Source organism: Lutra lutra, chromosome 4 (assembly GCF_902655055.1).
Source record: "Lutra lutra chromosome 4, mLutLut1.2, whole genome shotgun sequence".
NCBI classification, from domain to species: Eukaryota; Metazoa; Chordata; class Mammalia; order Carnivora; family Mustelidae; genus Lutra; species Lutra lutra.
This window is the reverse complement of record NC_062281.1, coordinates 53,993,803-54,115,698: the sequence shown is the minus strand read 5'-3', so window position 1 is coordinate 54,115,698 and position 121,896 is coordinate 53,993,803. Positions and strand designations below refer to the sequence as shown.

The following is a 121,896-nucleotide window of genomic DNA, read 5'->3' as shown; positions in this document are numbered from 1 at the left end:
AACTAGTTATAACTGTTTTGGAGTGCAAAGCTTCTTCAAATCGGAGGGAAATTTCCTACTCTTGAGTCTATATAATGGAGGAAAATGAGATAGAGGTAAAATAGCATTTTAATGAATACCATTAGGATGCCCAGGTCTATGAAACAAGACTGTGTGCAAGTTCAGACACATGATCCATTGTTAGTATCGCCTGTTGATCTGGCTTCAATAAATATTGTTGAGCCAAAAATTTAGCTCAACTGCTGCTATGTTTACTAGGCCCTTCCTCTTTAAGAGCTCATCTTTACTAGTATTGCCTTGAAACTTATCATTGTATTGTAACTGGACTTCAGTGCAGTGGAATGCTTCTTTAAACGTTGACAGATATGAGGAAAGAATGACTATCTTCGTTTTAGAGAGGGTATGGAGATCAAGTAGATAAGTAAAATCATAGAGGAGAAAAGGGAAAATGGGGAACTATCTGAGTGAGGTGTCTTTACTTGATAAATGAATATAAATATCCTCTCTCTCAGTGACTTTCCACTGGGGTAATTTTGCAGAGAGGCATTTGGAAAGGTCTAGAGATAACTTTGTGTTGAAACAGCCCAGAGAGAGGAGAGATTGGCATGTAGTGAGTAGAGGCTAAGGTTGCTTCTAAACATCCCACAATGCACAGGTCAGCCTCTCACAGCAAAGAATTATCCAGCCCAGAATGTCAATAGTGTGGAAACTGGGCACCCCGTGACTTGAAAGTCTGATTTACATCCCCTTATATACATTTTATGAGTAGATATATCTATAAAAGTTGGACTTGTAATAAGCAATTTTTATATTGTATCAGCATCATTCCTATGGGATTCTACTCAGATTGTATAATTTTAAAAAATAGTTACTTTCTGAATGTTACATGAAAATAAGATTTTCATGGTGGTAAAACCTATCCTCAACAAGTAGTAACCTCAGAACTGTCTTTATCTAAATTCAGCAGAAGAGCAAAATATGCAGACACCAAATTTGGAAATACCTTAAGCCTATTTACATCCCTGAGGACTCTATGACCGCTCTGGGCAATAGCAGAAAAACCCAGTCAACGTGGGACACAGAGGTAATGGTAATTTAAGTTGTAAATATTGGGACAGTAGTAAAGACAGCTAAACTGAGCACAAAATTTGAGAAATTGCTGGGAGCTGGAACAAATCAGCTTAGCTTGGGGGGATTAAAGCTCACAAGTTAAAAATAGGAAAAGTAACTCTGGAAACAGAGCTGAAAGGAAATCAACCATCTTCAGCCCTTAGATTGTTGACCCCATAATTCTCATGTTTGCTGAGTTATTACTATGCATATGCAACCATAAAATCCCAGTGCCATCCAACAGTAAGGGCTTATTTTCCATGGGTCAGCTTGTTGATGGCAGTTGGCTGATCTAGACCCTGCTGGATGGCTCTGTTTTAAACATCAGGCTTGGCTGTGTTTGGCTCCACTTGTCTTTATGCTGAGCAAACAGATATGCAGAAGAATCTCATTTCATGGCAATGGTGGAGACACAGGAAGGTAACTGCCCAGGCGCATTTCAAGCTCTTGTCAATGGTCAAAGCAAGTCCTATGGGCCTGCCCAAATTCTAGAGACAGGGAAGAATACTCCTATGGAGGTAGAAAGGGGAATGAATATTTTCAACAATAATGTAGCTTTCTACGTCATCTATAATTGAGCCCATTGCTTTTTGGGAGCAATATAGCTTTTATTTATTCAACTGCACTATCCTATTTTTAATTCTCAGAAGGAAAGGATGGCCTAGGTCATGAGTAATGTAGTTGGATTCCCGGGTCTGAATATTATTCCCCCTTTCTACCACTGACTGAGAAGCTGAGCATATTGGTTTTTCTGCAGTCTCATCTCTCCCATCTGCTACACGTAGATAACATTTGCTGTTGATTTACTATTGTATGTCTTCCAGGAAACAAGGTAACTCAAATTCACTAAAACACCCTCAGTGGACAGGAGTAACGAAAGACTCATCATTACTTAATTGTTTAGCCTTGATAGTTTTTCTGCATTTCCTTTGACATTATTTCAAATATTTTCAGGATGGAGAAAAAAAATTTGTCCAGACAAGCATTTGATGATTTTCCTCATCTCTTCTCCAAAGGATACTATTTTGAATTTGTTTAGCATTTTAGTAAATCCATTAACCATTCATCCTAGACTTAGCAAACAGGTCCAACAGTTTAATTCTGTTCCCTGTGAAATCTAAAACCACATCATAAACTGCATCATGTTAGACATTAAATATAATGTATTTTCACACCAAATTCAGAGTTAGGATAATGAAAGTATAGAAAATAGGTGCTGGAGAAAGCCAAAGAAATTTGTCAGTCTTGGCACTTGCTAATTTTGGTGTAACTAGGTTAACTCCTGTTGATAGAAATGGTATAGATCAACAAAGGGGCTAAAACAATAACTGGGTTTTTAGAAAATATCCACTTAAAATAAGCTTGTTCTCTTTCCTGTGTGAGATTGCCGCCTATATCCTTTATTTAATCTGTGACGAGTCTTAGGGACTATTGGTTTCTCCATATGCTCTAATGTTCACAGCTTGGAATTAAAAGGAGTACCTCAGAAAGATGGATCTCAGTTTCTGGGGGAAAAAAAAAAAACTTGTTGTAAAAATCAATCTGCTTTTCTGTTGCCTCCTTTCATTTCTTGAATCAATCCTGAAAAGCAGGAAACACATAAATGGCCTCAACAGGTTACTCTGAGGGGAGAAAAAAAAAAGAGTTAGACTTTGTTTCCTTTACTACCCACATAGGTGTGGTTATTGCTAGGAACAGGCATTACAAGAGAACAAGAGCTGCCTTGTGCCCGACTCTCTGTCTACCACCTGGATAGCCTGCTCACTTCCACACCTCTCACCACACACATCAAAGTGAAGATAGTGCCTACTTGTGACTCACCTCATGTTCTGCCTGCTATCTACCTCCTGATCATCAAGGTCTTCTCAAGGGCTTTCATCAACGTGAATATCCGTATCTCACTGGAGATCCCAGTCACTTTGTTCTGTTATCTAACTGACCTTACAAAGGTTTGCCTTACAACCAGGTCAATTTCCTCCATTTTCTTGCGCTTGAACAAGGATTTCTTTCCAATTCAATATTTCTATCCAATTTCCAATATTGTTGAGGTAGCAGAGGTTAAGGCATTAAAGTTTCTAATGAGCAATAATTTCAAGGAAAGGAAAAATGGAGATGCACATTCCAACATTTCTGACAGTAGTTATTTGATGAAAACATCAGTTCATTAGAAGTCTCAAATAAATCATGGACTAAGTGAGCCTTTATTATTTTGCGTGCTGGAGGTGAGTGAGAAGGGAACAGATAATGGGTAGTGATGATATGACATCCACTCTGTTGAATTATAGTGGCCTGTCATTGAAAGATATTACTTGGTATTTCTGTCTACTAAATAGGAGACCAGAAAAAGTTTGGGCAGAGAGCTATTAATTATATTTTTTAAAAATTCTGCATTTCTGATTTTCTATTTGAATTGGAGTAATGGTTTGTTATTTTACTAAACAATATTCACCAATAATATATTGTACATAGAGCTCTCCTACTTTTCTAAGTCCTTTAAGTATTTGTGGTTTTATTTTATTTTCATTTACAATGATATTTACTTCTGTTGACTGTCCACTTTTTCTTGATTTGACATACTGAGGGTTTCTCTTTTCATTCACTTCATTTTGTAAATATTTTGAGGACCTACATTAAGTGATTGATTCAAGAGTTTGTTGGTTTTCTAACTCATTACTTTCTGCCTTTACCTTTATTCTTCTTGCTTGCTGCTTTCCTTGAATTGCATCTCTTATTATCATATTTCGCTTTATATTACTTTGATTATGAATCCTTTTATGCTTCTTTATTTTTTTTAATTTTTTTAAAGATTTTATTTATTTATTTGACAGATTGAGATGACAAGTAGGCAGAGAGGCAGGCAGAGAGAGGAGGAAGCAGGCTCCCTGCTGAGCAGAGAGCCCGATGTGGGGCTCGATTCCAGGACCCTGGGATCATGACCCGAGCCGAAGGCAGAGGCTTTAACCCACTGAGCCACCCAGGCGCCCCTTTTATGCTTCTTTAATGAAAATGTTAATTTTGTATTTCATTTTTTTTAAAGATTTTATTTATTTATTTGACAGACAGAGATCACAAGGAGGCAGAGAGGCAGGCAGAGAGAGAGAGGAAGGGAAGCAGGCTCCCTCCCTGCTGAGCAGAGAGCCGGATGCGGGGCTTGATCCCAGGACCCTGAGACCATGACCTGAGCCGAAGGCAGAGGCTTAACCCACTGAGCCACCCAGACACCCCTGTATTTCATTTTTTTAAAACAATAGTAGCAGTTAACATTATAAATTTTTGTCTGAATATGTTTAGAGATGTAATCATCATATTGGTCACTTGGCCTTTATTACATATTCCCCTTTTCTAATAGTGAGCCTGTACAACCTTTAATGAGTAGGAACTCGGAACCCTACAGTCCCAACTGATTAGACAAGAGTGGGCATTTTATTCAACTGGACCAATCATATTTTTTCTCACCTTGAAAGTCAGATTTGGTAAAGTGACTCCAGTGGGTGTCTGCTAGACTCCAACTGGGATTTCAGAAAAACTCAGAATTGGAATGACCATGTTTAACCCATGAGCAACTGGAACAATAAAAGCTAGGCTGCTGGTAAGTTTATGCATGAAAGCAGGAAGAACCAAGAGACTATGCAAGGTGAGACAGAAAGACAGAGAAAGAGGTTAGATTCACTAGAAAGAGGTTAAGAATCACTTAGATTCTTGTAAGATTTCCTGTTTCTTCCATAGTTTGACTTCTCTTTTAGACTTTCATTTCCATTTTACTTAAGCTAGACAATTAGTTTATTATCTTACAACAAAATGACTCTTAACACAGTAGTTCTTTCATTATATGTTAAAACAATGTAGTCTTTTTTTTTTCATTATTTTAAACTTAAAAAAATTTTTTAAATAGTGAGTTTGGTTTACGTAAACCTATGGGGAAATTAACCAATTAGTTCATCTATCTGTCCCACAGTTCATCTGGTAACAGTAACTTGACTTTTCAGTAAAGTTTCTGGATTTCTCTGATCCTTTCAATAACATGATTATGTTAATGAAAAGAAGTAAGGTGTTTAGTTGGAAAGAGTGTATATTACTTTCCTATTGCTATATATTCCTATTGCTATATATTCCTAACTATAACAAGTTAATGTGACCCTCGTGGCTGAAAACAACACAAATTTATTGTCTTACATTTCTAGAGGTCAGAAATCCGAAATGGGTTTTATGAGCTAAAATCAAGATGATGGCAAAGTCTCATTTCTTCTGGAGGCTCTAGGGATAGTTACTTCCTTGCTATTTCTAGCTTCTCAAGTCTACTTACATTTTTTGGTTGTGGTCCTTTCTTTCATTTCAAAGCACATCTCTCTGAGCTTTGCTTTCATCATCTTGTCTCTTTTCTGCTTCTGAGCTTCCCTCTTTCTCTTACAAGGACCCTTGTGATTGCATTATACCCCCACAAATAACCAGAATAATCTCCTCATTTTATAATCCTTAACTTAATCACATCTGCAAAGTCTCTTTTAGTATTTAAGGCAACATATTCATAAGTTCTGGAGATTATAATATGGATAGCTTAGGCCGTTTACTCAGCCTATCTAAGAGCATTAGATTAATGGCAATTTTTTCAATGTCAATGCTGTAACTTCACTTATTAATCTTAAACAAGTTAGTTAAATTCAGTGTGTTTCAGTTTCTATATCTGAAAAGTAAGGGACTTATATTAATCACTTTTTACAAACTCTCTTCTTAAGCTAGAATTCTTTTTCTAGGCTACCATGAATAACGTGTAAAATAACATCAAATTGCCAGGATAATTTTGAAGATGTTTATTTTTTCTCAAGAATATTTTACTATCTTTAGCTACTAGGTTTCTTAATTTCAGGCAAACATTTAAATGTTCCTTCTCATTTAACAAGAAGAGCATTCTCCTTCACTCTATATAATCATTTTGTGCTTTCTTAATGACAGTGCTCCTCATTCTTATTCAATACTTCCTTTTCTTTCTAATGCTTTTCCTGTTCCTTCCCACTCATATTACCCCACCTCCTAATTCTTTAAGGGAAAAGGGGAAAAAAAAAAAAACAAAGCTTGTAAGACCAACTAATAGATGGCATCTTTTAAGGAAGTTTATTTTAAATAAACATCCCATCGTTTTTGCCATTATCACCAGCTGTTCTCTAGTCTTACCCATCCATGGCACCGAGGGGACGTGAGTAAGATAACAACTTTTTATTTTTATTTTTTAAGTAATTAAAAAACCACTGGGTGAAAGCATAGATAGCAATGGTTAAAATGTAACATTAAGGAGTTCGTGTGCTAAATTTTTATTAAGAATTACAAGATTTTCTCATAGTGAGTTTATTGGTTTAGCCAGTCTACTTTCCGGTATGAAGGGATAAGGGAAATAGAAGCAGACACATTTCAGTGGAGGCAAGTTGTAAAATATTCAGACAAGCATCATTGAGAAAAGACATTACAGTGGAAAAATTGAAGAGGGAGCTTTAGAATCAGAAGAGGGTCTGACTACCAAGAGGCTCACTGCAGTCTCTGAATAAATCTCCTTCATTGTCCCATCTTGCTTAGAGTTGCTGGGAACATTACATTGTCCATGGTTTTCCCAGGAATGTCTGTGAGAACGGGCCATCATTTAAACCTTTGATTTTCCTATTTAAATTTTAAATATGAACTAGATAATCGCAACTAACAAATTAGATGACCTAGAAAAAAAAATGCATACATTTCTAGAAACACAAAACCTGCCAGAACTGAGTCATGAAGAAATAGAAAATCTGAGAAGAACAATTACTAGTAAGGAGATTGAGTCAGTAATCAAAAACATCCCAACAAACAAGGATCCAAAACTGAATAGTTTGTTAATTCTACCAAACACTTAAAAAATTCATACCAGCTCTTCTCACTCTTCAAAAAAATTGAAAAGAACACTTCCAAACTCATTTTCCAAGACCAGTGTTATCCTGGCACTAAAATGAGGCAAGGACATTATAAGAAAATAAAATTACAGGATGAACATAGATACAAAAATTTTCAACAAAATATTACCAAATTAAATTCAATGGTACATTAAAGGAATAACATGCCATGATCAAGGAATGCAAGGATGGTTTAACATCCACAAATTAATGTGATCCATTGTATTAACAAAATGAAAGATAAAAATCTGAATATCTAAATAGTTGCAGAAAAAGTATTTGACAAAATTCAACATCCTTTCAGGATAAAAACACTCAACAAACTGCATATAAAGGCTCAACATAATAAAATCTATATATGACAAACCCACAGTTAACACCATATTCAATACCAAAAAACTGAAAGCCTTTCCTCTAAGATCAGCAATAAGACAAGGATGCCTACTCTCATAACTTTTATTTAATATACTATAGGAAGTCCTAACCAGAACCCTTAGGTAAGATAAAGAAATAAAAGTCATCCAACCTATTTCTATTTGCAGATGATGTGATATTGTATATAAGAAACTCTAAAAACTACACCAAGGAACTTTCAGAACTAATAAACCAATACTAGTAAATTCAGTAAATTGCAGGATACAAAATCAATATATATTAAAAAAAATGAGTTGTACTTTTATATGCTAAAAACAAGCCATAAGAATGTGATATTAAGAAAACAATCCTATTTATAATTGTATCACAAAAAATAAATACCTAGGAGTAAATTTACCCAAGGAAGTGAAAGATCTGTACACTAAAAACTATAAGACATTGATGAGAGAAATTAAAGAAGACACAAATCGATGGAAAGATAACCTATACTCATGAACCAGAAGAACTGATGTGAAAATGTACTTACTACACAAAGCAATGTACAGGTTCAATGCAATTCCTGTCAAAATTCCAATGGCATTTTTCACAAAAATAGAACAAACAATCCTAAAATTCGTGTGGAACCACAAAAGACCATGAATAACCAAAGCAGTCTTAGAAAGAAGAACAAAGGTAGAGGTATCACACTTCCTGATTTCAAACTATATTTAGAAAGATATAGGGGCACCTGGGTGGCTCAGTTGGTTAAGCATCTGCCATCAGCTCAGGTCATGATCTCAGGGTCCTGGGATCGAGTTCCACATTGGGCTTCTTGCTCAGCAGGGAGCTTGCTTCTCCCTCTGTCTACTACTCCCCCTGCTTTTGCTCTCTCTCCTTCTCTCCTTCTGATAAAATCTAAAAAAATTAAAAATGGCCAGAGAAACTGAATAGACATTTTTTCAAAGAAGACATACAAATGCTGAAAAGATGTTCCACATCATTAATTATCGGGGAAATGCAAATCAAAACAACAGTATTTACCTCACTCCTGTTAGAATGGCTATTATCAAAAGTCAAGGGATGACAAGGGTTAGAAAGATCTAAGGAAAAGGGAATCCTTGTGTATTGTCGGTGGGAATGTAAGTTGGCACTGCCACTATGGAAAACACTATGAAGATTCCTGAAAAAATTAACAAAATACAGCTACCATATGATACAACAATCCCACCTCATATATCTAAAGGAAATGAAAATAGGATGTTGAAGAAATGGCTATACTCCCATATTCATTGCAACAGTATTTACAATATCCAAGATATAGAAATAAGTGCCCATCAATGGATGAATGAACAAAGAAGATAGTATATATACACATACACAAATAAGATGGCATATGTACATATTTATAGACCTAAAAAAGAAGGAAAGCCTGCTGTTTTCAACAACTTGGATGAACTTTTAGGGCATACCATGAAGTGGAATAAGCCAGACAGAGAAAGACTTATATGGTATCACTTACATGTGGAATCCAAAAAAAATAAATAAAAGCAAAAAAAAACAAAAAGAAGTCAAACTCATAAACACAGATTATAGAAAACTGTTTTCCAGGGTGGAGTGGAAATAGGGAGAGATTGGTGAAAGTGTATAAACATTCAGCCATAAGATGAATAAAGTATGAAAATTTAATGTAAAACATGTTGACAATAGCTGGTAACACTATACTGTATAATTGAAATTTGCTAACAGAGTAGAACCTAAATGTTCCTACTGGGGGGAAAAAAAGGGTAATATGTGAGGGGATGGGTTTATGAATTAAATTGATTGGGGAATCCTTCCATAATGTATATGTATATCAAATCACTACAATGTATACTGTAAATATCTTATAATTTTGTATGTCAGTTATTTTTCAATAAAGCTAAAATTTTTTAAAAAATGAAGCTTAAAAGAGTAGTTTGAACTTTTATATATTTACTATTTTTGCTTCTAAGTGGACTCTTAATTTAGCAGTTTCCCAGCTCTGCCAAATCACAGTGACCTTTCATCAAAAGATATTAGTTGGTAGAGCCAACATGTCTGGATACGTTATACGCGCTCAATCCTTCCTTTAGATTAGTCTTTTTTCCTTGCGAATCTTTGTTAAAAGTAACTGTCTTCAGCTGCTTGAAAATGTTACCATCATGCACATATTAATATAGAATATATCATCTGGACTATGAACCAGGAAGAAATCCAGGCTATATTTACTGATGTTACTCAATATGGCTGCCCTGTTCACTGCTCTTTTTAAAAAAAGAGCACTGAGGGGTGCTTGGGTGGCTCAGGTTAAAGCCTCTACCTTCAGCTCAGGTCATGATCCCAGGGTCCTGGGATCGAGCCCCGAATCTGGCTCTCTGCTCAGCAGGGAGCCTGCTTCCCTTCCTCTCTCTTCCTGCCTCTCTACTTATTTGTGATCTCTGTCTGTCAAATAAATAAATAAAATCTTAAAAAAAAAAAAAAAAGAGAGAGCACTGAGAATATTCATCCAAAACCTCAAGAACTTACAGTTCAGTAAAAGGAAAGTATAATTAAGAAACTTAAGCATCAACATTCTGAAAATAAGCTAAAAAGTTTAAGTTAAATAGGCAGAGATATTTCAGCTGCTATTTCTCCAGAAGTGTGTCTTTTCCTGAAAAGTGTCTATAGCCCCCAAGAGACTGAAATGTGTCATCCTCATTGCCCAACTGCAGACAACTCACATGTGGCCTTTTGGGGAAGAAACTCAAGCAGTACTCCAGCTTGAGAAAACTATTCCCACTACTATCAAGATGCTACTTCACAGCTGTAATGGCCACAATTCATTCTTCCAAGGAAATTATGTTTTTGTGGAGAAATTAAGGCAAAAAAAAATTTTTTTTAAAGAAAATCGTGAAGAACTTGACAGGATTTTTGTAGCCAGTTAATTCTGAAATGTAGTTACAACCAGGTTCATTGTTCTATCTCAGCTACTTTTATGACCAAAGTTTCTACTGAGTCTAATTTTTAAGGCATGCAAATTACAGGAGCCTTCAGAATGCCAATAATAGCATGCTGGGGTTAATTATTGACTCAGAAGGGAGAATGTCAACTACTGAATCATCAACATATCTCTTGCCACACCTGGGGTTTTCTCTGGATGACTTCCATCCAAGTGTTGACAAAACTTGACCTTGGATAGTTACTAAGATTTGTTGGGACTATGGCCAAAGGTATTTATGTGCCAGTAGGACAGACTCCATATTCATTAGCCAGGTTATTCTGCTCCACATATGGCAAGAAAAGTACTTTCTGAGTTTTCCACATTAATGCTGATTGAAAGATTCCAGACAAAAGGCTCTTATTACCGTAATCCCATGCAGTGACCTGGATTCCATCCTGATATAAACCTGAGTATGTAGCGAAGTCGAAAGACTGGAGCTCAATGATGGGTCACCTAGGAAGGATAAGCATGCTCGTTTATTAAAGTTAGGATACAGGCCCACAACTGGGATACTATGTTTATACCTTCTGAATGGTCTTGGCAGCAATTCTAGTGGGGTGGGGGAGTGCGTTCTTTTCCAATTGAATTAAATGGAGCCAAAAGTACATTTCTGACCCCAGCTGTGCTCCTGATTTGTCTGGGGAAAGGCACTTAACCTAGAGTCTCCCAATTCTCCTTGGAACATAAAATCATTAAGTAACTGACCTTGAAGGTTATTGTAAGGAATGATGACATTTTAGGAAACCTTGTCTTTGGGAGAAAGGTGTTTCATAGCCCTCTCAAAGGCCTTGGTGCTTCCACAAGGGGTGGTAAATAGAATGAAGAGAGTGGAATAACAGTCATAAAAAGGGCATTATAGAAAAAGACTAAATAATGTTGTCTAGCCCGTTAAAACCTTTTCTGCTGCTATTATCTATAATTTCCAGGTCAATTATGTTAATGTCAACTCAGGGCCTAACTGAGTTAAGGAAGGAATACAGGAAGATTTGTATTGACATGATGTCAAGAGAAGGGTGGGCATGGGATATGGAAATGGCTCATCGTGCCTCCATTTGGATATAATAGCCTGTTTTGGTGCGAGCTTCTAATAGGGCTTGATGATTAATCATATCCCTGTGGGGTGAAACTTGTGTCTCACTAGATCACAAATCCCAGAGACAACCAGTTTCACAAAATGTAAGGTTGATAGCAAACTTTGAACAATTTGCTAGAAAGTATCCTTTGGAAGAGTTTAGAAAATTGGTCAACAATAAAACAAAATTTATGCTTCCTGCATGCCAAGTCAGGAGTAAGCTCTTTAGACTTAATCGTAAATTATTGTCAGGTCATAAAGCAAATTCACCAAGATGAATAGAAAATTTCTAATATAAAATATGACATGTATTAATTTTAAATATTAACATATGAATAAATCATCCTGCCCCATTTTTCCTCCAGGAAGTCTTCATAACCCAGGAAAAAAGATTTACTCCTTAATTCTGCCCCTCCCTGACCCATGATAACACATTCTCTTAAACTCAGGTATAGTGGGTCTTGGTCCTGAGGCAACTCCCCAGCACAAATAAATTTCCCTCCATGTAGAAAACTATCTGGAGAGAGTAAAGAGTTTTTCCCCAATAACTGGAAGTATGAAACTGGGATTGGGCAATTAGGCCCTTCCTTTTGGAGGAGCTCTGTCTTCCTTTCTATGGGGCCCAGCATTGGTAGAACTTTATCTGAGTAGACATAAGTTTTTGTTGAAACTTGTGTAAGGGAAATGGATGAGCAGCTTTTCTTGGTATGTCAGCACCGTGTTGATTCAATTCTTTTTTAAAGATTTTATTTATTTATTTGACAGAGAGAGAGATCACAAGTAGGCAGAGAAGCAGGCAGAGAGAGGGGGGAAGTAGTCTCAAAATGTTAGTGGTATACTGTAGATAGTACACTGTACTGCAGAGTATACTATTCTATACAAAGTATATAATTATACTCCACTACTCCATAGCATATGGAAGTATACTATACCTTTAGAAAGTGTTCCAGGGTAAAAACAATTTAGAAAATGCTATGTTGCAGAAGCTACACATTTTTTAATTCAAGACTTCCTCAGTATCTTCAATGTGATAATGAGATAATGAGCATTGTAAAGCACTAAGAGGAAATACAATATTCACTATTCACTATTTCCCAAACTATCTGATCAGAGAAAAATTTTTTTTTCATAGTATACATATTAACATCTCAGAGCAAAGCTCTTCTTATTAGGAGTTAGTTGGGCAGTCAGGCAGTAGGGCCATGGTCCCCAACAAGAAAATACAGAGTCAGGACAGCAAAAATAAAACAGCACTACATCCTGTTTTGCAGCTTGGACAGGAGCGCGCTAACATTCTGCTTTGCAGCCTTTGCAGAAATGACTTCTGCAAAATGTCCTAAAGCAAGGCAATTAACCACAAAGCATTTGTTCCTATCATAAGGAAGGGGGCAGTTAAGACATAAGCTTCCAGATGTCAGCAAAAAAGACCCTCAGCATGTTGACAGTAACCAGAGAGGTAGACAGATAATGACCAAAGTCCTGATTGGCATGACTCAACATACCCTGATTTTTAAAGATAGTTCCGCTGAAGAGCTCATAAAAACCCCTAAACTTAGGAACTCCAGGGGCAACCCACCACTCTGGCCCCACTCCCTCTCCTGGAGCTTTACACTATCACTCAATAAACTTTGCTTTGTTGCCCACCACTCTTGGTCTGGTATAGCTCTTCATTCTTGGAAGCAGTGTGGTCAAGAACTATGGACACTAAAGATAGAAAATTCCTTCAACATTCGGAGTAGTTTGGGAAACATAGAGCTGAGCATTCAATTTAAGAAGCATTAAGAAAGGGACGCCTGGGTGGCTCAGTTGGTTAAGCAGCTGCCTTCGGCTCAGGTCATGATCCCAGCGTCCTGGGATCAAGTCCCGCATCGGGCTCCTTGCTTGGCGGGGAGCCTGCTTCTCCCTCTGCCTCTGCCTGCCATTCTGTCTGCCTGTGCTTGCTCTCTCTCCCACTCTCTCTGACAAATAAATAAATAAAAAAAAAAAATCTTTAAAAAAAAATAAAAAAGAAGCATTAAGAAAGAAGGAATAAAAAGAGTGAAATAAATCAAAACCACAAACTGTTCAAATTAATAAATAAATTTATAATCTGGTTCTCTAAAAACAAAATAAAATGAAATAAATTAAATTCAAAATAAAATAAAATGGGCTACACTTGATAAGCCTAAATGTAGAAAAATAACAAAACCATTTGATAATAATAAAATTAAAATATCAATGAAGCATTTTTGAGTAAGTTATACATTACTTAAATTAGCTTAAAAGGAACACAGAAAGTCAAGAAAATAAATATTATGATAGAATTGAGGGGAAAATCACGTAAGTGCATTTAATAAAAGCTCGCAAATTACATGATTAGTTATTTTGGAACTTCAATGGATGTAAATGTTTCCAGAGGATAGAACCTCATGGAAAACCCATCAGTTCATTTCAAATATCTAGAGTAATTTGTTCTGAAACAAAAACAGGATTGTACAAAATAGCAAAAAAAGTAAATATGGGGGCAAACAGGTCAAAAATTTCCAAATAGGGGCACCTGGGTGGCTCAGTAGGCTAAGTGTCCTTTTCTTACTTTCTGCTAAGGTCATGATCTCAGGGTTGTGAGATCAGACTGGGCTCTAGGTGTGGAGACTGCTTGAGAGTCTCTCTGTCTCTCCCTCTACCCAGTCCCCCCACCACCGTCACCTCTCTAAAAAACAAAAAAAAAGTTTCTAAATAATTTACCGATAACTAAATCTCTCATTTGAAATAGATATAAATATATATTCTATTTATATACTTATTTAAATATTTATTTTATCAAAATATTTATATACTTTTATTAAGGAATGCAAGCATTATTGACAACTAGGGGATTATTAACATAATCCATCAATATCAAAGACAAAAAAGGTGATAAATTTGATAGATGTTGAAAAGGCATTTGAAAGGGTTCAAAATCAATTTCTGACTAAAAGCATTTAGTTATTTTAAAACCGGAGAATTCTTAACAGGACAAGGAATATTATCTCAAGTTCAGTGTAGAATTTTCTGATAGGCCAACTAGACATGCATGTAGAGAACTAAAGCATTCGATACTTAGTATTTGCAAAACACCCAGTGAAGTAGTCACCTTTAGAAGACAGAATTTCTTGACCGTAATTTACAAGTTAATGCTGGTCTGTTTATTTGTTTATTTATTTGAGAGAGAGAGAAAGAGAGGGAGATAGTGAGAGTGAGCATGAACAGAGGGGAGAGGCAAAAGGAGAGGGAGAAGCAGAATCTCTGAGCAAGGAGCCTAAGGCAGGGCTCAATCCCAGGACCCTGAGATCATGACTTGAGCCAAAGGCAGACGCAGACGCTTAACTGACTGAGACACCTAGGCACCTCAATGCTGGTTCTGTTTTGAACCGCGTATTGAATCCTAATCTTTTCATACTTAAAGTGTCTATATGTCTTTAAAGGTTGTTTAATGCTTAAACAATTAGCATTCCTACTAAAGTAAATAACAAAACAATGATAGCCATCAGCATTTGTACTGAATAGGTCTGCCAGTATAGTAGGACAGGAATCATAAGATACAATTACAAGATTTAAGGAGGCAAGATTATCATTTTATGCTAACAATATGGCTGTTTACAAAGCAAGAAAGCAATAATAAAAAATTGTTAGATATAGTGAAAGACTTCATTAAGGTGATGGTTTATAAAATAAATATACCAAGTCATTCAGTTTTCTATTTACCCATAAAAACAAGTTTGAAAATATAATGGGAATAAATCTCAATTACAATAAAAAACAAAATTATAAAATCATCTTGGCATAAGTCTAATCAAAAGAAGGGCTTATCTAATTAAGATTATATATTTCTTTCCTTAGAAATGTAAAAAAAGATTGAATACATGAGGGCATATACCTTAATGCTGGAGGGAATCTTCAAAATTTTATGTATTGCCAATTAAAACAAATTACTGGTACAAATTTCATGCTAATCAAATTAAAATATGGCTAATTCTTAGATGCATCTGGAAGAATAAAGTCTGTTTGGATTAAATATTTAAAATGATAAAAATTAAAATTGGGAGAAAACGAGAGGAGGTCTTTTTAAATAAGGTAAGAAATTGAGAAAAGCTATAAAGTAAGTATAAAACAATTGGACTACACAAAAAATTTTTTTAAATGTCTTATGGCAATTTATATATTAAAAACAAAATGAAAGTTATAGAGAAAGGATATTTATAATGCATATTATTGATAAAGGGTCAACTATAATATACAAAGGGCTTCTATGCATTTATAAGGAAAAAAACCCAAATAATATCAATAGGTAAAACAAACTAGTTTTAGGTGGACAATTCATAGAATTGCATTGTATTAGTATTTAGCCACAAAATACTAATTCTTATGCATTATATTAGTAAAATTAAAGAAATGATAATGCCTAATGCCTGCAAAGATGTGGACAAAACAATATCCCCAGACTTCTGGAAGAAAGGTGAATTGTAACACCCTTTTTGGGAGGAAGCAATCTGGTAATATTTATTTCCAGATGTTACCCTTCAACCTAGAAATTCTATCCCTATGAACTTATCAATGTAGAAACAAAGGTTTGATACCTTAGAATACATGCTCAAAAATATCCTTTTCTTATAGGATTGTTTGTAGAAGAAAAATGTCACCAAGGTCAGTGATTGTCCATTCATGGGAAAATTGTTGAATATATTGTGGCACATCCATGCATGGATTTATGCAACCACAAGAAAAAATAACCTAAATCTATACCTACTGAACTAAATTTCTATTATTTAGTGAGAAAATCAAGATGCAGAAAAATGCTTAGAAGGCTCTACTTGTATGGGACAGAATTTTTAAAAAAGCCCTGTATGAAAGTGTGGGTACATACATATTTGCAACTTAAAGGAGCATAGATAAAGAGGAGGAAGGACATTCACAGGCTGCTGGTGATCATGTTCAAGGTGTAAGGAGAGGAAGAGAAAGAGAATGGTTTTAAAAAGTCTACAGTATACTGGAAAACACTTCTGTTTTAGAGAACATAAAATTTAATCTACATTATTGGTCACATTGTAAAAATTAAATCTATGCATGAACTAGAAAATAACATGAGTGGATTAAAAGATTGATTTGCCCAGGACAGTTATTTCAAAATACTGGATTTTTGAATAAAGAAAGGAAAAAAAAATTCAGTGAAAACAGCCAGGAAAACTGAAAAAGGAATAAAGAAGGGAAAATTGTCACAGCCTGTGAATCAAAAGAGGCTTAGGCTGGTTGGGCTTTTTCAGATGTTAGCTCCGCTGATAGGGAAAGAAAGCAGAGGCCCAGGAAAGGAGAAAAGGAAATGATCCCTGAAGCCCCCATGAAGATCTAAAGTGTCACTTATTACCATTCAGGACAGAAAAGTGGCTTTGGCCCACTGAGAGCACAGAATTCTGGTGTCCTCCATGTAGAGCTACATTTCTACTCCTTTGTCCATTTCAGGGGAAAACACGTAAGGGCTCATTTTCAGAGGTGGTAGGATCCATTATGCTTAGCGTATGGGTGGGAGTAAGAAAGAAATTCTTGTAGAAGTAGAGCCACACCCCCTGGAGATGCCAGGGACCAGCGCTGTGCCTCCGACATTTCTATAGCCGTCTATTCTTGATTCCAATTCATACGGTAACATAGAGGTTCTGTACCCAGGCGAAGACCACCATGTGACTGCCTCTCCGGGAAGCACCCCTTGTCCCTTTCCATGTCCATATTCTTCTACCTTCATCCACCTCAGAGTGCCCATTCATTATACTGAAGAAATAGGGCTGTGCCTTGCAGTTGGTTTTAAGGCCTATTCTCTCACATTGTTTATAGGTTGTTTTCATCTGTCGCCCAGACAATGCACTGACAGACATGGGCTCCCAAATCAGCTAGATCTTGAACTTTAGAGGGGCTCTGTAGACTATGAGGGAATGCTGGTCACTGATGACCATGTAGTTCTAGTATTTAGAGGTTCAGGATTTGGGGAGAAAAAAGAGGTAGGTAATGAGTGTCTCTCTTTAGCTTAAACTTGAACCTGACCCACATAAATGAATGACTTGATAGATAGGTTAATAACATGTCTTCAAAAAACTCTTGTTCCTCTAATTTATTATAGGAAAGTCTTCTCATAAGTAAAGCAATATGTCTCAAATTTATCTTCTTTCTGGAATTTACTAAATGCTTTTACATATTTCATGCTTTGTGATATGCAGCTATGTCTTGCAGGCAAATTTTATGCATTCCAAACTTTATACTCTTCATAAATATTTTAATTCAAATAAAGTAAATTTCAGAGTGTTATTTTTTCCAAGACCAAAAAATATAACTATTAATAATTTCTGACTTTATTAGAGTTCTCTAAATATCAGAAACAAAATTAATATTATAAATCTTGGGTTAGGTTGTTAATTCTTCAAATGGTTCTAGTTTATATGTGAGGAACTTTTGAAACTTTAAAAAATACTTGGAAAAATAGTTCACTTTCTTTGAAAATTGCTTCTCCAATTGTATATCTCTAACTGTTGTGTTTTATCTACCTGATATTTATTTTTTTACATTCTAACTGCTTAATTTATGATCTATGTCTTGTCACACGGATTACTTCAAATATCACTCTTTTGTTCCGTCAATTAGAAATGCTTGTCTTGATTCTGAAGCCAACTATCCCTTGTAGAGAAAGGTACAAACAAGAGAATCACAACAGTTTAAAAAAAAATTTTTTTTTCCTTTTTTTCCACTTTGGCTGGGAGATATGTACACTTAATAAGGTTCATAAATTTTGGTTTTCCTCAGTAGGACTGAATCTAGAAGGGAACTTGAACACGAATAAAATCACTTCACGTGAAATCCTCCAAATTTTGCAAGTCATCCTAAATTTATTCTCATTAGCAAGCAAATGAATAAGAAAACCTACCTATAGACAATTTTAAGGTCCTTGAAGAGGGTGTTTTTATGTTTGCTTGTTTGTTTTGTGATGAAGCAACCAAAAAACTCTAGTAAAACAGAGGTACTGTGGATACAAGCCTGCTCTGGTTCATTCGCTCAGAGATTTTAGAAACTGAATACAGGGGCCTGGATGGCTCTGTTGGTTAAGGGTCTGCCTTTGGCTCAGGTCATGATCCTGGAGTCCCTTTCTGCACTGGGTTTCCTGCTCAGCGGTGAGTCTGCTTCTCTCTCTCTCTTCTGCCCCTCCCCCTGCTCCATCTCTCTCTCTCTCTCTCAAATAAATAAGTAAAACCTTAAAAAACAACAACTGAATACAGAGATTTTCTCTTTCTTCTGCCTTCTCCCACCTCCTGATTTGGAACTTGGTTGTGTTTTTTGTTTTTTTGTTTTTTGTTTGTTTTTAAACTTAGTTTTGAAAGGAAATATTAAGAGACTGTGCTGAATGCTAAAGTTATAATTATTTTCTGAGTTCCACCCTATAATTTTTTTTAACAACAACAACAAAAAAAACTAAATTGAACCCACTTGGATTAATTCTCACATGTTAGTCATTAGGAAATGTATTTGCTGATCAAACAAACATCTTCAAACTTCTAAATATTGTTGGATACCAAGCTATGAAATACTTCAGTTGTGGGGTTCCATAATGTGATGCTTAGCACTGGACTCTGAAATACTTCGGTATGGGTCACATTGTTACGTTGACTCGTTCCTTAAGGGCACTAATTGGCCTCTTCAATTGGATGCCCACAGAGACAGTTTAATTTGGAAGCAATCTGACTGGCTACCTCTCAGTATCACTGGCTTTTGGTTCCATAAGCTTATTTTGTCCACAGATGATCATAATTCCCTTTTCTCTTTCTTCAGCTTTTCCTCAAAATGAGTTCTTAGAGTTCAGGAGACCTCAGCAACTCAACACACCCACCTTTTTTTCTTGTTTGAATCACTCATTTTTTTCTTTTTTTTTTTTTTTTAAAGATTTTATTTATTTATTTGACAGAGAGAGATCACAAGTAGACGGAGAGGCAGGCAGAGAGAGAGAGAGAGCGAAACAGGCTCCCTGCTGAGCAGAGAGCCCGATGTGGGACTCGATCCCAGGACCCTGAGATCATGACCTGAGCTGAAGGCAGCGGCTTAACCCACTGAGCCACCCAGGCGCCCTCACTCATTTTTTTCTTACAAGTATTAATTGGACGCCCACTGTTGGGTACCAATGTGTAGGGATTTAAGATAGTTTTAAGGATGTAAAGGTAATTTCTTCATGATTTTTCCCAACTCTCCTTGGGAAGAGTTATTATGCTATTATACTATTATACAAGCAAGAAAATGACAAGGACATGAGAAAGGGAGGAGAGAAATCTTAGGAGTCAGAGGAGGGAGCACCTAGTGTCAGCAGAAGGATTAGGGGTGGCTTCCTGGAGAAGGTGAAGGTCAGCTCTCTCCTCTACTGAAACAGAATACACATGCACATAGATTCACACACAAATCACAATGCTGCATTGCTTTTTAGTTACTACCCTACATAGCCTCTTCCCCATAACCAAGCTGCCTCATTTAAATCATGAACCCACTGCATCCTCTGTAGGTGGGTTTGCCCTTCCCACTCTATGAATGGCTCCATCAACTACTAACTGGTTCCCTAACTGTTACTACCACTAGATTCTTTTCAAGTTTTATTTCATTTGATCTTTCTCTCCCATGCTTCTAACACTCTTGACCTCTTCTTTCTTCTTTTGACTTCCTAAATAGCACCCTCTCTTGATTCTATCCCCGTTCCAAGCATTGTTCCTCAGAATTCTTTCTAGCTTTTCTTCTCCTAACAACTTATTTAAGTATGGATAGACCTCAAATTTCTCTGACTCTCCTAACCACTCACTCTGTATATCCTCCCTGAAGGAGCTCATTCAATCCAGTGGTCTCAGTTAATATCTTCACCTAAACTCGGTCTTATGTTCTGGGCTCAAAACTGCTATAGGATATTTCCAGTTCAGTCAACCTAAAGCCCTGTTGTGGGTTAGAGTCCCTGAAAAAAGCACACCGAGATTTTGTGTGAGGGGTGTTTGTTAAGGAGTACTCTTGGGAACATCTTGAGAAGGGGAAAGAAAGAAGAATCTTGGACAGGAGAAGTTAAGTTGTAATGCATTCACAAAGCCTTAGGTAATGTCATGAGAAGCCCTGAAGCTGGGATGCTCCTGCAATCTTGTCCCTAGTTGGAACGAAGGGGCTGGGCCTTTGTACCCCTGTGCTGACCAGCAATGGACGCAGGCTGCTCCTAGAAAGGGCACTCGATGTGGACGAGAAGCCTCGTGTTCCCGGCAGCACAGAGAGAGTAAGTCCTTCTGCCATGAAGGTGTATCTGACAGCCCAACACAACGTTTACTACAGGCACCTAGAGTATCTATAAAACTGTATCCATTATCTTTTCCATGAACGTGTTACTTCTCTTGCATTTCTCTGTTTGTTGAATTGGTCTCCTAAATAGCAACCTGTAGCAGATCCTGGCGGATCACTGAGTCTCCTCACTTTGTTTTCACTAGTAGCTACTCCAAAATCCAAATCTTGGGAAGGCTTTTCAACCTCTATCCTTAAGTTTTCACTTATATTCTCCCTCATCTCCCAGGTTGTTGCTAGGGGGCCTAATGCAGACTTACCTTCTCTCTCACCTCAACATCCGTGGTAATCCTACCACAGGTCCACCTCTTGCATCCTTCCAAGATTGCAGTGAACTTCCTTCTATTGTCCTCTTCACCTCCAAAGTGCTATTTCTCCACTGTAAAACTGACCACATCAGTGTTCCATTTAGTCGGTAGTCTCCACTTTCTCCTGTATGATCAAATTTCGCATCATGGCCTGAAATTTCTCCAGCCTCATCTGAAGCCCATAATTCAGCCATTCAGAAATGCTTGCGGTCCTGCAAGTACAGCAGGCTGGCTCATATCTCCCCGCCTTTGATCATGACGTGCCTTCTGCCTGGATTATTCTTTCATCCCACTCCCTTGCCACTTGAGAATGTCTATTCATCTTTCAAGTTTTACTTCAAGCAGTAACCCTCCATGAGACCTTTCCTGGCTTGTTTTATCCCCCTTGAATCATCCCATTCTTTATTTATGACCCTGCTACGTCCCCACATACTGCTATTTTTAAATCTATAATTAGTAATTGCCCTCTTTGTACCCACAACTATCTGTCCTACTCTTCGTATCCTCCTAGAAGGCAGAAATTATGTCTGATTTATTCCTGAGGAGCATGGAAAAAAGCACATTAATTAATGATGAATGAAAAGATTGTTAAGTAGAGGGGAGGGGCCCATTGCTAACAGGATGAATCTGAAAAAAATGAAAAACCCAACAAACAAGCTTGGTGCTGTGCCTTTCTTCAATTATTCCCCAAAGTCTCATGAAGGGAAGGGAAGAGATAATGTGAAGTGCTCACAGTAAAGACCTGAAAAGTTGGGTCCACTGGAAGGACGCAGTATAGAAGAGATCAAGGTCTCTAGTGAGAGCTATAAAGAAATGGCAACCCATAGGGAGTGGTCTGTATCGGAGACAAAAGAACCTGCAGTCTTTCCTGGATGGGCTGTGTGCGTTGTGTCCCCAAAGCTAGAGGACAGAAGAGGCAGAATCGGCAGAAGAGAGGCCATGGGAAGGGGAGGGGGAAATAAAAACTTTGGAGCTCAAAATTTTGGAGATGAAGCAGTTTGGGTGATGACAAGGTTCAAGGTTTAGTCTTTAATTTAGGTTGCTTAAGGGGAGTGTAATGAAGATAAAGGTTGTTATCACTAAGCAAACTGAAAATCTTTGAAATCAAGAACCTATATGGGTTTTTATTTTGAGTGACCATATATCCTGGGCTCTTGGCCCCTTTCTGAGTTATGCCTGTTGTTTTTGTGTAATTAATAGTATTTCTCTCACTCTCAAGTGTTCTTGTTTGGATGATAAATTATAGTCGCTCTAGTTATTATTAATTTTTCCCAACCACCATAATAATACGTAGTATAGCTAAGATAGCTTTCTGGATTTTTGGAGAAAAGTTAGGCTTTCAAAATTAGAATTTTCACAATTAGAATGAAAATATAGTAGGGGATTTGAAGAATATTTATTGCAATTTGCCATGGGAAGATAATAATAAATGTATTTTAATTAAAACATATGTCACAAGTAGAACTTTTTAATTTTGCATTTACACACAAAATCTTAAGTTTTTCTGTAGTATGGGTCCTACATTTTGTGTTTTTTAGAATAGAGTGCATTAAAACAAATAAGTAAAGTTTAACATGTGGCCTTATAAGTTACACTTAAAGAGGAGTCCACCAACTTAGTGATGTTTCAAGTATAATTGCTCCATTGTATAGAGGAAAGAACACAGGATGAAAATCAGAGGAAGTAGTTCAGCTTCTTACCAGCTAATGTGAAAATATCTAAGCCCATTACCTCACTAGTAAAAGAGGATAATAATAGTCATCTGACCTCACAAAGGAGTTGTGGTGAGGACCAACTGAAATAATGGAAAATTCTGTTAAAAACTATACAAATGTAAGTATACCAAATGTCCTTTCTAAAAACAAAACAGAAACAAAAATAAAACAAGAAGAGGAAAAAGAGAGATTCCAGGTAAGTTATTAGTATTTTTTTAATGAACTTGAATATTTTTACATAAATAGTTAACAAGTTTGCCACTGTTAATATAAAAGAAGATGAGTTGTTCAGGATTTAAAAATTCATTTCATAAAATAGAATGCAGGAAGAACACTGGGAATAACTAGAAACCATAGTTATCTTGTTAGAAATGTGTCTTCTCATTTTATGTGAAAGACAGAATCATTAGGGAACAGAAGGCTTGATGAGAAAATGAGATAATTTTTGGAGACAGAAATATCTAATTCATTCCTTTATAAGAGTTTTGCCTATTAAAAGCCCTCAACCGAACCACCAGAAGGTCAACCATTTTATAGATTAATTCACTCAACCTCTGTCAGAGGTTAGGAACTCTCTGGTGAGAACAGCTGTTTGTCATTTGTCTTTCCACATCAAAGACCCAGGGAGATTCTTTAGGAAATTAGGGAGGTATTGAGATGGGATTCGTTCCTGGTATTAAGAAAGTGCATACTACAATACTCTTTCCCTATCATGAAGGTAGGAAATAATAAACATTAACTAGATGAGTGAAGCTTCTTGGTCTAGGACATTTTATTCTAGGACAAACTTATTCTAAGTTTGCAAATATGAAAAACATTTTAGGTAAAACACGACATGGAAGTTCATAAGGGAAAATTATTTTTCATGCAGAATATAGGTTTTTCTGAGAGTAAACTTAACTTTAATTATTCAAAAGAGGCAAGTTTATTCTTGTACCCTGCTTGCAGTCAGTTCATAGAATAATAGGAAAAGAATGTAAATATTTGTGAAAATGGATATACTTTGGTAAGAAAATGAATATATTTAAAATTCCAGCTATGGTCTGGGAGCTGTGCTAGGCATATAACATGAATAATGGCATTCAATTCCCATAGCAATAAATGAGGTAGGGGTAATTCCCACCCTCACTTTTCATAAAGGGAAAATAAGAGTAGCTAGGTTAAGTTAGAAGCCTTTAGGCAGAAATCTAAAGGTTCACCCCACCCCACCCCAGGATTCCCTGGTTATTTAATCAGACACTAATCTAGGTAGTGCTGTGAAGAGATTTTTGCAGTTGTAATTAACGTCCCAAGTCAGCTGACCTTAGGACATGGAGATTATCCAAATGGGCCTGATCTAATCCCATGAGCCTTTAAAAGGCAGATTCAGAAATCTGGAGAGAATTAAAGTGTGAGAAGGACTCAGACTCGCTCTTCTAGCTTTGGAGATCCAGGAGCCATGTGAGTGTGGGCAGCCCTGACAAGCGGAGACTGGACCCTGGATGATGGCTGGCAAGTGAACAGGGACTTCTGTCCAATAACCACAGGAAATGAATTCTCTCTAGCCTCATTAGCTAAGAGTCCCTGCTAGCCAACACCTGGATTTGGCCTGGTGAGACCGGAAGCAGAGAACCCAACTGAGCCATGCCAGACTTCCAAACTGCAGACTGTGAGGTAATAAGTAGGTGTCCATTTAAGTTGCTAAGTTTGTGGTAATTTGTTACAGCTGCAATAGAAATCGAATACAGAAATTCAGAATAAATAACCAGGAGATCTAAGATTTAACCCACTCAGCATAAAAGTATAGTGATGAAAATAGAAGTAAGACCAGTGCATTGATTTGAAGAAATTTCATTTGTTCACTTGTTCATTCATTCATTCATTCATTCAGCAACTACCAAATATTTTTGGACTACCTTTTATATAACGGGCTTAGCTCTATAGAGGCTACAGAGATTTAAAAAAAAATCTAGTCCCTTTCCTCAAAGAGTTTACAATTTAAGGGTTGGGAGCAGACAAGCAAATGAGTTGGTACAGTACAATATGACTCTTAAGTACTATAAAAAGATAGGCTAGAGGTTATGGTAGCCCAGATACATTTACTCTGATTTCTTACCATGTTGACAATGGCAGGGAGGATAATGGGCCCCCAAAGATGTCTCTGTTCTAATCCCCAGAACCCATAATTCTATAGGATATAGAATATACTGTGTTATAAGGCAAGAGGAAACTGAAGATGTAAGTGGAATTAAGGTTGTTAAATTAGCTGACCTTAAGACAGGGAAATAATTCAGGATTTTCCAGGTGGGACCAATTAATCACAAGGGTCCCTAACATTGGAAAAGACAGTGGTATCTGGGTGGCTCTAGTTTGAGCATCTGATTCTTGGTTCAGGTCATGATCTCATGGTGTGTGGGATCGAGCACCTTCACCCCACCCCACCCCACACCAGGGGCTCAGGGTGGAGTCTGCTTGAATATTCTCTTCCTCTACCCCTCCTCCCACTCTCTTTCTCAAATCAATCAATCAATCAATCAATCTTTTTTAAAAAAGTGGAAGAGAAAGGCAGAAGAGTAAGTCAAAATGAGTTGATATGAAAAGGACTAGACAGGTCATTGCCAGCTTTGAAGATGAAGGAAGAGACCACAACCCAAGGCATGTGGGGAGCCTCCAGAAGCTGGAAAAGACAGTGAAATGGATTTTTCCTTAGAGTTCCAAAAGAGAAACACCCCTTCAAATGTTAACCGAGTAAGACTCATTTTTGGACTAATAACCTCCAGAATTATCAAATAATAAATTTGTGTCATTATAAGCCACCAATTTTATGGGACTATGTTACAGCAACAATAGAAAGCTAATACATTGCCTGAATTTCCCTAACATGAGATGAATTAAAATAGGAATAGAAGAGAGAGAATGCATTAGGTTTTTTTTATTTTAGCTAATAGTCAAGAGATAGTCTCTAAATACTGAGAGCATTTGAAAAAAAGAAAATGAGTGCAAAAAGCTAAATCATTAGAGAAAAATTATTTCATCAAATTAAAAAATTCTGTTCTTTATAATTATTATAAGTATAATGTAAGATAAGAAACTATTAACATTCTTCTTTAAGAAAAGCTCAGACTGGGAGCAAATATTTACAAACATAAGTCAGATAAAGGACTTGCATCTTGAATATGTAAAACTCTTACAGATCAACAATAAAAAGACAGACAATACACTTTAAAATTAGAAAAATATTTTAAGGCACATTCCAGCAGAGAAGATATACAAATAACTAATAAATACATGAAAATATGCTTACTATCATTAGTCATCAGGGAAATGCAATTTAATATCATAAGGAGATACTACTATCTGCCTAGCATGACTAAAGTGGAAAAAATCGGCAATGTTAAGTGTGAGCAAGGATGTGGAGCAACCTCGAGTCTCCTACATTGGTGATGCAAATACAAAATGGTATAACTACTTTGGATGATGGTTTGTCAGTTTCATATACATGAAATATGCACTTAGCACCAGACCCAGCAATTCCACTTCTAAATATTTATCTAAGAAAAATTAATGTATAGATGTCTGAACTAAGATCTGGATATAAATATTTATGGCAATTTTATTCTTAACCCCCAAATAGTCCATTGGTTAGTGCATGGATAACGTGTGGTACATCTATACAATAGAAAACCATTTGCTAATGAAAAGGAATGAACTGACCTGTGCAACAACATGGGTGAATCTCAAAGACTTTATGCTATGTGAAGAAGGTAGATTCGAATGACCATGTATTGTATGATTCTATATGATATTTTAGAAAAGGCAAAATGTAATAATGGAAAGCATATTAGTGCTTGCCAGGAGTGGGGATTGGGGAGGTAATTGCAAAGGGACATGAAGGAAATTTTAGGATGACAAAAACATTACATAACTTGTTTGTGGTGTTGGTAAAATAAACATACATACATTTATAAAAATTCATTGATCTGGGGGCATCTGAGTGGCTCAGTTGGTTAAGCATCTGCCTTTTTTAAAAAAACATATAATGTATTATTTGCTTCAGGGGTACAGGTCTGTGAATCATCAGTCTTACACAATTCACAGCACTCACCATAGCACATACCCTCTCCAATGTCCATCACCCAGCCACCCTATTTCTCCCCTCCACCCCCCAGCAACCCTTAGTTTGTTTTGTGAGATTAAGAGTCTCTTATGGTTGGTCTCCCTCCCTGGTCCCATCTTGTTTCATTTTTTTCCTCCCTACCCCCCATAACCCCCATACTGCCTCTCGAATTATTTATATCAGAGAGATCATATTTTGCTTAGCATAGTACCCTCTAGTTCCATCATTGCAAATGGCAGGATTTCATTTTTGATGGCTGCATTATATATATATAAATCACACATCTTCTTTATCCATTCATCTATTGATGAACATCTAGGTTCTTTCCATAGCTTGGCTATTGTGGACATTGCTCTATAAACATTCGCATGCATGTGTCCCTTCGGATCCCTACATTTCTATCTTTAGGGTAAATACCCAGTACTGTGACTGCTAGGTCATAGGGAAGCTCTATTTTCAACTATTTGAGGAACCTCCATACTGTTTTCCAGAGTGGCTGCACCAGCTTGCATTCCCACCAACAGTGTAGGATGGTTCCCATTTCTCTGCATCCTTGCCAACATCTGTCATTTCCTCACTTGTTAATTTTAGCTATTCTGACTGGTGTGAAGTAGTAGCTAACTGTGGTTTTGATGTGTATTTCCCTGATACCAAGTGATGTAGAGCACTTTCTCATGTGTCTTTTAGCCATTTGGATGCCTTCCTTGCAGAAATGTCTCTTCATGTCTTCTGCCCATTTCTTGATTGGGTTATTTTTTTCTTTGGGTGTTGAGATTGATAAGTTCTTTGTAGATTTTGGATGCTAGCCCTTTATCTGATATGTCATTTGCAAATATCTTTTCCCATCCTGTCAGTTGTCTTTGGTTTTGTTGACTGTTTCCTTTGCTGTGCAAAAACTTTTGATCTTGATGAAATCCTAATAGTTTGTTTTTGCCCTTGCTTCCCTTGCCTTTGGCAATGTTTTAGGAAGAAATTGCTGTGGCTGAGGTTGAGGAGGTTGCTGCCTATGTTCTCCTCAAGGATTTTGATGGAATCCTATCTCACATTGAGGTCTTTCACCCATTTTGAGTCTATTTTGTGTATGGTGTAAGGAAATGGTCCAGTTTCATTCTTCTGCATGTGACTGTCCAATTTTCCCAATACCATTTGTTGAAGACTGTCTTCTTTCCATTGGACAATCTTTCCTGCTTTGTCAAATGGTAGTTGACCATAGAGTTGAGGGTGCATTTCTGGGCTCTCTATTCTGTTCCACTGATCTACGTGTCTGTTTTTGTGCCAGTACCATATGGTCTTGATAATTACCACTTTGTAATAAAGCTTGAAGTCTGGAATTGTGATGCCATTGACTTTGGTTTTCTTTTTCAACATTCCTCTAGTTATTTGGGGTCTTTTCCGATTCCATATAAATTTTAGGATTATTTGTTTCATTTTTTTGAAAAACATTAATGGCATTTTGGTACCGATTGCTTTACATGTGTAGATTGCTTTAGGTAGCATAGACATTTTTACCATATTTATTCTTCCAATCCATGAGCACGGAACGTTTTCCCATTTCTTTGTATCTTCCTCAATTGCTTTCATGAGTACTTTATAGTTTCCCGAGTACAGATTCTTTGCCTTTTTGGTTAGGTTTATTCCTAGGTATCTTATGGTTTTGGGTGCAATTGTAAATGGAACTGAATCCTTAATTTCTCTTTCCTCTATCTTTCTGTTGGTGTATAGAAATGCAACTGATTTCTGTGCATTGATTTTATGTCTTGACACTTTACTGAATCCCTGCATGAGTTCTAGCAGTTTTAGAATGGAGTCTTTTGGATCTTCCACACAAAGTATCATATCATCTGCAAAGAGTGAGAGTTTGACTTCTTCTTTGCTGATTCGGATGCCTTTTGTTTCTTTTTGTCATCTGACTGCTGAGGCTAGGGCTTCTAGTACTATGGTGAATAGCAGTGCTGATACTGGACAGCCCTGCCGTGTTCCTGACCTTAGGAGAAAAGCTCTCAGTTTTTCCCCATTGAGAATGATATTTGCTGTGGGTTTTTCATAGATGGCTTTGATGATATTGAGGTATGTACCCTCAATCCCTGCACTGTTAAGAGTTTTGATCAAGAAAGGATGCTATACTTTGTCAAATGCTTTTTCAGCATCTGTTGGGAGTATCATATGGTTCTTGTTCTTTCTTTTATTAATGTGTTGTATCACATTGATTGATTTGCAGATGTTGAACTAACCTTGCAGCCCAGGAATAAATCCCATTTGGTCGTGGTGAATAATCCTTTTAATGTACTGTTAGATTCTATTGGCTAGTATTTTGGTTAAAATTTTTACACCTGTGTTCATCATGGATATTGGTCTTTGATTCTCCTTTTTGATGGGGTTTTTGTCTGGTTTTGGGATCAAGGTAATAATGGCCTCATAAAATGAGTTTGGAATGTTCCTTCCATTTCTATTTTTTTGGAACAGTTTCAGGAGAATAGGTATTAATTCTTCTTTAAATGTTTGGTAGAATGCCCCTGGGAAGCTGACTGGCCCTGGGCTCTTGTTTGTTGGGAGATTTTTGATGAGTGCCTCAATCTCCTCACTGGTTATGGGTCTGCTCAGGGTTTCTATTTCTTCCTGGTTCAGTTTTGGTAGTTCATATGTTTCTAGGAATGCATCCATTTTTCCAGATTGTCATATTTGCTGACATAGAATTGCTCAGAATATGATCTTATGATTGTTTGTATTTCTTTGGTGTTGGTTGTGATCTTTCCTCTTTCATTCATGATTTTATTAATTTAGGTCCTTTCTCTTTCCTTTTTGATAAGTCTGGCAAGGAGTTTATCAAGTTTATTAATTCTTTCAAAGAGCCAGCTCCTAGTTTCGTTGATTTGTTCTACTGTTCTTTTGCTTTTTATTTCATGGATTTCTGCTCTGATCTTTATTATTTCTCTTCTGCTAGGTTTAGGCTTTCTTTGCTGTTCCTTCTCCAGCTCCTTTAGATGTAGGCTTAGGTTGTGTACTTGAGAGCTTTCTTGTTTCTTGAGAAAGGATTGTATTGCTATATACTTTCCTCTCAGGACCACCTTTGTTGTGTCCCAAAGATTGTGAACAGTTGTGTTTTCATTTTCATTTTTAAAATTCTTCTTTAATTTCCTGGTTGACCTATTCATTCTTTAGTAGGATACTCTTTAGCCTCCATGTATTTGAGTTCTTTCTACCTTTCCTCTTGTGGTTGAGTTCTAGTTTCAAAGCACTGCATTCTGGAAATATGTGGGGAATGATCCCAATGTTTTGGTGGTGGTTGAGACCTGATTTCTGACCAGAATGTGATCTGGAGAATGTTCCATGTGCACTAGAGAAGAATGTGTATTCTGTTGCTTTGGGATGGACTGTTCTGAATATATCTGTGATGTCTATCTGGTCCAGTGTGTCATTTAAAGCCATTATTTCTGGAGCACCTGGGTGGCTCAGTGGGTTAAAGCCTCTGCCTTCGGCTCAGGTCATGATCCCAGGGTCCTGGGATTGAGCCCTGCATCGGGCTCTCTGCTCAGAGGGGAGCCTGCTTCTCTTCCTCTCCCTCTGCCTGCTTCTCTGCCTACTTGTGATCTCTGTCAAATAAATTAAAATCTTTAAAAATATAAAGACTTTATTTCCTTGTTGATCTTTTGCTTAAATGATCTGTCCATTTCAGTGAGGGGGTGTTAAAGTCCCCTACTATTATTGTATTATTGTTGATGTGTTTCTTTGCTTTTGGTATTAACTGATTTATATAATTGGCTGCTCCCATGTTAGGGACATAGGTATTTAAAATTGTTTCATCTTCTTGTTGGGCAGACACTTTATGTATGATATAGTGTCCTTCCTTATCTCTTATTATGGTCTTTGGCTTAAAATATAATTTATCTGGCATAAGGATTGCCACCTCAGCTTTCTTTTGATGTCTATTAGCATGTTAAATTGTTTTCACCCCCTCACTTTAAATCTGGAGGTGTCTTTGGGTCTAAAAGGAATTTCTTGCAGATAGCATATTGATGGGTCTTATTTTTTTATCCATTCTGATACCCTATGTCTTTTGATTGGAGCATTTAGCCCATTTAAATCCAGGATAACTACTGAAAGATATGAATTTAGTGCCATTGTATTGCCTTTATGGTGATTGTTACTTTATATTGTCTCTGTTCCTTTCCAGTCTGTTACTTTTAGGCTCTCTCTTTGCTTAGAGAGAGGACCCCTCTTAGTATTTCCTGTAGTGCTGGTTTGGTGTTTGCAAACTGTTTCAGTTTTATTTGTCCTGGAAGCTTTTTACCTCTCCTTCTATTTTCAATGACAGCTTAGCTGGATATAGTATTCTTGGCTGGATATTTTTCTCATTTAGCGCTCTGAATATATCATGCCAGTCCTTTCTGGCCTGCCAGGTCTCTGTGAATAGGTCTGCTTACAATATAATATTTCTACCATTGTGTGTTACAGACCTCTTGTCCTGAGCTGCTTTCAGGATTTTCTCTTTGTCACTGAGACTTGTAAGTTTTACTATTAGATGATGGGGTTTGGGCCTATTTTTATGGATTTTGAGGGGGGTTCTTTGTGCCTCCAGGATTTTGATGCTTGTTCCCTTTGCCAAATTAGGCGAGTTCTCTGCTATAGTTTGCTCCAATATGCCTTTTGCCCCCCCCTTCTTCATCTGGGATCCCAATTATTCTAATATTGTTTTGTCTTATGGTATCACTTATCTCTTGAATTCTTCCCTCGTGGTCCAGTAGTTGTTTGTCTTTCTTTTGCTCAGCTTCTTTATTCTCCATTATTTGGTTTTCTATTTTACTAATTCTATCTTCTGCCTCATTTAACCTAGTAGTAAGAGCCTCCATTTTTGATTGCACCTCATTAATAGCTTTATTTATTTCAACTTGGATAGATTTTAGTTCTTTTTTTTCTCCAGAAAGGGATTCTCTAGTATCTTCCATGCTTTTTTCAAGCCCAGCTTACACCTTAATAATTGTCATTCTGAACTCTAGTTCTGCATTTAACTAATGTTGATATTGATTAGGTCCCTAGCCATTGGTACTGCTTCTTATTATTTATTTATTTATTTATTTATTTATTTATTTATTTTGTGGTGAGTTTTTCTGCCTTATCATTTTATCTAGATAAGAATAGATAAATGAGAGAACTCAATACTAAAAGGGTAGCAATGACCCCAGAAAAATATACAGTAACTAAATCAGAAGAGACTGGAAACCAGGGAGAGAAGAAAGGAGGGGGAGGGAGAATACACACACACACACACACACACACACACACACATTAGACAGGTGAATAGAACAGAGCCACACACTTGATTTTGGGTGTATTTTGGTCTGTTAGAAGAAAGTGCCTCCCAAAATTTTAAAGGAAGAAAAATTTATATATACAAGAATAAGGGTAAACACAATGAAGGGATGGAATATGAGTGTAAAGATGAAAATTAAAAAAGATTAAAAAAAAGGAATTGATAAGAAGTTGGTTGAAAAAAGAAAAAAAAAGAGGAAAGAATGTGATCAGACTGAAGACTAGAACAAAGCCATGTGTTAGATTTAGGGTATATTTTGATCTATTAGAAGAAACTGTACCTCAAAATTTTAAAGAAAGAAAAACCTATATGCATACAAAAAAATAAGGTTAAATACAATGAAGGGATAGAATATGAGTATAACAATGAAAATTTAAAAAGATTTTTAAAAAGGTATTGTAATATAAAATAGTTAAAGTAGGAAAGAGGGAAAAAATAGAATAAGATAAAAAAAATAAAAAAAAAACCTTAACTTTGAAAGACTAAAGAATCATGGGGGAAAAGCCATGAATTCTATGTGCTATATTCCCATAGCTCTGAAGTTTTGCAGTTTTTATTGATTGGTGAACTTGGTCTTGGCTGGATGTTCTTGCTGATCTTCTTAGGGGGGGGTGCTGTTGCAGTGATTCTCAAATGTTTTTGCCTGAGGTGGGATTGCACTGCCCTTGCCAGGGGCCAACCTAAGTATCTGTTCAGTTTTGCTCTTGGTAGCTTTTGTTCCCTGAATGCTTTCTATACACCTTTGGAGGATGAGAATGAAAATGGCAGCCTCCCAATCTCTGGCCCTGTAGGAGTCAAGAGCAGGGGGCCCCATTCCTCATTGTGTCCTCAGAGAAAATCAGTCTATCACTCCCATCTCCTTCATCTCCTGCTGCACTCAGTGCTCAACTGGCCTGTGACTGAGTATTTCTATCTCTGGCACATGGCCTCCTTTGGAGATTCCAAACCCAGCAGATTCCTGCAGCACACTGCCATGCTCCTCCTCCTGGAAGAGGAAGAAGGGGGGTCTCCCCAGATCTGCCATCTGTGGTGTCCCTCCTTAAAGAGCAGTGGCCCAACTGTGTCTCAAATCATGGTTTAAGGTAACCTTGAGCCAAGCCCCCTCCTCAGCTCTGTCTCTGCTGCTAGCTTCCTGCTCTGATACCTGGGAGCTCTGACATAATCAGACACCCCCAGTCTTTTTCTGACCCAGCAGTTTCTGAGACCACATGGTCTCTGCAAGAGCTTCACCCCCTGCTTAGCCTCTGGAGTGACATCCCACAGTGAAGCAGGCTCCTAAAATTTCTGAATTTGTGCTCTGCTGCTCTCTCACTTGCTGGGAGATGGCCCCTCTCCCCATGGTCTCTCTTCCCATATATCACCTAGGATTCACTTCTCTGCATGTCCTACCTTCCAGAAAGTGGTCACATTTCTGTTCCTAGAATTACTGTTCTTCTTCTCTTCTATCTCCTAATGAGTTTATAGGTGTTCAGAATGGTTTGATTACTATCTAGCTGAACTCCTGGGACCTGATGATATTTAGGTCTCCTATTCTTCCGCCATCTTGCTCCTCCCCCAAGCATCTGCCTTTGGCTCAGGTTATGATCTCAGGGTCCTGGGATTGAGCCCTGCATAGGGTTCCCTGCTTAGCAGGGAGTCTGCTTCTCCCTCTCCCTCTCCTTCTGCCTCTGCTCTGAACTTGTGCTCACTCGTTCTCTCTCTCTCTCTCTCAAATAAATAAAATCTTTTAAAAAATTCATTGATCTCAGGGTGCCTGGGTGGCTCAGTGGGTTAAAGCCTCTGCCTTCAGCTCAGGTCATGATCCCAGTGTCCTGGGATCGAGCTCCACAGCGGGTTCTCTGCTCAGCAGGGAGCCTGCTTCCCTTCTCCTCTCTCTGCCTGCCTCTCTGCCTACTTGTGATCTGTCAAATAAATAAATAAAATCTTTAAAAAAAAATTCATTGATCTGTACACTTAAAAGGAAAAATTTTATTGTGTATAAAATGTACATTAGCAAACCTGATTAAAATTTCTACCTCCCTTGCAGAGAGACTGGGTGGCAATTTGGTTAAGCACCCACTTAAATTTGGCTCAGATCATGATCTCAGGTTTGTGAGATCAAACCTGGGCTCAGGCTCATAACTGGTTGTGGAGCCTGCTTAAGATTCTCCTTCTCTCTTTGCCCTTCACCTCTCAAAATTAATCAATCAATTAATTAATTAATTCTCCTCCCCCCCAAAATAAGGAGATGACCAAGTTTATAAATGTAAGCTCTTTCAAGAAAACATGGCTTCTTAAATATATAAGGGCAGAACAAGCATATAAGTGCAAAGATTTACAATTACTGCTTGTGCATTAAAATTTACTGTAATGTATATTTCCTTGTCTGGTCTTTTAAATCAGTGTAAACCTTAAAAAGGGATATTTTAATTAAATATAAGTCTCCAGAGATGAATTAAGATAGCCAGAAAGAAAAACAAGAAAGACAGAAAATACACTCATATCATCTTCATTTTAAAAAATGCACTAGGAGGGGCGCCTGGGTGGCTCAGTGGGTTAAGCCGCTGCCTTCGGCTCAGGTCATGATCCCAGGTCCTGGGTTCGAGCCCCACATCGGGCTTTCTGCTCAGCAGGGAGCCTGCTTCCTCCTCTCTCTCTGCCTGCCTCTCTGCTTACTTGTGATTTCTCTCTGTCAAATAAATAAATAAAATCTAAAAAAAAATGCACTAGGATAAACAGTTTGATGTACAGTGAATAGCACATTGAGAATTACACAATCGTTTGCTGAAATGAGTCTCATTTATCTAACTCCATATTCAGGAATAGACTTTTTTTTAAAAAAACCTCTTTTACTAAAAAGAGAAACACTTCTGTGCTTATATAGTACACTGAGCTCCTCAGAGAAGAATACTAAGTAGAGGGTGGTATTATTTCATGAGCATTGGGCTTACTTTGACAGTCATTATAGTTGTTCCATTTATAATTGCTGGGATTTTCTCCATAAAGTACATCTTTTGTACATGTATTTGTAATTCATTAAAAACACACCCTCATTTTGGGAAATGCCATTTTAGAGATCTGGGCATTGAACTTGTGAGAAGGCAACTATTTTGCCTAAATTACTGTGGCCTCAAGGCCTAGAAGGGATGAATAACAACAGGGACTCCTGGTATGATGCCTTCTGTACCACACAGGGGCTCAGCAACTCTCCATGGATTATTTACATGAGAGAGATTTTTTTTTAATGGGCATTATTTTTTTAAAATTTAAATTCAATTAATTAACGTATAATATATTATTGGTTTCAGAGGTAGAGGTCAGTGATTCATCAGTCTTATTAATACCCAGTGCTCATTACATCCCCTGCCCTCCTTAATGTCCATCACCCAGTTACCCCGTCCCCCTCCCTTCCTCCCTCCCCTCCAGCAGCCCTGTTTGTTTCCTATGGTTAAGAGTCTCTTACGGTTTATTTCCCTTTCTGACTTCATCTTGTTTTATTTTTTCCTCTCTTCCTCTACAATCCTCTGTTTTGTTTCTTAAATTCCACATATGAATGAGATCATATGATAATTGTCCTTACGTGAGAGAGATTTTTAGTATTTTTACTTTGTGAACAGTTCTTTTGAGGAGGTCCTTCTACATGGGGGCCTGAAGATTATAATAGAAAAATCATTAGGTTAGAAAAACAGAATTTTATTTTACTATAAATTTTATAATCTAAAGGGGAAAAAAAGGCCCAATGCAGTTCTTTGTTAATATCCTTCAACTGCAACATATTGTCTTCATAAATGCAGTGCTTCTCACTGTTTTAATAAGCATTTCTGCCTCTTCCCTTGGGGTTTGTGGTGGTCGTCAGTAGCTATAAACGGTAAAGATGTGATGGGATGTTTCATCTCATTAAGATGCCATGCAACCAGGATTCCTTCGTCCTCCTTCCATCTGATTTGTGCTCCTCAAATATGACCTTTAAGGCCTTCGTTGCTTTGCACACACATCGCATGTCCCACGGGTACATAATTAAGTAGGTCACATGTCTCATATTGCATATTAGTACTCGCTTTTCAACATGCATTTCCTCTGTTGTACTGTGGGAAAATTCCCTTTTTCATAAGCCATTCTTGTGTAAGTTCTTGGCATTTTGCACAGAAGAAATGTCCTTGATATACTGTGAGAACACTTAAGGTCATTTGGGATTTTATCTGTCATGAGAATAATTGGCCCCACGTTTTCTAAGGAGCAGAGTCCACTCTTCTAATTGTAGCATTGCCTTAGGTTTGTACTTCTAGGGGTATGAAAAAGCTCTCAAGGATCATAGTTGTAGTTATAACCTTTGCCAGCTGAAGTGTGTCAATAATGTTTGAATAATGCTATCCATAAAATGTCACAACAAAAATTAAAAAAAAATTGAAAATACAACTTGATAATCTTTGACATTAATAAATTGGCTTACATCAATGCATATGTACCTGGTAGGATTTCTATTAATTCCTCTTGGAAATGGTATTTACTATGCATGCTGTAGGACTTTCCAATCAAATGAGTAAATAAATACACATGCTTATCTATGCTTAAAATAATTTTGCTTTCATAACTTGAATAACTGAGTGTGAGCTTTAGCAACAAGATAAAATTTCATTTTGCCGACTATAATTTTTGAATAGTAAGATTTAAAATATTTAGTGCAAGTAGATTTTGACAAAAATCAGGATTCCTGGCTTTGCTTCTCCACTCCAGCATCACAATCCTTTATCCTTTGAAAATCAAGTAAGTTTCCTCCATCTAAGAAATCAACTGGCATAATCGTAGATGAAGCATTTGTGTCCTAATGAATAGGCCTATTTAATTAAGTTGGATTGCATAACTAGTGACTTGCTCCTTTTAGTGATGCTAACAAAGAGACATCCACAAGACACAATTGAGTTTTCGCATGATGATCCTATTAAGAAATTCATAGGAGATGAAACAGCGGCAAAGAAGACACAAAACCTTACAGAACAGTGATTTTCAGATTCAGTGTGCATACAAATCACCTGGCGAATGTGTCAAAACATGGATTCTGATTCTGTCACTCTGGGGTGGAGCCAGAGATTTTTCATTTCTAACAAGCTCTCAGGAGATGCCCATGCTGTTTGGTGGGAAGGACCATGTTTTGAATTGCAAGTTTATAGACCATCACAAAATGACAGTTCACCATTTGTCTAGGTAGTGTGGTCTGGCCTATAGCTCTATGGCGCCACTCAGGGCTGAGCTGCCTCCTTTTGTTGTCCCTGAGGAAATTAGAGCAATGCACTGGGATACAAAGTGGGTCTTCTGGATTAAAACATACCAGTTTGCCTTGTCTCTCTTTTATTCCCCTGCTAGAATTGAACTATAGCTACTGACTTTAGGAAGAATGATGTGGATTCTATACTGAGATATATTGATGGGTGACAGTGATGGCAATGTGTGGGACGCGGTGTCCTAATGGATGCAGTCAAAATGGTGATTCACTTGGGAGAGTGTAGGGGATGTGCAGAGTCTGTGTGTGTTTGTGTGCGTGTTTTGGGGTGCCCATGTATGGACTTCTCGTGGTTGAGTAGAATCATACTGCCGTGTGCTTCTTACTTTCATTTTCCCTCAAGTATGTGGACTGATATATTCATTTCCAATCTTATTGAATACAAAGACCTCCTTTTTATTTTAAACTGAAGTGTAGCTGACACAGGTGTTTCAGGTGTACAACATAGTGATGGGACAACTCTATTCTGTACTCTATGCCTACTTAGTATAGCTACCAAGACCTCCTTTGTGATAGAAAAGTTATTACAGAATTTTATCATTCAGCTGAAAATTCATTATCAAAACGTTTGAATTGAATTTGTCCTTAATTAATATTAAGACTATCTACATACATTTTTGGGGGAAAAATCCTCTCCAAACCAAAATGAAACTAGTATACCTATGAGAGACATAGTATTCATTCAACCCGGACAGGAGTTTCTCTTTGCAGCCATGGTTTGGGAGACAATTAAGATGATCTGGCTGATGAACCTCTCACTTCACTCTACCACACTAGATCTCCTGTTTTGTTCTCCAGGATGACTAATTTCCTATGAAGGACAGAGAGCATGGAAAGACTGGAGATAATGAGTTTACACAAAATCTGGAAGAACTTGTGGGCCCTAGATTTATATATATTTTTTCCTTTCTCTAAAAAAACATTTTTGAGTATAGTTGACATACCATGTTACATTAGTTTCTAGTGTACAATGTAGTGATTCAACTTTTCTATATGTTATACTCTGCTCGCCACAAGCGTAGTTACCATCTGTCACTATACAATGCTATTAGAATATCATTGACTATATTCCCTATGCTGTGACTTTTATTCCCATAACTTATTCATGCCAGTTCTCTGTACAGAAAATTAGTATGTAAAAATAAGATATAAGGAATGTTTAGCTCTTCTTTAACATGATAAATGATAAGGGACTGACAAAAAAAAATCAACAATTCTGTTTCAAATGTTCTTACGAATAGTTCCAGATTTTTTTTTTTTTTGCTTCTTTGTATTCGTCTGGGTGATGTTTCCTTATAAATAAATCAACAAAGCCAAACAGCAATATGTAAAGGCTTATCATCAAGATTCTGCTAACAACAGAAGAGATTTCCATGCTTTAAAGTAGAACGAATCAGTTTTCAATCTGTGATGTGTGCTCCTTAACCAATTTCTGTGTCCTCATAGTGACTTGCCTACTGTTTTCACCCTCCATTGGCCATGAGACTGAGTTCTCACTAATGGAATGTGGGAAGAAATGTGTTCCTTTCCTGAGACTATCATCAGTAACTCCCCGACATGTCTGCATGTGCTCTTTCCCCTATTTTGATTGGCTACAGAGGGAAGGAGCCATGAATGGAAAGAGTCTTTATCCATGATTGACCATTTAGAAGGTGATCTGAGAAACAAACTCAATACTGAACTGTAAAGTTAGAGAAAATTAAACTTCTATTGTATGGAGGGATTATACATTTTTGATTTATTTATAATGCAACAAGGCTACTCTAAGAAACACAGTGAAAAATAGGAAATCAATTCTTGTTTTGATGTCCATCTTGGGGAAAGGGACTGGGCCTTCATCTTTGAGTATTTGGCAGATTGCCTTATATTATCAGGTGCTCCATAAACATTTGCTGAAAAGACTTGAATTTGGTACTACTTTCCAGATCCTGCTCCTTCTCCCAAGTCAGTGACCCAAAGGTGAGAGTCTAAGGCCCACATTCCACACAGACCTGTGTCCAGAAACAGTTCAGGCCTATTCCACTTTTAAGTCTCTTTTCAGGTATACTTTGCCTAAACGTGTTGCAAAGGAACTTTTGCATGAATGAATTCACCTGTCAATATTTTTTTAATGACTTCCTTTCATCTTAATCTAAAAGATACTTTTATTTAGCAGCGAACAAAGGCTAACATAATTTATTTGGGAATAATGTCTGTTTATTGGCTAGGAAGGAGGAGAAAACGATTCCTTGTATTGTAAAATATATATTGGGCGGTTTTAGTCTCCAAGGACTTTGTGCTTTCTGAGAAGAGAGGGGAAATTATCTTCTGTGATAATTTCTAGAATCTTCTCTTCATACTGAAGAAGTCATGAGAGGCTGCTGAATCCTTCTGTTTCTTGGGGAACCACCCTCTGGCCTTGGTAGGCTAACTATAGGAGATATTTTACTTTGAAGATATTTTTTATACATCAAAATGTGATATTTCAAAAAACATTTAAGTTTGTAATTAGTTATATTAGGTACCTAAGTATATTATAGTAGGTACCTAAATATTTAAGTTCCTAATTGTATTGAATACCTAAGTACTATCTGCTTAGTAGAAATGGTTCCCACTTCTTGTAAACCTGTTCTTTAGAGGTAAGCAGAAACCACAAATGTGGACTTAAAAATGCCACAATTGAGTGGCCTGGGTGGTTTAGTCAGTTAAGCAGCCAACTCTTGATTTTGGCTCAGGTCATGAGATCTGAGCTCTGCGTCAGGCTCCATACTGGGCATGGAGCCTGCTTGAGATTCTCCCTCTCTCTCTCCCTCTCACTCTCAAAAAAAATAAAAACAAACCAAAAAATTAAATAAATAAATAACAGTAAAGTCCTATAAATGTCAAACATATAAGAGATGGCAACATTTAAAAGGAAAGTCTTTTGTATTAGATGATGAAAGCATGCTCGGAAAGCATGCCAGAGAAGAGAGGGTACATACCTTGTTTTGCCTGCTTACTGCTCTTAAAGGATTCTTAAGCCAGAGGTCTCTAGAATTGTGGGAAAGTACATCTCTAGTGGTGTGAGCCCTCACGTGTGTGATAATTGGTTAGGAGAGTCACGTGAACTACTGTATCTCCTATACCATCATGTCAGCTCCTGGAGATTACGAGATTGTGTGTTGTTTACTGCAGTAGTTTCCCAGGCATAGACTCGTGCCTGGTGTGAAGCGAGTGCTAAATAAAGACTTGTTGATGGATGAGAAGAAATAAGGAAATGTATCTCCAGCTTACTCAGAAGGTGTAATTTCCTTTTTTAAACAACGTTCATAGTCCTTTTGAAATTGCACTGCCGAACTGTTTTCTGGTTTGTCCTCATTCTGAGACAGTAGTGTGTGCAGGTTGAGAGCTGAGGCTCTGAACTTTGACGGACTTAGATTAAAACTCTGGCCACAGAATCCCTGGCAAGTGTTGTAGTGGACAAATTAATTAATATTCCTCAGCCTCAAGGAATTTCTTCATAAGACTGTTGAAAGGATTCAATTAATTATGTATATAATTATATACATATATGTATAGATATAATTCCTAGCTTAGTGCTTGACCATGTAAGTATATAGTATATCACTATTATAATAATAATCATTAGTTGACATTAATAGGAAATAAACTGAAATTTTATAGACTCAAGTATCTTATAATTTTAAGTTGCTTTAAAATGAGATCCATCTGGGATAACATTTCTTTACTAAGAATTTCATTCAAGGAAACCCTTTGAAACCAGAAAATCCCCTACTATGGTATTTGCAGATCTATCTCTCTGTACCATGTATAAACCATGAGAAGACTGTATTAACTACCTGTGGATTTCTGGGAATTACAAGTTATAAAATAATTCAGCCCTATCTGATCAGCCTACCTCACCCACAGTGTCAAGGTGACTAGGCAAGCAATTGGCCTCTTGGTTCTTAGCCCTTTGGCTTACTGTGCCCTGATCTGTCAGTTTTACTGCCTCACGAAAAGAAATTCTCTCTGTGCTCTTTATGTTGTGATTCAGTGCCTAAATATCACATTGGATATTGTGTGTCACTCAGGGACCAACATTTCAAAAACATAATTATTCATTTGCATAAATTAGTATAACATGGAAAGATGAAAGATCTTGAGCTACTCCATCACCACTGCATATAAAATCATATAAAATAAAAGTGAAGGAAGATCTTTATGAATAGGAGGCCATGTTTAGATAGTAAAACCGGGGAACTGTGCCAAAGAAGGAGGCAAGAAACGTATGTTTTTAGAAGGCGAGACAAGTATTCTTGATCGGTTTTATTATTTTGTTCACTGAACATAAAATATTTATTAGACTTCAATAAATTCATTCCTAACCTCAATCCCTTTAATTTTCTTCTAAGCCATTATATTTCTCAACCATGAGGTAAAACAGTTTTGGGGTTTGGAGACAGAATATGTACAATATATTGTATTAAAATTTCGGCTTCTTACTCTGGTGGAGGAAATCTTGCCTCTTCTACCTTCCCACTCCAGGATTCTTTTCTGTTCCTCAAAAATAAAGCTAAGGAGCATAGCTGCTCCTTTGGCCTAGGAAAGCACTTTCCCTCATCTGTTGATGGCTGGTTCTTTGCGGAGGCTTTCCTAAATCCCTGCTCACGTGTCCGCCTGGCTTTATTCTTTCCCCAGCATGGATATTGTGTGTGTGTGTGTGTGTGTGTGTGTGTGTGTGTGTGTGTGTGTGTTTGTGTGTGTGTGAGACCATTCACTGATGAACCGGCCATCTCCTATCCCATTCAAAAATAAGCTTCGGGCACGCTTGGGTGGCTCAGTGGGTTAAGCTTTGCCTTCGGCCCAGGTCATGGTCTCAAGGTCCTGGGATAGAGCCCTGCATCACACTCTCTGCTCAGCAGGGAGCCTGCTTCTTCCCCCTCTCTCTCTGCCTGCCTCTCTGCCTTTATCTTTCTGCCTCATGATCTCTCTGTGTAAAAAAAAAAAAAATTATATATTAATATATATATAATTTTTTTTAAAAATAAGCTCTGTGAGGGGCGCCTGGGTGGCTCAGTGGGTTAAAGCCTCTGCCTTCGGCTCAGGTCATGATCCCAGGGTCCTGGGATCGAGCCCCACGTCGGGCTCTCTGCTCGGCGGGGAGCCTGCTTCCTCCTCTCTCTCTGCGTGCCTCTCTGCCTACTTATGATCTCTGTCTGTCAAATAAATAAATAAAATCTTTAAAAAAAAATAAGCTCTGTGAAAACAAGACCCTGTTCATTTTGTTTGCTGCTATACACTCAGTGCCTAGAACAGTTCTTAGTATAACCAACTGGATGCTAGTAAATCTACAGGAAATGTAATCAAGGCAATTACAATCAAGGCAATATATTAATTTTATTGTTAGTATCCCCTCTCCGTCTTGGATGATCCAAGTTCTGATTTCCAAATTTTCACTTGAGTCTGAGATATTACAAATTCCGACTTCTGCAATTACAGAATGATATATAGCCTTAACATGTAATATAGGCACGGAGTACTAATACATACTGATGTTGGCCACTAAGGTCCATGAGGGGCTCGATGGGAGAGCACTGGGCTAGGAGACTCAGGAATGGGAATATCATCTTATTACCAGAAGTTCTTCTACTTTGGCGTTCTTGGGGAAAGTACACACAGAGAGACGCCGACAAAGAAAGGCAAGGACAGTTTTACTGGTGGAGTCGTTCTGGCACCTCGGATCCCAGTGTGGAGCTGCTAAGAAAATGCACTTAGAGCAAGAGATGTGTGAGGGGGAGGAAGCACCATTTGACGGTTTTATCTTCTCTGGCTCAGATGAAAATCTTAGAATCTTCTCACTCTGGCCAACAACAAGATACAAATGGTGGTAAATGCCTACAACATCACAGATGGACATTGACTCAGCTCCTTCTGTATGAGACAGGCCCCTTGCTCTTTTACTCTTCGAGACACATGGATTTAGAAAGAACTGCGCACAGATATATCCCCGTCTAAATTGTGGTGCAGATTCTTTTTTTTTTTTTTTTTTTTAAAGATTTTATTTATTTATTTGACAGAGAGAGATCACAAGTAGACAGAGAGGCAGGCAGAGAGAGAGAGAGGGAAGCAGGCTCCCTGCTGAGCAGAGAGCCCGATGCGGGCCTCGATCCCAGGACTCTGAGATCATGACCTGAGCCGAAGGCAGCGGCTTAACCCACTGAGCCACCCAGGCGCCCTGTGGTGCAGATTCTTAAACAGTTACACATTCATTTACCAGATGACCTAGTAATCCTACTTCTAGGAATTTACCCCAGATAAATGAAAACATGTGTTCCCACAAAGACTTGTATTTGAGTGCTCCTCACAGATTTATTCATAATGGCTAAAAACTGAAATCAAGAAGATATTTGGTGTTGGGGAATAAACAAATCGTAGTTTATCTATATAATGAGATATTACTTAGCCATAAAAAACTCCACTGATATATGTAATATCACAGATGAATCTTCTTCTTCTTCTTCTTTTTTTTAACAGATGAATCTTAAAAACATGCTTTGGATAGAAGAAGCCAGGCCAAAAAAAGATGACATGCTATAAGATTTCATTTTATGATATTCTAGGGAAAAAAAAACTATAGTGACGAAAGTAGAGGATTTGTTGTCAGGAGCTGAGGAGCTTGGAGAGAGTTGGGAGGAAGGAGAATGTTTGCACAAAGGAATGTGTCATTTTTGGAGTCGTGGGAAATGTTCACAATAATGGTCATGGGTACACAACAATATACATTTGTCAAAGCTCATGGAAATATACACTTCAAACTGGTGAATTTTATTTTATATTAATCATACCTCAACAAAGTTGGTTAAGTAAACACTATCTATCTATCTATCTATCTATCTATATCTCCCTATAAATACTCCGGAATCTGGGGCGCCTGGGTGGCTCAGTGGGTTAAGCCACTGCCTTCGGCTCAGGTCATGATCCCAGGTCCTGGGTTCGAGCCCCGCATCGGGCTTTCTGCTCAGTAGGGAGCCTGCTTCCTCCTCTCTCTCTGCCTGCCTCTCTGCCTACTTGTGATTTCTCTCTGTCAAATAAATAAATTAAAAAAAAAAAAAACTTAAAAAAAATAAAATAAAAAAAAAATAAATACTCCGGAATCTGATACAAAGATATTAGTATTTCTTCCTTTTGAAGAAGAGGGAGGGGAGGAAGAATGTAGACTTTTTGTTCCTATTTAAAAGAACAGCCTCTGGGGCATGTTCTAGCAAAATTACAATGGGTGACATATTTTCTGTTTCACTCAACATGGTTCTGAATGGTCCTTCTCATTTCACATTTTGTAATTACAAATTCTTCCTTGTGTTCTTCAGTGACACGTTTTCTGACTAGGAATTTTTTTTTCCCCAATAGTACTGGGGGGATGTGGAGGGGACATGAGAGGGGGAATGAGTTGCTGCAGGGTTCTGTTCTTCCTATGAAATAGGAAATGGGGAGTCAAGGATTTTCATGGTTTGTTCATGTGTGGTAAGTTGTCATCCAAACTTGTTATGGTTTGACCTGATGTGTCTCTTACACTTTTGAGTGTCTCCAACAGGAACCCTTCATTTGAACAAAAGCCCAAATATATGGCGATCTGGGTAATGCCTGTGTGAATAAGCCTGTGTATTGATCCCTTTGACTTCAACCTCTAAGCTGGGCACTTCCATTAGTGAGTTTCATTAAGGTCATGCTATTCATAGGTATGGTGATTTTAGGTCTTTGAGCAAACTTTGCTTGAGTTTTGACCTCAACCTGACTTAATAAGAATTTAATAATAGATAACAAAGGACAAAATCTGTTCTGCCTCTTAAATTTATGCTTTGTGCTCTGCTTCTCTTTGATTGTCCCTGTTAAATATTTGTATCGATCTAACTTAAATTAAATAGTTGAAAATCTGATGGGGTCAAGGAATAAGCAAAAGTCAACCCACAGTAGATGTGTGGTAACTTCAGTCAGACCTTCTCTGGGATATTAAGTACCTCTCTCGGCCCCTGGTAAGTATTCATTCCCCAAAACAAGGGATGCCATTCTAGATTTACTGTAGTAGAGAAAGGTATGGCCATTTGAAACCGGAAATATCTTCAACTAAATAAGCCAGGTTTATTTATTATCCCCCCTCCTCATTGAAGGAGGGAATGAGGAGATTCATATCCTCTTCTAATTTCTTTTATGGATTATGAGATTCCAAATGTGTGGGAAATTATTTTCATTATGTCGTGGGTTTCGATTTTGAAAAATGAAAAATTTTCCTTTTCAGGATTAACTTCGTGGGAAAGAAGATTATTCCTAGTCCCAATCTTCTTAATTTAAAGGGAAACAGCTATTTCTGACTATTGCTAAATCCCATAAACACTAAGATTCGACCACACCCAGTCCAAACTCTATCCAAACCGGGCCGCTTCTGCCATCTAGTGACCATCTTTCTGAACTACATGCATAGGGCATTACCTAGCTTGGTCGGTTCAAGTGTCAAGATTTTTAATGTGTCATGTGATTAGTTTTGGCCTTCCTACCTCCTGTCTGTGTGACCTTGGGAAAATTATGTGATATTTCTGTGACTTAGTTTATTCATCTGTAGAATGGGAAGCAGGACCTGTCTCTTACAGTTTTCATGAGGTTCATATGAGATAATATATGAAAAATGCAGAGCAGAGTGCCTGGCATAAGGAAATCCTGAAGAAAGATATGATAGTATTGTATTTATAATTATGCAAGTCCAGAGCTAAAAAAAAAAAATAGGCCAAAGCATGGAAAATAAAGTTACGATATATGGAGTATTTCAGAATAAATTAAGTATATAATATTTAAAGCTTGGAAGAAAATCAACTTTATTTAGGCTTTTCGTGTGGGCTGCCAACAAATGCATTATTGCACTTGCCTCATTCCAAGTCTTTCCCCACCTCATGCTGAATGTTCCCGTCACAGCAGACAACTCATTACTCTGCATACATTTTAATGCCTTTCTTCCTCTTTCTGAAATAGTCTCCCTCACATTTTTACATTTCACAGCCCTAAACTCCCAACTCAAATGTCAGCTTCCCATATACACTCCTCTAGTGCTGTCAGGTGGAGTTAACTGCCATGTAGCCTTTAATCTCGTCTTCATTAGAGCATCTGACAGAGACAGGCTCTACTAGAGAGAAGCAGGAATCCGGTGTGTGAGGCCATGTAACTAGGCGGTGACCTGCCCGCTGTGGGAAACTGTGTATTGTATTTGTATCTTCTCCCCCTCAAGCCAATGCCTCACACAAAGACTTCACACAATCGTGCTCCATAGAAGCTTGCTAAATTGAAATATGAGTTTAGCAAATGTCTTAGAATGCCTTTTTAAGAAGGCTGAATGACTCATAGAGGCTTCTAATGTATGTTGAAGTACATCAGCCTACTGGTTTGAGTTGGCAGGGTTAATCCCATCAAAACATGCTTTTGGCATACAAAATAAGTAATCTCTCTTTTTTTTTTAAAGATTTTATTTATTTCTTTGACAAAGAGAGAGAGATCATAAGTAGGCAGAGCAGCACAGAGAGAGCAAGGGGGAAGCAGGCTCCCCGCCAGAGAGCCTGATGCGGGGCTTGATCCCAGGACCCTGGGATCATGACCTGAGCTGAAGGCAGAGGCTTAACCCACTGAGCCACCCAGGCGCCCCAGTAATATCTCTTTTTAAAAAAATATTTTTATTTATTTATTTGACAGAGAGAGAGAGAGAGAGAGAGCTCAAGCAGGGGAAGCAACAGGGGGTGAGGGAGAAGCAGGCTTCCTGCTGAGCAGGGAGCCTGATACATGGCTCGATCCCAGGACCCTGGATCATGACCTGAGCCGAGGGCAGACACTTAACGGACTGAGCCATCCAGGTGTTACCAAAATAAGTAATATCTTGATAATAATAATAATAATAATAATAATAATAATAATAGAGTTCATTTAAAAAACATTTGGAAATTACTAAAAATGTAAAAAAAAAAAATCATGGCTCCCCCACCCAAATAGTCATATTTGATCTTTTTTCAGTGTTTTTTCTATACATTGTTTTTATTATGGTTGTGATCCTTATCTGTTTGCAGTTATATACCCTGATTTTTAAGCTTAACATACTGGAAGTATTTCCCCTTCATGCTATATACACATCAAAAACAATTTGAAGAACCACAAGCCCACTGAATAAATGTACCATAGTGTCCTTAACATCACTGTAGTTCAGACAGTTAGCTTATTTGTATTTTTTTTTTTTTTTTGCTCTTATATGTAATAACACGAAGTAAATCTTTGGGCATAAAGGTTTTCCTTTGCCCGGGATTATTTGCTTTTATGAGTCCCAGAAGTATAATCCCCCACTGACTGAATACCTTATTATAGCAAGCCCTGAGGGACACGAATTGGTTTTAATCGATGGGTTTTGGCTTCTGATGTCTCCAGGCCACCATTATGAACTTCAACTGCCCAGAACTTAACTGAAGATGTGAAGAAAGGCTTTAGAAGATTGGGCTGAGCAAACACAGAAGACGTACTGTTTTCTAAAACCATTCGCTGATATTAAGTTGCTTGCTTTATTTTTTATTGCTTGTTTGTGTGTGTGCATTTGTGTGTGTATTTTGTCATTTCATTTTATAAGTGAAACCCTCCAGCCCATTATGTGTTAGCTGATTTTATATCTTTCTTTTGCAAAGAATGATTTCTTTGATTTCTGGATTTACTCACTTATACATTTATTAATGCATTTTACAAATATTTATGGATATTTACTCCATGCCAGACACTTCTACTAGGTGTTACATAACCAGACATTAATAAGACACATTCTTTTTTTTTTTTTTTTAAAGATTTTATTTATTTATTTGACAGAGAGAGATCACAAGCAGGCAGAGAGGCAGGTAGAGAGAGAGGAGGAAGCAGGCTCCCTGCTGAGCAGAGAGCCGGATGTGGGGCTCGATCCCAGGACCCTGAGATCATGACCTGAGCCAAAGGCAGCGGCTTAACCCACTGAGCCACCCAGGCGCCCCAATAAGACACATTCTTAAAAGCATTGACAATGTAGGACAAAACTTAACTTTGACAGAAGTAAGAATAGTATGGCTTTGGAAGAAAAATGGGGGAATTTTTCTGTCTGGGGTAATAGGAAGACAAAGGAGCTTCTACTTGCATCTTGAGTGATGTAGGAGTTCAACTGTTGGGCGTCATGTGGATTCCAGTCAGAGAGACCAACCTCTTCATGGGTGTGAAAGGGAATGATATGGAAAAATTGAAAAATTCTTTGTGGCTAATGAGGAGGCTTATATGGAGGGAAAGAACAGGAAATCATGTGGTAAAAATAGAAGGAGGCTAGATAATGAAGGGTTTCTTATATGTTTATATATATATGTATTTAATTTTTATATATATATATAAATAGATATATTTAATTTATATTTATTTTTAAATTGCAAGCCAAGAAGTTAATGTTTTATATTATAACCCATTAGGAGTCATTTAAAGTTTTTTTTCCTCTTCTTCATCCTCCTCTTCTTCTTTTTCTTCTAAAGCAAAGGAGTGGCATTAAATGATAATATTTAGGAAATATTATGCCAGGCATGTTACTTGGACATTTTACATAAGAAGTTTTCACAACAATGCTATGAGACAGTAGAGTTGTTTTCTTGAATAATATGGGAGAGGAAAATAAGACTTAAAAGAAGTTAAGTAATTTGTCCAAAGCCACACAGCTGGTAAATGGCCAAAGGGAGGTACAAACCTGAGTACGGTCGACTGCGGAAGCTCTTAATCACTGTGGTCTATTCCCTCTTCAGTGACATATTTTAGAAAGATGGCTTTGGAGTCTGGAGGAAGGTAATTAGTAGTTGAGGGAGAGAATGAGAGAGACAGAGAAGTCAGAGAGCCCATTTGTGAAGCTATTGCAAAAATGCAGGACAGAGGTGATGAGGGCCCAAACTTGGAGAGACTAATGGAGGCTGAGAGAATGGAAAAACAACAGCTCTAAGTATAAGGCTTGGATAACAGAAAACCACTGCAATTCTGGAAAAAATAGATTCATTTCATTAAAAAGACTGAAAATTCCAATTGTGGCACCTGTCATTTGGGGACTATCACAACATTCTAGAAAATAGTTGTCCCTCTCTGAGACTGATCTGAGGTAAATGACATTTCTTTCCAAATATCTGGCATAATTTCCTTTTGAATCATAGGGTTGCCTTTCATATACAGAGGAATTGTGTTCAAGGAAAATTCTTTATTCAGGCATTGCTTCAATACATTGCTTTAATACAATACAGTACAATCCTGGGGTACGAAAAGATGAATGGACTAAAAACTTTCCCTTAGAAATTTCCCAGTCAAGAAAGGTTGGTACAGTTAGGACAAAATAATCACATTGCTGATAAAATGTATCCGATGTCCTGAGAGGTGTTAAGGCATCCCCAGAGCCCCCGGGGAGGGGACAGAATTTCTGATTGTGGTATGTGGGCAAAGTCTACTAACAGTCTGTGGAGAGAGTCTGCATTTAAACTGGATAAGAAGCATTTGGGGAGGGTGGTGGAGTGAGAGGTGGTGAACCCCGGGTAGAAAAAAAAAAGAGAGAGAGAGAATCATCACAGAAGGAGAAGAAGGCAAGAACTGGGCATCTGTGGGGAAAGCAGAGTCAAGTTTAGTTTGATGGTTGCAGAAGGTTCGTGTCAGCAAAGGGAGGGAGGTAAGGCCAGGAGGTACGAGGCCAGCAGAATGCCAAAGCAAGCTGTCACATACGGTAGACTGGGGCAATATGGCTGACACTAAGTAAACACCCTGGATGGAGGAAAATTTTTTATTGCGAATCACTGGATTAGAAATCCTTCCGGGTCCTCACATCTCAAATATCCACAACAGTCTTCACGGTGCCTGGCAGATGTGCTGCAGATGTGAATGAATGACTTTTGTTCTTCCTGCTATAGTTACGATAGAGAGGACCTACTTTCCAGCAAGTAGACATCTTCTAAAAAAAAAAAAAAATAGCCAAAGTTAATGGCTACCAGTGAACTCTGGAGTCAGGAATGGCTCCAAGTCTCACTGAGGACAAATGATCAAGCCTCTAGCTTCAAGCCTTCTTTCTTCATTTTCAATTGGGAACAAAATTAGAACCTATCTAGGAAGGTTGTGACATTTTAAAAGCCTGGCATACAAAGCACTACAGTAGGCTATTATTCGGGAGCTGTTAGAATTCTAATGTAGAAACCAGAGTTCTTTTCTTAGGCTTCTGGCAACCAGCAGACCTATCAAGACATTATTCTACCTTATCCTCACATCTGTCCTCCTGACATTTTATTTCACTCTTCAGAATGCATAAAGCAAAGAATCATAAACATAAAAATCATCACTTTTCCTGGCCCTAACTGATTGAAACCCTGTTCACATGACAGGCTTCAGCGGGCACTGTCACTAGCTGCCTGCTGGACCCTGTCAGCTCTTCCCGCATATGCTGCCCCGGCCATCTGCTACGCGCCACGGCGAGCCATATGGAACCTAGCCCCCACTTCTCTGTAAATGCCTGGCTTTTTCCTTCTGCGGGTTCTTTGCTTAGCTGTGCTTCCTAGGTCGATGGAATGCCATGGTTTAGATAACAGTTCTCTTATCTTCCATCCTTGGAAGGACAGTCAATGACTTTAAATTTTATCAGGAGAACCTTTGGATGGCGCATCAACACTCATGCTAAGTAGTGACCGAACACTTCACTAAAAGCCCTGTGACATTTGTGACACAAGATAAATAATTCAGAAATCACGGTCCTGTTATTCTTTCCTACAACTCTCCCTCTTCTCTACAAAGGGAGTAATATTATATTTGCTTTCCTTCTTCCCTCTGATACTTTTAGCTGCAATTATCTTCCTCCAAGCTTAGAACAGCAGGTACAGCCATGCTGAGATGATTAGTTCTTAACTGTTGCAGGTTATTAGCTGTGCAGAAAACTATATGCAAACCAAGATATGGTTTGGCTCCTACTGTGATAATCTCCATGAGATTTACAAATATCAAGGAGATTTCGAAGCTCTCCTTAAAACTCCTAGCAAAAACGCTTGTCTCTTCAAAGTAGGCGCTTAAATTAAACCGTAATCAGTTTTCAAAAATAACTTTTGAGGATTTTGTCTAAATAAAAGTGTCGGGTTGCTTACTTAAATATACTTTTTAATGAAACAGGAAAAAATGTCTTAATGGAACAGAGGTAAAAGGAAGCAATTTTTGCTGATTTTCAGCAAAACCATGAAGTGAGACAAGGAAGTTTCCAGCTGCCATAACATCTTTTCCACGCTTCTCAGTTTTTCTTCCCACCATGGCCCCAAGCCACTTATAAATCACATTTTTTCTACCATAAGAAAAAATGTATTAAAACACTAGGATGTGAGTATAAATTAATTAAAAAATGTCAGACCCCTGAAGATAAATGAAGGACATGTTTTAACAAAAGAACTTCCGAGGAAGAAATAAGCAATTCACCTTCATTTTCATGGGGGAATAATTTCGCTCTTCTATTCATTTTCTCTTAGGCAGCGATTCTACTTCCATAAAAAAACAGCCCTTTTCCTGCCAGTTCTTTCCAGAACAGAGTCAACATACTTAAAGTCCTGTTAACTTTGTCTTTCCCAAAGCACTTATCATATATTGCCTCATAATGTAGTTATTTGGGTCCTATTTAATGAGCTCAGATAGAAAGCTCAGTTAACTGTTTTTCTTTGTATGCACAATTGCAGACCTGATGCCTGGACCTACTAGGTGTGTATAAATGAATCTGTGCTGAATGATCTTGAAAAGTCCAACATTTACTACAGAACAGAGAACTTGGCATGGACGGAAGGGATCTCCGGAGTTAATTGCGTCAATGTTAGATCCTACATTTGAACACAAAAGGGTTTCCTTATATTTTTGTGGTTCTCAACCTTTTATGTTTATACATGCTTTAAATTTTTAAGTTTTTGGTGACCACTTTCAAAGGATTAACAAAACAAATCAAGCTAAACATTTCAGCACTGAATACAACCTTAGCTAATATTTTGTAGTCAAGGACCCAGGGCAAGCTCCCTGGGATGGTATTGGCACCGGAGTACTTGACTCCGCCCCTTGCCCCGTAATCTTCATCAGCGTCCCCCTTTGCTGCAAGCCACCCCAAACAACACACAGTTGAAATAAAAGATGGATTCCGCTAAGCAAACTCCATTTGCTTGTCTACTATCTCTTCCTTCTAAGTAGACAGCCAACCTACTTAAGAAATTCAGTAGTCACTACTGGTTAATTTAATTTTAATTAATTTAATTTTTTATTATTTTATTATTTTAAATTATAAATTTAATTTTTATTATTTTAAATTTAAATTTACATTTTATTATTACAATTATTTATTATTTTTTATTATTATGTTCGATGTACATCACCAGTTTCTTTTTTTTTTTTTAATTTTATTTATTTATTTGACAGACAGAGATCACAAGCAGGCAGAGAGGCAGGCAGAGAGACAGGAGGAAGCAGGCTCCCTGCTGAGCAGAGAGCCCGATGCGGGACTCGATCCCAGGACTCCGAGATCATGACCTGAGCCGAAGGCAGCGGCTTAACCCACTGAGCCACCCAGGCGCCCCTACATCACCAGTTTCTGATGTAGTGGTCAGTGATTCATTAGTTGTGTATAATACCGAGTGCTCACTACAATACATGCCCTCTTTAATGCCCATCACCTGGTTACCCCATCTCCCCAGGCCCCTCTCCTCTGCAACCCTCAATTTGGTTCCTGGAGTCCAGAGTCTCTCATGGTTTGTCTCCCTGTCTGATTTCTTTCCATTCAGTTTTCCCTCCCTTCCCCTGTGGTCCTCCATGTTATTCCTTATGTTTCACATATGAGTGAAACCATATGATAATTGTCTTTCTCTGCCTGACTTATTTCACTCAGCATAATCCCCTCCAGTTCCAACCATGTTAATGTAAATGGTAAGATTTCATCCTTTTGATCCCTGAGTAACATTCTGTTGTATATATGAACCACATCTTCTTTATCCATTCAACTACTGAGGGGCATCTCGGTTCATTCCACTGTTTGGCTCTTGTGGACAATGCTTTTATGAACATGGGGGTGCAGGTGCCCCTTCTTTTCACTATGTCTGTATCTTTGGGGTAAATACCACTGGCTAATCTTAGATACACTGCTGCCTATTTAATAATGCTTTATCTGCCCTGCCCAAGCTCTTCTATATATTCAAAAGGCAATATGCTCTCACATTCCACTAAACATTCTTTCATGGCACTGATGATCGTGCCTGCCTTTTACCTTCAGCCAAGTACCCCTATTCTACCCATGTTACACACTCAATGCAGGGTTCTGGTGGACAGCCATCGCTCTAACAACATTACTAATTATAGCAAAAATGCAAGAAAAGCAGGGAACCAGTGAAAAGTCCACAGTTCTCCAGTGACCCAGTGGGCTACAGAAGCTGGGTCAGTCACTGTGAAGAGGAGTCAGCTGGCATCTAAGATTCCCCTCAGAATGGAATCCCTTTGATTTCCTTGTCTTGATTCTTCATACTGCCCTACTCAGGGGCAGACCCAGATTCTGTGGGCTTGAACCTTAAATAATTTGGGAGTTCTTTATGAAAAACAATAAAAATAACAAGTACAGAATTAGTTACAAAATACTGATTTCCATTGAAAAAACTCACAACAAATAACACACTCTAAAAAGCTCACATATACCCCAAACATCACAAAACCTACAAAAATAACAAAAGTTTTCAAATTAATTAAGTGTTGAATGCAACTTTGTGATAATACTTTCCTACTATTTTGGGCTGCCTACTCTCTGGTTACTTCTTTATATGATATATGGCAAAGTTTCTGGGCATTTCCATTTTACTTAAGCAGGGCCAATTTCAAATACTCATGCGTTGACAATACTCATTACCCAGTTAGCTGTCACTAACAGTAGCCTTACAGTAGCATATTATGAATCTCAGTGTTAGTTATTCCCCATCAAATCAGCAAGAAAGTTATCTTTTATTGGTGTGTTGATATAATTTACTACTCTTTACTAATTTGCTGATCAAATAATTGAAAAACTTACTCATTTCTTTTCAAAATTGATCTCTTTATTTTAGTTAATTGTGGCCTTTGATATGATCTGAAATGTTATTGACTTTTTAATAAATTAATTGAGTTGAAATTTTTTTCTGTCTTTGAACACATACTATAGATTCTTTTTTTTTTTTTTTTTTGACAGAGAGAGAGAGAGCACAAGTAGGCAGAGGGCAGGCAGAGGGAGAAGGAGAAGCAGACTGTCCACTGAGCAGGGAGCCTGGATGTGGGGCTCGATCCCAGAACCCTGGGACCACAACCTGATCCAAAGGCTGAGCCACCCAGGCACCCCCATGCTGTAGATTCTTAAAGTATTATTGTTCCCATGCTCTATGTCTTGAATAGCTTTCTAATTAACGTATTATCCCACATCCAGGGTTGTTAAAGAAAGTCACAAACTGTTAAAGAAAAATCCAAGTTACTTGCATTTTTACAATGCTTCATCTACAAAACAAGAATGTGTTACAAAATTTGAAGTAGTCAACAATCCCAGGTACTGCAGATGGAGGGTTTTTCCCCTCTATCAATGAGATTAAGTGAAAGAGCTGCATACCACACATATTCTGCAATTAATTCATCTCTTAAAGAGCACTTACAGCCATTTGTCTTCACCAATGTCATACGCTAATCTCCATATGAAGTATTTTACGCGCAGTACTTCTTTTTATGTCCACCGCTATCCTGTTGTGAATATAATAACTATTATCATCTCCACTTTACAGGTGAAGCTGTGAGGCTTGAATGTATAGCTAGCAAATGATTAAGCCAGAAGTCATGCTCGGAAACTGAATCTAGGGCTCAAGCTCTTAACCTACTTACGATCAGATTTCTTTCTTGCTTTCTTCGATTGCTGTATTGATAGAAGTGAGAAGATTTGGAAGGAGGAAATATGTGTCCTGAAATACCTGAAATATTAGCATCGCCTTAGCTTAAGGCTATGTATGGCAAGAAAAACACAATTAGCAAAGCTAAAAGGGTGCATATTTTCCCTTCCCCTTGTTCTAAGGATTTATTGGATCGTGGCAGCCATTTTTAGCCTCTGAGACGGGCAGAGGGAGCAAGGAGGCTTTAAGTTCTCACCACTTTTGCTAGCTATACAAGACTAGCCTGGTGCAAGGAAGGCAGAATCTTAGATCTTTCCCCTGGCTGTGACCTCTGTTAAACTCTGTCACCAGACTGGGGTACAGCTTCCATCTCTATAAAATTACAGAGAACTACACTAAGTGGTCTCTTAGGTCTTTTCCAGCTCTAAAATTCCATGAAGCTCAAATGCAGTGCCAGTTTAAGTGGGAACAGCGGGTGTACCTAGTACCAAAGATATTTATTTTTTCATTTATTTTTTTGAGAGAGGGAGAGAGTGTGTATAAGCACAGGGAGGGGCAGAGGGAGAGAGAGAAGCAAACTCCTTTTTTTTTTTAAAGATTTTATTTATTTATTTGACAGAGATCACAGGTAGGCAGAGAGGCAGGCAGAGAGGGGGGGGAGAAGCAGGCTCCCTGCTGAGCAGAGAGCCCAATGCGGGGTTGGATCCCAGGACCCTGAGATCATGACCTGAGCTGAAGGCAGAGGCTTAACCCACTGAGCCACCTAGGCGCCCCGAGAGAAGCAAACTCCTGGCTGAGCAAGGGAGTCCAATGTGGGACTCAATCCCAGGACCCCAGGATCATGATGTGAGGCAAAGGCAGCTGCTTAACTAACTGAGCCACCCAGGTGCCCCTATTTTTTTGTCTTTAGTTGCTTAACTCATACTATTTAGATACAGATATTTTCATATACTGAAAGAAAAACCAAACTATTCTCTCTTCTCAAATATTCTGATTTATCAATTACCCACAAAATTAAAATGAAGGGGCTTTGATATTAATAAGCTGTATTGTGCATAAGTAAGGATATTATGGGAGGCGATCCACTGATAAAGCAATAATAATAATAATAATAATGATAATGATGATGGCCTCACTTGAGTTCATATTGGTTTATGGCCATATGTAAATCCAAGTTGGAAAATCAGTCATATTGAGGCATGTTTACAAATAAATGCTCCTGACAAAAATTATAAATGATCAATAAGCTCATGAAAAAGTATCAATATCACTGAGAATCAAGGAAGTGAAAATTAAATCAAAGAAATATAATTTTCTATCCCCCAAACAGATAAAGATGGAATAGAAATGTAATTTGACTTTCCTAAGAGAAAATTTGATAATATATTTGGAATTCTTTTTAATTAAAAAAAATTTTATGAAAGCAGCTAAACTGAGCCCGACAACAATTTTTTCCCGCAATGGTACACCTGAAGCAAGAGTTAAAATGTAAGAGGAGTCTAATTTTGTGCATTTCTGATTAATTATGACAATTTTAAGTTGTCCACTTCTTTTCCACTCATAATTCAAAGAGACAAGCCCTTGTCATCTTTTGTTTCTCTCACTCCTTAACTTGACATCAAGCTGACCCTGCCTCCAGCACCAGGTGGGAGGACCCCAGCTGAAGGTGCTCTCAGCTCTAGGTCTGCAGACCTTCCTACCGACTGAGGGCTGACTGGAGTCCCAGACTCTCTCTCCTCCACAGCGGGACGTGTGCAGGGTTGTATCCGGCAGCCAGCATCAACCATCCTTTCGGATCTTCTTCCCACCTGGGACAGGCTGGGAATCTAGTGTTGCTTGGTCTGAACAGATTTAAGGAGATTTTCTCAGGAGGACCTGAAAACTACCATAGCCTCCCCTCATCTTACAGAGTCCCTTCAGTTGAGGGCCGTGGTCACCCAGAAAAGGCAGAGGCTTCCTTAGTCTCTCTTACCTCCTGGAGCAAGGAGCTTCCCTGGGCGGGTGTGGGTCAGCGTGGACACTACTTGGGATTCCAGCTTTGCTCCATCCAGGGGCAAAGGGGTGGGGGGATGGGGAGAAACTACTTAATGGGTGAGATGTTTTACTTTGGAGGGATGGAAATGTTTTGGAATGAAATGGAGGTGGTTGTTACATAACATTGGGGATGTACTAAATAAATGCCACTGAATGGTTCACTTTAAAACAGTTAATTTTATGTTATCTAAATTTCACCTCAAAAAAAATTTTTTTATTTGAGTAGAGACTATCTTTGAGTAGCAGCATTATGCATGATTTCTCTTGTCTTATCTGCATTTAAAAATTGTCAATTGGGAATGACATTGTTTTAGTAATTAGGAAAGAATTATAAAAAAAAAATTAACCTCCAAGAAAGTTAAATTTAAAACTACAGTTGAAGGCAGCTGACAAAAAGGCTAAGAAAAAATCGAGATTTCATTCCACACTTTGAGGAAAATACATCTTCAAAAAATATATGAAAAACATAGTGTGTATCATTTTCATCTCTGTTTATTAACAAATTTCTTCCCATGTATGGCTTCCCAGAACTCTTTTAAGCAAAGAAGAATGGCGGCAGGAAAGTTCGTAGACTTAATTTAGAGCAAGTGTCTTTTGGGAAAAGGAGAGATGGTGAGAAGGGATGGGATTATTGGGATAAAAAGGTTAATTCAAATCTACTTTTAAGAAAGAAACAACTAGCCATTTGGAGGATGAGAACAAAGTTCACTTTACAGCTGTGTTTGTTTTCCCTCTCTTTCTCTGCCAGATAGAGGATTGAGAGAGAGTAAATGCACGATACTTTTTTGCTTGCTTGTTTTAATCATAAAATTATTCCCTGAAGACTTTAGATAGAGCAGTTGAGTTTTGGTTTGGAAAAATTAGAGAAGCAATAAAGGAGACGGAACTGCACTTCTTGCTGCCTCTAATTTTCTTCTGTAATGAGTTTCCTGCTTAAATGTGCGTGCAATTTGTCCTTTTTCCTTACGGGAAAATATGTGCGGTAGCGAATCTTTCAGGAGGCTACTTTCCTCGTAGAGCTCATTTTGTCCCACTGGGGGAATGCCCTTACAATTAGTGCCAGTCCAGCCCTACTGTGGGAAACATTTGGAAGAACATGGAAGGTGTTGTTGAAAAGAATAATAGATCAAGGGCTTTTATTTTTCTATGATCTACTTATAAGAAAACCATAGATATCTAACATGCAAAGAAAAATGATGGCTGAAAGTGTTTCTCAAAGTGTTTCTGGACTGCCTGAATCAAAATGTCCTCATTATTGCCCAAAATACAAATAGTTGGTTTAATCTTAGAACTACTGAAACAGAAACTGTTGGAGGTGAGACTACATTTAAAAAAAAAAAAATACACATAGGGACAGCTTGGTGGCTCAGTCTGTTAAGTGTCTGTCTTTGGCTCAGGTCATAATCCTGGGGTCCTAGGATCAAGCCCACATAAGGCTCCCTGCTCAGCCAGGAGTCCGCTTCTCCTTCTCTCTGCGCTCTCCCACCTCTCCTCAGGCTCTTGTTCTCTCTTTTTCACATTCTCCTTCTCTGTCTCTCTCAAATAAATGAATAAAATCTTTTTAACAAATACATGTAAATACATTCTAAGTCAGAGGTCGATGAAGCATGAGCAGAGGACCAAATCCAGCCCACTGCCTGTTTTTATAAATAAAGTTTTATTAGCACACAGCTACACTCTGTTGCTGTTTTCGTACGAAGATGGCAGAGATAAGCAGTTGTGGCAGAAGCTCTATGGGCCTGTAAATCTTAACTGTTTACTATCTAGCCCTTTGGTGAAAAAGTTCGCCGCCCCTACTCTAAGCTACTGCCTCTCAAACTTTCATGTGCATAGGAATCACTCAGAAATCATTTGAGAAAGATTTTGACTCAGTAGGTCTGTCAGGAGGCCTAAGATTCTTTTTCTCTCCTATGTGATGCTGATGTTGCTGTTTTGTAGATCATATTTACTACCATGGTCTAGAGTAGTTGTTCCCAGAATATGACAAATGTAAATTCTTAACTCCAACATAAGTCTACCAGGTCAGAAATGCTGTGGGTTGGACTCAGCAATCCATGTTTTATCAAGCCTTCCAGGGGATTTCTGATGCATTCCAAAGCTTGGGAACCACTTGTCTGGATTATCCTTATGTAAACTAAAACTATCTTCAAAGAGCCTGAAATTTTATGTTTATGTTAGACTCCATTGTCTAATATATACATATCATTGATTTTCCTAAACATTGTATATATTTGTTGATCATAATAATCAGCAGGGAAGGAGACATGCTGTATGAATTTGCTGCTTAGTAATCTGATTTACTTCTTCCTTGTGTATCCAGAATGGCAGCCTCAAGTAACTAAAATTTTAAATATGTCTTCTTTGGTTTATTCTAGTTTAATATTTGCTTTCAGAGGGGTTTTCTATTTTTGTGCCTGCTCAAAATAGCTTCAAATGGCATGTCATTTCTAAAGTGAACAACAGAGGGAGCTGGTGTTATAATACTAATCCATGAGAATTAGGGGCATTTTCCCTCTTTATTGGCCAAATCAAAGGAAGAACAGCCTCTTGACTCATTCTTGAATAAAATGTTCTTGTGTAGATGCGTAGGGCCTGTTATAGACAGCCCTTTCTAATGCCAAAACAGCTATATGGTATGTTCGAAATGACTGTAACGTGTAAGCAATTCTATACGATTACTTTGTTCTTTTTTAAGATTGTATGTATGTATGTATGTATTTATTTATTTATTTATTTATTTATTTATTTATTTGACGGAGAGAGACAGTGAGCAAGGGACCACAAGCAGGGGGAGTGGGAGAGGGAAAAGCAAGCTTCCTGCCAAGCAGGGAGCCCGATGCAGGGCTTGATCCTAGAACCCTGGGATCATGACCTGAGCTGAAGGCAGACTCTTAACAACTGATCCACCCAGGTGCCCCTCTATTCAATTACTTTCAACATTCACAGACCTTCTAATATGTTCAAACAATATTGAAGGTACAAGAGATTACTAGAACACAGATCCTGTTCTCATTAAACATAAGGTTCTGGGGAGGAGTATTAATAGAGACATGTAAATAAAATTAATAATATAGAATACAACCCCCTACTAAGATCAGAGAGGAACAGAGAGCTGCTTTGGCTAGAAGTTTCTTTTGGGTTTATGACATGAGTGGTCACAGGAAAAGCTGAGCCATGTGGCACTATACTAAAGGAACCCTCCCCATAGCACTAGAAGTACAAACTGGTCATCATAACCAACCAGTTTGTCGACAGGAGAGAAATGTTTACAAAATGCAATGGAACTTATTCCCTGGGATGAGGAACCAGCACACAGGAGACAAATGGACTATATTAGATCCTTGCCTTCAGCCCCACAAAGATTTAAATGGGTTTTGAGTGGCATGGATTCAAGATTTGGCTTTGCTTATCCAGTCAAACAAATTAATGTTAATACAGCTAAAGGATTGAAATGAATGATACCGTGTCAGTTTGTCCTACCAAGTGACTTTTTGTCTGATCAAGAACAGCATTTTATGGAACATTTTGTATAATACTTAGAAGTACTTAGTGGATTAGAGACTAAGTAAATATTTGCTGATATATGAAGAGGTAGATGGAGAACAAAATGGCAGATTAGATTGACAGAATAAAGAGATGGTTGAAGTCTGAGGAGAGTGTTGTCAGTGAGAATGAAAGAGAAAGGAAAACTGGAGAAATGTTGTTTAGGTAGACTCTCAAGGTTTGATAATTATTTGGATACAGAGACATAGAAGTCAGTGCATATGAAAATGACTGGTGACCAAGTGATGATAAGGTCTTGAGCATTAATAAAAAAACTGGAAAGCTATTTGAGTTTGGAAGGTGTGTGTCTGGGGATGAGCTTAGCTTTAAACTCTTTGAACTGGAGGGACTACAGTGTCAAGGGTGTGATAAACAAAAGGCTGTTGGCATCACAACTTTGAGGTCTGGAAGAACGTTTTGAAATAGGAGTAGGGATTGCAGTTATCTTTATAGAGATTTTAGGATAGCTTACGTTATGATAAAAAGGAAATATATCTAGTTGCAAGTGTACTGATCCATCCAATAACATTTATCAAAGATGTAGCATGTTCTATGCTCTGGGCTACAGGCTGATGCGTATACCGGCCCACGTTTTTGGAGGACTGATTATAGCATAGGTACTGCCTGATGATAAGACAGGGGCAGCAAGCTTAGATGAAATTTACATCCTAGTGGGAAGAGATAGAAAATAAAATGAAGAAGGAAAATGTATACTGTTAGACATGATATGGAGAAAACTAAGGCCTGAAAGCAAGATGGAGACTGCTAGAGCTAGGGCCTTTTGCATTTGAGCAGGGTGATCAGGGAAGGCCTTGCTGAAAAAATAGCATTTGCACAAAGACCATATGTGGGTAAAGGGGCAAGGATGCATGGGAAACACATGCTCCAGGCAGAGCAGCATGTAGCAACAAAGACATTGGGTATGAATGCAGTGGGGTGGGAACATGCCTGCAACACTGGAATAATGGCAAAAAGGTCAGGGTTTCTGCAGCAGAGTAGAGTAATAGGAGATAAGGTCAAGGAGGTGACAGGGGACAGTTCACATGGGAAGGACTTGCAGGCTGCTGAAATGACTTTGGCTTTCGCTAAAAAAGAGAGGAGAGGGTGTCTGGGTAGCTCAGTGGGTTAAGCCTCTGCCTTCGGCTCTGGTCATGATCTCAGGGTCCTGGGATCGAGCCCCGCATCGGCCTCTCTGCTCACCAGGGAGTCTGCTCCCGCCCCCCACCCCTGCCTGCCTTTCTGCTTACTTGTGATCTCTCTCTGTCAAATAAATAAATAAAATCTTTAAAAAAAAAAAAAAGAAGGAGAGGAGAACCTATCAGAGGAATTTTCGTGGAGGAGTGACAGGATCGGACTTATATTCCATAGTATCACTCAGGCTTTCACTGGGAAAAATAACTAAAGAGGCAAGAACAGAAGCAGTTAGAAGACTAATTTAGGTAAGAAATGACGGTGGCTTAGACCAGGTTAACAGCAGCAAAAGTGGAGAGGGGCTGCATTCTGGATATATTTCGAAAGGAGAGCTGATAGGACTTGACTGGTTGATTATGGGGTGGGAGAGAAAAGGGGGGAATAAAAGATCACTCCACCATGTTTTTCTCTGAGCAACTGGAAGTGGGGCATTATCATTGTCTAGGATGGAGAAACCTGAGATGAAGTTTGTGTTAGGAAGGAAAGATCGGGAATTTTGTTTGAACATGTGAATGGTGAGATACCCCTTAGACAACCAGGTGAAGTCATGGAAGAGGCTGTTTTCTATATGACCCCGGAGTTCGGGACAGAATTGTAAGCAGGAGATATGAATGTGGCAGTTGTCCTGTCCAGATGGCATTTGCAGCCTGAAGCAGATGAAGTTCCCAAGAGAATGAGTGCAGACAGAGAGAAAAAGAGCTCAAAGGCTAAATTAAAACGAAAATCCTGGAACATTCAATATTTAGAGTCAGAGAAAACTACAAGTACTAGTCAAAGAGAGGCAATCAAGGAGTTTATACTAAAGAAAGACAGAAATAAGTGTAAGTATTTTTGTACTTATTACAGAGGGGGTTCAAAGGAGGAAAAAGATTGAGTCTATCAAACTAGTGAAGGATCAAAAAAGATTTGATAGACAAGGACCTGGAAGTGGGTGAGGATGTTCCAGGCACAGAGAAACAAGGTTCACCAATCCAGCTCATTGTGGTAGGGCGTAGTCAATGAAAATGACTTTGAAGCCAGACTGCCTGGGTTTGAATCCTGGCTCTGCATTTACTAGCTGTGTGACATTGGCCAAATTACTTCAACTCGGTGGGCCTCAGTTTCCTCATCTATAAAGTGAAGATAATAATAGTACATACATCATAGGGTTGTTATGAGGATTAAATAACTTAATATTTGTAAAATTCTTCAGTTACATAGCATGCTATGTGCTATATAGAAGTATTAGTTAAATAAATCAACACATGAAGATTTTCAGTTCTGTGGAACAATTCGGGAATTGTAATGATCAGAGTACAGAGAGGGTGGGTGGGGAGGAGAAACAGTGAGTCATTAGTCTGGAGAGACCAGCGGGGGCCGCTCATTGGAGCTCTTCATATGGTAGTAAGGTGTTTGGGCTTTTCCTCTAAGCAACTGATCAGATTCACGTTTTTGAAACGCCATCCTAGTATCAGGGTGAAGGTTCCTGAGCGATGAGGTAAGGTTAGAGGCAAAACATGAGTAAGGAGAAAGAAATGAGATGGTGTGAAGAGAAAGAGGAGGAGTGAGTGAACTGGAGAGTATTAAGAGGTCAAAATCAGCAGCGATTGGTCACGACTTGGATGTGAAGAGTAAGACAAAAGGGAAGAACTCGAATGACTCCCAGGTTCTCTACTGTGTTACTGATTAGTTGAGAAGGAATATAAGAGGAAGAACATGTGTCTTTAAGGGAAGATGATTCTTCTGTTTTGTAAGTGCTGGAATTGAGTACTTCTGAGACTCAGGCTAAGAGGAACAGACCCTCTGGGCAGCAGAAGCATGGGATACAATCTGATGCATGGCCATGACCTCAAGAGAAGAGTCTAGGCTGGACATGCAGATTCAGAAGTCAACATTGCGTAAGTGGTTGCGGGAGTCACAGAATTAGAAGAGATGCCTAAGGAATAGCATGCACATGAGAAATCCTAAGCAGAGCCCTGTGCAGGCAGCATCAGCACTTGGAGAAGAGACAGCTTCTTCACACAGAGGTGGAAGAAGCAAGGAAGAGTGGCTTCTTAAAAGCCAAGAAAAGGAAAATATCTAGGAGGATGATGACTAAAGCCCCAGATGTTGCCTATAGTGAGGGCAAGGACGAGAACAAAAGAAATTTCATTAGGTTTGACAATTATGAGATCATTGGTTCCTCACCATAAAATGAAGTGGTAAAAACTGGAGGCTAATTACAGTGGGCGTAGTAGACACAGTTTGTACTTCTCCCATATCTTTCAGCATTCGCCATTCCCATACCTGCTCATGGGCTCCTACTGCAAACACCTGCCACTTTCTGCCCTTGTGGCCAGCAGGAGTCCAGCTTTGTCTTGGAGCTGGCCGGAAGGGCTAGAGAGTCAATGTCACCAGGAGCAACCCTCAGTGATCTGAGATGAGAGTTGATGTGTAAGTACCCCAGGATTCCCACCTCCAAAGAGGGAAAACTCTGACATGTTCTGCATAATTTCTCACATGTCCTCAATGAGATTCAAATCTCAATAGCACCCTATCCATTGACACACCCTATCTTGACTCTTTTCCTTCTCTAAGTCACCTCCCCCTGGCTGGGATTACCTCCCAAATAAGCCACTCCTATCAGATTCTCATCAGAGGCCAACACGGAGTTGGCCAACTTAAAATATTAAGTAATAAAAGTTATAAAGAGACAAAGACTAAAATAAGTCAGAATATTGAAGCGAGATTGTGGATGAAAAAAACATATGGGGCTGTGGCTAAAGGGTGGCATAAGGTCTAGAGATTTTTTTCTCTTTATATCATAGGAGAAAATCAAGCAAGTTTGCATTCTGAGAGGAAAGAGCCTCTAGGAAGGGGCTGAGGGTGTAGAACAGAGGAGAGTGTCCCTGGGATAGTTGGAAGGCAGGTGATTGCACAAGGAGGGATTGCAAAATGAGGAAAAAGGGCACATTTTTCTTGAGTAAGAGGAAAGGAAAGTGCAGTTGAGTGTTTATGTTTTGGTAGCTAGAAAGCAGAAAAAGAGCTCATTCTCTTAGGGTGAAGAAGATTAAGGTCCAAGTATAAATCTATTGAGCAAGAAAAAGGATAAAAGTTGAGACTAATAGAATGCCTTCATTTAGGCGTCGAATGGAAAAGAGAAAAATTTAGAAAGGTAAGTCACGAAACGAGTAATACAGTGACATGGACATGAAAGAAGAAACACGTTGAAAGGAGAAAAAGATCAAATTGGCCAAGATTGTAGACGGCTGAGGTGATAGGAAAAGATTTTTGGATTTTGCCATTTCCTACATAATTATCAGTGATTTTGGAGAGAGGAGTCTCAAGGGGGAGGATAGAATAGAAGCTGTTTGCTTAAAGGAAAAGGAGTAAATGGAAAGGGAAATGATAGAGAATAGTAAACAGAAGAGCCCTTGATCAAATAATAATTCCAAAATATATATTCATATCAGTTTAATGGAGAATGATATTTCCAGGGACACCAAGGGCTTATATTCAAAACTCATCAGCTGTTTGTTTCTATTATATGAAATTGCCTAGGTTTCACAATTTTTAACTACAAATAGGATAATTTCATATGACTTAACCCAATACCCAAAAATGTCACCTAACCCATCTTGTCTTACTGACAAGAAGTCAGATTCTCCGGTCCTGTGGGCTAAGTTTACATGGAATACCTGAGCCATAAAATTGCCAAGAATCCTTTATAGCTCATGAGACACATGGATGGGGGATAATGAAAATTGACAAATTATAATTTCATTGTTACTCTTTTCTAATAATGTATACTCGACAATAAAGAATAATAATTTCTACAACACAGTATTAGAAATAAGTAGCTTGCTTCTTGCTATATTTTCACAAATATTCTGAAAATAAAAATCTTTCTCTAGATCTCTCAGCTTTTTTTCTAAGTATTTTTGAGAGTAAAAAAGCTATAATAGAATGAAACTATGAATGGCAATTTATCTGCTAGAGACACTATTAAATGAAAGCAACTTTAGTGAACTTGATTATTTTGGACCTTACTCCTTGCTTCAATAATTTTTCTCAAATTTAATTGCTTGAAGGCCAATGATGAAGGGCATGTAAAATGCAATTAACAGATGAAAAATCTCTCTTGTGATTTGATATTAAGCAGAAGTGATGGAGTGTGACATTAAAAAAATGGTATCAGAGGTGTACACTTTGTATTTCACTTTAATTACATTTATTTCAGATTCTGGAACACTGCAGTTTCACACATGCTTAATTAAATTATGTCAGCACCAAGACTTTTAGGTTAAAAAAATTTTTTTGGAGGAAGTTTCAAAGACAGATAAGATGAGGACAGGTCATTCTTTCTCTTTCTGGCTACTGGGTCAGAATAAGCTCTTGATTATCTCTTTTTACCTGTAATGATCTATGGTTGTAGTAGAAAATACTTTGAATGGAATTCAAAGCCCCAAAGACAACTGATATGATTTTAAGTAGACTTTGGGCTCACGGGAAGGACAGTGGTCTATATTAATTTCACTCACTTGCTCCCTCTTATAAGTAGTTTCAGACTGATCTACTTTTTGCAGATGTAAAAAACAAACAACAGAGAGACTAATAAAAACCTTTTCTTTTTTTTAACAATTAAAGAATTAAATCATTCATTTTACTTCAAAGAATTTAAAAGGTTGGGGCTCCTGGTTGGCTCAGTCAGTTAAGTGGCTGCCTTTGACTCAGGTCATGATCCCAGGGTCCTGGGATTGAGCCCCCTGTGGGGCTCCCTGCTCAGTGGGGATTCTGCTTCTCCTCCCCACTGCTCTTGCTCTCTTTCTCTCTCGCTATCTTTCTCCCTCTCAAATAAATAAATAAAATCTTTTTTTTTTAATTAAAAGCTCTAATTTATACCCATTTTACAAACCAGAAACTAAAACTTAAAGATATTATTGTTTAGGTTGTGTCCTGCTGGTTGTATTGTTGATGTACAAGTTTCCCTGTGACGTATCATGTACTGCATTCCTGATCTACATGTTCCTTTCAAGGGATTCTGTGAATATGCAGGAATTACATATTTCCTTCCCTTGCCCCTGTTTATGTTAATAATGATGTTCTTTTTGCCCTCTCAGTGCTCATGTCCTATCTTCTTTTCCATTCTACCCTTTTCCTAGAAGCATTTCATGATAAAAGTTCAAGTGAAAGTCGTTGATGGAGGCCTGAAGTCCTCATGCGGGGGACACTACTAGCTAAACTGTAGTACCAAGTAAGTCTTAGGGGCACATTCGTTAGCTTAGATTCTGAAGAAAGTATCTGCAGCCACAGAGAATACCCGCTCCAGAGCTCCAGACATTTTGAGATAGACCAGTTATTTTATGGGGCCAAGATTGTACTTTCGGAATGTTTTATTTATTTATTTACTTACTTACTTACTTACTTACTTATTTAGAGAGTGAGAGTGAGATCACAGAGGAAGAGGTAGATTGGAGAAGGAGAAGCAAACTCACCGCTGAGCAGGGAACCCACCGCAGGGCTCGAAACCAGGACACTGGGATCATGACCAGAGCTGAAGGCAGTTGCCTAACCAACTGAGCCACCCAGGCGTCCCGGAACATTTTAACATGCAATGAAAACCTTGAGAACTTACGTACTTTTTTTTACCAGTTTAGTTTATTTAATTTGTTAGCAAATAAGTTAGTTTGTTCTATTCATGATAATAGTTACCATTAACTAAATAATACATGTTATTTAAAAATACATACATACATACATACGTAATCTAGTTCCCATTTAAATGGATATTATGATTCTTCTTTAAGGATGAGGGAACAGAGAAAATAAGTGACTTGCTCAACATCACACAACTTGTCTCCAAAAGGAGCCTGCGGATATTTCTTAGTTACACCTCACCTTTGTGGTCATTAGTGTGACCTTGTCGTGTAGGAGATCAGAAGTTATTGTGTGATCCCCTCAAAATCTACTTCCTTAACTGCCAACTTTAACCAACTCTAGCTACTCAGCTGACAGGTTAAAATTGACAGAGTGAAAACCTCCAAGTTAGGTATCCCCTAACTAATTAAAATAATTTAAGAGACTCTTTGATAAGCTAAGATTAATAATACATGTAGAATTTTATGACCCATTGATGGTTTTTTCCCTGAGACATTTAAGATATTTCAAAGATATTTCCACTAACACTTATATCTTCCTTTTAAAACTAAACATCCCTAGTTAAAGCCTAACACTAGATAGGGATAAGCACACAAATCCTATGTGTACAGGTTGATAAAATACCACAACATGAACTCACCCATGTAACTGTCTTCCAGGTAGAAAACTTTGCCAGTACTCTGAAGCCCCCTCATGCCCTTCCCAATGGCTCCTCCTTCTCTCCTTCCTAAAAGAAACCATTGTCTTGACTTCTAACACCACAGATAATTTTTACACATTTTTTAGTGTTTTTATAAGGAGAATATTCAGGTTTTTAATCTATGCAGATTCTTTCAGTCAACATTATATTTAAGAAATGTCATCCAAGTGGTTGCAAGTAACTGTAATTTTATTTCCATCACTGATTGCTGCTCCATTGTATGAATATACCTCCCTAAAAAATCACTCTGTTGCTCATGAAAATCTGAGTTATTTCCATATGGCGGCTCTTACAAATATCACTACCATGAACAGTTTTGCACCTGTCTCTTGGTAGAAATGTTTGACTTCAGTAGGTAATTACAAACAAATTTCCAAAGTGGTTGTACTAATTTACAATCTTACCAGCTGTGAATGAGGAATCCTATTTCACATTTTAGTCCTAAATTTTAATGTTTGTTAATAAGGTTGGGAGCCCAGAGGAAGCATCATCCTTGTCCAAATGCAGTTTTAGGATTTTATATATTTTACCCCAGGTAAGTAAGCTGTCATCTTGGTCTCTTGTCATTGTGACCTACTCCTGAGCTGTAACTGTTCACACTCTAACTGAAAGTGTATCCTGTGAACCGAGACAATTTAATAGCATATGGCAGGGTACCAGTATGATGATCTCATGTATGAGTAACCATTTTAAAATCATCTTAGTAAACTGTTGATTCATTGGCCTGAAAAGAACAATGTCAAAGTAAGCCCATTCAGAGGGTGAGGCATTAAGCCTGGACATTGTGCTAAGATGAACACTGAGGTCTTCCTAATGTATCTTATGCTTATCACAATGTTTGAATGAGAGTTCTGAAGATACCAGAACTTTTGCACTACACTACTCTAGAAGTCAGTGTTAATTAAACTGACAGTGGACGCCTAAAACTTCTGACCCATTCCTTTTAAATAGGTCAAAACCTTCTATTAAAGTTCCTTATAAATCCTAACAGTCTTATTTCAGAAAGTCTTAGAAACTATACCTAGTTTTTACTCAGTTAAGAGAAAACTTATGAGAGAAAGATGATCATTTACCTTAAATGATCCTGGGGCTGGAAATAATTTGAGAAATACACTTGCAAAATGAAATGTCTATTATTTAGCTTGTCTTTGAAAAGCTGAGTGAGACTTTGGAGTTGCTGTGGAGAAGAAAAGAGAATCACGTTCTTGAATTTATTTATTTTTTTTAAGATTTTTATTTATTTGACAGAGAGAGACCACAAGTAGGCAGAGGCAGGCAGAGCAAGAGAGAGGGAAGCGGGCTCCCTGCTGAGCAGAGAGCCCAATTCGGGGCTCAATCCCAGGACCCTGAGACCATGACTTGAGCTGAAGGCAGAGGCTTTAACCCACCAAGCCACCCAGGTGCCCCTCTTGAATTTATTTGTAAGTAATGTATATGCATCCATGATTTTTCTTCTTGCTGATGGTAAAGAGAAACTGAACCAGCAGGTTAAACTTGTAGCCCTTAAAGAGAACCTCCTCTCCTTGCCTCATACACCTTAAGTAGGTGAAGAAGAAAAGATGTCATCTCTGAATAATAAATGGAAGATTAAGAGAGGCTTAATCTCCGTGGTATTTCCAGTACCCAAAGTTTCTTTAACTACAAAGTCCATCTCCAATGTCTTGTCTTTTTTTTTTTTCAATTGCATGAATTGTCACTAATTTCCAATACATCATCAATGTTCTTCATTACCTTTTCTTCAGCCCATGGAGTCATGTGAAGAATGATGCAATCAGGAAGTGTCTGGTGAAAGTAAAAAAAACAAACAAACAAACTAACTAAACACACCTAGTAACCTAGAAGTGAGGTATTCATGTTCAAACCTACTCCTGCCGTCTTCATGCCGTTTGCTTCCAGTGACATCCAGTTGACTTAATTGGTTTAGATAAAAGATTTAGCATAGACCCCGGCAATTTTTTCAAGAAATAGCAGAAATCCTTTGCAGATGATAATAAAAAAGAAAAACAAGAGTGGGGTTAAGGAAGGAGGAGGAAATGTGGGGCGAAAGAGAGTGCCTTGTGCACATTTTCACAGGCCTAGGTCAGTAAGGGTGTGGCTGGTAAGTTTCAAGAGGGACAGCCTTCTTGTTCAGGCAGAGAGCAGCTTCCTCCTGTCCCTCAGCTTCTCTGCAGATTGAAAAACCTCCATCAGGGAAGGGTGGAGACTTCTCAGCTATCCTCCTGCCTCTGAGAGGCTACTCTGACTGCTCTAGAGTTGGGGAAGAAAGAAAAAAGAAAGGGTAAACAAAATCTTATTTGACTGGAGTGGTTCGATCTGAAACTTATTTACATCTGAGTAGTAAAGTGAAATATACCTGAAATTTATTTTGCACTCAGTAGATATTTAAAGCTGACTCGTGTGTATCTCTGTGTGTGTGTGTGTGTGTGTGAGAGAGAGAGACAGACAGACAGACAGACAGAGAGAGGTTCCTATGGATCTCATGTGTGAATAACCACCCCTTCTCCGCCATCCCAGTCACTGAAAATTTCTCCCTGGCACTTACTGCCACTGCAGGAACTCTTCCATCTCTCTATTTATAAACACCCACTTCAGCAAGAGCTTGCTGGGCAGAAGGGGGCTGGGCAGTAAGAATAAAGGTTATATCATGAAATTTGCTCAGGAGTCTAAGTCTGAGAACAGTCACTAGCATAAATTTCAATTTGCAACCATTATATTATACCCTTAAATTAGATGACAAATGATTAAAAGACAAAATGAGGATTTTTTATTGTTGTTGTCAAAGCAGTTTCTTTCTAGATTGCTAAAGATATGCAATTAATATATATATGTCCTTGAAACTTGATTTACTCTCTTCTCATTTTACAGTGAAAAAAAAAAATCTAAGTTTATTCAGTTATTTTGTAGCAGAGTAAATTCTAGAAAGAGAATCTCCTACATCCTACGCCACTGTTCTTTCAACCTTGTGCCTTTAGGGTGAATACTTAGTAAAATGATTATTTTAGGAGAGATGCTAGTGTTCCTTTGCCTGGTATATCTTAAAGTATTGAAGGGTGGTTATGATAGAGACGGAAGCTCCCATAACTCAATTCTTAAATAATCTTTTTAAGATAATCTTTTTTCAGTTTAAGTGAAGACTAATGACAATTGAGGCTACAGAGATCGTGACATTTTTTGGAAGAAGTTTAACTAAAGAGCCTAAAAGTCCCTATACTATTACAGTTTAGATAGTGAGCAAATTGTGCCCATCTATTTATATGACATGTATAGTCATGATATATGGTTTTCCTGAGGCACAAAAGTGGAGGCCAAGCAATTGCATAATTAATTATAGTGTTAAATTTTCCATAGCTGCTTAAAATCCATATACTAACAATACTGTAATCATCAATTCATAGGCCAAATATGACTGATAGAAATAATTTTTTAGGCCCATCCTCTTGCCTTACTTTTCATTTTAATATTTATCCTATAAAGTATTTTTAAATGCTTAAATAACTATAGAATATATTTGGCATTCTTGGTAAACCTTTTATTTGGGATTATGTTATTTCTTACTCTGGAAAGACTTCATTCAGGCATCAATTGCAACTAGATTATACAAATATTCTAATTAAGTTGAGTGGAAATGATTCTTTTTCAGAATGTTTTATGATAGTCCTGTTAAACAACTTTAAATCATTATTTGGTCCTTCTTAGCCTCTAAGCTTATTCAAAATTGAAAATGAAATTATTCTTCTTTTTCACTCTTATTTTTGCTATAACACATACCTCTCTCCCTTTCTCTCCCTCTATGTCTCTTTCTCTCCTACTCTCTTTCTCTATCTCTCTCTCTCTACACACACACACACACACATATGCACACATATACATATAAGTATACATATACATACTTTATAGAGTTCTATTTATAGTTCTCTCAGATCTTTTATATATAGTACACTTGGGTATACAGATGAAAACTCATCATGAAATATTTCTAGGCCTTATAAACCTATGGAAGAATAAATGAGCCAACATTCTGTTATTTCAGAGGGTCGAGCTAACACCAATAGCTAGAAATTACTGGAAGCAGATTTCAGCCCAATAGAGATTATGGCTTTCTCCCGATCAGAGCTATTAGAACATAGAAAGGGCTTCTTGGGGAGGAAGTGAGGCCTCTATCATCAGAATTATTTAAGTAGAGACTGGTTTTATTTATATTGAGAGAAACTTAATGGGCTTTAGTTGAAGTAGAAGACCTCCAAACTCTAGGATTTTAAGATTCCTCTTTAGTTTTGAGTCCAAGTCACAAATGCGTATTCAGAAATGAAGCTATATAACTTTAAAGGATTTGCTAATAATATGTATGCTCAAGCGACAACCAATTGGGCCAAGATCCGGTCTGACCAGGAATTACTGCCAAGGTGTGCAATTAAAAATTATACAACTTGGGTGTGGGCACCAGAGTTCAAGTTTTACTTCTGAATACGTAAGTTCTAGTGACTTGAACTAGCTAGGTTCCCTAGGAGCACTGAGGACTTAAGGCTTTGGGTTGAGAAAGATCAGTGTGTGAGAAAGAACTAGAGCCTTGCCCTGTGAAATGAGAGGCTGCAGCCACTAGCTCAGGAAAGCTTAAAGGGAAACCTGGTAACATTTTTCACGAGACTTAGTATCACCGTTCATGTTTATTGGAAAGTGATAAATAAAGGTTTGTTGAATTCTTAAGTGATTTTTTATTTTAATTATGATTTATACCCCCACCTGCTTTCAAGTGAAATAATAAATAGTTATGATCTTCTGTTGCATAATGGAACCAAACTTTCGTTTCGGTAAATTATACATCAGGAGTGGTTATGCCAACCAAAATGCAAAACTACAATACAATGGAAAGGCAATTAAAACAACACTTTTTTTCATATAGTAAATGACATAAATAACTTTCATATAGTAAGTAATGTTCAAAGGGACACTAGTAAATGACACTCTTTCCTGTTTCGAGAAGCTGGTATTATTCTAGAGTAGTAGAAGAAAAGAGACTTTCAGGATATATTTCAGTGTAAGGTATTCTTTGCAAGACTGGTTTGGGTCTGCAGCTTCTAAGGGGAATCATGATTCCTCTATCAGGTTTGTTTGTTTGGACTAACTAGAGTTTTGACTACTGTACATGATATATTGATAACATAGCTGCAGACGTGATACTATTTTATACCATGCAACGAATACAATTGAACTTGTCACAACAGAGTCACATGCCTCCCCCAGGAACCACCTATAGTTTCTAACGAAGATAAGGGCATCAGAGCATGTGTGGTAAAATCATTAAGCTTTGCTCTGAGCCTCTTCTCTCCAAAGACCATATCAATGACATGAGAAAGGGGGGCACAGCAGCATCTTCTGGTCCTTACTCATCCGGCCAGGGTGGTGCAGAATCCCTGTTTTGACTTGTACACTGGCAGATTTTATTTTGCAAGTGTGTATCTCAGCATGAGCCACAACCTTGGGGACAGCCAAGTATCAGTTTATTCCCAAGTTCATGGGGAGGAACTCACTTGAAAACACAGGGCGAGGGACGCCTGGGTGGCTCAGTTGGTTAAGTAGCTGCCTTCAGCTCAGGTCATGATCCCAGCGTCTTGGGATCGAGTCCCACATTGGGCTCCTTGCTCGTCAGGGAACCTGCTTCTCCCTCTGCCTCTGCTTGCCATTCTGTCTGCCTGTGCTCGCTCTCTCTCCCTCTCTCTCTCTGACAAATAAATAAATAAAATCTTAAAAAAAAAAAAAAAAACACAGGGCGAGCTGCGTAGCGATGTGGGTTGCATCATGGTCTCTAACCCAGTATTTCTCAGACAAGATCTTTCTAATCTGCCGATTAGATGGTGGCTTTGTGGCATTTGGCACATTCGTTTTAAACAGGATGTATCCATTTTGTACACCCACCTAGTTCCTGCCAAAGAGATGACCTGTTGAGACAAACAAACAAAACTCTAGAGTTTCCAGGATACAACTGAAAGCAGTCCGACTATGTATCCCCTCCCCACCCAAAAGACTGCGTGGAATCTTCCTGGAAAATTCACTGAACATTATAAAGATAAAATGAGTTTTTCTGACATTTTCAGAGACATTTAATACCTGAGAATTTCCAGAATGTGCTGAACTAAAACAGCCTTTTTAATAAGTGTTGGTTAAATGGGGGAGGTGGGGGGAAGCAGTTCCTTAGCTGGTATAAGCTTAGGTTAACAAACTCCTTGAAGACCAAGGCTAAAAGTCATTCCACATAATTATTAGGTGATCTAAAATTGCAGTCTGACTTGAATCAAAGCAATCTGTCTTGTGTCGACAGCTCCGCTGGCCCTTCATTTGTGGGTAAGCAGAGTAGTCCACACGTGACATATTTGCATAACGCCATGAGAGTAGGGACAGACTGACTATGGCCCCATAGCACCTTTTCCCTCTTGTAGAGTAACCCTCAGTCTTTTTCATTAGATGATACTAGAGGGCCATGATAATGCCGTACTTGCAATTTAGGCTTTGGAGCCGCCTGATAGATAAGAATTAAATCTCACCGCTCTTCCCCCAACATCATTCCATCTGAGATACTTGGAGTAAAAGAGAGCGCTATTCATAATGACACCAGGACAACAGCTTGTCTGGGCTATGCAAAAACCAGAGTGCTCAGTCCTGCTAGCCTACCAGTGCAGAAAGGCCGTTAGGAACCCCAGCCTTGTCCTGAGAGATTAATTATGTATTTTGAGGCTGAAAGATAGGTGACAAAGTTTGAGATTTGTAGCACAGATAATCTTTATCCCACCTTCTAAATTAGACCCAAATCAAGATCATGGTTGCCCTCCATGGTAACACCCACCTGGCCTTCCAGTCCTGTATGAAGAGAAGCCACAGTGTTTAGCCAACCCAGAAAGCAGAATGTGGTTCCCTGGAAACTCAGTTTGGTTTCTCATTATTTGTTAATGTGTGAGTCACTTAATTGAGAAACTCTTGCTGTCAAAGGAGGAATGCAGGAATACATGAGGTAGGACAGCATGCGGACGTGCATGGGGGCAAAATAAATCTTTCACTACACACTGTTGAATTTATATCTTTCAGTCTGGTCAATGCAGAGGTGAGACAGGGAACAAAAGGTGTCCTAGGGTGTTGTAGATGGATGAGCAAAGGGATCCGTCTTGCCTCTTGGCTCCTTTAGAGGAGTGCACAGAGGTAAAGAGGATGAGGTTTAGGATTGAGAAAGTGTCCTCAGCCAGATTTAGGTAGGTTACTAAATTCTGATGATTCCTTTTAAGAGCTCATTTGGACAAAAGGAAGCGATGAGCCTGACCTATCAGGATAAACAACTTAGAAAGAAGCAACCCTGTAATTTTCTAGATTTGACTTTAAAAATCTAGTCTTATGGGTAAATATTAATGAAGAGAACTGATGAAATGGTGTTAAGAGTCTGGAGGGAGAAACCCTAAATCACAAAATATCACAGGGAAAGTGAGACTGAAAAATGGGAAAGTATAATCTGCAAGAAAAGAATTTGGCCTCTTGGCCAGTAGGAAAAAATCAAATTTGGAGGATTTTTGCTTTTGCAATTTTTAAGGGGCAGAAATACCCTTTATGAATTTGCCTGTGTGCTTGGAGCTGGGGTAGCCTCAGACTTTGTACACAATATCATGTATATTGGGAGAGGCAGTTTTGTTGGAGGTGGGCTTGAGGAAATTGAGGTTGCTAGGGGATTTGTTTTGAGACAGATCTGGTTGTCTGGTAAGCACATTGTTTTTACTAACATTTTGTGCTTATTGGGGGCGGCTTGACAAGTCTCTTCCTGTTCTATTTCAAGATGCCCCCTTACATCTTGTTTCAGACCTGGAACACTTTGAATACCACCCACATGAGGCATAAAATGGCTACATATTTCTGCAATCTATTGCCATGAGCTAATGACAAATGTAATACTGAATACTATATAAGTCTGGACTGTAGGAAGATCTATGTAGGCAAGAGAAATGGATTGATCTTATAATGAGATGAACCATTTTACCCTCTGCCTTATTTAAAATCAAAAACCTTTATCGTAACATTTTAAAATTATAACTTTCATTGTCACTTTTGCAATGTCTCATTTTCTCTCTATTCTCACATGCAGTTAATTTATCAAGCACATACTTAACGATGAATTATTTAGGCAACGGGAAAGTTTTTTTGGTTTGTTTGTTTTTTAAGATTTTACTTATTTATTTGAAAGAGAGAGATGAGATAGCAAGCACAGAAGAGAGGGAGAAGTAGGCTCCCTGTTGAGCAAGGAGCCCAATGCAGGGCTCAATCCCAGTACCCCGAGATCATGACCTGAGCCAAAGGCAGCTGATTAACTGACTGAGCCACCCAGGTGCCCCAGCAACTAGAAAGTTTTAATGGCTATCCATTTGCAGACATGTTGGGGAGGAATCAAACTGTTTGAAGTAAAAGGACAAAATGCATAAAATAACTCCATTTTTAGAAATGCTTTAATGAGAAATAATATTACCAAAAACAGAAGAAAACAACCTTCCATTAATGAATGGTAGCTTGTTGTGGCTGGATACATTGAAGGATTTAAAACTTCAGGGTGTGGCAGAAGCTGAGTAGCTTTCTGACTTCTCATCTGGGAAGCTTTGCTGCTACACACAACTGACAAGATGCAGATCCGTGCTCTATCCACTTATTAGGATTTTCTTTTGGAACAGATTCCAAATGGGATTTTCTCAAGGAAGATGTGGTTTTAAGGGTTGTACAGAGCATGAGTGAGCAAGACATGGAAGAACCAGGGTGAAGAAACCTGGTTATAAAATTTAAGAGAGAAACTAGTTTCAAAATAACAGAATGTCCACCCCCCTTACCCCATTTGAAGTCTTCTGTCACACTTTCTGGTGAATAGACAGAAAAAGAGCTGCCTCAGGTTAATTAGAAAGTAGTCCAAAGGTTGAGTAAGGTAATTTTTGGAGTGAGTTTGTTCAGTTTCCTGTCTTTTCCATATATTTTTTAGATCTTTATGGGGATATAATCAGACATCCTTATGCAGGGAAGCAAAAGTCCCCCTGATGTGTCAAGCCATATGCAAGTTCTTACTTCACAACTTTGCTATTCAAAGCATGATTCCCAAACCAACAACACTAGCTTCACCTGGAAGTTCCTTAGAAATGCTTGGTCTTATGCCTGCTATGGAAACTACTGAATCTGCATTTTAACAAGATCCCCAGGTAATTGTTTGCACACTAAACTTTGAGAGGTATGGCTTTATAGTATTCACTTTGTCCTCCCCCGCCTGTTTTTGCTTAATCTGCATATGTACTAAGAAAAGACTCCATTGTTTGAACATGGATTGCTTTGTGTATTTTTTCCAATGATTGATTTAATGTGGTGCTCTTTCTCTACCAGCTGCTTACTTCCCAGACACCAATGCTCAAGTTCCTTAGGAAATGATTATGTACTACGGTCAACTTTGCGGAAGACACATTTATCTACACAAACTGTAACGAGGAAGTTGTCTTTAAATAAAATCACACCATACACGCCAAACTTATGTGAGAGTTTGTGGGATGTGAAGCGGACCAACTACTAACATTCATCAAAGGAAAGTGAAGAGAAATATTCCGCTTTACCACTAGGTGGAAATAGAGTAATTTTGAGTATACTTTTCAGAGCCATGAACTACTAGCACAGGAGATAAGCTCAAAAGGACCTAAGAAATCATTTGCTGTAATTCTTATCTCCTTAATTTCATTGATGAGAAAACTGAGTTTCTGGAGATGTTAAGTAAAATTGCATGTGTCTTACAGATGGTGGTCTTCTAGAGCTATGGAGGGGGAGAATTACTGATAAGTTTTGATCTTCAACCATTTTCTTCTATTCGAATAACATGTCATTATCCTCCAGCATGAAGGGAAGACAGGATGTAACACCTACATTGCCTCTGCGTTACTGCTAAAAGTAATGACGAGCACAGTCACTTAAATTTGTGAGGATAGGTTTAGAATAAAATGATTTTCCTCACCCCTGTATTATAATATAATTAATCTCAATCAAGTAATAATTCTCCCTTTTTGTAATAAAGAGATATTCAACCAACCCATAAACTCACACAAGATTTTAATCAGATTTGTTTTTACAAACATTTTTGGTTTTTAAATTTCGTATTGGGTTCAAGTTAAGTAGCCTAGAACAGAGCTTCAGTTAGCGGGTTTAGGAAGTACTTTGTTTTTCAGAACTTGAAATCTATTCCCATTATTTTTAAGAAAGGCAGGGAATCCGAATTCAGGCCTTGAGGGGCATTAGGAAAAATCTACTCCAATCTCTTTCCATATCTATATATCTTACAGATGAGAAGTACCAGAGAACCAGGGATGAAGTGTATTGCCCACAGTAGCAAAGCCATCACCATGCCCTTCTTCTTTGTTCTAGGACAGACTCTAGCACATATTTTGGCCTATATCTTTCTGTTGTTCATTGGTGTGTGTTAACCACAAAAGGATTATTTCCATTCATTACATCAAAGAGTGTGTTTAAAAGTTAACTTTTAGTTAACTATTCCTAAGTACTATTTCCTAAGTTCTTATGTATTTAGTACCATAGTGTCATTTTCCTTTTGATATTTCTGTGACATGGTTGATTATGATCATCTAAAAATTAGCATTCCAGGGGCACCAGTGGGTTGATGCCTCTGCCTTCAGCTCAGGTCATGATCTCAGGGTCCTGGGATCTAGCCCCTCATCAATCTGCTCAGTGGGGAGTCTGCTTCCTCCTCTGCTCAGTGGGGAGCCTGCTTCCTCCTCTCTCTGCCTGCCTCTCTGCCTACTTGTATCTCTGTCTGTCAAATAAATAAATAAAATCTTAAAAAAAAAAATAAAAATAAAAATTAGCATTCCAGTCCAGAGTCCTGGCTATCATTACCATGTTCCATACGAACAAGCATGTTGAATTAGCATATTAAGTATGCAAGTCCAAGCACACAGGAGGAGCTGCCTCACTTAGGCCTGTCCTAAGTGTATAGAAGCCAGCACTTGCATCACTGAGCAAATGACATACTTAGCTGCCTTCAGAACTTGAGTATTTTCTCAGCAGTAGAGCCTCAAGTGTGGGACATCCGGGCTCTTAATGGCACAACTACATGGTCCAAGTCCCTTGGTATTAAAATAGTACCACAAGAAAAAACAAAAAAAAACAAAAAATCTGGAGTGACCTTAAAATTAGGGCAGGAATTTGAAATAAAAAAAAGATTCAGTGCAGGGGAATAAATGTCCTGAGGTATGATGGGAATTGACCAACCAACCCCAGATTCCAGTTTGTAGAGGAGAAAACATGAACCCATGTCTGGTATGGTTCAGGAGACTGTAGCCTCCACTCTTAGCCCCTTGAGTGCAGTGAGCTAGAGGCAACCAGGTGTGGTCCTGTTTCACAAGCTCTGAAGTGAGGACTGGACAGGGATTCTGGTTCTACCACTTTGCAAACGTTCTCTGCCTCGTGTCCTCTTTCAGAAAATGGGGACAACACTAGCAAAAATTTAGTGAAGCTCAGAGTTAATGGATAGAAAGTGCATAGGAAGCAGGGCACCTAGCACAATAAATGGGGCTCCTCTCCATCCAGGCAGCTGGCCTCTCTGTGTGGCAACTTTCTCACCTCGTCCCAACTCACTCCCACAGGGACCTAGGATCACCTGGTAAGATACTGTGACAAGTACACTTTGAAAACTATAATACTCTACACAACAAACAGAGGATATCATTATCATTAAAGGCAAAGAGGAAAGCTCTGGAGTCCTAATACTTGGGAATCTGAGAAGAAACTATGAACGGCTCACGCAGCTAGGAACATACACGAATAACACATTCTTGATGGGTACATTTAATAGCAACGGCGGTCACTTAAACAGAAACTTAAGGGGTTTTAGTTCAGAAACTGCCTACACTGTACTCAAACCAGGTATAGGCTGGCCCCGAGGCCCTAACTGGGCAGGGGTGGAGGAGGGAGTTGTGGGGAGAGGTGGGGGTGTCCTGAAGGTGGGGAGAACAGGTTCTCTCAGGAAGGGTCCACTGACCAGGAGCGGGGACGAGGGAGGCGAAGAAGTTTATCCATCAATCAGCCAAACCACCACAGATAAATCAAGTCCTGCCCCCAAGCCCTAGAAGGGCTAGTGGATTCATCGCGGATATTTCGAGGGAAAGAGAGTGGCGGCCAGGAGGTAAAACGGTGGGACGCTGGAGAGGTGGGGCGGGACTCCTCACCCGCCCCTCCGGCTTCCCTGCTTGGCGGAGGCGCTGGAACGTGCAGGCGCTGGCGTCCGGGGCGGCATGGGGCGCGCCGGGCGAGTCCCCGCTTGCAGGAAGCGCGGGGGGAGCCCCCAACCTTCCTCCGTCCCCCGGCAGGTGGAACGGGTTCGCGCCTTGCGACCCGGGGAGAGAGGCCCTGGGGGCCTGCGGTGGGGAGGGGCGGGAGGCCGGGCGCGACGCGTCTCTCATTGGCCTCTCGGAGCCGCCCCGGCGCGCGCCGCTTTTATAAAACAGCCACGCGAGCTCGCCGGTCGCAAGCCAAGCTCCCAACGCCCTGCTCTGCTCTGCTCGTTCGGCCCGCCCGCCCGCGCCCACCATGGCCACCATTCAGCAACTGGTAGGAAGATGGCGCTTAGTGGAGAGCAAAGGCTTTGACGAATACATGAAGGAAGTAGGTGAGGCTCCCGGCCAGGCGGCGCCTGTAACGTGGCGAGTGTGTGTCTGTTCCTGGGTCCCCTTCAGCGTGCCGAGCTCCGCGGCGGGGCATGCCCGGCTGTCTGCCCCAAACCCCTGTACCCCCATCCATCTCCCATCCCCCCACCAGCACGTGGACAAGCAGCCGGCGGAGCAGCGTGCGCCTGCCGCCCGCCTGCGGATTCTGAGCTGTTCCGTCTCCGGGGCCCCGCAGCTCTCTTCCACTTTCCCCCAGCCCACGCGGCAGCCACCCGCACTGCTTCCTGTCCTTTAGCGCGCTCCTCTAAAGTCCCAAGCTTCACTTCTTTCGATCCCGTCAGACAGCCCCCGTAACTCTCCCTCTTTTTCTTTTCCCACTGCTCGTCTTCCCTCCTCGTGCCGCCGTCCTGCCATCCCGCCATCCCGCCGTCCCGGCGTCCCGCCATCCTGCCACTCCCACTCGCCCCATCGTGGCCGCACCCACTCCCTCTTTCCCACCTTGCTCCCGCCTTGCCTCAGCTTTTGTTCGTGGATGGCGCACGGGTCCCCTCTTCTCCGCAGGGCGCGGTTTCCCGCAGAAACCCTTCCGAAGGTCCGAATGGGGCGACAGCTTCGGCCCTCGTTCTGCGGCTCGGTCGCCTCTGCCCCAACCCGCAGGCGCTCTGCCCGCCCTCACCGGGTGAACCGGGCCCTTTGGTTTGGAGCGACCCTCGGAGGAGCGTCGGGTTATCCTCGCCTCCCGGCCGCAGAGCGGCGCTCCGAGGCGTGGCGCAGCCGGCGCCGACCGTCTGGCACTGCCAGCCCTGAGCCCTGAGTGCCTCGGTGCCAAGGGCATCGGGCGGGTCCCGCTGTGCCCACGAAGGCGACGCGCTGCTGCCCTGCCCTCTGTGCCTGCAGGGTGGGGGGGGCGTAGAGGCGGGGAGTGGGTTTATTGGAAAGCAGCCGTCAGAAACTGCGGAGCCCTCCAGAGGCTGCTTTCCAGCCCTATGCAAGATGGGTGTGGCCCTGCCGGAGGTCGTTTCCCCCACCCCCCTTAAAGCCTTTCCAGGCAATATGAGTCCCTGTAGGAAGATTCCAGTTCACTCTCTCAAAATAGTACTTGATTCTCTGTTATTGTCCTTTTCTAAGCCAGTGACAACGATTGTATGCTGGTTGACCCATTGGGTGGATTAGCAAACAAAAGTGGACCTTTGTCACAGGCCACTAGGAAGTGGGATGGAGGACTATAGCATGGATCTTCTCAGAAAAGGGGCTTCCAGCCCTAAGACAACTGCTGGAACCCTGAGGGTGCTTTAGAAGCTGCGCATCCACAAATGTTAGCATGACTGTTTTCTGGGGCAGACTTTACTACAAAGACCCTCTACAGAAACCTAGTCCCTGTGGCACTTCAGAAACCCACCTTCATTGGCCTTTATCCAAGACAATGACAGGTGAAGGCTGGTTCTGTGGTGAATCTTGAGCGTATTTTATGATTCTCTGAGTAACAGTAGAACTCAATCTTTTTCTTTTTTGCACTATAAGTCTAGATCAAGGTAACTCTGGAAGAAGCCAATTATTGCACTCATAGGCAATAATTGTCAGTGTATGTTCATTTGTGTGAGGACCAAATAAAGAATGCTGTTTCTCTGCCCTTTGAAAATGAATGTGCTCATTGGGTGGTTTGTTTCCAGGGTTCTAGAATCATGAAAGTTGTCCGGGCTCAACTCATTAGAGAGCAATCAAGGTGTGGGAAGAGCAGAGCCCTATTATTTGTCCAAAGTGAGAATTAATAATGACTCATCTAACAACACGAGGCACCAGTCCCCACACAGCAAAAGAGAAGGCACCCAGGGGACATTGCAAGCCTAGCTGAGTTTTTATTATCAGGCTAGTTACTCAGCTTAGATTTAGTCTCCTCTGTGAAACCAGGATTTGGCCTAGATCTAAGTTTCCTTATAAATGTTAACATTAGGGACAAATAGATTATAAATTAAATATGATATCAATATCAATATAGTAAATGAGTTACACAGCTCTGAAATGCTTACTGTTTTTGAGGATAAAATTTCCCCAATTTATCTGCATCACGATTGTGCAGTTAACTCTTAAAATACTCTCTGAACAGAATTGATTTGGACCTTGTATAGCCATTAATCAGATATTTATCAAGAGCTTTGCATGTGTCAGACTGTGTGCTAGAGTCATATAATGCAGTGTTTGGCAGAATTGAGTAAATCCATTTTGGAAGTCCCTAACTTTCTGAAGGCCAGTATACCATGGTGGCCAAGAGCTTAAGATTTGGAGCCAAATTGCCTGCTCTGTTGGTTCCAGCTCCTTCATTTCCTAGCTGAATGAGCTTGGGTAAGTTACTTCAGTGCCTCATTTTCTCATCTTGTAAAATGGAGACAGTACTCTCCACCTCTCACACAGTTGTTGCAAGACTTCCAATAATTCATATATGTTAAGCGCTGGCACATTGTTGTAAACACTGGATATGTGTTTACACTTATTATTGAGAAGTGAATAAGTGGAAATATGTACCATACAGTAACTGCAATTAAATTACTGCATTTATTATGTAAACCAAAGCCTTGGTCTTCCTGTTATTTAACCTGATAAAACATTCAACAGGAGTGGGAATGGCTCTGCGAAAAATGGGTGCAATGGCCAAACCAGATTGTATCATCTCTTCTGATGGCAAAAACCTCACCATAAAAACTGAGAGCACTTTGAAAACAACCCAGTTTTCATGTAACCTGGGAGAGAAGTTTGAAGAAACTACAGCTGATGGCAGAAAAACTCAGGTCAGTCATCATTCAACAAAATCACAGAGATTTGTTGAATGATAGATTGTATTAATAATAGTCTTACTGTTTAGAGACAAAACTTAATGAAAAAGTTAAAGTATTTTATGAATTGAGTTTGACCAATTAGTGAAAGTACAAGCTTCATATCTTAGTCAATTTTGGAAAAATAGTTTAAGGAATATGAGAGAGAATAAGTGTCTCTTACAGGGGTCTAGAATTGAAAAGCATAAACTATATTATTAATAATATTGGTATGGCTTAATGAAGTGGGCCCAGAAAGAAAAAGATGAAAAAGTGTCGATTAAGGAAGTTATGAGCATTCTCTCTGATAACATATTTTGGAAGATTAAAAAGTGTATTTTTGCAGACGGTCTGCAACTTCACAGATGGCGCATTGGTTCAACATCAGGAATGGGATGGGAAGGAAAGCACAATCACAAGAAAATTGGAAAATGGGAAATTAGTGGTGGTAAGTGCCAAAATTCTTGTGTCTTATTAGGCTTCTTGTTTGCATTCAAAGTTCATATAATTGTTCAATACTGATCATGAACATGAAAACTAGGTTTGAGTAGGAAAAAATTGCAAAATAACAAGGTAAACACTAATTACCTAAGAGAGCCCTTTGTGGGAGTAGAAGACATAAGATGACAGCAGAGGATGTACCTGGAGCTGGGTTTAGTCTATGCTCACTGTGGCGTTACAGTAAAATCTTGGGCAAGCCATCACACTCCCCTCCTGGGCATACATCTTTCCACTTCTTTAAAATAAGGAACAACATTTGCCAAGATCATATGAATACTTTAGACTTTGCAAATTAATACTTTAGTTTGTAGTAAAGCATACACATGTCATAAGCAAAATAACAGGTTCTAGCTTTTCAAACTCAGGAATTCTAAAATTCAGTTTCTCCATCTATGAAGTAAATTACAAAGTTTTGTAGAATGTCGATCCTTGTATTTAACTACCATTGCTCTGTGACGCAAGACTGACCTAATTCTTTAATATCGTTCTTTCTTCTAGGAATGCGTCATGAACAATGTCACCTGTACTCGGGTCTATGAAAAAGTAGAGTAAAAATTCCATCATCATTTTGGATAGGAATTAGCTGTGAGGATGAACAAGCTCAGTTCAATGAGCAAATCTCCATACTGCTTTTTTTTTTTCCATTACTGTGTTAGTTATCTTTATCACAAACATTTTACATGCAACTATTTCAAAGTGTTGATTTAATTAGGATCATCCCTTTGGTTAGTAAATAAATGTGTTTGTGCTATGCCAGTGTCGTATGCTTTTTTTTTAATGTCATGAAATTAGTGGTGAATTTAAATATGAATTCATTAATTTTCAGGTAGTCTTGAGAGTACTACATTGAGATCACATTTTTTTTAAAGATTTTTTTATTTACTTGAGAAAGAGAGAGAATGAGAGAGAGTGAACATGAGAGGAAGAAGGGCAGAAGGAGAAGCAGACCCCCTGCTGAGCAGGGAGCCCGATGTGGGACTCCATCCCAGGACTCCAGGTTCATGACCTGAGCTGAAGGCAGTCGCTCAACCAACTAAGCCACCCAGGAGCCGGAGATCATATTTTAGTAATTTTTGTGTAGAGCTACTTCTATGGAAAATACAGTACCAATCATTTCAACTTCCCCGATACTATTTGAACTCTGTATCAACTGAAGAATCTTAAATTTCCAGCAAAAGACTATTCTCATTAAAAAAGAGCTACATAAACATTATAATGTAAATAATTAGAATAAAAGTTAAATGATCATCATTGACCAATGATCATACTTTAATAGTGCACTATGAATTATTATTCATGAATTCTGCAACTCCAAATTTCTTTAATTAACTTCATGAGGACCTACCATGTACCAGGCAGTGTTCTAGAGGTTGAGGCATATCTGGACACAAGGTCAAATCATTGCCTTCGCCATGAGAAGAAACACCAGCTTTAGAAGAACACAGTGGATTCCTTAACAAAAGCCATAGAAATAATACAGTTCTAAAATACTTCCTGTGTGCATATATAAAGAATAATTAGGATTCTAGTGAACACCTGTTCTGCTTCTCAAACCCAAATACAAACATTTGCAGTTCACATTTGGAGAAATAGCTTGTAGACACTGGGCTCAAGACTTGTGTGCATGATCACCAGAGCAGTGCTTAGGGGATCTTGTACATTATCTCTATTCAGCAAGTAAGAAAACAGGTTTTGACTAGCTAACCGTTGAAGGTCACAGGAATGAGAAGAGCTGGATTGGGAACCGACAATCTCCCAGAGTCCACTCAATGACTGAGTCCAATCTCCCAGAGTCCAATCCAAAGCTGGATTGGGAACCTACATCTCCCAGAGTCCACTCAATGACTGTTCATCATTCTATAACACTGCTTCTCATCAACTTGTATTAAGATCCTAAGTCTATAATGTTCCTCAGCGTAATAATTGAGAATTTTGTGAGACCACTCTGAAATTTTAGCTGGTAAGACTCTTAAGGATTACTGAAAGGTTGGGGTACCTGAGTGGTTCAGTGGGTTAAAGCCTCTGCCTTGGGCTTGGGTCATGATCCCAGGGTCCTGGGATCGAGCCCCGCATCAGGCTCTCTGCTCAGCAGGGAGCCTGCTTCTTCCTCTCTCTCTCTCTCTGCCTGCCTTTCTGCCTACTTGTGATCTCTGTCTGGTAAATAAATAAATAAATAAAATCTTTAAAAAAAAAAAAAAAGAAAAGAATTACTGAAAGCTAGCAGTCAGGGAAAGAGCTCAGCTCACTGACACCCTAGGCCTATGTTGTCCAGTATGTAGCCATGAGCCCCAGGTGGTTACTGAACACTTGAAATGTGGCTCGTTGACTTAGATGTGTTGAAAGCAAAATACACACGGGGTTTCAAAAACAGGTAAAATGTCTCTTTTTAAAAATATTGATTACAGGTTGGGATGCCTGGTGGCTCAGTCAGTTAGGTGAATGCCTTCTGCTCAGGCCATGATACTAGGGTCCTGGGATTGAGTACCACATTGGGCTCCTTGCTCAGGGGTGAGCCTGCTTCTCTCTCTGCCTCTGCCTGCCACTCTGCCTACTTGTTCTCTTCTGACAAAAAATAAAATCTTTTTTAAAAAAGTGGAAAAAATAATGATTACATGCTGAAATAACATTTCTGGATATAGTTGGTTACCTAAATATTATATATTAAAAACAATTTTACCTGTTTCTTTTCTTTTCTTTCTTTCTTTCTTTCTTCCTTTTTTTTTTTTTTTTTTTTTTTTGATGTGGCTAGGGAAAATTTTTAAATAACATGTGCCACCGTTTTTGTGTCCATGTCTTTTATTGGACAGTGCTGCTCTAAACTTCCTTTTCTATTTGGATTTCCATCTTATTTTAGTCTTCATGCTAGAGTTCCTCTTTCATCCTCTTTTTTCACTTCTAATAATACTGTACACTGAAAACAACGTTCCTTGGACCAAACACTGGGCCAAGTATTTCAAGAGTTTTGTAATTTTCAGAACCTCAGAACCACCCTGAATTATGTGCATTAACTATTGTTTTCTGCCTTGTTTAGATGACAAAACTAAGGCTCAGAGTCTAGGTAATAGGGTTGCAAGCCATACAGTGACTGTAAGTCAGAGAACAGATTGGAACACAAATTCATCTGATGTTCAGGCCTGTGCTACTAATAACCATTATTCAGGATTTCTGCCACTTTGTTTTAATGCCTGTACTGCCTTGGTTTATGGACTGCAAGTGTTGCTTAAGGAATAGTAGGCTCGTGTTTCTCAAATGGGAACCATTGACATTTTGGGTAAGATAATTTTTCACTGTGCTGGAGTATGGCAAGCATCATAAGACTTTTTGCATCCTAAGATCATGGCCATACAATGCACATGGTTCCCATCAATCTGCCCCCAATACTTCCTATATTTCGATATGTCCTGTAAGGATATGGTATCATACCCATTTGAGAACCTTGGGTAGAGCAAATGTATCTCTGTTACCGGGTGTCAGTTAAGCCCTTCTTTCTGCTAAGTGATCTTTTAATGTCAATTGACTTCTAGCAAAAGATATAAAGAAGTCCCTTCATTGAATATTTTTGTTTTCTCTGGTGGTATGCTGGAATGTATTCTGTTTAGTTCTACAACACACAGGATCTCTTGAGAGATTCACTTTAACCCCAGATCTATCAGATCTCCTATTTTCTTTTCTATGTGTCAACACTATGTTGCCAGTAACCCAGTGGACATTTCCCTATGGATGCCATGTTTAATTTCAAACTAGTTAAATCTTCCTAAAATATAATGTGCTGATGTAAGTGCTTGGGCTTTGGAAGCTGATGATCCTGTAATTCAGTTCTGGCTCTCTACCCTTTAAGAACTCTGTAACTCAGGACAAGTTACTTGACTTCTGGTCCCCAGCTACCTCCTTTGTAAAAAGATACTACATCACCTGATTCATTGAATTGTTTTAGATATTAAATGAGATAATGCATGTAAAGAACTTGGCCCAGGGCAGAGCACATAGTAAAGGCCCAAATGTCTCTCCAGTACTGCTCAATAGAACTTTCTGCCATGAAACAGACTAGAACATCCACACAATCCAAGACAGTGGCCACTAGTCCCGTGTTTGTGGGTTTTGAGCACTTGGAATGCAGCAAGTGTTGTTGAGGAATTAAATTTATTGTTAAAATTTAATCAATTAAAACGTAAGTTTAAGTTACCCATGATGCTAAACTCCTGTTTTCCAAAATCAAGTTTCTTATTTTTGATCCCAAACCTACTCCTCTTAACAGTATTCTCCATTTTAACACATGGGAATGGCATTTTCCAATTCCAGCCTAAAAGACTGAGAGTGATCTTTAATTCCTCTCTTTGATACCATATGTAATCCTTTAGCAAATTATTTCAGCTTTACCTTCAGAATATATTTAGAACTCAGTTAGTTTTCACCTCTTCTGCAAATACCACCCTGATTCAAATACCACCATCTCTCCTCTGCTCTCCTGTAGATATTTTTATTCTCCTAGACTATCATTTTAAAAAACAGTTTTAAAATATATACTACTCTATTAAGAAGCTAAAGTCTTTACAGAGGTCCTATCCAGTCTTGTCTGTGTCTCCAAACTTCCCAACATTCCCTCCTGATTTCTTTTTCTACCACTCTCCTCTCCCAACCTTTCCCTTTAACCACTGACTCTTGTTGATACAAGTGTGCTGCCTCAGGATGTTTGCACTTGTTGCCTCTGCCTATAACCATCTTTCGTGAGAAATCTGCAGCCCCGGCCTCTCAGCTTTCTCATTTCCTTCAGGTTTCTTCTCAAATGTCATCCTAGCAATGAGTCATTCCCAGATCACACTGTATGTAAGAGCTGTCACCCTGCCCCCGGACTCTCTATTCCTTCACACTGTCTTTGCCCTTACCACCAGTGCTGACTAACAATATACTTACTTAAAAAAATGGGGCGGAATTATTATCTGTCTCTCCCACTGGAAAGTAAGCTCCATGAAGAAGGGAATTTGTTTTTACAGTGTTCTCTTTAGTACTCAATTAGGAAGCAACTTGGCACACAGAAGGTACTCAATAAATATTTGTTGAATGATTAAACTATTTTTTCAAAAAGACTTTATTTATTTGTTAGAGAGAGAGAGAGAGAGACAGAGCACAAGCTGGGGGAGTGGCAGCCAGAGGGAGAAACAGGCTCCCTGCTGAGCAAGGAGCCTGAGCCTTAGGAACCTGGGATCATGACCTGAGCTGAAGGCAGACGCTTACCTCATTAAACTACCCAGGTGTCCCAAATTCTTTAATTAATGACTTCTTTGTACCTGGTTACATATTTTAATATTACTTAAGACCCTTTATGATTTTGCTTTAATTTATTTTTGAAAACTATATATATTTTTTTAATTTTTCAGCGTAACAGTATTCATTATTTTTGCACCACACCCAGTGCTCCATGCAATCCGTGCCCTCTCCAATACCCACCACCTGGATCCCCCAACCTCCCACCCCCCGCCCCTTCAAAACCCTCAGATTGTTTTTCAGAGTCCATAGTCTCTCATGGTTCACCTCCCCTTCCAATTTCCCTCAACTCCCTTCTCCTCTTTCTTACCCTTCATACACATCATTCAAATTTCATCAGGTCTTTTACTTACCCTAGAAGTAATGTGCTTGAAGACTATAGAATTTGAGTGAAGTAGAGAAAAAGGAATTCATGCCCTCATTTTCCTGAACTTGTATGTCATGACATTCTGCTCTACCAGGAAATAGGCTGTCCAATTTTGGTCAACATTTAAAATTTATTTTACTACGGCTGAATACTGCCAATAGTAGGCAATGTCTGTCAGAGAGCTTCACCTGAGTTGTTTGTGGAACACAGTACAAATTAGATACAATTTACTGCAAATAAAATGGTTTCACATAAATCAAACCCTCATCCAAGAAAAGTGTACAGGCAAGTGATGACTTTGCTTTTGGATTATGTCCTTGAGTGCTACAAGGCCTACAAATTCATACGTTTCCTTCAAACAGAATTTGAGGCCTAAGGATGAATGGTTATGTGAATCACGACCGTGTGATTTTAGTAGGCAATGTGAGGCTTTGTTATATGCAAGCCTAATTATGTCGCATTTATTAACTTATTCTGTGGTTTCTTGAGTCTGAATCTCAGCTGTTTTCTCAAAATCTGGTGTTTGTGCTATAATCAAAAAAAGGTTGGGAACCACGTGTTTAGTGCCTAGATTTTAATGCTGCCTATGCAACTTATGTTATCACTCAATTCCTGCTGCTTTTGATCCATGATTATTAGTGTTTGTTGTATTTTATTTTATTTTATTCTTTAAAGATTTTATTTATTTATTAGACAGAGATCACAAGTATGCAGAGAGGCAGGCAGAGAGAGAGGAGGAAGCAGGCTCCCCACTGAACAGAGAGCCTGATGTGGGCCTCAATCCCAGGACCCTGAGATCATGACTTGAGCAGAAGGCAGAGGCTTTAACCCACTGAGCTACCCAGGTGCCCCTGTTTGTTGTATTTTAAATTCACTTTTAAGTTTATGGGAATGATGGTGCTTTTCCCTGGGTTTCATGTACTCATTATTCTCCTTTCTTAGTGTTACCCTCTTAGAATTCACTGCCGTTTGGTGGGTCACGTGCGCTGTGGGTTTGTAGGAAGAAATGATGAAACAGATAGACAGGTTTAAAAAGCTGGGTGGCACATGTTTTGAAATATTGTGAAAGACAGGGTGGTATGACTCCTCATTAGTCCCACAGCCACTGGAAAGTAACTCGAGTCTTATGACAACTGGTCTGTCAAGACCAGTCACCAGATCATATGTGAATATTTACTTGGGATCAAGCCCATCTCCTCCTCCCATACCTCCTTCTTCCACTCTGTACACTTTGAAAATGTCTGAGAAGAGAATAATAATATTTTGAAGAGAGTCTTTACTATGGTGTTGGTGCCACATGATATGGTGAAGAAGATAGACAGGGTCAGAGTCCTCCTTTTTCATGGAACTGACATTCTAGTGTGAGAAGATAGAACACAGACAATTATAACAAATGACAGAGAGTGATAAATGCAGCAAGAAAAATATGAAAACAGTAAGCACTGAGTAGGGTTGAAGCTACTTTATTTGGGATGGTCAGGGAAGGTAATGTTTGAACTGAGACATGAATAAGGAGCAGAAAGTAAGCAAGTAAATCTCTGGGTACATAGCATTCTAGGCAGAGAGGTTAGCATTTACAATAGCCCTGAGTGGGGACTAACCAAGTGGGAGAGTGACAAAAGTTTATTGAAAAAGAAGCAGTGATGAATGAAATGTAATCTAATATTCAGGTGGAAGACAGAGCATGTGGGATCTGGTAGCTACTGGTGAGGGATCTGGGATTATCTGAGGGTCACGAGAAACCACTGAGGGGCTTTAGTAGGAAACGACAGAAGACCTTAAAAAAAAAAAAAAAAAAAAAACACCAACCTAGTTTCATTTTCAGTAATGGAAAACCTGATATTTAGCAATAACTCTCCTATGAGAAACAACTGAAAATACTGGGCAAGATATTTTTTTAAATTTCTTTACAGTGACAAAGAAATAATAAAACAGTGAGGAATTATTTGGCATAGATCTGGGAATCAAGAGACACAGGTTCAACTCACAAGGCTGGTTTTGCCCTGGATCATTTATTTGTGGATCCAGCACTGGCTGAGAGGCTGAACTGAACTTTTGGCAATAAAGGAAATAATCGGTCTTTGTCTGATGGTAGATGAGCCAACTTCATCTTCTACTGAATTAGAAAAAGAGTTCCTAATACTTCAAGATTTAGATATGAGGATGTTCATCAGAGTGCTGTTTACTCTAGCAGAGGACTGAAAAGCACAGAACTTTCTAGAAATGGGTGATTGCTTAAATAATAATGGTATGAGCATATGAAAAGTAATAACAGGCATTAAAAAAAGACTACGAAGATCTTGGAAAAAAGTCTCATAATACACTGTAAAGTGAAAAAAATTTTGGCTATATTATGTACATATCACATTTGTATAACAATACATGCATATATGTAGAAAAGTATAGAAAAATTACAACAGTGGTAATCTCTTGGGATTGGGTGATGTTTACTTTCTTATTTACTTGCTTATCTGTTATAAGAAAAATGTGAAAGCATTTTAAAAAAATAGCTTTATTCATATTTTTAATGTTAAATAGTTTACTAGAAAATATTACAGAGAATACTACAGAAGAGTACAAAGAAGAAAATAAAGAGCCCTGGAAGTCTCACTTCCATATTCCATAGAATATCAATGTTCATATTTGCTTATGAATATTCAAATAATTCTTTATACATTTATGTGCATATCGACCCCAAACATTTTATATATGGGATCATACAAACCAATATTCTATTGGCAATACTTGTTTTTTAACTCAAATATTTAAGTGATTATAATTGACATACATTAGTTTCAGTTGTACAGTGTAATAATTTGATATTTGTATGCATCAGGAAGTGATCATCACAATAAACCTAGTTACCATCCGTCCTCATACAAGGTCACAATGATGAGAACTTTCAAGATCTCGTAACAACTTTTAAATATATAATACAATATTATTGACTGTAGTCATCATGCTGTACATTACATCCCCATGACTTACTTGTTTTATAACTGGAAGTTAGTACTTCTTGATCCCCTTCACCCATTTCACCTACTCCCCAACATCTCTCCCCACTAGCAAACACCATTCTATTCTCTGTATCTATGAGTTTTGTTTTTTCATTTGTTGTCATTTTTTAAAAATTCCATATATAAGTGAAATCATACAATATTTGTCTTTCCTGTTTTATTTGTTTCATTTAGCATATTGCCTTCCAGGTCCATCCATGATGTTGCAAATGTCAAGATTTTATTCTTTTTATGGCTGAATAGTATTCCACTTTATATGTATATCACATCTTTTATATCCATTTATCCATTGATAAACATGTAGGTTGTTTCCCTGTCTTGGCTATTGTAAATAATGCTTCAGTGAACATGGAGATACATAAGTCCTTTTTGAATTAATGTTCTTGTTTTTTTCAGAGAACTACCCAGAAGTGGAATTGCTGGATCATATGATAGTTCTATTTTTCATTTTTGAGAAATAATCTCCATAGTGGTTTCACCATAGTTTCCATAGTGGTTACACCAATTTACATTTCTATCAACAGGGTACAAGGGATCCCTATAATTACAATCCATGCCAGCATTTGTTATTTTTTATATTTTTGCCATTTTTTATATTTAGCCATTCTGACAGATATGAAATTATATGTCATTGTGGTTTTGATTTGCATCCCCCTGATGATGAGTGGTGTTGAGCATCTTTTCTTGTGCCTATTTAGCCATGTGCATGTCTTCCTTGGAAAAAATCTGTATTCAGGTCCTTTGTCTATCTTAAATTGGATTATGTATTTCTTTAGTTATTGAGTTGAATGAATTCTTTATATACTTTGGATATTAACCACTTCTCAGATATATGACTTGCAAATATGTTCTCCCATTCAGTAGGTAGCATTTTCGTATTGTTAAGTGTTTCCTTTACCATGCAGAAGCTTTTTAGTTTGATGTAGTTCCACCTGTATATTTTTGCTTTTGTCACCATTGCCTCTGGAGTAGAGCTGAAAAAATATAACCAAGAGCAATGTTAAGGAAATTACCCTCAGTGATTTCTTTTAGGAGTCTTATGGTTTCTGTTCTTACAAGTAAGTCTAATCCATTTTGAGTTGATTTTTGTGTCTGGTAGAAGATAATGGTACAGTTTCATTCTTTTGCATGTGGCTCTTCAGTTTTCCCACCACCATTCATTGCAAAGACTGTCCTTTCTCCGCTGTATATTCTTGCCTCTTTTGTTGTAAATCAATTGATTATATATGCAGGAGTTTATTTGCGGATTCTATTCTGTTCTATTGATCTATGAGTGTGTCTTTATGCAAGTACCACACTCTTTGGATTACTATAGTTTCATCATATAGTTTGAAATCTGGGAGTGTGAGGTCTCCAGCTTTGTTCTTCTTTCTCAGGATCCTGAGAGACTACTCAGGATCTTTTGTGGTTCCATACAAATTTTAGAGCTGTTTGTTCTATTTCTGTGAAAAATACCTTTGGAATCTTGATAGGGTTTGTATTAAACCTACCAATTGCATTGGGTAATATGGGCATCTTAATGATACTAAGTCTTCCAGTCCTCTAGTACAAAATATCTTTGCAATTTCTTTCATCAGTGTCTTATAGTTTTCAGAGTACAGGTCTTTTACCTCCTTGCTTAAATTGATTCCTAGATATCTTATGCTGTTTGATAGAATTGTAAGTGGGGTTGTTTTCTTAAATTCTCTTTCTGAGAGTTCACTGATAGTATTTAAAAATGCGGAAGTGGCGTAGAGGTTGGAGTGCCCACCTGCCGACCCTAGAGTGAGAATTCAAAAATGGCGCCGGCCACGCCTGCACCCGCAAGGCAGAGGGAGAATGCAAAGATGGTGCCTGCCCTTGCAGGTGCTGCACGGGAGAGAAAATGCAAAAACGGTGCTTGCCTGTGCCTCCAGTCCGAGAGAGTCCCAACAAGCTACTGCAACCACCCGCAGATTACTTAAGGTTAGTAAATGAATTTCCCTTACATATATATGATCTAGGCGCTTTTCAATCTGCTGCTTTTGCGCTGCGTCCCGAGCAACTGAGACTGTGTGTGAGTGGACTCTAAGAGTGGACGCTCTGTTCCCTACCGTTTCCCTACCTATGTTTCTCCTGGAATGCAAGGCGCACTGGTTTTCAAAGCCAGATATTTTGAGGGCTCATCTCTCTGGTGCAAGGCTGAAGAGTTGGGGTGCCAGATGTGGGCACATACCCTCAGGGAGAAGCTCAGTATTTGTGAGGTTCCTCCTGGCTTCTCCCGATTGTAGGTTGCTGCGCTGGGGGTGGGGTTTTGGAGAAACATCTCTTTGCTTCCCCTGTTAGTATTGATGTGGCCTTTTTAATCTTTTGCTGTAGGGAATCTGTTCAGCTGGTTTTCAAGGTTGGTTGGTTTGTTTCAGAGAGAATTGCTGCATATGTGGCTCTATTTGTTGTGTCCCTGGGTGGAGGGCAGTTTAGGGTCATTCCTGGACCTCTGTCTTTTACTACCATATCCCGCGTTGTTTTTTTCACTTCATAGTATTTAACTTTACTTCAACTCTATTATTTATTTTATTAATTGCTTATTGAAACTGTTCAAGCTTTTGAAAAATTTTCAGTTATTAACTGGTTCATTAAGTATTTTTACACATTAATGTAATAAAATCTTTTAAAAATATTTAAAAAGTATTTACCCTTCAGCTAGGTTCCCAGAGCACTTACTCAGCCTTCTTCATAACACAGGCCAAGTATTGCCAGGTTGCAACACAGCTGACCTCAAAAAGTTGTAGAATGTACCTGATTAAGGAGACTTCTACCCAGGAAAATAGTTTTCCTCCTGGAGGCACTTAAACTACTTTAACAAGGAACACGTATTTCCCTTATACAATTTAATATCTAAAGGTAGAAAAATTTTTAGTCTAAAGTCAACCCTCGTGGACAAGTGTTTTATTTATGATGGGACAATTTTATTCTTTCTCATTTGATGGGCTTTATGCAAGGCTGTGGTATTTACTTGGGCACAACTTGAATGACCTGTCTTCTCATTCATGTCTGAGTGGATGGCTGCACTGGGTCATGTGAAATCTGTGTGGTTATGCCACTGATGTCCTGGTGTTTGGTGTAGTTTGTTTCTTGCTTGGCTGCTTCGTTGGTTTATTACTTTCCTAAGAGACATACTAGGGAGAAAATCCCAGTGATATGTTTCAGAATTTCAAAATAGTAGCAATGATGATCGTGTTCACACAGAAGTTTGGAGAAGTTACATATAAGAGAACAAAGACTTCTTCCCTGATTTAGGCAGAGTTGGTTTGACAAAAGTTTTCTGTAAATCACACCATCAAATATAGAAACTAAGTTTGCTGACTCAGTCTATTGCACTGACCACTAAATTCAGCTTCCTTCCTTAGCCATGCAAGGCAGAAACAAGGGAAAGAACTATGCCACCCTATCTGGAACAGGCAGACTCTGGAAAACTGCCAGTTCTGGAGGTTGACCTATATAATGCATCATCATTCTACAAAATGCTTACCACATGCAGAAACCTTGGAGAAACCATCATAACGTAGATGAGATAATCTCAAAACTTTGATTTCATGTTAAAATGACTAACATGTCAGTGGAAGGTTCTTAAATTCTTTAGAAGGAACTTAAATTCTTTATTTTGGAAACAGACAGTAATTTTAGGATCCCAGAACATTTAAATCAGTGTTGATTTTGTATGTTTGGGCAGTTGATGGGGAAATAGTGCTATTTCAATTCCACAAATCAGGGGCACACAGACACATTAAAATAAGAAATAAGACACCAGACCAGAATTAGTCAAAACAATGTTAATGAAGGCAATAAATCCAAAAGATGATTTTGTAAAAATGTCATCAGCATATTTGCCAAGTAGAGAACCACATTATCTCTATCATGTCTCTTATTTCATTATACTTAAATTCTATATACACAGTCATTCTTTCTTAATCTGGGAGAAATACTCTATACCAAGGACAAACTTATATATGATATTTTGATCTCATGTTAAGTCAAGTCTTCCTTATTGTATTAGCTTTGATTAGTTAGCTGATGAGGTCTTTGAATCCCACCCCAACATCAGTATGTTTAAGATGGATTAATTGATTGATTCATTGATTCATTCAGTTCGATGAATGTGTGTTGAGTCCCCACGATGTACCAGGCATCATGCTAGGCTTACGAAACTGATTCAAGGTGAAAAGTTCTTGACTTTATGGAGTTTAGCATCTGGAGGGAGAGATGGACAAAAAACTAGAACTCCTGTAATAATTATAGGTTGACATGATTGCTGTGAAGGACCAAACAGGATGCTTGATGGAGAATAACGGGAACCCATAGTGGGCAGGCTGGGGATAGCCTCTCTGAGGAGGAGAAATTTAAGTTGAAACCTGAAGGAAGAAAAGGAGCCAGGCAGGAGATGAACAGGAGAGAGCCTTTGCAGCAGAAGGAGTCAATGGCCAGAGGATGGAAGGAACTTAGTGTGGAGCCAGGTGCACCTGAGGAGGAAGAACTGCTGGGTGCTGGGGAGGGTGGACAGGGACTGGGTCCAGCTCTGCTAGAAAGTTACTTGGAGGATTTAAAATGAGGTAGAACCATAGTAAAAGGTGGACACACAAATCTCAAATCCTAGGGCCGATATATTTTTGAATTCAGAATTTGTTTTGCATTTTAGAAAGTCAATAGAATGCCCACATGAAACCATATAGTAACCCATCTGTTATGTAACTGCTGGAGGCACCTGGGGGCGGGACCCTGTAATCAAACACTTTAATATACATGCAGTGACACATGAATATTCACATAAAGTGAAACCAATAAAGACTGTACACAGCCCTGCCTCAGTTTATATCAGGCTTGGCTGCCAAATGAGTTCAGTTCCAATTAGATTTTTTTTTTTTAAATCGGTTTTCAGAGCTTTTGGATTTTTGGACTGGGGGAATGACAGATTATAGTTCTGTAATTATCCTCCCCTTCCCCAATCATTTGACTAATACTCCATAATTCATTAATTTGAAAAATTATTTATTGAAGGCTTTCTAGCTGTCAGGTAGTGTTTGGATTGTCCAGAAATGTGTTAAACATGAAAAATTCATATATTTTTATGTAGGAAAACGTCTTTTAAAAATTAGCCATATGTAAAAATACATATAGCTTCGTAAGTTTTAAATGTTAATTTTCTATGGTAAAGTATTACTAACAACCAGAGGCAATAAACCTGAATCAGCTAGCACAAAGCCTCTTGGTGTGGAGGTTAACTTAGAAGAGCCTAGTGCCAAGTTCTTGATCAGAGGGGAGTAAGGTACTGGAATGTACAGCTGGCTTCCCTGAAATTCCTCTAATGTATCCAGAGGAATTTCAGAAGTTCCTCAGACTCAGATTTACTTTTGTTAATTAACAGAGGGTATCTGCCTGTGATGAAATATTTGTGATAGAGAATTTAGAGAAAACATGTAGAATGCAAGAGTATATTTTGGGATAATTCTTGTTCCAAATAATGAATTTCAATAGTGTTCTTACAATAGTGCCAGATACTGAGGTAAGAACTTTGCGTGGTTTCATTTAGTCCTAAAAAATTAGGTACATATAAATATTATTTCCTTTATAAGAATCAAAGAACGGAGGTTTAAAAGCATGTGAAGTGCGTACTCGAGTTGCACCTACAGAGAGCAAGACAGGCCTGGAGTTTAACCCCCACGCAGTACCCAACCTGCTTCGGAGGTGGCGAATAAACAACAACTGACAGGTGTGAGATTGTGAAAGCTCAGGTCCCTTGCATCAGGTGAGGACAACTGTGAGATGTAGGTGACCCTGTGAGGACTCGCTGTTGAAGGGGAGCCAACCGTCTGCAGCACCTTGCCTGCCATCACACGCTGTCTTGGTTTCCTGTTACTGCTCATGCTTCCCCTCCACGCTTTCCCTCACCCTTACAGGTCTCTCCCAAGCACGTCTTTTAATAAATTGCTTGCACATTGGGGCACCTGGGTGGCTCAGTGGGTTAAAGCCTCTGCCTTCGGCTCAGGTCATGATCCTGGGATAGAGCCCGGAATTGGGCTCTCTGCTCAGCAGGGAGCCTGCTTCCCTCTCTCTCTCTGCCTGCCTCTCTGCCTACTTGTGATCTCTCTCTCTGTCAAATAAATAAATAAGATCTTTAAAAACAAACAAAACCAAAAAAACCCAAATTGCTTGCACAAAGATTCTTGCCTCTGGGTCTGCTTCTGGAGAACTCAGAGCAGCCTTGCTGAGCCGTGAGGAATTCCTGACCCTGGAAACCATGAGAGATTTAAAAAATGCTTGTTTAAACCGTGATTTGATAATGCAACAATGAATAGTTAGGACTCTCTGCTATGGCATAGCAGTGTGTAGAGCAGGGAGCTTTCCAGCTCTTTCTCAGAGGGATCTATGGCTAAATTCATCACAACCAGGCAGACATATATTCCAGATAGAAGCTTTCCCTTCTTGCTGAAGGGTCTTGGCTAACACCACTATCTAAGGGTCCCACAGAGTGTCTGGTCAGTGAAACAACATTGCCATGGGTCAGGGCACCCACTTTCTGGTAAATGAGGTGTGACAAAGTGTAATGACCATGGAATTCACTGGTCCTGCCACGAACTACTTCACTCAGAAGATTTTAGCCTGATAGAGCACAGGACATTCTCTTGAAGGCACAGCTACGAGTGGGATATATGACCCCTCAGGATGTGGTTTGTCCCACAGAGCTACGGCCATTACATACTGCTGGCTACCCAACAGTAGGAAGGTAGAGGTTCAGGAACCAGAGGCAGGAATAGGAGTGGCCCTGCTCACCATTACTCCCAGTGACCTATCTCTTCTTCCTTTGGATATGTTTTTATACCTTCTTTTGGCTCACCCAGCTTGGGTGTACTTCCGGAGCCACAGATGTGGTCCCTCTTGGCCAGGCAGTCTGCACACTGCTGGGCGCTTTCTACTTACAAAGGGCTAAAGGTGCCTGAGAATTTATGCTCCCCTCCTTTCCCCACAGTGCTGGCAGTCTGGGTGTGAGGTACACAAACATAGCTCCCTTGCCACAGATTGGGACAACTCTGAGGCTGAGCTTTCCCTCTGGACCACCCTTGGGGGACAGTCTCTGCGTAAGGTCTCACTCATCCTTGCTTGCCACCTTCTCCTTCCTTCTGCTTCTTTCTTCTCCTTCCTAACTCACTTTCTAGGGGCACAAACAAAATTGTGGAATCAGGACTTAGAGTTTATTTTATACATTCTTTATCTGAATTTCAAATTTAACAGGGTGTCCTGTATTTTATCTGGCAACTGTATCAGTACACTAGCCCAAGTCTGTCTTATTCCAGTACCTATGCAATTTTTAAAAATTAATAATTTTGAATCTGCAAATAAATTCAGTGCACATATTATAGAATTCAAAATATAATACTATGGAATTATATAGTAAACAGTAAGTCTGCCTACTACCCCAGTGCCCTGCTACTCGGGTCTCCTTTTTAGAGGCAATCATGGTAAACAGTTTCTTGTTTATCTTTCTAGAAAGGTTCTTTGTAAATGCAGGCATAATTTTGTATGTATGTATCTCTGTAATTTCCTTTATTAGTTTAACAAACTGTCTTGGAGATAGGTCCTTATCAGAACATATAGAGCTGTCTGATTCTCTTTAATAATTACATATTTACTTTAAAAAAGACTCATTTAGGGTGCCTGGGTGGCTCAGTTGGTTAAGCGACTGCCTTCGGCTCAGGTCATGATCCTAGAGTCCCGGGATTGAGTCCCGCATCGGGCTCCCAGCTCCACGGGGAGTCTGCTTCTCCCTCTGACCTTCTCCTCGCTCATGCTCTCTCTCACTGTCTCTCTCTCTCTCAAATAAATAAATAAAATGTTTAAAAAAAAAAAAAGACTCATTTAATAGTCATGTGGATTGTTTTTAGTTTTTTGCTCTTGTAGATAACCACAGGCTGGGCTATGTTGTTTTATTCAATTTAAAGAGACCCCAGGGTCTAAGTATTAAAGTACAGATCAACAGATTTAACTGCTAAATAGTCCTAATAGGACTTAGGAGCGATGGGGTTTACTTGATAATAAGGTAGAACAAATTTCAGTGGATGCTTTCTATGCCATCTGACATTTAAATTTATTCTGCCCCCATTTACTGTGCTAGAATTTTTTTGGTGGATATGAATACATGTTTGCTCCTGATCCTTTATAATAACTCCTCAAGAAAACTAATAACTATTTACCAATATAAATATCATTATCACTCACAATAGGAGAGGAGATTCATGGCATTGTATTTAATTTCATCTGGGAGTCAGTGCATTTTCTAAGATTGACATACAGTGAGTGGAATACCTACTGCTAAAATCCAGTAAGACAAGAGTATGTTTTAAAAGCCCTGTTTCGGGGCACCTGGGTGGCTCAGTGGGTTAAGCCTCTGCCTTCGGCTCAGGTCATGATCTCAGGGTCCTGGGATTGAGGCCCATATCAGGCTCTCTGCTCAGCAGGGAGCCTGCTTCCTCCTCTCTCTCTGCCTGTCTCTTCGCCTACTTGTGATCTCTGTCAAATAAATAAATAAAATCTTTAAAAATAAATAAATAAAAGCCCTGTTTCTGGGATAAGCAGAAGGTCCTATAAATCAGTTGTTCTCCTTTCTAGAAAAGCACCGTCAGAGAAAGTGGAATAGATGTCAGGTAGGTTCCCAGAAGGTTGTTTTGCCAATATGTAACAACAGAAGGGTTGTCACAGGCCCAGTTTTCTCAGGGTAGAGCCAAATGATGAGTTTAGAGTTTACAGGAAACTGACAAGGCATGTGGTCTGGTATATTCTCAAACAGGGAAGTTCTTGCTGGCTGAGAAGATGGTGGGGGAAAATGGGGTGATGGTGGAATATATATGGATAGTATGTAGGAAATTATTATTATAGACTGATATTTATTTGGGGCAATTTGCATTGAGTTAGAAATACTCCCAGGGCACCTGGGCGGCTCAGTTGGTTAAGCATCAGACTCTTGATTTCGGCTCATGTCATAATCTCAGAGTCATGAGATCGAGTCCCATGTAGGACTCCATGCTGGGTGTGGAGCCTGCCTGAGATTATCTTTCTCCTTCTCCTTCTGCCCTTCCTGACTCCAGGGGTGGAGGGGGGAAAAAAAAAAAAAAACAAAATAAAACCAAGAAGAAATGCTCCTGCCCTCAGTAGGTTTATAGTACAGTAGTCTGACAAGGAAACAAAGATGCTATCTAAACACAAGAGTTCTGAATAGAATTCCTAGGTTACAGTATAATAAAAGAAGTAATATGCATAGCTTCGATTTCCTTAAATTCCACAATTCTTTGCTAGTCAAGCATATGCAACTACGCCCTGATAAACCTCCATAAAGGCAGGCTAACAGAGTAGGAATTTAGTTTAAAGGGGAAGATAAAGGTTCTGCAATCACTATGTATCCTGTGTTTCCCTCCCTCCACAATTAATCTTTTCACTACCTTTAAAAACATGTTTATTGGGGCGCCTGGGTGGCTCAGTGGGTTAAGCCTCTGCCTTCAGCTCAGGTCAAGATCTCAGGGTCCTGGGATTGAGCCCCACATCGGGCTCTTCTCAGCAGGGAGCCTGCTTCCCCCTCCCCCTCTGCCTGCTTCTCTGCCTACTTGTGATCTCTTTCTTTAAAAAACAAAAACAAAAACATGTTTATTACTTAAGGAAGAAACAGCTTGGAAATGTTAGACGAGTGTGTGGAGTTTTCAGCCTGGCTCTATGGTAAACTTCTTATTTGGGAAAGAAACATTAGCAAATTTGACACCATCATTTTGCCATTTTTTTTTTTTTTAAACATTCTTACATTGGAATGTCCACTGGTTCAGGGTAGTGGGTAAACCCTGAGGGATGGGCATATGTGTTCACTCACACTTTATACATTAAATAAATCACAGGAACTGAAACAACCCATGTTTCTCAAGCATAGGGATCCTCTCAGCCACAGGATTTACTTCAGCACTTCCCTAGAAGTGCTATTGTAAATACAGGAGCCATGCCAATTTGCACCTGACCACCGCGTGAATGTGTCTCTTGAAAGAACACGAAGGGGCTAGGTTGCAAAAAACAGCGTTCCAAAAACAAACATAAAACACTTATTTCCCACCCTCCCCACCCCCCATGCATTGCCTGGTAATACTACTTTGTCTACTCCCCTCTTTCTTATTTCTTATTCTTTCTAAGCTTCCTATATTTCATTATTTACCAGGTAAATTTGAAAATGGTAAAAACAGTGAAAATGATCTTTATTCTAAAGCATCTTCCCTTCCTGTCTTTACTAGTCCACTAACTGGCTTTCCTGTTCTTGTGGATTGGCAATGGAGGGGTTGGGGGAGGTTTTCCTTTCTACTTTTAGGGTTTCTGGCTGGGTCTGAACATGAAACCGACAAAGACAGAAGAACAGGCCAAAAGCATGTGCGTTTTATTGAATTTTTACACGTATGTGGAGCCTACCCAAGAGAATGTGGACCAGAAGTGATTAGAGCAGGAAGCCTTGATATCTTTTACATAAAGAAATAATAAATTTGTGGAGAATTGACAAAACAAAGGGGTTCGGGCTTAAGGCAGTGAATGGTGAAGAAGTTACTAGGAAGATAAGGGTTTAGTTTAGGAAGGTTTGTTTGCAGATTCTTCTGGTGCCTTCTCTGGGCTGATAAGAGTTTATCTCCAGGAAGGGAGACTTATGTCCTGTGTTTAGGCAGAAAAGGGGCAGCTTTGTGTGCAATTACTGTTTAATTGTTTTCAGCCCAAAATAATTTCTGTGGCAAATTTTTTTAGGGTGACATATTCTAGTTTTCTTCAGCAAATAGGAGTCATGGAATCAAATGACTCCAAGCCCAGGGGCACTTGGAAGGGACATCTGGTAGAAAAATCCAGGAGAGATAAATATAGAATCTTAGATTTTCAGGGCTGGAAGGAACCTTAAAGAGAATTCAACCTAGTACCAGATATTTGAAGCTCTCTGGAAATGTGCAGAATTGTTTAAAAAACAATTTCTAGTTTGTGAACGTGCATCCTGAAGCCTACTTCCTTCCCACTTTTGAACAGTAAATTACCAGTTCTAACTTTCCAACCAGTAATGTTTAAAACTGTCATAAATTATTGTATAAATGATGTAAAACTAATATCATGTCATTGCCTAAAGTAAGTTTCTATTTATTTTTCTTTCTTCTTCAAGATAATCTTCTGATACATTTTTCTATTTTCTCATAGCAGTGAGAATACAGATATTATCACTGTTTTCCTATTCTCGGTTCAAATCTCAAAGAGCATTGAACTGGGAACTTGAGCATAATTAGCAGAGATAATAAAACGAGAAAAAGTAGATACAATAAACTATTTAAAAAATCAAATTCTGAAGCCAAAGGGCACTTTAGTTAGATTTCATTTAGCCAAATATCTTCATTTTAGAAGATGAAGAAAGGAAGACCAAGAATGTTTGTGTGACTTGTCTAGTAACACACAGATGGTTATGGGGCAGCCTCTGCTAGGTCCCATTCTCTTGAATTCCAGAAGGGCTGTAAGGCAGATCTCAAGAGCAACTTCAGTGCATGAAAGGTATTCTGGCTTCTCCTTCCGGAAAACTTGTTTACTAGACCTTTGGATTCTGAGAACTTGATTTCTTGTTCTCTTTCTCTCACTCTCTTTTTATTTTTTGCACATCAGCTAACTGCAACTTAAACATTTAGCCTCAGAGTAATGAGAAATGTGTATCCACTGAGCTGATTAAATTCTCAGAAAATTCTGGGTCTGGAAAAGTTTTCAGAGACTCCCAGTTTGGGCTATTTATAATAATAAAGGGGAGCAGTAATATACATGATCTAAAATAATAAATAATTCTCAAGAAATCTTAAATTAATTTAAATACCAAAATTAACTAGGCTAACATATTGAAGGGAAACATCCTTCTTAGGCAAAATTTAGAGCTTTGCTTTCAAAAAGGGAGGACTTAACATAACTCCATCTACCACCATCCCTATGAACTTGTAAGAGAAACTTTGATTAAAGCAGGGATATTCTGGAATATATTTCAGGTAGGAGAGGCCTAAGCAATAGGTTATGGCTTGTTTTCAAGGATGGAATATAATTAATTTATGTGGAGAGAGGGATGGTAGAGCTAATAAATTTTCTATGATAAAATCCCTAGGATGGGTCTCATTGAGAAATGCCATAAAGTTGAGGAAAAAACCAAAAGGAGTGGTCACTTGCAATCACTTCTAGGAATATTATCAGGACTGTCTGTAAACAGTTGCGTTCATTCCCACCTGTACTCCTGCAGGAAATTGTTTTTTTAAATCCATTCTGTCTCTGTGTATTTTTTCTTTTATTATCATCCTCTGATTCTCAGTTTTTTTGTTTGTTTGTTTTGTTTTGTTTTTTAATAGAAGAGATAATCTACTACTTTTCTTGGAAAGGAACTCCAGCTTTACCTCTTTTCTTGGAGGTTTTACAAGCTTGATTTAACATGAATAATTGAGAATTTACTTTTGTTGGAAATACTTTTTTATGACTGCATTGATATATGGAAAATAAGAAGAAGCTGACACAAAGTTAAAAAGATATTGACCTGCCTGTTCACCAGTCCTAAAGACCAGTGTGTAACCATGTGTGCTTGGACTGAGCCATGGCACGCCGCAGATGTTCTTGAATGATTATTTTTCATAATGCTGGATAGGCAGAACACAAATGAAGTTCTTCATTCTCTATAGATATATTTCCAGATTCTTTAGACTTTCTCTTTTTAAAAATCATTTCACGCCTTGTGTTTTCTGTTTTCTTCACGTTGTTTTTCTTCTTAAATATGAGACCTCAGAATTAGACCCCCTTAGGGATAAGTGTTTTTGCTAAAACAGTGTTTCCTTTAATCTATAGCCTTTCTCCTTCAGGCTATTTCTACTTCCTCTTCCTTAAATAGTCCATTTCTCAGTTTTTGACCACTAGGTGTCATGAGTATTCACACAAATGCCTCAAAGGTGTAAAAATAAACTTTCTCTTAAAACAAGCCTCTGAGTATCTTGACTTTCCATATAAGATCTTGTATCACTTGGGCTCACATAGTAGTTCACATTTGTATGTGATTCAGCCTCATACTACAAAGTTCAGGAAAACTGCTAAACCCAAGGAGAACAAAACGGAAATCTCTGTGGCTCATGAATGCTTTGTCAAAGGGGCAAATATGTGTAGCTTTGAACTTTGCAGAACTCATTTCTTCCAGACCCCCTTCCCCATGGGCTTCCAAAGGTGCCCTTGGCCCCACCACGTGAGATTAACAGGCACTTCTTTTAGAGATGGGCTGCACAACACAATAACACATTGACTGAAATGCCCTTTAGAAATCTTTGCATTACTTTGTAATTGGGATACACTTGAGACATCAGGACCCACTATCATTTTACTTATTTGTATTTCAACTGAAGTGTCTGATAGATTAAAAAATATTTTCAAATGATGCCTTTTGGGAGTGAGAAGGATCTTTCGAATGATCAGTTCTAACTTTTTGATTTTAGGTTGGGGAAATGATGCCTGGAGTGTTTTGCTCATTGTCCCAAAATGGTAGCAGAACCTGACCTTGGACACACATCTTCTGACTCCTACACAGATTTCATCCTCTTTGTATTGATTACTGTTCTTAGGGTATATTCACACATCTGCCTTAGAATTCTGAAGAAAATGTAAATCAAAATTTTTCTTAGTCTATGTTCAGTGTTATAAGAAAATCTTAGCTCAGTAAGCTTCCTTGGTGGAGATTTGATGTTAAAAAACAAAAAACCCAAATCAGTCTATTAGTTATTGTCACGATGACAAGAAACAAATCTCCATTCTCTCATTATCTAAAATTTACAGATCACAACTTAATTCAGAGAGATGAAATGGCTGCTCCATTTAGTGGTTGTATTGCTGCCAGCTCCATACACATCTTTCAATGAAGTTTTTTTTTTCCTTAAAGGAAGATGACCATGTTTAGTGGAAAGATGTAGTCTATATTGGTATTCTAAGTCTTCAAGAATATTATTGTTGTTGGGACGCCTGGGTGGCTCAGTTGGTTAAGCAGCTGCCTTCGGCTCAGGTCATGATCCCAGAGTCCTGGGATCGAGTCCCACATCGGGCTCCTTGCTCGGCAGGGAGCCTGCTTCTCCCTCTGCCTGCCACTCTGTATGCCTGTGCTCGCTCTCTCTTCCTCTCTCTCTCTGACAAATAAATAAAATCTTAAAAAAAAAAAAAAAGAATATTATTGTTGTTGTCACCAAGGTGAAAAGGAAATTAGTCACTTGGATAAAAATGGAGTGAAAAATTTTCTATTTTTCCAAGTAGATGTATCATAAAACAATTTTGTGTAATGCACATTCTTTCTTTTTTTCTTTTTAAAGATTTTATTTATTTATTTGACAGACAGAGATCACAAGTAGGCAAAGAGGAAGGCAGAGAGGGTGGGGGGAAGCAGGTTCCCTGCCAAGCAGGGAGCCTGATGTGGGGCTCTATCCAAGGACTCCAAGATCATGACCTGAGCTGAAGGCAGAGGCTTAACCCACTGAGCCACCCACGCACTCCAATGCACGTTATTTCTTAAAATAAGCAGGGCCATTCCTGTATGACCAAAAGGTTGAGACAGTCACTTCTTTTGTGTGACTGCATCACAGTCACATGCAAGACTGCATGACGGTTGCAAAAAAAGTGTTTACTCACTGTCGAGGCAGAGGATCCTATAGATCCATCTGGTAAATATGGCTCTTTTCATTCTGACTGAGATTTCCATGGTGCAGAAATTTTTGAGTAAAACTTTTCATCTACTTATAATACTAAACAGTTGCTTTGGCTAAATTTTCTTATAAAAAATTGAAACACTGAATTAAAAATTCTCTGGTGACAACAGTGCATGGAAACTATTTACATTGGTCATTTCAAACAGTGTTTGAAACATTCTACCAAAAAAGTTAGTGTAAAACAAGTTAGTGAAATAAGTTTGTATGCTTAAAACCCTTTCTTAAACATTTACAGTTTTGCTATAGCATATTATAGACTGAAAAATCTTGGAATTAGGAAGCTTTTATTGTAAAAGGACAAATAACATCTTGTGAAAAACAGGTTGAGAAATTTTGATTGCCAAAATGGCATAAAATACTTCATTGATAAATCAATGACTCTGTGTCTTGTGATGTGCAATTCTTTTCTATTGGATTTTTATCTCGTTTATCGGCAGTATCTTGACAGTAGCCCCCTTTGCCTCTATGGCCACTTTCTGTCCAGTAAGCTTTGTAATTGCAACATCGAAGACTCAAACCCTGCCAAATTTATCCACAGAATTTCCTAAGTGTCAATGTCCTGTTGACAGATGGACTACTTTAAAATATTACTTTCATATGTTATAAAACAGTTGTTTCAGTTGATTTCCTCTAACCCACTTATTTCTTTCACTTAATGTAAAAAGAGGTCAATCAAACCTGGACTAAAAATGCAATTGTTTTATTTCCTGGGAGCTGATATTATGGCTGCTGACTGGTAGTAGGAGTAGCTTGTCTAGGCAAGATAAAATACTAACTTGTTAGTGTGGCATAAAAGGTTGTGTGCATTTGTTTCTGAGGCAGCGCAGAAGTGGTGTGCCCAAATCACCACTGATAACAGAGCTTCAGCACAAGAATTCAAGATAAAACCAGGTAACCTGGGCTAATGTCTTACTTTCTTGTTATAAATTGGCCTTAGGTCTTGATACTTCCATAACTGGGTTGTTCTGTAAGCCTGATGGAAAATTGTAACATTAGTTTTGCACTGTTTTGTTTGTCTGTAGCTTCTGGGATCTGCTTTCCCTGTGTTGTCTATTCCTCCATCCCAAGAGAAAGGATTCATTTACATTAGTTTGTTATCATCCCATATAAAGAATTCTTACTAGGCAGTTTTATTCCAAGCTACTGCAAAAGCCATTGACTACCCCCAAGTTCAAATTCAATTTGAAATTTAGTGCCTATGGAAATAAACTAATCCCCAACTCTGTTAATTTTGTGCAGAGTCTCAGCATTTCCTTCTGGTACACATGCCGTGAATCCTAACAACAACTTCCCTAAGGAATTACTTGCTCTTTCTGTCCTCGAAGGGGATATTATGAGTGTGGTCATGGGAACCCAGAAGTTCCCATCTGCTTCTTCATCTGATTTCCCATTGCCCTTCTCCTTTCCTCATGAAAAGTAAATGAATTTATTTTCTCTGAATATTCTATGCTTCTACTTGCTGCCATGTTTTGTGTGTTTACTTCTCATCTATCAGAAAACCATTCCCTTCCTTTATCATACAATAAATTCCTCTCATATTTCTGGGCTTGGTTAAAGCAGTACCTTTTTTATGCTATCTTTCATGTTTATTCTGAGGCTCAGAAAAAACTTCATTTGCCATGGGAAAAAATTAATATTAAATATTGAATAGTTAGTACATTTCTTATGATAGGAGTAGCTGCTATAACATACATTCCTCAAAATACATAATTGTTCAAAATGTATGATAAAAGTTTCTCCCTCAATCATATTAACTCCCGAAGAGATTGGGGACAATTCTCCTCCAACTAGTGATCCAGGGTGTGAGGCTCATTATAGCTTCTAGATTTACCATCCCTAACACAGCGTTATCTGTATCTACTAGTGGAAGAAAAAAAAAGAGGGTGAAAGAGGTGTGACCACTTCTTAACAACCTTGATCTGGAAGTAATATCCATTACTGCTACTCATTTCTATTTGTAAGCACAGCTCACAAATGATGGCCCAACCTAGATGTCTTGAGCTTGGGAAGTGTGGTTCCTGACTGGGTGGTGGTTTCCTGGAGACAAAACCTACTGTGGGTAGGAAGCATACATGTTGGGGATAACAGCTATCTCTACTATAGTTAATATTTTTATGTTTGCAAATGACATAAAACTCAATTTAAGAAAGCTTAGGCAATTAGGTTGTTTAAATGAAGCCATTCAGGGGGCCATTCTGAGATGCCTAGGGAGAGCTGCAGGGATCGGGTAACCCTGGGGAACTTCAGATATAGGATCTGGAGACAACAATGCCACCACAATTACCTTTTGTCTTCGTTTTAATTGCTTACTAAATTTGGTGTTTCATAGTGTAGAACAATCACTTCCTACATGTGGTGGGGTTGGGAAATTAGCTCCAGGCTTGGAGTCTCCAAGTTTGGTGACTCCAGGAAAAAGTGAGAATGTATGTGTACCCATTTTGCTATGTAAATATCCAGGAACAGACTGGTCAGTTTGGCTCCTGTGTTCCCCCTCTGGACCAACTACTGTGGTTACTGCTAAGAAGTGCTCTGATTGTCTAGGCTAGAGTCATGTGCCCCCCCTCCCCATTTTAGCAGTGGCAGGCACTATGATGATAGTTCTATACATGCCAAAGCTAAAATCAAACTCTCCGAAGAAAGGTAGGAGCTGATATTACCAAAGAATGAACAAAGATTTTCTGGGTAGGACAAAAAAAAAGAAAATCTGTTATTGAAAAGCTTTAAAAAACAAACAAACAAACAAATTAAGAATAATGAATTGAGAATCTGAGATTTTGTTCTAAAAATCAGTTTTCTAAAAAAAAAATCAGTTTTCTACGTTTCTTTAACTATAATAGTAAAATAACTTAAATTTGATAGTAATCTGAAGAAAACCTTCAGTCTTCTCCATATTTATGTTAGTTGCCAAATGTCAAATTTCATTTTATTTGATGTTTCACTTTACCATACCATGAAACTTTTATAAGGGGTCATAATACAAGAATGAGATAAAAAATCTATTGTTCCAACTGCACAGGGGTCAGAATTAGTATAATCATATATTTTGATTTGCTGATGACAGTCATGTTTATATCTATTGTCTTAGAATGTAAGAAATTTTACAAAAAGTGTATTAGGAAATAATTTCACTATTTCACTTAATAGCCACTATTTAACATTGTGTTCTTTGAATTGCCTTTGTTAAACTATGCCTCTAAGGACTTTGCAAACTTCTGTACTGAGAGACAACAGTGCTCCCTTAGGTTCCTTTATTTTATTTAGCCATGTCTAGTGGGATCTATATAGTACCTTAGCTTCCTGTTCCTGGAACTTTAGCAAAAGTAAAGGTGAAATGGACCTTTACTTAGACAAGGTAATTGGAAACAATGAATTTCTGGAAATTAAAATTGTGTTTAGTAAATATTTTTCATTAACTAAACTATATATGTATCTATATTCTTGTGGATATTCTTGATTAGATTCTAGTTTTTCTGGTAGGCTAGCTATATTCCCACCTATGAATAATGCAAGATAAAATGTAGTTATTCTCTAGTTTTATAATGAGCATTTATTATATATTAGTGCCATTTTCTAAGCCCTGGGAATAGTCATAAAAAAAAGTGGATGGGGCACCTGGGTAGCTTGGTTGAGCGCCTGACCCAGGTCAAGATCTCAGGGTTGTGGGACTGAGCCCCACATCAGGCTCCACACTCAGCAGAGAGTCTGCTTGAAATTTTCTTCCTCTCTCTCTGCCCTTCCCCCTGCTTGCTCTCTCTTTCTCAAATAAATAAATCTTTAAAAAAACATATAATCTTCTCCATAGATGAAGAAAAAGGACTTAACAAAATTCAACATTTTTTTGTGATAAAAAGTCTCAACAAACTGGCAACAAAGGTAATGTCCCTCAACCTAGTAAAAGGCCATATATCACAAGCCCACAACTAATATCATACTCAACGATGACAAGAGAAAATCTTTTTCTCCAAGATTTGGAACAAGGCAAGGATGCCCACTCTCACCACTTTGTTCAGCATAGTAGGAGAAGTTCTAGCCAGAGTCATCAGACAAGATAAAGAAATAAAAGACATCTAAATTGAAAAGGAAGAAATAATACTATCTCTGTTTGCAGATGACCTATTATATAGAGAAAACCCTAAAGATTCCAGTAAATAACTGATAGAATGAATAAACTCAGTAGAGTTGTAGAATCTAAAATCAATGTATAAAAATCTGTTGCATTACTGTACACTAACAAATAAGGATCAGAAAAAGAAGTAAGGAAACAATACCACTTAAAATTATATCAAAAATTATAAAATAGGAATAAGTTAACCAAGGAGGTGAAAGTGCAATCTCTATAAAAATTCTAATGGCTTTTTTTCACAAAAATCGAAAAAAGAATCCTAAGATTGTATGGAACCACAAATGACCCTAAATTGTCAAAGCATGTTTGAGAAAGAACAACCTAGAAGCATCACACTTTCTCAATTCCAACTATATTCCAAGGCTATAGTAATGATAACATATGGTATTTTCATAAAAACAGATATGTAGATCAATGTAACAGAATAGAGAGCCCAGGAATAAATCCATGTATATATAATCCATTGATTTATGACCGAGTATCCAGGAATAAACAATGGTGAGTGGGTAGTCTTTTCAACAAATGGTGCTGGGAAAACAGGACAACCACATGCAAAAAAATGAAACAGGACCACTATCTTACACCATGCACAAAAATTAACTCAAAATGGATTAAAGACTTGAATTAAATTGATTAAAAATGGATTAAAACAAAAATAAACAAGTGGGACTAAAACAAACTAAAAAGCTTCTGTACAGCAGAAGAAATCATCAAGAAAATTAAAAAGCAACCTATAGAATGGGAGAAAATATTTGCAAACCACCTATTCAGTAAGGGGTTAATATCTAAAATATACAAAGAACTCCCCAAAACCAGATAACTCAATTGAAAAATGGGCAAAGGAACTGAAGAGCTATTTTTCCAAAGAAGATGTACAAATCACCAACAAACACATGAAAAGGTGATCAACATCATTAATTATCAGAGAAATGCAAACCAAAATCTTAATGAGATATCACCAACCACCTGTTAGCATGGCTATTATCAAAAAGACTAGAGATGGGCGCCTGGGTGGCTCAGTGGGTTAAGCCGCTGCCTTCAGCTCAGGTCATGATCTCAGGGTCCTGGGATCGAGTCCCACATCGGGCTCTCTGCTCAGCAAGAAGCCTGCTTCCCTCTCTCTCTCTCTCTGCCTGCCTCTCCGTCTACTTGTGATCTCTCTCTGTCAAATAAATAAAAATAAAATCTTTATAAAAAAAAAAAAAAGACTAGAGATAACATATTTTGGCAAGGATAGGGAGAAAGGAAACCCTTGGGCATTGTTGGTGAAAAATACTAGGGAGTCTCCTCAAAAAATAATAATAAAACTACCATATGATCCAGCAATCCCACTCCTGATGTACAAAGGAAATAAAACCATTATCTTGAGAAATATCTCTACTCCCACAATTGTTGCAGCATTATTCACAGTAACCAAAGCATAGAAACAACCTAACTGTCATGAGATGAATGGATAAAGTGGATGTAATATATATAATACATAGATATAATATTAATATAGATATGCAACTATTTATATCAGAAAGAATATTATATAGAGAAGAATAGTATATATAACTTAGCCTTAAAAAGAAGCAAATCTTTTCATTTTTGATAACATGGGTCTGAAGGGCATTATACTAAGCCAAATAAGCTAGACAGAGAAATAAATGCTGAATAATATCATTTATATGTGGAACTGGAAGGAAAGAAGGAAGAAAGGGAAGGGAATGGAAGGAAGGAAGGAAGAAAGGAAGGGAGGAAGGAAAAGAAAAAAGAAAAGGAAAGAAAAAAGAAAAGGAAAGAAAAGAGAAAGTTAACTCATAGAAACAGAGAGTGAAAAAGTGGTTTCCAGGGGCCAGAGTGGGGGAAATAGCTAAAAGTGTACAAACTTTCAGTTATGAGTAAGGTCTGAGAATTTAATGTATAACATGGTGACTATCATTGTTATTATTGTATAACTGTATTTGTATTATATCATTGAAATTTGCTAAGAGTAGAACATGAATGTTCTCACCAAAAAAAAAAGGTAAATATGTGAAATGATATATGTGTGAATTAACCTGATAAGGAAAATCTTTCACAATATATATGTGTATCAGATCATCATGTTGTACACTTCAAATATATTCCAGTGATAACGTTAGTAAAGCTGAGAAAAGAAAAGGAAAAAAAAAGTTATGCCAGTGTTTCTCAACCTTCTTTTCATTATCACCCCTAACAAAATATTTTGGACATTTTTTTCCTTATTACCTGTACCCTCTATGAAATTTTAATATCACAGATATTCTTTCTATATATTTTTTCGTGTTCTGTGGCTCTTCAGGGGCCATAAACCATTGTACTAACTAACAAAATGTCTTACACCCCCAAGGACCAGTTTTTTGCTAGTGAGCTCTGCCTTCAATGTCCTCATAACTAGTGGAATAGTGAAGAGAACATTTAATTTATAGTCAATTGCAGATTATGGAGGATGAGAATGCCAACTCCACCTTGTACTATCACTCTTATTTTAGCAAAAATATTCAAATACCTTGAATGTCGAATGCTTCATGTGTAAAATAGGCTAAGGTAAAATAATAAGCAAAGAAGGAAACAAGATGGAAAATAAGAATAAAAATAAGATAAGAATCTGCCTAACATCACACAGTTGTTGTGAGAGCAACTTTTCCTGAGATAAGTTTATTTATCAAGATGGGACTCTCCAGAAGATGGCCTATGGGCATTTTCTTCACAAAACCAGAGTCTTGATGTAACTGACACAGGAAGAACCTCAGATGTGTGCACAGTAGTGACGGGAACGTGGCCAGAAGCTTGCATTTCAGTTGAGCGTGCAACCAGATGATAAGGGTCTTATGTGGAATTTGTTGAGATATAAAGGAGTACTCATGCCTAATGGAATAAAAAGTCACAAAGGGAAATCTTGGAATATTTTCTATTTAGGAACTTTGAAAACAGATCAAACATTGTTTGACCTCAGTGAATTATTTGCAGTCAAGCACTAGATTGGATTGCAAATCATTCCTTCTAATAATTAATTCATTGCTTTTCTCTAACAAGTGTAATTATCTTTAGGCAACCTGAGATATCAATGTAAATTTTTTTTTTTTAAGATTTTATTTATTTGACAGAGATCACAAGTAGGCAGAGAGGCAGGCAGACAGAGAGAGGAGGAAGCAGGCTCCCCGCTGAACAGAGAGCCCGATGCGGGGCTCGATCCCAGGACCCTGAGATCATGACCCGAGCCGAAGGCAGAGGATTTAACCTACTGAGCCACCCAGGCGCCCCATCAATGTAAATTTTTATTTCTAACCATAGTTTATTAAGTATAACATCTGTTCTTATAAAATTAGTTGAATTGCTCTAAAATAATTAAGTTGGTCTTATAAAGTTTAACTTTTAACTCCACAACTTCTGAAATAAACAATTTGTTGAAAAATAATAATATGGGGGAGGTGCCTATGTCTGCTGTTGGTTGAACAATTGATTCGTGTGGATTTGGCTCAAGCCCTGGTCTCAGGATGGTGAGATCGAGCCTGGCCTCCGACTATGTGCTGAGTGCAGTCTGCTTGAGATTCTCTCTCCTTCTCTGTCTGCCCCTCTCCACCTGCCCTCGCTCTTGCTCACTCGCGCGCTCTCTCTCTCTCAAATAAATAAACAAATCAATCTTTGAAAAAAATAAAGAACCCAATAAGATGTGTAACATATATTGAGCTCATGGTGTATGCCAGGCCCCAGACTAGGTATGTTACAATCATGGTTTCTGATCCCTGCAGCAACATGAAGAATTAATAATACATGCTGTACCAGTGAGCTACCGTAGCAATAGTTATTTTATTGACTCCCAGTTCTGTGTGTCACCTAGGTTATGCTTGCTTAGGGTCACTCATGTGGACACAGTTGGTGAGCAGGTTGCCTGGGAGCTCTTTGGTCTAGGGAAGCCCAGCTAGGACGCCTTGTCTCAGCTCCATATGGTCTCTCTTTCTCCAATAGGTCGGCCTGGGTGATCGAATCCCAAAAAGGCAAGAATGGAAGCCTGAGGGCTTTCTGAGACCCACACTCAGAATTCCCATGTCACTTCTCTTGCATTCTGCTGGTCATGGCAAGTCACAAGACTAGCCCAGATTCAGGAAATGTGGAACTAGATTCCACCTTTTGGCGGGAGAAATCTCCTAGTAAACTCTTAATCATTTATTAATTGTTTATCTTCAACATCATCAACAGAGCATGACAAAGAAGTAGGGTAAAGAAATAAAAGCTTTTAACAATGCTTTGCATGCTGTGACCCAAACAGAAGAAAACAATTCTTAATGCTGAAATCTCCGTGAGCTCTGAGTTTTAGAGATAAGTTCAACAAATATATTTGAGGTATGGACCCTTCCCCCAAATGTTGCTTCTGTAATGGCTTATCCTATCGGGGGCAGTGAATAAGGCTAGACCCAGGGCCGCATGGAGGTTTAGGCAATGCTGGGTGCTCTGGAGCCTTGCTTGCCCCTGAGCTGAGGCTGGGTAGTGGGCCCACCTATGAACAGGAAACTGCTGGGTGAGCCTGTCATGGGCCAATTACTTTGGAACAGTCCCCTTACCTCCTCTTTGTTTCCAGAGCTGGTAAATTATGGGATTTGAACAGGAGCATGGGAGAGTCCCTATCAAATGAGCTTGGTACTACAGGGGTGAGGACTTCTTCCTTCATAGAGGAAGGAGGCAGCAGAGAATGGTGGAATCTTAGAACTGCAAAAGTCCATGTGCTTTCTGCTCTATCATTTTTTTAAAAAAAAAATTCTAGTTTGGGGACTCTGGAAAAATTGTTCTCCCTGATCTTCAGCTTCCTCATTTTCAGAAACAGTACATACTTCATAGGATTTTTGTGACCACTAAATAATGAATAGGGTGAAAGTTGCAAGCACAGTTCATGGCATTACCCGGTAATTGCTTATGACATGGTAATTATGAGTAGAATCAAATTAAGTTGAATCTTACTTTTCATAGATAGCTTAGACTGTCTCATGGAGCCACGGGTGATATTACTATTAGTTCATTTATTCAAAAAATATTTATAATGCCACTTCTGCGCGCTGCAGACACTGTCAGAGGTTGGGAAGACCAAGGTCTATGATCTCAGGTTTGAGTGTGAAGCCTCATTTGAACAAGTTCGGCCACACAGTTCCTGTGCACGTTAATATATGAGAAGCACAACTGTATGGAAATGTTAGGTGGCATCAACGGCGTTCTACTCCATTCTGTCCTAAAGGTGTTGGGGGGGTGTTCTTACACTTAAGAAGGTGGTACATCTGAGATCCAGAACTGAAAATGCAGAGGGAAACAGCTACAGGGAGTTTGGTTTTAACTTCCTTAATCCAGCAGAAAGAAGTTAGGTAGGACGCACAGGCCAAAGCATTGAAGAGAAAATAATGACGAGAAAAGCAATAAAAGCAGGGGCATGCATATTCTTGAATTCTTTCTCTCACCCTCATTTCCTCATTTGTGCAGGATATGGTGCAAGCTTTCACATTACCAACCCCACCCTGTCCTACAGTCCCCACCCCTGCCCCCAGCCTTGCCTTATTTACGGGACTTGTTGAATGAGGGACCTGGTTAAACACTTTTCACTGCTGGACATGGGAGGAGCTCTCACTTGCTGAATGTGCCCCTATCTGGGTCCTCTTAAAATATTTTTATCAATGATGTGAATGAAGTCATAGAAAGGAAGCTTTCACATTTGCTAAGAACACAAACCTGGGAGGGTGTGACAGACACTGTTAGTTGTCCCTGAGTACCTGTTCCTCACCCTCTTACTTAATAATAGGATGTTTCTTGGGGACACCTGGGTGGCTCAGTTGTTAAGCATCTGCCTTCGACTCAGGTCATGATCCCAGGGTCCTGGCACTGAGTCCCACATCGGGTTCCCCGCTCAGCGGAAAGCCCGCTTCTCTTTCTCCCACTCCCCCTGCTTGTGTTCCCTCTCTCGCTGTCTCTCTCTGTCAAATAAATAAAATCTTTACAAATGATAATGATAAGATGTTTCTTTTTATCCCGAGACACAGCTGCCCAGAATAGAGAGAGCATTTTTTTTTCAGCCTCTTTTGTAGGTAGTTGTGACCAAATGGCTACATTCTAACCAATGAATAAAAGGCATGAGAGGCAAAATTCTGCTCTCCATTAAAAAATTGTTTTTCAAGCGTTTATAAACCAAAGTGTTGTATGGAATGGCACTTTGGGGGCAGTCACCTTAAATAGGCTGGAAACAAACTTCTTGGCTTTTCCCACTTCCTGTTGGCTGGAGAGTGGGTAGGACAGCCAAATCCTAGCATTCATCTTGAACTATGAAGTGTTTAAGATGGTAAAACCAAGTTGAAGGGACCAGGGTCCCTGACCACCGTAGGATTATCACTACAGGGCTGAAGTGTTGATCTATGGTCTTTGTTCACATAAGACAGGACTGTGTTTCTCTGTTGTTTACAGTATGGTATCTCAGTGACCTGTTATTCATAGCCAAATCTAATCCCAGCTAATCCAGAGAGCTTGCTTTCATACTAAACAATGAAATCAAGATCAAAAAGCTCTTGATGGACTGAAATGATAGTCGAAAGTATTGTGAAATAAAATGGAAATGTCAACACTTAAATATTTCCAAATATAAAACTGAGAAGAACTGGCTGAACAGTAATTCATATATAAAAGACTTGAATGTGTGTTAGGGGAGGGAAGCTGGTGGACACAAAGTCTGTACGAGTGGACAGTGTAATGAGGCTTTTAAAGCTAATGCTTTTAGGCTCAGTTAAATTGTACAGACCAAGGGAGGTTAAGACTTTCAATTTTCTGTGTTGGCTATAGCATGTCTGGGGTATTGTGCTCACTTCTGAGTCCCGCATTGTTCACAGTGATAAACTAGAGAGGGCCTAAAGGACAAACAACTGCATAGGGTCTGACAATCCTATCACAGCCAATCGAAGAGCCTGTGAAGAACTAGCCCGGAGAATAGGCAGTGTAGGGAAATGGCTTCAGATATTCAAAGGGTTTTCACAGGGAGGACAGAGTACGGTTGTTTGTTTTTTTTCCCAGAAGGCATACTTATGACCAATGAATGAAAAGTACTAGAGGCAAAATTCTGTTCTGTATAAGACATAACTTCTCAATAACTAAGGCTGTCTTAAATGAGAATGCACTGCTTTGTGAGGTGTTAAGTGTGATCATTCTAGAATCATGAGTGCTAACCTTTATTTAGTGCATCCATGAGGCAAAACCTTTGTATGTGTTATTTCATTTAGTCCTCACAAACCTGTGAGGCAGATGCTACTTTTACCTCTGTTTTAAAAATTTGTGAGTTGAGGTTTAGAAAAATCAAGTAATCCACCCAGAATTATCTGCCTGGTGAAAGGAAGAGCTGGGCTCTGATGTTGTCTTGCCCTCCCCTTCTTGTCCATTCATGGACATGGTCAGGCAGGTGTGGGCTGGGAGAAAAGGAGCTTGGGCTGGCAGGACTATGAAATTCCTGAGTTAAGCCACATCTGGAAAAGTCTCCATTTCTTTATCTTGAAAACATTTTCTTTTTCTTTTTTTTTAAAGGTTTTATTTATTTATTTGGGAGAGGGAGAGAGATCACAAGCAGGGGGGAGGGGTAGAGAGAGAAGCAGGCTCTCCCCTGAGCAGGGAGCTCTATGTGGGGACCTGAGCTGAAGGCAGATGCTTACCTGACTGAGCCACCCAGGCTCATGAAAAATGATGTAATTTTTCTTTTATATGTTAAAATCAAGGAAATGCAAATTAAAGTTATAAGGAGGTAACAGTAAACCCCACCAGAATATCTAGTTTTTAAAGTAACTCATAGGGTCGCCTGGGTGGCTCATTGGGTTAAAGCCTCTGCCTTCAGCTCAGGTCATGATCCCAGGGTTTTGGGATTGAGCCCCGCATCCGGCTCTCTGCTCAGCAGGGAGCCTGCTTCGCCCTCTCTGTCTCTCTCTCTGCCTGCCTCTCTGCCTACTTGTGATCTCTGTCTGTCAAATAAATAAATAAAATCTTAAAAAAAAATAAAGTAACTTATAGTGCCAAGTGTTGACAAAGATACAGAGCATTGCTGGTGATCTCTACCCGTTTGGGAAAATTGTTCTGTATCTACAAACTTTGAACATATTCATACCTTATGACCCAGCAATTACTTTCCCAAGCAGATATCCAACAGAAACACGTGTGTACACCAAACGAGAGTGAAGGATATTCGAAACAATGTCATTTGTGACTGTCTCATACTAGAAACATTTCAAACTTCTGTAAAGAGTTGAATGAATAAATCAATTGATTTATACAATGGAATAATCCACAGTAATGAAGGAAACCCTAGTGTACCCAGCCTGGAGGGATCTCATAAATGCAATGTTGACCCATAGAAGCCTTAAACAAAATGATACCCATTCACTTACATAAAATCCAAAAGCAGGAAAAACTCTTCTGTGGTATTAAAATTCAGGGCAATTCAGGCAGTTAAAATCTGGCCTGGGAGGGCATGAAGATATTTTCTGGGGTGATTAGAATGCTCAATTTCTTGACCTAGCTGGTGTTTATATTGGTGTGTTCCCTTTGTGATAATTCAATAAACTGTACCTTTATGACTTTTATACCTTTCTGAATATATAATTCAACAAAATGTTTATTGAAAAAACATAGCCAACCATTAAGGTATAAATAAAAGATTTCATAGGTATTGCATTTTGGGGCTGTATTATACAATCTGATATGGGTGGGTTCATGGGTTTAGCTGTATACATACAGATAGAATTTCCCTTAAGAAAATCTGAAACAAAGAAATCCACATTTACCAGACAAATAAACCAGGAGGAACGTTATTTATGTAGTGGTAAATGCATATTTTAAGAAACAATTCTTTTATTGTGCATGAAAATGTAATGTGATTTTCAAATACTTTATTCCAATCCTCAGAAAGAATTCTGTTATGTAATTTTTCAAGTAAATTAAGTATTCTGCTTTATACCTCACCTCTCTATTTTTTTTTTTAACTGGCATATTTATTTTATGAGACTCTAATGAAACATCATCACCATCTTTAGTATCATCGTCATCGTTACCCCACTGCATTTTCATCATGCCTAACAGTAACAAAGAGCTTTCTCTGATTGCACAAGAAGCCTTAGAGGTTAAGGAGGCAAGTATCAGACTCACATGCTGCATTACCAAACAGGCTTGAACTGGCTGAATTTTTTTTTCATATCTCACTGCTTGTATGAGGTGAAATTGTACCCTAGCTGGGTAGTCTCTCTTCATTAGCTCTTGAATCTGTTAGGTTTCTTGATTTCAAGCTCAGAGAGCAGCTCCAGTCATCTTAAGTCAGGGAAGGAAGGAAGGAAGGAAGGAAGGCAGGCAGGCAGGCAGTCAGGCAGCCAGCCAGGCAGGCCAGAATATATTGGAAGCATATCAGGGGCTCAAGTATTAACAAGAGGCTGAAGCACCCATCTTGGAAAACTGGTGGTTCCAGCCAGCTCCAGAGGCTTGGCAGCAGGAACCATGATGCAGAAACCATCTTAGTCTTTGGGTTGCTGCTGGGATGACTCCAAGATCCAAAAATATTCCTGTTCAGGATTCCACATCCCAGGAAGGAGGCTTGATGGTCTCTTTTGATTTTATGCCTACTCCCTGATTATCCTAAGGGACCAGGAAGGATCTGAATCCCTTCATTCCTGAGAGAAGGCAATCAGCATTGGGGAATTTCCCAAAAGGGACATTAGAGTTAAGAACTTCCCCTAATGGGACATTAGGGTGCTGATGATGATCAAAGTGAAAGGGAGTTTGAGGGATGATGTAGGTAAGTCAGACACTAGGTTATAATTAACTTGCCTTCACAGACATTCAAGGTTGCTTTCTAGACTAAGCTGATTTGCAGTTTTAACTAATGAAATACAACATAAATCTATATGTCAATTATTTTCCAGATTTAACAGGCTGAAAAGTAAGCAGAACAAC

The 121,896-nt window shown here is 38.7% G+C and overlaps 2 protein-coding genes across 9 annotated transcripts; one reads left to right on the top strand and one right to left on the bottom strand.

The window, feature by feature from the left end:
- Positions 1-2,632: 2,632 nt before the first annotated feature.
- On the bottom strand, positions 2,633-82,093 carry LOC125097684 (uncharacterized). Of its 8 annotated transcripts, none has more exons than XM_047725563.1 (4): positions 81,614-82,093; positions 74,207-74,370; positions 68,391-68,479; positions 2,633-2,732 (listed from the first exon to the last, which is right to left on the bottom strand). In XM_047725563.1, exons 1-4 carry the CDS (start codon positions 81,948-81,950, stop codon positions 2,720-2,722), a joined length of 603 nt encoding a protein of 200 aa, XP_047581519.1. In that variant the 5' UTR covers positions 81,951-82,093; the 3' UTR covers positions 2,633-2,719. The 8 variants fall into 8 exon arrangements, with proteins under 8 accessions (XP_047581519.1, XP_047581517.1, XP_047581518.1 ...); XM_047725561.1 differs by lacking the exon at positions 2,633-2,732 and adding an exon at positions 48,956-50,430 and having other exon boundaries at positions 68,391-68,483; positions 74,211-74,370; XM_047725562.1 differs by lacking the exon at positions 2,633-2,732 and adding an exon at positions 48,956-50,427 and having other exon boundaries at positions 68,391-68,483; positions 74,211-74,370.
- FABP5 (fatty acid binding protein 5) lies at positions 80,938-85,174 on the top strand. The gene is made up of 4 exons (XM_047725570.1): positions 80,938-81,117; positions 83,726-83,898; positions 84,269-84,370; positions 84,922-85,174. The coding sequence occupies exons 1-4, from the start codon at positions 81,039-81,041 to the stop codon at positions 84,973-84,975; spliced, it is 408 nt and encodes a 135-aa protein (XP_047581526.1). The 5' UTR covers positions 80,938-81,038; the 3' UTR covers positions 84,976-85,174.
- The last annotated feature ends 36,722 nt before the right edge of the window (positions 85,175-121,896 follow it).

Bases quoted from the DNA above. Each gene is read 5' to 3' on its own strand.
- LOC125097684 (XM_047725561.1), bottom strand. From the start codon at position 81,950: ATGCCCTTGGCACCGAGGCACTCAGGGCTCAGGGCTGGCAGTGCCAGA. The intron at 74,371-81,613 runs GTGGGAAAGAGG...TCTCTTTGGCAG, and splicing joins TGAGGCAAGGCGGGAGCAAG to GAACTAGGTGGGTGTACAAA. The intron at 50,431-68,390 runs GTGAGTTCATGT...TTTTTTTTTTAG, and splicing joins CCTGGAAGACAGTTACATGG to AAGATGTCTACTTGCTGGAA.
- FABP5 (XM_047725570.1), top strand. From the start codon at position 81,039: ATGGCCACCATTCAGCAACTGGTAGGAAGATGGCGCTTAGTGGAGAGC. The intron at 83,899-84,268 runs GTCAGTCATCAT...GTATTTTTGCAG, and splicing joins CTGATGGCAGAAAAACTCAG to ACGGTCTGCAACTTCACAGA. The intron at 84,371-84,921 runs GTAAGTGCCAAA...TCTTTCTTCTAG, and splicing joins AAAATGGGAAATTAGTGGTG to GAATGCGTCATGAACAATGT.